The 136,906-nt window shown below is 40.6% G+C and overlaps 1 protein-coding gene, 2 non-coding genes and 2 pseudogenes across 3 annotated transcripts; 1 reads left to right on the forward strand and 4 right to left on the reverse strand.

Annotated features, from left to right (window-relative positions):
- Positions 1-13,950: 13,950 nt before the first annotated feature.
- On the reverse strand, positions 13,951-15,723 carry LOC120268495. Its single transcript, XM_039275880.1, has 3 exons — positions 14,985-15,723; positions 14,323-14,423; positions 13,951-14,229 (listed from the first exon to the last, which is right to left on the reverse strand). Exons 1-3 carry the CDS (start codon positions 15,721-15,723, stop codon positions 13,951-13,953), a joined length of 1,119 nt encoding a protein of 372 aa, XP_039131814.1.
- Positions 15,724-58,990: 43,267 nt separating this feature from the next.
- LOC120268496 lies at positions 58,991-59,534 on the reverse strand (annotated as a pseudogene).
- A 1,789-nt stretch (positions 59,535-61,323) lies between these two features.
- On the reverse strand, positions 61,324-75,659 carry LOC120268498 (annotated as a pseudogene).
- Positions 75,660-96,726: 21,067 nt separating this feature from the next.
- LOC120269573 lies at positions 96,727-96,833 on the forward strand. Its single transcript, XR_005539222.1, has one exon. It is a non-coding gene; the product is annotated as a small nucleolar RNA R71 (small nucleolar RNA).
- Positions 96,834-112,936: 16,103 nt separating this feature from the next.
- Positions 112,937-113,043, reverse strand: LOC120269881. The gene has a single exon (XR_005539510.1). It is a non-coding gene; the product is annotated as a small nucleolar RNA R71 (small nucleolar RNA).
- Between the last annotated feature and the right edge of the window lie 23,863 nt (positions 113,044-136,906).

Raw genomic sequence — 136,906 nt, forward strand, 5'->3', positions numbered from 1 at the left:
AGGCAATGATTTTCATTGTGTACTAAGACCTCAAGAAACCATATAGCAATACCTACAATCCGGGTTGGAAGAATCATCCCAATTTTCATGGAGTAATCGGGGTCACAAAGGCCATGGGGCCCTTGGTTTTAACATAACAACAAACCTGGTGAAAACAAAGTCTGGGGTTTTGGAGCCGGAATGAATGACTTAGAGAAGCACTTAACTAGATTTGTGCGATTTGCAGGCTACAAGGTTTGAATTAGTCAGAGACAACTTCCTGGCAACTTCACATAGCCTCTTTCAGAGCATAACCTTGAAAAATCTGGTGGAGCCAGTGTGATGTCTCTCTGAAAGCGACGCATGGAGCTTCTGCGAGCAATCACAGAGACCAGCCCTAGAGATCGCACGTGGAAGGCGATCAGCTTTGAGCAGTGGCTGTGAGAGTTGAAGGCAGGCTTCGGTGAGAAGCCAAAAAGAACCACGCCTCCTTCGAGGGTTATAGAGGTAGAAGAGGGAACAAGCAAAGAGAGATGCTGGGCACACCTTTCTCAAGCCAAGAATCCCTTATCCCTCTAGATTGAAAAATGACCAAGCGGATGAGCAGTCTAGAAGTTCTCTCGAGTTTGTTCAAGCAACTCCCACATCAATATTCCTTTTGTTGAGGCGTTGGCCCCAAATTCCTAAGTATCGATTAGACCTTCTTGTTTGGTATTGCAAAAGGGCATGCCGCAAACAAGCAGCAGATCACAGGAAGCTTCACATTATATTCCGTGTAATATTGGCAATCCCAGGGTGGGGATCATTGGTGCATCTAGAGGCGATCTCGGCAGTATGCCATGCACCTGCACAAAAGCTAGGCTTGGACCACATTTCAGGACTACTGCGGACAGACTGCAACTGGCGGACCCGAACAATGCGACGCTCCGGAGAGGCATCATTGAAGGCGTGCTTGCCAAGATAGACAAGTACATCAGTGACTTTTGTAGTGCTAGACGTCGATGAGGATGCGGATGTACCTTTGATACCGGAGACCGCTCTTGCGACTTTCAAGGCATTGATTGACATGGACGGTGGGGAGCTAACTGAGGGTTGAGATGACAAGCTCACTACCGCCTTTCTGCCGAAGATGGCGTGCATTCTCTTGATTCGATGATATTTTATACTTTTTAGACACTACCGATGAGATTATGATGAATACATGTAGGAAAATGTTCAATCCGGACCCATATGAAGGTTTATTCGACTCAAGAGGAGGATTATGAAGGATAATGACGCTTTGGTTCGACTGAAGAGTACCATCTATCCCGGATCTCAAGAGAGGTGCTCTGAAAATGAGAGAGATAGGAGACGCCACCGAAACACTGAAGGCTATTGGAGATCGCCTAGAACCCAAGGAGTTGGATGAACCATCGCTAGGTGGTTTGAAGCCCAATAATTCACCCCTCTATCCTCAAGAGAGCCTTTTGCACATCATGCTTTCAAGTCATGGGTAAGATGGAAAACCTTTATCCTATGAACCCGTGAGGTAAGACAAGGTATGCTCAAACTTAGTGATGTTAAACAAGCGCTTCTGGGAGGCAACCCAAGTGTTTACCGCTTTTCTTATCTTCTAGTTTAGTTTGTTTGCATAAATAATTTGTTAAGTGTTGGTGTTCTTGATTTTTAGATGCTAGGTGAGATTTTCTTGTGGGCTTTGAGTATTCATCGTGGTGTTTCCATGTGTGGAATTGGCGGTCATGTCGCTTTGAGCTTTATTCAATGATTTTCGTTGGTAAGACTTGTATACTAGGGCAGGCTCTGAGTGTGTAAACATGTTCAGAATTTTCTCGCAGAGCCGCAGTTTTTTCTAAGACATCGCGTGAAAACGCGACAAAGGCAGGAAATTTCCGCACGCCCGTGTATTTGTATTGTGAGGCGCATCCGAGAAGGCAGCAGGCGACACCGCCTGTGGAACGTCCATCACAGCACCCGCGAGTGGGATCATTTGGGCGCAGAGCGCAGGTTTGCATGTCAAAATTATCCCAAGAGCGCCGCCTGTACGCGACCTTGTGAAAATCGCTGCAGGGCGTGGTTATTTCCGCACGTGCTGAATCTCTGCGGATGAGCTCTCCATACCGAGAAGACATGGGGCGCAAGGCGTCGTTTCCCATGAGTTTGAGCATGGATGCCACGGCCGTGCGAAATTGGTGCTGCACTGGGCGCAGGAACATTTAGTGATTTTTCTCGGATGTCCAAAGAAGCCACACGGCGCGCGGCTGCCTCGCTGGGTCAGCGCGCGCGTGACTTTTCTGCGACGCCTGGGAGAGCGCTTTCGAGTCACGAGAATTTTTCCCCGAGAGCGCTTAGGGGCGTGCACCGCCTCTGAAGTTCTCTTGTGCCTGCAGCTGGGTAATTTCCACACACCCCGCAGGATGTACGTGACGCTTAAGAGCGCGAGTTCTTTTAAATAATAGTCTTTTTCTTCTCCCTCACACCCCTTCATTCGTGCTGGGAGCACTTTCACATCAACCCTCGACCTCCTAGCTCGATGGTAGGATTGTTGCGTTGGTTCTGACCGATTCATAGTTCTTTCATTTTAACTTTATCGATGAAAGTCTTATTTGTGATTTCCTTCATCAATTCATGATTTTAATAGATCAATCTAGTTAATAATGCTTCGTTTCTTCAATTAGAAAGATGATTTATGTTTAGAACAAAGTTAGAACTATTTTTAAGTTGTATGGATTCTTTAGGAATGCGTAGGTGGTTTTCACACTGCGTGGATCTGCAGCGCATGGAAATTCCATCACGACTATGTCGATTCGCAGCTGCTAGTTTATCAACTCTGTTCGATCGCTGCTTTCAAATTTTCGTGATTATGGCACCGTCGGTCGAAGCAAGCTAATAAGAGGTCGGTGAGTCATTCCACCCGAGTCATCCCGAGACTCGAGGGCATGAGTTTCATGATTCCAGAGCATCGTGTTCGCCATGAGCTTGTCGAGACTCCGGTTCGGACAGACTCAATTCCTAGACACGAGTATACTGAGAGATCTACAACAGGGAGATGAGTTTGCTGATGAGGTCGAGGATCTTGTTTAGTAGGTGGTTGGCGGCAGTTATTAACGATTAGAGAGCCAGCTATCCAAGAATTTGCACTGGAGATGCTATCATCATTCGAGTTTGATAGATCGTATGCGAGCTTCGACAGTTTAGACACCATTCAGTTTAGAGCACTTGGACACCACCATAGCTTGAGGCATCACTCCTGGGCTCTGCTTACCTGTGCAGCTCGTAGTGAGGAGGTATTCACGTACTACCGAGGAATACTCTCGGGCCATGGACTAATTATCCCGTGAGCTGACCCCTGCAGGAGCTTACAGGCGCTATGTGGTCGGGGTCGTCTGAGCGGGAGGGTGAATGGGCCGTGGTGATAGCACTTGCGTGAATGGCCGTGGTCGAGTCACTGAGCCTTTCGACCGCATGCCGATACCTGCAGTCATGGGCGGATCGGTGAATGGCCGTAGTGATAGACTCGGTGTTACGAGCCGGCGGGAGCTTCTATACTTGTACTCGATAGTGTCGCGTGCATCGATTCACTTAGGATACATCATGGCGAGTACACTCGGGACATCATGGGCATTATGCTAGATCTGGGAGCGATCTCTCGGGCCCCTCATTCACGAGATTAGTCTTTCGGGCATGAGTCTCTTGGATTCGATTCGTGGACTCGAGAAGGCGAGAGTATACCTATCCCCAGAGTTCTGCAGACACTCGAGATTGATAGGCATGGTCCGTAGAGTTCGGCGAGGGTTTGTCGCGCTGGTGCTACCAGCTCCGGAGATAGATGATGAGGTGAGGAGTGATCTGCCGAGGCTTCCGACCTCGCCAGACCGATGGAACCGAGGCACCTTGGCGGCAAAGGGCGCCTCCCCACGTCGTGATGTTTTCACCATCTCGAGCCCACGATCGCTCTGAAGGCTCGAGGAGCTGCGGTGGGAGTGATGCAGACGCAGGTGCACGAGGCTCGGCGGTGTCGAGATTAGGGCTACGCAGGCCACTCAGTACACAGAGTTCATGGCACGTTTCAACATATTACAACAGATCTTAGAGCGAGGACGTCAGCCTTTCTCATTTGTCTTCGACAGGGACTCCTTAGCCCCTCGGCATCTCATGCACCCCATCTCCTATACCCAGACCAGTGGATCCATCTTATGTTTCCCACCACCATGCAGTGATGGCGAAGCCAGAGTGACACAGATATTTGACTTTATTTTTCTACATTTTCTTTATTTTGGATTTTATTTTAGACTTGTTCACTCAGAAAGGATTATCCTTCCGAGTTTATTTTCATTTTGCATCTCGAGTTGTATTTATTGTCTATCTTTTATATATACTCGAGTTATTTTTATTTTATTGAGCTTCACTGAACCCCCTTCATATATGCGTGCAGATGGTCTTGTCATCATGGGAATTGAGACTGCATCATGGGCATGACCATGGCGCTTTCGAGCACTTGCCCGTGTGAGCTTCACAACCCGTCGGAACATTACTCCCAAGGACTTAACTCCATCAAACGCGACACTAGGAGTCAGGGGAGTATTGTTTTGATTGCTTCTCCCACATATATTCTTCATTGATATACATTATGAGTGAGCTTGCATGTGTACATTGGGGACAATGTACAACTTAAGTGTGGGGGGGAGTTTCATAGTGCACATATCTTTTATATTAGTTTTGATTGTTATACATGCTCATATAGCCAATGGCTGTTCACCTTAGTTGCAATGATTATATTCTTGAGTTTAGGAGAATTTTTAACATTGAATGTTTTCATGCTCTAGTTCTTGCTTGAATTTCTAGGAATTTTTACCCAATTGACATTTGTTGCACTACTCACTCTTTAAACTCTTTTGGAAACTCATGTTCGATGTTAAAGGGAGTAGTTATAGTTGTGTTTTGTGTAAAAAAAAAATGAAAGAAAAGAAAGAACAAAATAGTTTTATTGTTTATTTGTGCTTGTTGGGTGGAAAGAGCTACCACCTATGAAGTATGAAGCTACTCTCATAAGTCGGATACTAGCTATGCCCTAATGAGAGAAAGAGCTATCTCATAGGATGAGTGAAACCTACCACTCCGGTAGAAAGAGCTACCACCTCGAAAGTGTGAAAGCCACCTTAGCGGCCTCTTTGGAAAGGGCTACCTTAGAGGATGTGTGAAGCTACTACTATCTTTGAAATTGTTGTCACTTTTGTAGATAAATAAGTCCCTTGTACTTAGAACTTTGAGGAGTATACCTTGGGTTATTTTGAGTGAGTTTATACACGTACACGATTTGAGTTTGTTGTCCTTTTTATTCAAGTTTTTATAGCTAGAGCTTTTGATTTTTTTGTATTTAATCTGAAATTTCACTAACTTGGAGAATGCTCTCTCTGTACACTTTGGTGAACCTAAGGAAAAGCACTTCCAATATTTCTTTCATCTATGCACAGAATATTTAATTTTTGCTTGAGGACAAGCAAAAGCTTAAGTGTGGGGAGTTTGATAAGTGCTTGTGTGATATGAATGCGAAGCATTCTTTCCTTATGTTGACCATTACTTTTCTCGGGTTTTACACTAATATGTGTGTTTTTATGTTACTTTCGTGCAGGAAGGGTTGTGAGGCCGAGTATGAAGAAAAGAAACCAATGTGGATCATAATCCACCGATTTTGGAGGAAATCTTGCTAAGGTTCAAACGCGAAGACATAGGTCGGGTGTGAGATGCTAGAGTGTGTGCCAACCTCCTCATATTTGAGTTAGCACAACCATTTGGAGGGGCACAAGGGCAGTCACACTCAAGAATTCCGACTTTTGCACATATAACAAGATCTCCACCAACTTGTCCGTCATTAAAGAAGCAAAGCGATCCACGACGTGAACGTGTGCCCGTTTGCGTCACCTCGATGAAAGTATGGATTCAAGAAGTATTTTAGGCCAGGGTTCACAACCGGCCGAAAAATCACAATTCCAGAGAATCCACACGGCCGTGTGGAAATTACCCACGCCCGTGTGGAAATTCCACAGGGGCGTGTGAAAAATCCACAAAACCGTGTGGATGCCCGATTCCAGCCCTATTTAAAGCCGATTCATCCTCGATTTCAGCATTCTTTTCTCCATCTTTTCCCCAACTTGAAAGAGGGTTTCGACTAGGGTTTTGAGAGGTATTGGCTAAGGTTTTGGAGAGGTTCTACGTCTTCGACATCGTTATTCCTTAGGAAGAAGGTTGGTAGGGGAGCTTCCGTCGAGGCGTATCCTATATCGGACAAGGGAATCCTTGGACGACGAGTAGAGGACTTTCCACAAGACCATCGACATGACTGTCGAGGGGGTTTCTCTATGGATTCATTACTTTTACATTCTATTTCTTTGATTGTACTTAGCTCCATGGAGAGCTAAACCCCTAGTGGGTACTTGGGTATTTGTGAACCCTAGGATGTATTTATTTCATTGAATCTCTTTATTATGCTTTCAATTAATTGATGTTTGTTGTGAGTTCCAACCTTGAATGCTTGTTTGTATGAACATTTCCCCTAGAGTGACACTAGGGTTGAGAGTTCTTGTTGGTAACCTTGTGAGTGAGTGACACACCACGAGCGTTAGACAAAGCTAGGTTAGAAAGGGTTGAGAGGGTGAGTCGAGAGGTACAGGAGCTTCCCCTTTCCCCTCCAGCGTGATAGATTCTACCTTCGTTCCTCGAGTTCTTTGTGCCCATAATAGAGTGAATGGTCTAAGGGAAGACCCTCCGCTGGGGCTTAGTTACGCGTGTAACAGAGTGAAGCGTTGAGGTGATCTTAGTATCTAGGGCTTAATCGTGGTTAGGAACCTTCCACCTGGACCAAAGGGTTAGGTCTATAATTAGGAAGAGATTTATCACTTGGAATCCCTAGAGCTCATTGCAACTCTATTCGAGTGCGAGATTGAGAGGTTATCTAATCTCTCCTCCGGGACATGTATAGAGTTAGGCATAGTTGACCTTAGATTTGGGACTATGTATTCAAGGATTTCCACGACTCACCATTGCATTGATTAGGAAGCATAATAGAGGGTTCTTGCACTTGGAACGATTGTCCTAGGCGGAGCATTATCCGAGTACCCCATCTTTATCGATTGCCTTACCTCCTCTTTCACTCGTGCTCTCTTACTTGTTGTATTTTTACTTTTTAGAATTGAATCATTGTCACACTTATCACTACTGATCTTTCACATAGCTAAGAAGCAGATTAAGTGTTTTTAATCCCTACTCCCTGTGGATTCGATACCCGCTCATCCGGGATTATTACTTCGACAAACACGTGCACTTGCGGGACATACGCAAGCGGATTTTGTCATTTCCTTTTCTCAATTTCCAACAACATAGTAAGCCTCATGTCCTCGGGACCACCATTTGAACTAGCGTCACCTAGAGGCTTAGGACAATAACCATTACAATCTTGCTCCTCCTTGAGATTTCCATCATGAAGAACATCCACAGCTAATTTAACTTCCCGTCCATTCATAGCTTCCACCTTCTTACCATCAAGCTGAGGTGGACATCCAATAACAGTATTGTATGAATGGCTTACGTAGGCAAAGAGAAAGAGGACGGAGAGTCTGGTAAAAGGGGTCGCTTTAGGCATTGCATAGAGAGCTGGTGAAACCACAAGTCGATCGGGAAATGCTCTTCTTCCAATAAGAGCTTGGAACAGGCCTCACGATCTTCATTGGCGCAGGTGGAGACTTTGAAGCGGTGCTCTGAGACCTGGGCTCCGAAAGCCTATCCAACGTGATAACTGTGAAGGTCGGCATAGCTGACAACATCGACTTCCTGAAGATCCTAGCTCAAAGAAGCTCCTTAGCATCCAAATCACAGATCATCCAAACCTCAATTAGATACCGCGAGGAGGGAAACCATAGTGGGTTCTTCTAGAGCATGGCACCATGTTCTTTATCAGTTCTTTGTCATCTTAGGTCTTCAGGCGTCTTCAAAGACTTGTGCCACTTTCTTCACCAGTTTCCATTCCTCTCCGGCAGCAATATCAGTGAAGGGCTGGCTGTCTTTGGTTTTGGTTTACGATGTAGCAACATCAACAACGATGGCAGCTTCAATGGAGAATACGGCAAGCAGCAACACAGCAGCAACGGTGTCAAGCGACGACAACAGCATCAACATGACAGCAATAACATCGAGCAGTAGCAGCGTCGAACGGTATGCTTGGCGACATTATCTCAGCCATTCAAGCATGCCACGGAGATGAACAGCGGCAACAGCGACAAGCAGCGACAGCGGCATGCTTGGCAGCATTATCTCAGCCATTCAAGCATGCCACGGTGATGAACAGCGGCACTGGCGACGAGCCAGCGATCTCTTTATATATATATATATATATATATATATATTATATAAATAAGCGCAAGAGGAGAAGAGAACCTTTTTTTTTTAGAAAAAAAATTTCTCTAAATTCTTTTTTTTTCCTTTCCTAATCCTTCTTCGTTCTCTCTTTGATTTTTTTTCTCTACCCTCCCCAAGCTTCCTCCTTCCTCTCTTTTTAAAAGATCTTTTTTTTTTTATTCTTATCCTCAATCCCCACTCCTCCCGTGAGATCGTAACCCATTAACCCCTTCATCGACCAAGAGAGAAAAAGGATAAAATTAAAATTTAAAATTTAAATTTTTGAAATTTTTAAAATTTAATTAATAAAATTTCGAGAGAGGATAAAATCAAAATTTAAAATTTTAATTAAATTAATAAAATTCAATCTGACTCGCGATATGTGTTTAGGAGCCCCAGGATTTGTATTTTCTCAGGTTGCCTCGGGATTTGTTCTCAGGCTACATGAAATTTAGGATTGCCTTGAGATGTGTATTTGGGCTAACCTAAGATTTGAAATTGCCTCAAGATATGTATTCTCAAGAACAATCTCATAATTTGCATTTTGCCTTGAGATATGATCTCAGTACAATTTTGTAATTTGCATTTTGCCTTGGGATATGTTCTCAAGGGTAATTTTGCAATTTGCATTTTGCCTCGAGATATGTTCTCAGGGGTAATTTTGTAATTTGATTTTTGCCTCTAGATATGTTCTCAGGATATTTTTTTTGTATTTTTGCATTTATGCCTGGAGATATGTTATTAAAGGCAATTTTGTAATTTGGTATTTTTGCCTTGAGATACGTTCTCAAGGGTAATTTTGTGATTTAAATGTTTTACATTGTCTCGATATCTGTGCTCTCGGATGATCTTACGATTTAAATATTTTAGATCTCCTCGAGATCTGTACTCTTAGTTGATCTTGTGATATGGATATTTTAGATCGCCTCGAGATCTGTGCTCTCGGCTGATCTTGTGATTTAAATATTTTAGATCGCCTCGAGATCTGTGATCTCTGGCTGATCTTGTGATTTAAATATTTTAGATCACCTCGAGATCCGTGCTCTCGGTTGATCTTGTGATTTAAATATTTTAGATCGCCTCGAGATCTCATGCTATTGACCCGATCTTATGATTTTAATATTTTTAGATCTGCCTCGAGATCTATGCTCTCGCTGATCTTGTGATTTTACATATTTTTAGATCGCTCTCGAAATCGTGCTCTCACTGATTTTTATGATTTGAATATTTTAGATTGCCTCGAGATATGTGCTCTCGGCTGATCTTGTGATTTGAATATTTTAGATCGCCTCGAGATCTGTGCTTTGGGCTGATCTTCAGATTCTAAATTTTTTAAATTATCTCAAAAATGTCTTCTGGACTTATCTTGAATATATCCAAATATAATGAAATTTATTTATTTTAACCATATGTTGTCCCAATTCGATTATAATTTTATTGTATGTAATTTTTAAATTTTTTTATTCAATTTGAATCAGGACATGCAATTTTTTTACATAAACAAATGCCCCTTTCGTACACGAAGAATTTTAGTGAGATTGAGTGAGAGAAGTACGAATCCTCAGTTTTTTTTTTAGGCATCAGCTATTTTATATCGTTGTTAGCTTAATCCGATAAATGGAATGAAATTCAATGTTGTTCTAGTCCTTTCCTTACTAATGGATATCTCGAGCTTGGCATAGAACCTTCTCCATCTTTCTCACTGTTTTTTAATAGGGGCCTTTTATTTGTAAACATTTTCAGCCAAATTTGGGATGATTTTATAAGCCATTCATCCACTCGATAGCACCATGGGCGAATAGAGAACGAGATAGACATGGTCTTTGAACTCAAATTTTTATGATAATCAAATGAGCTCAAATTCCAATCTCCATCGTTCATTTTAGAGATAAGGACCTTATAAATGACTGTAAACATTTTCACTAAAATTGAATATGATTTGATATGGTGATGCTTGACTTGATGATGAGGTAGCTGGGCAGGAATTTAGGCAGATTTTGACTCTAAATTACCAAATTTTTTATGATAGTCATATGAACTTAGAATTTAATCGTCACCATTCATATTGAAGACCAGACCACCTTGATTATATAGAAAAAATTTCAGAAGTATTGAAGCTCTTTTGACCATCTGATCTTGAGCTAGAATTTGAATATGGTGTGAGGTCAATCATCAATGAATTTCATGCTTGATTTGTGATTTTATTTTGATAATTGATGGACTTGATGCTCAATCGTAACTGTTCACATTGAGAATTGTCAAGTCTAGAGTTTTCATAAAAAATTTCAGACCAATCTGAATTTTTGGCATAGTCCGATTAACACATTGATCAACATTAAACGTAGAGAAGCGGTGTCCTACATCATGGCCCACGGTCCTACTTTCTTCTATAAATCATGTAGCTTCAAATCAAATTTCAACCGTTCAGATTAAATACTGAACATGTATTTATGATTTGAAAGAAATTTCAAGGCGATCAAAGATAATTTGGTCGCCCGATGAAGACCTTGATTGGAGCAATACTATCAAAGAAGCTTTTAGCTTTCAACACTTCAACATGAATAAGGATTTTTTTGTTTTGTTTTGTTTGTTTGTTTTTGTTCTTGGTTTTTTAATTTTGTTGTTGTTTAAAAAAAACATAGGGACCAATGTATTTGCCTCAGGAAGCACGCTTAACTGTGCATGACCGGTCTACATGGAGCCAGACGTTCCTTCATAGACAAGCACATGTCTCCTTATTTCATTGAACGAATTTTAGTACAAAAGTGAGTTTAATACCAAAATTCATAAAAATAAATGTTTTGCCTCGAGAAATACATTTGATTGTATATGACTAGTCTACCTCTGTGAGGGACCAGATGTTCCGTCATAGGCAAACATTTTTACATTAGACATAATATTTCTTTAAGAAACGGCTGTTGATGGGTGGCATCGGTCTTTCTCCATTGGCATCGATAAGTTGATATGCGCCTCCTTCATAGACGATCTCCACAACATAACGGCCTTCCCAATTTTCTTTGAATTTTCCCCCGGCTTTTTTTGTCGGTGATGATGGGTCTTCTAAGGACAAGGACCATCTCTCCTTTGATAAAAGTCCAAAAATGAGCCATCTTGTTGTATGCTTGAGACATTTGTGCTTTGTAGACTTTGAGATTTTGTTGCACCCCTAATCTTTTTTCATCAAGAGAGTCCAACTCATCCAAGCGGAGCCGAACATTATCTTCATTAGAAATTTCATTTTGCAATGCCATTCTCAGGGAGGGTATATGGATTTCAAGAGGTAAGACTGCTTCAGTTCCAAACACCAAAGAATATGGCATGCACTGTGTCGGAGTCCTATTGGTAGTGCGATATGTCCATAGCATCTCCAGGAGTCTTTCATGCCAATCTCTCTTGCTTTTAGACACTACTTTCTTCAACAGCTTTGAGTGGGTTTTGTTGAATGCTTCTGCCAATCCATTTGCTCTAGCGTTATAGATGGAGGTATATCTCCAATCTATTTTATGATGTTGTGCGAATCTCCCAACCTTGAAGCTTCTAAAGGCGGGGCCGTTATCTGAAATAATTCTTCTTGGAGTCCCAAATATATAGAAGATGTTTTCCCTGAAGAATTTGAGGATATTCTCAGTCTTGACTTCTCTCAGTGGGATTACTTCTACCCATCTAGAAAAGTAATCTGTTGCAGCCAATATGAATCGATGTCTCAAAGATGATGGTGGTTCAATAGGACGGATTACATCCATTCCCCATATCTCAAAGGGCCATGAAGAGGTTGTGGGGTGTAAAGGATTTGGATGTTGATGAATAAAGTCTCCATGTATCTGACATAGATGACATTTTCTAGTATAATTAATGCAATCTCCGACCATGGTTGGCCAATAATATCCCAAGTGCTTGATCTTGAGTCGTATCTTGGGTCTGGATTGGTGCTCACCACATATCCCGAAATGCACTTCATGCATAACTTCTTGGGCTTCTTCATATGAGAGGCACCGCAAGAGCAATTGATCATATGACCTGCAGTATAATATATCATTTATGAGGGTGAATCTTAGGGATCCTCGCTTTACCTGAAGACCTTTTGATTTATCCTCAGGGAGTTTATCATATTTTAGATATTCTATGAACGGTTGCTTCCAATCTTCTTTCGGCATTTCGAGAGTGAAGACTTCCGCATTGCCCCTATCACTTTCCTCTTCGACTTCGTCGGGGATCGTACTAATGGGTCTTCTATTTCTTATGGTTATATGGATTTTTTCATAATTTGGATTTGCCAGCTCCTTTGCTACTTTCGCCAAAGAATCAGCTTCTTCATTTTCTGATCTTGAAACCCTCCTCAATTGTACTTAGGGAATTTTCTTCATCAGATTTTTGACCTTCTTATAATATTTAAGAAGTTCAGGTTTGTATATCTTGTAGTCTCCTTCGACTTGCTTGATAATGAGTTGTGAGTCTCCAAATATGTGTATGTCTTGGATTCCCATTTTAATTACCAGTTCCAAACCAGCTATGAAAGTTTCATATTCTACCTCATTGTTTGTACATGGCTCCATGAGGGAGAGAGCATATCTGAGGATTCCACCTTCTGGTGTGACAAACACAAGTCTTATCCCAGCTTTGATTTGTGGAATCTTGGACATAAGTGCCGGTTGAATAGATGACGCTCCATCAAAGTATAGCCGCCACCTTGCTTCTTCCACCATTAATGTATCTTCATCAGGGAGATCAAGATTAAGTGGTGAATCATCAGGGAGAGGATGTGCTGCTAGAAAATCTGCTAACGCTTGACCTTTAATAGCCTTCTACGGAGTATATGTTATGTCAAATTCCATCAGAATCAACGCCCATTTTGCAAGTCTTCCCATAAGCAATAGCCTCGTCATCAGATATTTGAGTGGATCTATTTTTGATATAAGTATTACTTTATGCACTAGCAAGTAGTGTCTCAACTTCTTGACAGTAAACACCAAAGCTAGGCAATGCTTTTCAATTGGCGTGTATTTACTCTCAGCTCATACCAACATCCTGCTAAGGTAATATAACGCACTTTCTTTGCCTTCTTCATTATTCTAAGCCAACATAGGTCCCAAAGACCCTTCCAATGTGGACGTATATAACATCAGAGGCTTTCCATGAATCGGGGTTGCCAGCACTGGTGGATTTAGCAAGTACCGTTTAATGTCTTCAAATGCTCTCTGACATTCATCATCCCATTTGAAAGGAGCATTTTTCTTAACCAGTTTAGATAAGGGCTTTGCATCTCCCGAGAGGTTGGAGATAAATCTCCTAATATATGCTAAACTCTATTGGAATGAGCGCAGCTGCTTCAGTGTCTTAGGAGGAGGCATTTCTAGGATTGCCTTTATCTTGGAGGGATCTATCTCTATTCCCCGATGTCTCACGATGAAACCTAAAAATTTTCCGGAGAGGACTCCAAAAGCACACTTCATGGGATTCATTTTCAACTTGTATTTTCTGAGGCATGTGAAAACTGTCCTAAGATCATCAAGATGTTGGTCTTTAGAATTTGTTTTAACCACAAGATCATCCACATAGCATTTGACAACTTTGTGAATTAAATCATCAAATATTTTGGCCATAGCCCTTTAATATGTTGCTCCCGCATTCTTTAGTCCCTCTATAACAATAGATGCCCATGGTCGTTCGGAAAGCAGTATTCTTCTGATCATCTGGATGCATTTTGATTTGATTGTATCCAGAATACCCATCCATAAAGAAGAACATCTCATACCCTGAGGTGTTATCGATCATGATCTCCATAACTGGGAGGGGAAAATCATCCTTGGGACATGCCTTGCTCAAGACTCTAAAATCTACACATATCCTTATTTGCCCATTCTTCTTTTTCACATGGACTATGCTAGCTATCCAATCAGAGTATTTTTCTTCTCTGATAAAATTTGCTTCAATCAGCTTCTTTGTCTCTTCTATTACCCTTTCTTCTAAGTCAAACTTCATCTTCCTCGGTGCTTGTTTGACTGAAGTAGCATTAGGATCAATGACCAATTTGTGTACAGCTACCTCATCATCTAACCCTAGAATTTCATTATAGTTCCAAGCAAAGCAGTCAATATGCTCCTTCAAAAGAGCCTTGAATGATGCTTTTTCTTCTTCTAATAGTTGTGCACTTAGGAAAGTCGGCCTTGGGTCATCATCGCTTCCCAAGTCGATTTCAACCAACTCATCAATTGTTGCTTGCCCCCCGTCTTCTAGTTCGAGTGGTGCATTCTTCATCTTTATTTCCTCTTCCTCCTCCTGCAATATTATCATGTAACATGAGTGCTTAAAAAAACTCGTAATAGCCTATTCCTTTCTTATCTATCATCGCAGGGATGCCCACACTCACGAAGCCCCTGATGTGACCTCCTTGACCACTTGATTTTGCTCCCATATCTCTCAACTATTGTCCTGAGCTTGTTCGGGTAATGACTTGGGAAGTTTATGGGTTGAGCTTCATCATCTTCTATTTCTTCAATATTTTTGATATCATCATTCAAGATCTTTTTTTGCTTTTTGTCCTTATAAAAGAAAGTACTTTTTTCCCTTTTCATGTCGAGTGGCACATAAAATGTCTTTAGATGCTCAACTGTATTTACATTTCAAGTCATACAGGGATTTGTATAGCCCATCAGGAATCCTCGTAATATACAATGCATTTTCTTCAGTAGATCTTTCAACTTGACCCTTACTTTGGTGTATATCCGCATCGCTCTCATCTTTTGATGACTCAGTGTCACTACCAAAGTGAGGTGGCATTGGTTCTCTTTTCTGGAGCACAGGAGTAGTTTTGGCTGTCTTGATCAAAGACACTTCTTCTGGGCACGGCAATTTGACCCCTTTGGTTGACTTGGATGCGTTAAGGTAATACCTCGCATCCTCATAGTGTATTTCATGGATGCCAAAGGGTTGGATCTCTTCATCAATTTTAAACTCTTCCCCATCCACCACGTACTTTGCGCATTGATACAGTGTTGAAGGAACCAGCTGGTTTTCATGAATCCATGGCCTTCCTAAGAGGGCTTTATAGGACGCATCAGCGTCAATTACATGGAATTTTACATTAGATGATATTTTTCCAAATTTGAGGGGGAGAGTGATCGATCCCAATGCCTTTTGGCTGTGCTGATTGAAACCCTGGATGATGATCTTCTCCGAAGATAAGTGGCATACTTCAAGAGCCAATGTTCGAAGAGTGTTGAGGGTCATTAAATTCAAAGAAGACCATGGATCAACCAAAACCCGGTTAATCTTTACTCCATCACAAAATCTTGTCACATATAGTGGTCTGTTGTGTACCGTAGTCCCAAGTAATAGGTCCTCATCTGTGAAGGACATTGAAGATGTATGAGATGCATATAGGGCTTTTTTTATGTTAACCTCGGCAAAGTATGCTTGATACTTCTCAAGATTTTGTAAGGCATGTATTAAAGACTCCCTGACTTCAGCTGACATCATCAATGCATCGTACATACTGAGGAGTGCTGTGACTTTCTTCAAGTGTGCCAAAATGTTGTAGTTTGGCTTTTTCGAGGGTTTCTTGGGGGAGACATTCTCTTCTTCAATCATCTTCCCTTTATCTCAGTTATTTAAACTGGGAACCTGTCTTGGTTGAAGTGTCTTTCCAGTTCTAAGGTGCATCTGATGTACCTGTTGTGGTGCCTCATCTTCATCCTCAGGGAAGTTCAGCTCATCTTCGAATTCATCATGAGAAACTATAGCATAACATTCACCTCTTTCTTCAAAGTAGTCTTCTAGGAGTGTCAAATTACCCAGAGAAACCTGTCCTTGCAACCATTTTTGGAAAGCTTGATATTCTTCTATAGTGTGTCCTACAAGCCGGTGATATTGGCAGTAGTTTGGATGACTATCAAGATGCATCAGGTGCCGCCTTTTGGGTTTAGGCAAATCCAATCCATTTTCTATGGCTTGGTCAAAGAGCTCTTTCCTTTTATCTTTTTTGATAAGTCTTTCTTTAGCATTTGTTGCTTTGGCAGGGGCCGAAGAATCCACAACCTCTGAGATAAAATTTTGTCCTGATGATTCTGGAGGCTATGTCCCAGATTCATCCCACTCAGCATCTTTAATATGTAACTGTCGTAGCCTATTAGCTGACTCCTTTATCACCCTTTGAATGAAAGCAGGGATGTCTTCAACAGGCATGACTTTCTTTAAGACCTTATATTTTGGGGTCTTCGGGGTGTAATATGGTTCTTTGGACTTTACTTGTGGGTAGGGCTCCAAGAGCTTGGCGTTCGCCTTCTTTACTCTCTCCCTGAATGCTATCTTCTTTCTCTGCTTCTTACTGACATAGGGCCGGCTGTAATGATCATATGACTCTTCTGGCTCAGAGAAGCTATCATATTCGTCATTATCTTTTGGGTTATATAGAGGTTCCCCTCCTGAAATAATCCTGCAAGTCTCCACTTGCACATCTTCTTCATTTTCAATTTTATCAGTTAATTCCCTGAATAACTCCTCGACTTCTTCAGGAAAATAATCTATGAGGGTAATCAGAACCCTTTCCTTCTGCTCATATTCTTCAAGGGTCTCTATATACTCCTCAATAATGGATTTCTTGCGCTTTGATTGTTCACGCTTTTGCTTTCTTTTCCTGTTCTTCTTCTTTGCCTGTTTTGTCTGGTGACCTTTATGAGGTTGCTGAGAGCGTTTCCACACGATCCCTGGAAGTTCAGTCAACTTCTTCAACATCTTCATTGATCTTTTGGATATAAATACTTCCTAACTCTTTTAGAGCAGCACAAGGTTTGTCATCTTCTGTCAATGTAAATATCACTTTGTTACCAACCACTGTGACTTCCCTTTGAGATGACTCCTCTGGGTTTAGGGCAGTCACATAGCGTATATGTTCAGCTGGTTGCTCAGACAAGACATTCTTTGAGAGTGATTTTGCCCTCTTTATATTGTCGCTCGACCCAATCCTTGAAAACATAACAATCTTCTATTGTATGTCCCAACACCCTATGATATGGACAGTAATAGGGATGATCTGTCTGGCTTTGCTCTTCATGCCTTTTGCATTCGGGAAGCTGTAGTCCTTCTCTCACAGCATCTTTGAAAATTTTATGTACCTTATCTCTTCTGAAGGAATACTTCTTATTCATCCTATCTTTCAAGGAAGGAAGAGGTCTTGATTCCTTATCAGTAGCACCTAAGCTAGGTACCTTAGCTTGTTCCGGTTTATGGGACTCCACTATGCCTTTCCCCTTCTCAACATTGAAGGTGATAGCAGTGTACTTGACGCCTTCTGTCTTCTTGGATTTGTCTTTGTCACTCCTTGAAGTGGTCTGGAAATTGGACAACACCTTCGGGTTGGTACTTTCCAATTTTTTAGCTTGTGAAATTAAGCCTTGGAATGTAGTGATGCTAGATGTGCTCAAGAAAGGCAACATCCAACTATCAATGTTCCCGAGTAATAAACCCACCGCTTGCTGATGCTCGAGTGGTTGTTCACATTTAATGCTTAAATTCCTCCATCTCATAATGTAATCGACCACTCTTTCATCTTTGTTTTGGCGAGTAGCTACGAGGTCAGCAATTATGATTTTGTCACTTATGCCCCCAAACCATACTCGAAATGCATCTTTTAACTGCTGCCATGTTTGAATTAACTCGGGTTGCAGATTTGTATACCATTCAAATGCTACTCCTGCAAGACTTGCAGAGAACTGTTTGAGGAGGAGTGATGGCTTCGCACTTGTATCTCCACAAGCAGTGACAAAATGAGCCAAGTGTTGGTCAGGATTTCCAATCCCAGTAAATTGATTAAATTTAGGAACATTATATCCCTTGGGGTAAGGCACCACGTCGTGGTAGCTGGGATAGGGCTTGTCTCCATCTGCCTTTGTCTCAATTTCCTTGGCTTGATTTAATTCAGCAACTACCATTCGCTGTATCTCTTCTCGGGTCATTACAGCTGATTGTTCCTGAACGGGAACGAAAGAGGCTCCCCCATGTTCTGCCGGCCTGAAGGTTTCCTTTGGATGAGGTGTTGGACTTCTCGACCTCTGCACATTCTTTGTAGGGAACCGTGGAGTTACCCCTTGCTCAACTGGCCTAAAGGCTTCTCTCGGCCATCGAGTTGGACTCCTCGATCTTCTTATTTGCTCAGGTCGGTTTTCCATTAGGACTTTGATTTGTTTCTGTATTTGTAACATTGACCCCATCAACATTGCCATGTTGTCATTAAGTCTTTGATATTCAGTATCACGGTGTCCCTTTTGAGGAATAAAGACAGGTTCATCCTCTTCATCTTCATTTAGAGGCTGTACTTCTTTGTGTTTCCCTGGTACATGGAGCGGTGGAAGGCTAGTCCCTACCCTTGCTCCTCATGTGGTGGCACATGACTGGAACCTTCTTCTGCATTCAGGGAGTCTGCTGCTCTTCTACGGGATCTTCTAATAGGTCCCGGTTGTTCTTGTTCGGGTGCATGATCTCCTCTTGCTTCAGTAACCATCCGGCAAGTGTGTACTTCCACATCTGCATCAGACATTTCTTCATCTTTCATTTCCCTCCTCCATTTAAATTTAGACATGTTAACCTTGGGTTGATTTCTTGTAGGAGCTAAACAGTCAAACACCATCTTCTGCACTGTTGAAATCAATTGGTTCTTCTTTTGATAAAATTCTTTTGGTCTTATCTTCTTTGACTGCAGTTTCCTTGATGATGTGTAAGTCTTGTAGAGATTCTGACCAAATGAGTTCTTGTGATAAGACTTTGGAGGTCGACCAACCTTGTTTTTACTCAGTTGGGGCGCAGGTCTGCAGTGGTTGCGTTCTTCTTCACCAGGTTAAGAGGTTCAAATGAGTTGTTGAAAGTACTTATTTGATCATTCTCGTGTCCTTGGAACGACAGGAAATCCAGCCTTTGTCTTGGAATTTTAATTTTCCTTTATGTGAGCCTTGAAAACACACTTTTCTTCTTTGGTGTGTCTTCATCAGATGAGTGGAAAATTCCACTTTCCCGCCCCTTTGCTGTAATAGTGAAAGCGGGTTCATCATCATCATCATTCATAGAAATTACCCTTTTAGGGTGGGATAGCTTCTCAAATGCAGATACTCTTGGTGCTCCCCTGACAGCAGCATCCTCGCCAGTTGCAGGAACAATCACATTGGGGCGACGACCTTTGGATGGAAGCCGCGGGACTGTCAGGTTCTCCTTCGAATGTGCCGGTCTCCTGCCAAATTATACATCTACTTTAAACATATGTATAGATTGCTAATAATGTCTCTATTGTGTCTTATAGGAAGGTAGAAATATAGAAAGGAGTAATGATAGAAAGCAACTCAAACCTTGGTCCTGTACTTTGACAATAACTAATAGCCTAACTATGCAACCATCTAAGCCTACTTGCATGCGTTATTGCATTCATATGTATATATAACTCTCCTCTTTCCTTTTTCATGACATGCAACTTCGGCACAAATCAATGATTCACATATCACTCTTCCAGATCAATTTTTCTAAATATATATATCGTTGTTAATAAATTAGCTTAAGCAAACCGATGAGGTATGTATTTAGAATTTTCATTTAATGTTTTTAGTTAATATTTAAGTCAATCATTTTTATTCATAAAACTTTTACTTTTTTTATTGGGTGTTTCACCTTATAGCAAAACAAGTGGTTGTCATTATTAGTTTTGCTAATGATGTCCCTACGGAGACTAATTGGAAAGCAGAAGCATAAAAAGAATAATGATGGAAACTAACACAAACCTTGGCATTGTCCTCTGGTAATAACCAATAGCTAAACAAAAATTATGAAACATATATATGTGTATTTATGTTTACAAAAATAAATCACATATTTGCTAAAAATAAGTATATGATTTTTTTGTGGGGGGCACATGTCTATATATATATATATATATATGAAGAAAAAAACCCCTTTAATAGTACAGGATGGATTATGTTTGGACCACTTAAAACAAGTGATTCACTCGATTCAATAACAAGTGGACCCAAGGGCTTGAGTGCTATTCAATTTTTCACATCCTTTAGTGATTCTTAAATGCATGTTCTTGTCATTGTTTTAAGGGAAAAAAATATTCTTTATTTATTAATGGGGTATTTTTTTAATAAAAATGGATAAAGCATTGGTTAATTAAAAAGTAAAGAACAGAAGTACAGAAACAAGATGAAGAAAGACAGTAAAGAAAAAACGAACAACATACTCTCACCATAAGTGAGTAGAAAAAGGAGAAAAGATAGACGGGAACAAAGAGAACCGGAAGAAGGAGACTCTTGGTCAGCAAAGACTACCGTCTGGAACCAAAGGCCTTCCTGAGCCAAGAGGAGGAGTAGAGGACTACTCCAGGTTGTTGTGCTCTAAATCGCCTGCGAGGTCTACTCCTCTAGCACTCATGAAGTTGAGGAAGCTATTTATGTATTTTTATTTTAAATTTTTTTATATGTTTAAAAAAATTTCATTATTTAATTGATATACAAGATAATTAAAATGATATGTATATTATAGACACTCATAAGATGTTGTTATAATCTTATTATAATTTTCTAAAGTTTAATACAGGGCTCATTTAATCGTAAACATAGTTTTTTTTTAATTTATCATGAATCAAAATGTAAATTTTTTTAATTTATCTAAAATACAAGGCCTATTTAATTGAAAACATAGGTTTTTTTTTAATTTATCATGAATCAAAATGTAATTATTTTTAGAAACCGTTAACTATGATAATTTTTTTTAAACAAAGGGCAAATTATTTTTGAAAAAATTTTCAAATAGACAACAAATGTGGCATATTAAAATTTTTTTGTTTTACAAGTAATATAAAATTTAACATCTAACCTAAACATATAGAAACAAAGCATGTGTCGGTGTAGGGATGGCAATAACCTATCCGAGCCTCGCTGGCCTTGTTTGGTCGACTCGGAATAAACCGGGTTTGGACAAAAGTTTGTTCATATGGACCGGTCGGAATATTGTCTAGTTGTTTGGATTTAAATCGGGGCCGGGTCCGGCCTAGGAAATTCGGACAACTGGGCCTTTGTAGTTTTAAAATTTTGATGTACATAATGTTAAGCCCAATTGTACAAGCCCATTTTTTTATTATTAATTAAATATTAATATAATTATATAAAATATAATGGAAATTCATTGATTGATTGAATTGTGATTTAAAAATTCAAGCTTGCATCATGATTAGTGCGTCTGTGTCACATGTGTGCAGTGTGCCCCTTCATTCTTAACGATTGGCAATTTGGCATTGATTCAAGCTTGCATCGTGATTAATGCATTTAAGTTTTACATATGATTTTATATCATTAAGACATGGTTTCTTGGGTATTATTTTTGGCTGGTTATTGAATTTTGTATTATCAAGACTTGTATTTTTATTTAATACTTAATAAAACTTGGACTATTGTATGAATTAATTCGAATTGTTGAACATTGTTTTTTCCATTTGAAGTGAATTAAATTATCTCTACATAGTTTAGTATTTGAATGAACTTTAAATGTATATTACTAGGGGTGGTGTATTCGAGCTAAGCTTTCATGTGTTCTATAAGTACTAGCTTATAACAATACAGATAAACATACAATAATGAGTAACAACTTAGAATAATAAGTATGGACGTACAATATAAGATGTAATACTTTGTATGAAAAAGCCAAATAATAAACTTAAACAACTAAACGCCAACTCAAAATAATAAGTGGAATGCCAAATAATAAACAAAATCTTATATAATTAAACATCAACTCAAAATAAAAAAGCAAAAAATCCAAATAATAAACAGGAACTTAAATAACTAATAACCACCTCAATATAATTAGTAGTAATAATAAATAGAAGCTTAACTAACTAAGCGTCAACTCAAAATATTAAGAAGAAATAATATTACAGGATTCAAATAAAACTCGGAAATTTGGACAACCCGGTTTTGAAAAAAACCAGGTATGGACAAGTCACATTTGTCCAAATTTAAAACCGGGCCGGGTCTATGCATCTAATTTAGTTACTTATAAGACTAGTTGTCCGGATCAAGATTTTTGCCACCCCTATGTCGGTGTATCATTATTCAAAACCATCCCTTTCACTTAGCATATGATGTGTGTCACATATAGTGGTTGTAGGGACCATGTGGGGTGAAGCGTAGGAAATTACACAAAAAAAAAGTACCAAAATAGCCTACCTTTCCATGACATGCAATAAGTAGCTTGTGATGTTGAATGGATTTTCCTATTTTTACAAACAACACTCTTCAAATATTGAATATCAAGTATCAAATGGTCTTCAATTTACTATTTTTCCAAACAATACTTTCCCAACTTTAAAAGTCAAGTATCAAATGAGCAAAAAGAGGCCCTTAATTTTGTAGGTAAAAAGTGAAACATGCTCCTTACTCTTTGAATGTTTTAATTTCACACTTTCATTCTCCTCATTCTCTCTTGTATCTTCTTTTTTATTTTCTTAATGTTATGCATCTCACTGTGGCATCATGACTTGAATTTTAAGTCTTGGACATGATCTAATAAAAATAATGTACAAAAAACTACTTCATTAGTGCCGAAGAGTTGCCGGGGAAAAAATTCTGGTCTTTAAATCCAAAATAAATAGGTTTGGTAAAATTAATATATAAATTGAATTGGAAATGAGTTTATTAAGCCATACAATGCCAAATCACCAACTAATGCTGTCTCCCTTTGTTTAGTAATTTAAAATTTAACAACGAAAATTCCATGCTCCATCTCCCATCATGAAGAGTTCTTTCAATACTTCACAAAAAATTTTATATATTAAAGATAGTGTTGAAGTGCAGTTGAAAGGTTGAGAGCTTTCCTATGGCACTAGCTATAGTACTCTTCCTGTGGTTATTGACCTTTCCAACAATAATTTATCAGGGAAGATCTCGAAGGAGTTCACAAGTTTGACAGGCTTGCAAAGCCTACATTTCTCTAAAAACCATTTAACACGAAAGATTCCTGATAATATTGATGTACAATGTTGGTTAGAATCTCTTGATTTATCAATGAATAATCTATCAGGTGTGATTCCACAAAGTATGACATTATTAACTATATTGAGTGAATTGAACCTTTCCTTTAATGAGTTATTTGGAAGGATTCCATCATGTCGACAATTTCAGACATTCGTTAATGCCTCTATTTATAGTAACAATTATAATCTATGTGGGTTTTCATTAGATGTCAAGTGTAATGAGCATGGGGATGGGTAGGGGTGGACATGGGCCGAGGTCGGATGCATGCATGGGCTAGACTAAAAATATAACCCATATATTAGGGTTGAAATTTGGTAGGGCCAGTATTCGAACAAAGTGTTTTGATCCAAGCCCGACCCATTTGATTCTCATTAGGCCAGGCCATGTAACCCGACCCAAAAATAAATAATTTTTATGAAATAATTGAAATAACTAAATAAAACTACTACTACAACCCTAAAAATTTTTCAAACATTTATACAATACAAGTATTATAAATGGTTCGAATAAATTCTATATAAATAAGTAGTAATATTATCAACAAATATTATATATATAATTATATATATTATAAATAATATATGATATATATATATTATTTATTTATTGATCGAGTCAGGGTCGGGTCGGGTCAAAAATTCATCGACCCAAACCCAGCCAAATTCAATCGAGTCAGAAACATTTGAGCCGACCCGGTTTTGGGCCAACTTTCTAAACCAGAGCCCTGTATTTTTGAGTGGATTCGGGCTCGACCCGAGTGGTCGCCGACCCATGTCCATCCCTAGGGATGGGCCATCTCAATCATCAATACTCCGAGCTGACGAAGAAGATTTTTTTCTAAAAGATGACGCAAAAGGATGGTTTTGTCGGAACTATCGGATTCAGATATGCTTTTGGACCTTTGGGATTTTGCAGTGGACTAATATTAAGCAGGAGGTGGTGCTTCATATATTTTCAATTTTTAGATGATATGTTTGATCGGATATATGTAGATATATATAGTTATGGTGGTAAACTTCAACAAAATAAAGAAAATTTGTTCATTGCAAAAAAAATGAACTTTTCTTAAATAAAGAGAATTCCAAAATTCTCTTATATGTACTATGTTATATAGATTCATGATTGTGCATTGTATTGAGTTATTTTTTTTAATAAAATTCTCAACATCATAGTCTTTTGGTCATGCCCCGATTCACAGTCAGGCACGAGACAACCGCCGTGTTAATCCAAGTGGGGTGAATAACACTTTTTCTAAATTAGTGTAAGGCTAACAATGAACCTGGACAAACCTATATCTAAATACAGCTAAGGAATTTACCAAACAAAAACTGGAAAAAACACAATGGATATACATACATACAACCAAAATGCAAGTACAAGATGTGATATATATAGTTCAATACTACCCAATGGATCAGGTTATACAAGAATGTTTAATACACTACATGCTCCAAAAGATGCGTGCAAACCTAACTCAAAAGGAACACACAAACAGTTGTCCAGTATTCCGAAAAGCCGCACACACTACTAAACTTGAGGAGGGAAAAAGAAGAGTGATTAGAAATGTTATTACTCAGTGAGTGAATGAATCACATACCTACAATAAAATCAAAATGAAAACCATGTACTTTTAGCTTTAACTTAGGTATAATCACGATCATAGTAAAAAATAGATTAAGAAAAGAAAAGCATTTTTAGACTACATAAGTCCTCAACAAATCATTCTTTAGAAAACTCATCGGCTAGCCTCAAAGAATATTCACCCTAATTGTGAGTGCGTAATTAGGGTTTGGATCGACCAAGGTTAGCTTTTAAGTGTAACAAAATCAATTAGATAGGCCTCTTTGGCATTTTGCCTCTAAGATCCTCGTATGGTGACCCTGAGTGTCTTAATCAATATTTGTCTCATTCAGGCTCTCTACATGCTTATGGATAATATAATAGTCAACACGCTGCCTCTACAGGCCAACTGTGTGGACCTCCACTGCAGTGAATCGCACAAGGTATGTCACCATCAAATTACATGAAAGCATTTTTCACAACATTTTGTATAATAGAACACAAGAATTTCCCTTCACAGTGAAGTACCACATTTTTCAATAATACAACCTTTTTCTTTCACAAAGAAGAATAAGGAAGAAAAATATCTCAACCCAACATGAGTTATGTAACCTCAAGATTAAAAATCATGCACAAAAATATAAATACTCATATTAGTTATCATTCAAATCTTACATGATTATGTGTTTCAACAACACAAATTCAATCACAAATGAAGCCCAAAATGTGAAAATACGAAAGCATTCCAAATATGAAAACATAAGAACAAACTACAAAAATAGAATACAATTGCAACAAACAAAATGAATCAAATTAGATTTCAAAAACTAAGAATTTCAGCCTACAGTTAAGGTGGTGGAATGATGACTTGATGAAAATTCAAACCCTAACTTCAGATATTGCAAAACGACATGCAGCAATGCGCAACTGCTACAATACTCATAACAATTTTTTGTGTCTACATTAATTCCAGGGTGAGCTACACTAACAAATAGTTAAAACTCTACAAGTCTTCTTAGAATACATCCCTCATCTAATAGTATTTTAAAAAAAAACAATAAAGGGATGTATAAACAACTTCTAAAGCATTCAAAGCCCATGGTTTTAATCAAATATTCCATTTAAAAGAAGACATTCAAAACTCTCACATAGAATCAAGAACAAGATAAAGAAAACATGGAATTCAACACTTCTCTACTCAAAACAAGTACCCAATAACCTCTATACAAAAGCTAAAACTTAGAAAGCTTAAAGAATCACTACAAAGTGCCAAAGAGCATAAACAAGACAATAAAAATGTCAACTTGCAAAGATACCCACTTTAATCAACTTCATTGAAGGAAGATTGGCTCTTTCATGCCAAAGAAGCTTGAAAATTTTTTGGAAACTCTAAGGAATAGATGAAATGCCAAAGAGTTGGAAAATTTCTCTTAAGTCTAGCCCATTGGAGAAAATAAGGTGATAAAGGATAAAATTTGAGGCAAAATAACCCTTTTACCTCACTACTTCCAATAAATCACTACCATGCCATTATACTACTAAAAGGTCAAGAATGACGTAACAAATAAAGAAATAACACATACACCCCAACAATGTACACTAGAAGAGAAACAACATAAAAGCAAGGTATCACACTTTTGGTTGAAATAAAATACAATCATCTTTAATGTTTAGTGTTTGAAACTTTCAGGGAGACTTAGAAATAGCCTTTCTTCAGTTGAATTATAAGTCTGTGATATACTAATCTTTCATATTATTTGATTTACCGAGGGTTGCATATTTGATTGAAGAATTTTTTATATTTTTGGTCTAGAGTATTTCTTTAAAAATGAGGTTTGTAGTTAGTAAGTAAATATAAATTATTTTTTTACATTTTTCAAATACACAATATTAAAAATTTAGTTACTTATTTTTTTATATCTATATTAACATATTGTATATTTTTTAAGAGAAAAATAAGTATATTAAATCAATCAGTTATTTGGTTTTGGTTTTTAGTTTTATGTTTCTTAATAAATAAATAAATAAATCAATTAAGCGCAAGATGATCAGTGCTTTGGTTTCTTCATTAATAGGCCTGATTTACACTAACGAGAAATAATGGTTGTGAAGTACGTAATCAAAAAAATTAATTATTTTTGTATAGTACAAAATTTTCTTTCGTAGGGATTCTGTTGTTTTAATGACATCATTTTTTTATTAAAATAGTGGGATATATAATTGATTTTAACGAAGAAATATCCCTTTTCATTTTGAAAATAGATAGCTCATAAAACTATCAAAACTCTCTTCAGTGGCACGAGAATGAAATACAATAAATAGAGGATTAAACTTTTAATTTTATTTATTTTTATTAAGCGACATACAAAAGGTACGGAGGAACATATACCTACTAGAAAAATCCTCATCCAAAAATCCTAGAAGGGTGAAACTACTGTTTCACCTATAGAGGACCCACACCCAGGCCCATTAACAGTACAGAAACAATACTGGACTCAGGTGTATAATTCATAAACAACACTACAAAGGGAAGGATTTGAACCCTTGCCCTCCCTCTTGCGCTCTTGTGTTATACCATTGGGATATCTAATGGTTGATTTAAAATTTTATTTTTTAATTAAAAAAACATTAGAGTAAATTTAGGGTTGTGATCGATTGGCCATTTTTTTCATAAAAAAACATTTCCATCAAGGATTTTCCAGTCAAATGGGATGTTTGATTGTAAAATTTTTTAATGAAAAACTTTTCCACAAAGCTGGTCATGTGACCACTTTTTCCTCAAATTTACGGAAAAGTTTTCCTCTCCCAACCCAAAGAAAACTTTTCTATGGAAAACTGAGGTTCCTATTTGAAAAAATAAATTGAGGGGTAATTTGAATTTTTTTTTTATAAGCTCCAAGCCGGTGCAATCGAAGATCATAAATCCATGTGAATTTTGGATTTAGGGTTTTATTTTACGCATATGCTTGTGAATTTTCAATCTTTGTTCATATCTTCGAGGAATTTGTGTTACATTTGCTGATATGTCTACTATCTGAAAGTTTGTACTTTGTTGAAGATGGAAGTCGTAACAAATATTATTAAATAAATAACAAAATACTATGATAATTAGATTAATAGGGAGTAGTAATTGGTTAATAATTGTATTGATTAATTAAGCATAATAGATCTGATTCGTCGATTTATATTCTCGCATAAAATAACATTGGAGGGGTAATTTTTTGGGTGGTGACTTAACTTCAGTGTTGTTTCAAATTGGTCATTGAGCTTTAATTTGAATCAATTTGGTCACCATTCTTTAATTTTGTTTCACTGACAAATCACTGGTCATTTTCCCATCACCCTTTGCTTTTGTGGTAGCTAAAAAAGTCCGTTCATACTCAGACTGCCAACTAAACATGCTTAGATGGCACCAGGTTAGCAGTGAATGGACATGTCAACAATTAATGCCACATCATTTTAAGTCAGAGGCCATGTCAGCGTCATCTTCTTCCCCATTTCACCAATGAACATAGCTTACAATACATGGAAGCAAAGATTACCCAAAAGTTTTGTAGATTATGGCTGGGGCAATGATTGGGCAGAGGTACTCATTTCAAGCACAACACTATTAATTCCCTATTCCACCTCATCATCGACCATGTTTCTTTCGCACTAGAAAAATAGGGAAGAAATAGGAAGGATGCTTCCTTAATTGCTAGTTCCTTGTACTTTGTGTTTTTCACCAATCAATGAATGTTTCAGTCTTGACAAGTTAAAGGTAATCACTGTAATGTGCTCTTCAATCTATTATATATGTATATTTCAAGAAACCAATAGTTTATAGAATTATAAGTGGTATTTTTGTACATGGTTAGCAAATTTTTGTTTAATAAAAAGAGGTGGATTGAGATCATGCGCGAAACTTTTTGGTTTGCAGCTGATGGTGCCATCATTTTCTACATCTTGTGTTGAACTAATTAGAAAATGGGACAAGATGATTCCTAATGAAGGCTATTTAGAATTAGATGTGTTTCCAAACCTTCAAAATGTCACACAAGATGCCATCTCTAGAACTGCATTTGGTAGCAACTATGAAGAAGGAAGAAGCATATTCCTATTCCTAAAAGAGTAAACCCAGCTTTTTATTCAGGCTATTCACAGTGTTTATATCCCCTGGTTATCGATATGCTTTCTTTCAATTAATATTCCTTATTTTTCAATCGGCTTCTCGATTTTTCCCTTTTTCTTTTTTTCTTCATTCAATAAGAGTTCGGTCTTAATTTAATCATGTTTACGCCCACACCAATGAATAGAGAAGAAAAACAAGTTGACAAAAGGCCTTGTTTGGATTGATTTTTAAAAAGTGCTTTTTTTAAAAGTTTTGTGGAAGCACTTTTTAAAAAGTGCTTTTTCGGAGTAAGCTACGTGTTTTTTGTGCATTTTATGTTTGGATAGCTTAATGCGTGAGTGATTTTTATATGTGTGAAATTGTTTTGGATGTGGATTTGTAAAAAAGCACTTTTTGGAGATGACAAATTACTAAAAATGGGTATTCTTTTGAGTTTTTTTAAGTTACTATTATATATTGATAATAATTGTAATTGTAATGATCATAATAATTATTGTATGATGATTACATTTCTAATTGCAAATATAATATTAATTATAATTATAATAATAATTATTATTATTATTATAATTAACCCGAATATGTGGTTAACCCGAATATGTTATTGATAGTGATATTGATGTTATTGATAATAATAACTTATACAATTCTTATTACAATTATTAGTGGTGGCCACGGTAGAACCTCCAGACCCTAGTCAAGCCAGCATCTGGGACGATGAAGAGGTCGTTGGGGATGCCGTTCAACTTACTCTGGATGCCGGGGTCATCCAGGGTGAAGTAACGGTTAGGGCGGAAGCTTTGCTCAGAAAGCTTTCAGAGTTTAAAGAAGCATGGATAAGAGAGGTAGAGAGAGACATATATAAACAAAGAAGGACTTCTTTATTACATTATGTGAGGGGGGATGAGATATAAAGGATGAGGGGGATTTCCCTTATGGTGTGGGAAGTGCTTATATCCCCATCTTACAAACTAAGGGGCCTTATTTAGACTCCAAGACTTAACCCTTAAGTCATGCTATTCATGACTTGACAAATACCAAACTATCATGTAGTAGACATGACACATACCAAACTTACCTATTCCTAACAAGACACTTACCAAACCACTTATTACAAGCATATCATTTAACAGTAAAACTATTGTTGCTACAGTTGCAAACCTATTTTACACACTAAAAAAAAAATAAACACCGACTCTTTTATATAATAAGAACAAACAACACTGCTTTAGTCCACCAAAAGATGGTGTAGACTTAGATATAAATCAGTAGAGATTTCCTAGCCTTCCATCATGTTGGCTAAGTTTTCTTCAGTAATGTCTTCTAAACCTTTTGGATAGTCAGCCGGACTTAGTAACATTAGTATATCTACTGGAAGACTTAGTCTTGAATAATCCCCAAAACGGCATTCTCTTGCCCATGAGCAAACTTGTTTCATGTGTAGTTAGTTCTGTAGCTGCCATTTGTGAAATAAGATTCGGAAAAGGACAGTACATGGGGAACATGTACTAATCAACATATACCTTCATGGTTTTAGTTTCCAGCACCATTTAATATCTTTGATTATCAGCAATTTTAGGGCAAGTTCTCTTCCAATCAGTTGAGATTGCACATGCTCATTATAGCTTCATTTATTTCTTGATATCTCCTGGAATAATCATGTCTTCTAATCGAATAGGAGTTATTCTTTCTTGTTCAGGTTTATGATGGTGAAGGAGAGTGATCTTGATATGATGCCATGCTTCATCAGGATAACCTTCATCATAGCAAGAAGGAATTGAATTTAATTCTAAATTGACATACCCATCAATTTATGGTCCAAAAGCTTTGAAGAATTTATGTAGAAGATATATCAGCTGCCAATAGTCATTTAAAAAGTTTGCACTGCTCTGGATTTGTCGAGCATTACTCTGGATAGGTATCCATGTTTGAAGAGATTGATGGCTTTTATCTGAATACCATTAATTTCTTGATCATGCCATTGGGACATGTCTAAGGAACATTTGTTTGTAGTAAATCCTTCTTCACATTGGCATCCGAGAATCCTTATGGGCTAGCTCACGAGTACATTTCCTGCTATTGCAAATCCTGCTGGAAGAATTTCATCTTTTGTAAGTTGCCTCGGTACTTCTTGTTCAGAGATGAACTGGTCATATTGAGTTGCCATCACTTTCTTGAAAATGAGTTGTTTTACATCTTCTATCGGTTCTGGGAATAGTTCAAATTTCTCTGTTCTTTGTTGTCTTTCTTCAATCATAATTTTCTTCATTTCTTCAGCTTATTTTGTAATTTGTTGAAGTTGAGCTTTAACCAGAATAACTTCTTCATTCTAATTGGAGATTTCAACTTCCAATGCCTTGATTTTCTTTTCTTGTTCTACCATGTAGTCAAGTGTTTGGGGTTTCACAGAGAATTTTACACTTGGTGTTTTAGGTAAAAGTAAATGTGGTGGATTTTTTATTTTTTCATTTTATGCGGTGAAAGTATTTTGCTAAGGGTGGAATAAGCGAGATGAGGTTTTTGGGTCATGTTTATTGGCCCAAAGGTTTGATCAGAATAACTTCTTGTGACAGATTTAGATTGTCTTGTGTTCTGAATTTTAGAGTGGAGTTTGGTGGGAATATTGGGAGATTTAACTGGGATTCAAGGGACGATGGTTGGTTATAAATATTTTTTCTTGCCATTTCTGCAAAAAATAAGCTTATTAGTTAAATAAATTTTTCATGTTTTTTTGCATGTGTTGGAGATATAATTTTTTCATGCTTTTTGCATGTATTGGGGAATATAAAGATAACGAGGTTTTCACCATAACAAGAGAGCGTATGGACCCTCTTGGTTTTTGTAGCCACGACTCTTATTATTCGAGATGAACAAACCTTTATCCATTATGTTTCTTTTTGGGACTTGTTTAAATAGTTCCCACAATTAAATCTATGGTATTTTGTAATGAATCTACATTTTTACTCCTAGAATGAGTTATGTGATATTTTAATATTATCTTATCTTTTAATTCTTTTAATTCCTTAATCATTTTTTCTAATTCTATAGTATTTTCTTTATCTATTTTTCTTTTCTTAGTCATCATATATTTCTAATGATTTATCTAAAATATTTTCTTCCTCTTGTTCTTGGATAATTATACTTTTTCCTTTACTTTGTTCTTTCTTATTTTTTAGTTTTTCCTTTAAATTATCTATTTCTTCTTCAAGGGTTTTGATTCTTTTTAATAATTTCTCAATTATTTCTTTATCTTGCCTAAATTTATTATTTGGTTTTTCTATTTTTTGTTCTTCAAAAGTAAAATTACATAAATCTGATACACATTTCCTACATAATGATAATTCACATTTTATACATGTTACTCTATGCTTTGTTATGTGGAATTTATAGCATTTATCACATTTTGTTTTATAATTTATCTTGAATGGTTCAAATTTATGTTCACATTTTTCAAAATTTTCAATTTGATTGTATTGTTTAAATAGATATTTTGGATTTCTATCTAGATTATAAGTTTGTTTATTCATTTTATTTTTTAATCATAACAAATATTTATGGAATCATATTCATTTCTTAATCTTGATCTGTAATTCCATAGTCTATTTTGTTCTTTTAAATATTTATCTCGATAAAAATCTTTATATTTTATTTGTGTTGGTTTCCAAATAGATTTACCATTTTCATCTTTTTATTTTGATTTAAATTTTACTTTTCTTAATGATTCTGCTTGATAATTAATTTGACCTCTTAAAGTTATATATCTTTTAACTTCTTTTAACCACATACGTTGTCTTGCTTTTATTTCTTCTTTTAGACTTCTATTTTCTTTTATTGTATATTTAATTGAATCACTCATTAAATCATCTATTAAGTTTATATCTGTTGAATCTATTAATTCTTTCATGTATAACAACTTTCAATAGATTTATATTGTTCTTCTAAGGATTTTTTCCATTTATCTAGTCTGATTTTTCTTTGTTGATGTTCTAATGGACATAATTCTTTTCTTGGTACATAATTTATATTCCATATCCAATTTCCTTGATTATCATGTTTTACTGTTTTGGTTTCTATTAATATTTCTGAGCTTATTTTATAAAATTGTTTCATTGTTACATAATCTTTAACACATATCAGCCAGATTGCTCTCCTTTGTTTTATTTGGTCTGTTACAGATATATTTATACTTCCTAGATATTTTCTTAATGGTTTTAATTGTTCTTCAATTAATTCTGGATCTGTTATATTTATTAAATCCATTTTATTCTTGAAGTTCTTCTATTTTTATGCCTTTGTTTGTATAATTTATCATTCTTACACTTGTACTTCCATCAATATTTTCATAAAATTCTGCATTACTTGGTCTATTTGATGTTGTTGGGATATCTATGGGTTGGATGTTCCATTCACTTTCTTCTAATATTTCTGATTATAAAATTTTCCTTCTATTCCTTTTAGTCCTTGATTTTCTAAAAATGATTTTGCTTTTTTAGGTGTTAAAACATAGTTGATTCTACAATTGTTTGTTACTTGTCCTGTGAATGTTTTTGCTATTATTAAATTTGCTGCATTTGAGATCATGGTATAACCTTTTGAATTTATTACTAATTTTATATATTTATAAAATTTTTCTAACGGAACTAAGAAATCTAGGGTCATATAAATTATTTACGGATGATCACGGTTCATGTTTAATTCCATAGATTCTATAGTTGCTTTTGTTATATTTTTAATTTGTCTTATATCTACTAAACTTAATAAAATTCTTGTTCCTAATCCTTTTCTATGTAATCTTATTACTCCTAATATTATTAGGCCTAGATGGATTAATGTATAGCTCGATGATACAAGTTTGTTATATGATTCTTTTGTTATTAAATCCAATATAATTTGTTTATCATCACTTGTACAGCATATTTCTATTTCATCATAATGTTCATATATTTTTGTTTTTGTTTCAAATATTCCAAATTTATATAATTCTTCTCCTGTGATTAGTTTTATATTCATATTTCTTGCTTTATTTTGTTGTTCTTCAATTGTGTATGTTACTTCTTTTCTTTTATGGTGTTTATTAATATGATTAGTATATTTTAAATGATTTAAGATTGAAAATCTTCTAACATTATCTATACTTTTTTACTATAGTTTTTCTTCCTGAATTTTCTTGATTTTCTCTGGACATAATTTACTTCTATTTTTATCAAATTCTTGTAATAATCTTAATTTCCAAATTTTTAATTGTTCTTGTTCTTCTTTCCGATCCATTTTTATAATTCTTAATTTTTTACGTTAAATATTCTTCTACTTCATTAAGCCATATATTTTTTTGATATTTTTTATTTTTATCTTTTTAAGTTATATTGATTTTAATTCTTCTAAAAGGATAATATCTTTTTTTATTAATTCAATTTTATAATATTCTGTTGTTTCAAGTAGATGTTTCATTTCTTGGGAATTTTAACATATATTCTGGTGGCTTTAATAATTCTTCTTTAGTCCAAATTTTAAATTGTGTTATTGGTTTTCTTATTTTTTGATTTGTTCCTAATTGAATATTTTTTACTTAATTGCATAGGTTATCTATTTCAATTTTATGATTTTCTTTTTCTTTTATGCTATTTTTTACATAATCTTGATTGGATAATATAGTTTCGAATTTTAATAACTGTGTTTCTAGATTGTTTAGTTTTTTAATAATTAAATCCATTTTTGCATCCATTTTTATTTTTTACGATTCTGTTAATATTAGATCTTCTATTATTTCTTCTATGATTTGTATTGCCATTTTTAATACCGTTAATACTCTAGTTATTATTTTTATCTCTTTATGAATATTTTTTATTTTATTTTTCATTTTAAGATATTAATATTTCTTAATATTATCTTTATGTTTAACAGGATAAATATTATTATTGTAATACATATTACTTGTATTATAATTATTTTCTCTATTGTTTCTTTTAAGAATTTGGTTTTATTAATGTCTTAATATTTATTTATTTTTAATCGATTAGTTTTGATTTGATGATTTATAATTTCTTTCTTTTTGATATTTTTTTGTTGATATTGTTGATTTAATATTTTTGTTGTTAATTTGATTTTTTTTTTTGTTTTTTTATTATTTTTGTTGCAGTAAAATAAACTTTGATTTTTTTTATGATATTTATAAAACTGAAATAAGATTAGCGTGAAAAAAATAATCTACTTCTACTTTGCAGTAAAATAAAATTACTACTACTTTGTAATAACTTGAAATAAGTAAGAGGAAATTCTTATGCAACAACAAAAATCCACAACATGTAATACTGATAGAAGTTAGACTTAGTAAATAACTCTATTTGATCCATAATTATTGAAAGTAAAAACTTGTGTTTTGGTTTTTGTTGGTTTTTAATTTTTTTATGGGTTTTTTTGAAAAAAATTAAACTTTCTTTTCATAATGGACATTCTCTACTCGGCTCGCTCAACCTTACAGTCTTAGGAGTGTACTAACCTTTCCCTATCTGCAGTGATCTAGGCCACCCTTGTAGAGTCTCCAGTTTTCAAAGCCTGAGTGTTCCACTTTGCATAATTACTTAGAAGAGTAATTTTTAACAATTCAAATTATTATCTTTTAATATGTGAGAGTTCATCCTGTCCAACTTTCAGAGTTCAGACTTTACCTCCACACTCTTTTTTTCCCCTAAAGCGGGCCTCCCTCGTCCTTTCAGACAGGGTACTTTTGGTGTTCTCAGTTTGTCTTTACTCCTCATATTAGTTAGATTAACTCTTTTTCATATAAAAGATTCATTTTTAAGCTCAAAAATATTTTTCAAAAGATCCATGACAAAACTCTTTTTTTAAAAGATTTTTAGATAAAAGTTCATGGATCAAATAAAAGTCATACTACCAAGATAAAACTTACTATCTACATGTTGGGGATCCCATTAAGGGTTTTACCCTTGCATGATAAATATTATCTTAAAGTTGTTGAGGAAAGTTACTGTAGCTCTGATACCACTAGAATCTCCAGGCCCTAGTCAAGCCAGCATCTGAGACGATGGAGAGGTCGTTGGGGATGCCGTTCAACTTACTCTGGATGCCGGGTCATCCAGGGTGAAGTAACGGTTAGGGCGGAAGCTTTGCTCAGAAAACTTTCAGAGTTTAAAGAAGCATGGAAAAAAGAGGTAGAGAGAGACATATATAAACAAAGAATGACTTCTTTATTACATTATGTGAGGGGGGATGAGATATAAAGGATGAGGGGGATTTCCCTTATGGTGTGGGAAGTGCTTATATCCCCATCTTACAAACTAAGAGGCCTTATATAGGCTCCAAGACTTAACCCTTTAAGTCATGCTATTCATGACTTGACAAATACCAAACTATCATGTAGTAGACATGACACATACCAAACTTACATTTTCCTAACAAGACACTTACCAAACCCACTTATTACAAGCATATCATTCAACAGTAAAACTGTTGTTGCTACAGTTGCAAACCTATGGTTAACCGGCCCGACGGGCCCCAATCCCACCGAGTTGCGGTTCACCGGCCCACCAACTCAGACCCCACCGGCTTGGTGTAGAACTCGTCGGGCCGGGTTGGCCCGTCGAACCTGGCGGATCCGGGTCACAGGAAGCCGAGCCCGTTGACCCACTCGAGTAAAAAAAATTCAAAAATTCAAAAAAATTCTGAAAATTAAAAGGAAAAATCAGAAAATTTCTGAAAAATTCAAAAATAGAAGAAAAATTCAGAAAAATTTTTCTAGATTAAATTAAGACCCCAAGTTCCAAATAATAAGAGATGTCCCAAGTTGAAGTTGGGAATTAATGATATTAAAAGAGAATAAGAATAGGAGTTGGGAAATATTGAGATTAAGATAAAGAGTTGGGGAAGGATGATAATTAATTACTAAAAAAATTCACAAAAATATAGAAAATTTTTAAATTACACTAAATTTGAAAATAAATGGCTTGCATTTAATTGGTTTACGTGTCAAATCAAGTTGCCTACGTATCCTCCTGGGTGTGAGAGGAATCAAAGCCCACGTAGTTCTCTTACCTTGTGTAGCCGGTCACCAACTTACCTAATCGGTAAATCTAGGTCTTGGTCAGACTCAATGACTATTGTTGTCGAGCCAGGTGTGCTCATCATATTATCTGTGTAGAAGAAATCACTAGCATCGGGACTTTCTTGTTCTGCTTCTTGTTGCCGAACTTGAGCACGTTTCCAGTCATCCATGCAAACTTGAATTTCAATATTTTGTAGGGTCAACTGCAAATGTGTCGTATCCAACATGTTCCCACCTGCGCTAAAAGTCTGCTCACAAGCTACTGTAGACATAGGACACGCAAAAATATCCTTTACCATTAGTGAAAGAATGGGGTACGGATTTCCATTACCTTACCACCAGTTGAGGACATTGAAAGTCATGTCTGTGTTGATTTCTTCTGAGAACCAGAAGGTAGTGTTTAAATACAAGTCGAGCTCTGTATATTGTGATCTCCTTGGTTTCTTCTTTGCTTGCCTCTGCCGGAATGATTCTCCTCCACTATTGCTAGATTGTCCTTCTGTCTCCCTCGCAACTTGTGGAACTATATGGCTATATCTAATACAATAACTATCATATAATTCAACAAGTTGACTCTTAGTATCAGCAACAATTTTATTGACATCCACAAAGCTGTCGGAGTCCAGTTCAGAATCTTGAGTATCCACGTTACTCATGGGCAAGCTCATGGCAATCGGTTGGGAATCTTGTCTTCCATTGAATCCTAAGAATTTGTAATATGCTTCCAAATATTCTTGCAAACCTTCTAGCTTATGCCTTGGATCAAGAACAAATGCAACTAAAGCAATATGAGGTATATTTTTATAATAAAATAACCATTTTAATTTTTTCATAGTGATCAACGCACTAAACAATTGTGGATCTAATCTAAACTTCCAAAATTATTCACCTACGTCAACGAGCACCATATAAAAATAAATAGGAAGTAAGAAAATAAACTTACTGAAAACAAATTAGTACAGTGTGTTAAAAACACTGAAAGCAAATCAATAATACGATCAATAACTACCCTGTTATACTCATATAAACAAAAACCAACCAATGAATCAATAACAAACTTAGTCAACAATGTCCTATAGGGAAATGTTGCACTAAGAAGCAGATAAGTAGAGTTCCATCTTGTTTTGACATCTTTAGAGAATTTTTTGACCCTCATGTTATGTGCTTTACAATAGCGAGCGCATTGCTTCATGAGGGTGATGATTTTCCCATATAAGCTACGACCTCTCTAACAGGGAGTACAAATTCTTTAAAGCTCTTTCCAAACCACTTTGCACACATAAGTTTAAAAACATGACAAACACATCTTATATGAAAATATTTTGCCACCACCGAAGGCCTCAAAAATCTTCTAGAGGTCTAATTGAGGGCCGTATTAAGCGGAGAGCATTATCAAAAAGAAATCGATTTTAAACATTAAACCAAATTCTTTGATAACTCCACGAATAAATCTATAAATATTATCGGTGGTATGAGACTCGTTGAACACCCTAAAAGTGAGAACGCGCTTTTGGATATTTCACTTGTCATCAACTCAATGTGCCGTAATACCCATAAAAGAATTTACATGAAAAACATCGGTCCAAACATTGGAACATAAAGAAACTGAAGAGTTAAAAGTACAAAAATACGCACAAAGTTGTTCCCTACCATTCTTGTATTATTTGAATATTGTTCTTTGAATTGTCTTCTGTGAAACCTTCTTGCACGGCGATTTTGCGATGTGTCATTGATACATTTTTGCACTGGACACCGTTCAGCGAAGTTGAACGACAAGCGCTCGACGGAATTTGTCTCCGCAATTTTATCCCTATATTTTGCTTGTGAAAATGTAAATAGAGATCATCGAGAACCCTATGCACTTCATCCACGGTGAATCTAATTTGTGTGATCGCGATCGAGCATGTCCAAGCTTGTCAGTGCTTCTTCTCCAAGTGTCTCATTGAATGTGACATATCCTCCACCCCTTACAATACTTAAATTCGAACCACAATAATTACATTTACCATGTGTTGCAATGTCATCATTATCATACAATTTTTGTAAAATGAGTTTTTAAAAATGTTAGATTTGAGGGCAATTTCCGTGGAGTTGTTTGCTTGTCCGGTTTGTGAGGGTACATCAACCGGTACCAATTGTTCCATTGGGCTCTCAAAATCCTGAAATGGATTGCTTTCTTGAGTAGGTGGTGTGGGAGTGGAAGCCCGATCCAACAACGCTTTTTTCCTCAGAGCATCCACCACGTGAAGCCATATTGTAAGAATACAAAAACTAATTTCATTCAAGTCTACAACAAATAATTTCATGCAAATATTAAAAAAAAAACACAAGTTTAAAAACTAATAATTAAAATAAATATCAACAATACAACAAATAATTTCATTCAAGTCTACAACAAATAAATTTCATGCAAATATTTACAAAACCAAGTCTACAAAAATTACAAATAATAGTTTCATGCGAATATTAAACACAAGACTAAAACTAATAATTAAAAATAAATATCAACAACACAACAAAATAATTTCATTCAAGTCTACAACAAATAAATTTCATGCAAATATTAACAAAAAGAACCAAGTCTACAAAAAAACTACAAATAATAGTTTTCATACAAATATTAAAAACACAAATCTAAAAACTAATAATTAAAAATAAATATCAAGAATACAACAAGTAATTTCATTCAAGTCTACAACAAATAAATTTCATGCACATATTTACAAAAAAAAAAGACCAAGTCTACAAAAAAACTAAAAATTAATAGTTTCATGCAAATATAAGCATGAAAGTCTAAAACTAATAATTAAAATAAATATCAAGAATACAACAAATAATTTCATTCAAGTCTACAACAAATAAATTTCATGCACATATTTACAAAACCAAGTCTACAAAAATTACAAATAATAGTTTCATGCAAATATTAGGAAAAACATAAGTCTAAAACTAATAATTAAAATAAATATCAAGAATACAACAAATAATTTCATTCATGTCTGACAACAAATAATTTCATGCAAATATTTACAAACCAAGTCTACAAAAATTACAAATAATAATTTCATGCAAATATTAAAAAAAAACACAAGTCTAAAACTAATTATTAAAATAAATATCAAGAATACAACAAATAATTTCATTCAAGTCTAGAACAAAATAAATTTCATGCAAATATTTACACCAAGTCTACAAAAATTACAAATAATAGTTTCATAGCGAATATTAAAAACATAAGACTAAAACTAATAATTAAAATAAATATCAACAATACAACAAATAATTTCATTCAAGTCTACAACAAATAAATTTCATGCAAATATTTACAAAAAAGGACTAAGTCTACAAAAAAACTACAAATAATAGTTCATGCAAATATTAAAAACACAAGTCTAAAACTAATAATTAAAATAAATATCAAGAATACAACAAATAAATTCATTCAAGTCTACAACAAAATAAATTTCATGGAAATATTTACAAGACCAAGTCTACAAAAACTACAAATAATAGTTTCATGCAAATATTAAAAAAAACACAAGTCTAAAACTAATAATTAAAATAAATATCAAGAATACAACAAATAATTTCATTCAAGTCTACAACAAATAAATTTCATGCAAATATTTACACCAAGTCTACAAAAATTACAAATAATAGTTTCATGCAAATATTAGGAAAGAACATAAGTCTAAAACTAATAATTAAAATAAATATAAAAGATACAACAAATAATTTCATTCAAGTATACAACAAATAAATTTCATGCAAATATTTACAAAAAAAAAACCAAGTCTACCAAAATTACAAATAATAGTTTCATGCAAATATTAAAAAGAACACAAGTCTAAAACTAATAATTAAAAATAAATATCAAAGAATACAACAACTAATTTCATTCATGTCTCACAACAAATAATTTCACGAAATATATCACAACAAAAACCAAGTCTACAAAAAAATTACAAATAATAGTTTCATGCAAATATTAAAAACACAAGTCTAAAACTAATAATTAAAATAAATATCAAGAATACAACAACTAATTTCATTCATGTTCACAACAAATAATTTCACGCTAAAATATATACAACAAAAGAAATCAAGTCTACAAAAATTACAAATAATGGTTTCATGCAAATATTAAAAAAAAACACAAGTCTAAAAGTAATAATTAAAATAAATATCAACAATACAACAAATAATTTAATTCAAGTCTACAACAAATAATTTCATGCAAATATTTACAAGACAAAGTCTACAAAAAAACTACAAATAATAATTTCATGCATTTTTTAAAAAAACCCACAAGACTAAACTAATAATAAAAATATGAAGAATACAACTAATAATTTTGTTCAAGTCTACAAAAATAATTTCATGAAAATATTTTAAAAAAATAACTCTATGAAAACTACAAATAATAATTTCATGTACTTTTAAAAACCCACAAGTTAAAAATAATTTCATTCAAGTCCACAAAAAAAATAATTTCATGCATTTTTCAAAAAAACTACAACTCTAAACTAATAATAAAAATAAATATCATAAATACAAAAAAATAATTTCATTCAACTCTACAAAAATAATTTCATGCAAATGTTAAAAAAAAACCAAGTCTAGAAAAACTAGAAATAATAATTTCATGCATTTTTTTTTAAAAAACCACATGTCTAAACTAATAATAAATATAAATATCAAGAATACAACTAATAATTTTGTTCAAGTCTACAAAAATAAATTCATACAATTATTTTTAAAAAAACAACTCTATGAAAACTACAAATAATAATTTCATGCATTTTTTGAAAAACCACAAGTCTAAACTAATAATTAAAATAATGAAAAATTACTGTTCACCCCTCGTAATTTTCCAAACTTCCCAAAAACCTCTTCCTACTTTTACACACCCCGGACAGCCCTTCCATTAGTGTTTAACTTCCCTATTATCCCCTACCGTTCACTTCAAATGGGTCCATGTTGTGAAATCCCATTTTTGGCCTTGAAAATGGTGGGAAAGAAAAGCGCCAAATCACATCATGTTCAACCTTTTCAAGGGCTTTCTGCTTGGTTTCTGATAGACAATGCATAGGAGTTGCATTACATCTTGTTGTTCTCCCTCATTTCTCCTCATTTGAGTTATTCGACTTCGATTCCCGCCGGTTGCATATACGGTGAGAATCTCTTCGTTGCTATCAGTTTGACCATTCGAAGCAGGAGTTTATTATGGCAGCTCATTTGTGGTAGTCTGGGTGAAGTTTATCATACCCGAAATATATAAATCGGTTTCTCTAACAGAAAATAAAGTTGATTTCCATTGGATTGGTCAAGTGCACTTCATCTTCAAATGAGCTGTATTCGATTTTATTGTCGAGGCAGAGCATGTGCCATTGTCGTCTCCGTTTGAAAATGAGTTCATTTCGTTGTAAAGTTTTTCTCGTTTATGATTATCTTTTTGTATATTTTAAATAATGTTTAACTATTTGCTATTATCCATTTAAATATATTACTAATATGTTTAATAATTGTCATCTCCGTTTAACATTATCTTTACATGCATAACTTTTCATATTAACGCTTTAAATTCTCAAAGTCTCAGCAGAAAAGCGGTGATCTTTTTCGCTTTGATCCGAATTGTTGGCGGTGGCACGTGGCAGGTGGCAGAGTTAGATCTCCGTGCATAAGAATTAATGACGCATTAATTCTTATGCACGGTAACATAAATATCCGAACACCCGCTCGTTGTAATCGACCAATGTCGGTCCCACTCGTGCGCTTTGATTTTTTGCTCGGATATGAAGAGTCACCGCTTGTGGACTTCACACCATAAATAACCGTGAAGAACCCTTCCCATGGACAACCACTCATCGTCGTCCTCATCATCCTCCCTCCTCCTCCTCCTCCTCCTCCTCTTCCCATGGACAACCACTTATCTCGAAAGGATGTTTCGCGAACCTCCTTCCCTTATCTTGAGAATCAATCAGCCCGTAATCACGCAACAAATTAAACTATTTTCTTGCCTCAGTCGAAAATGCTCGCGATAATCGCCTCGAATGCGGAGGATTCTCCAAATGGTGGATGACGGGCAAGCAATTAACCGAGCTTTTCGACTTGGGTAAGAAAAGAAAGTTTTCACGCATTGCGTGATTGCGGAGGATTCTCTAGAGGAAGGAGGTCAGGAAACATCCTTTAAGACGGGGTTGATATTTATCACTTGAGACTTTTTGTTACCGCTTTAAGAACATTATGTCGAGCTGTACAACCATGTCGCTCTATGTTTAACTATCAAGATCTTCGCTTAAGTCCGACCATGACACATTGATTAATAGTCATTTTCATGAATGTGTTTGTTTAACCTTTTTTAATGTTGTACGTCTAGTGCAGTTCAAGTTGATTCGCATGTTATGCAAACCGTCGTGAGCATTCGAATGTACGTACACTTGTTTCGATATACGAGGGTCGAGTCGTGAGTGTCCAAAAGTCCTTGTAAATGTTGTAAATGTTGTAAATGTCGTAAATGTTTTGTAAATGTTTTGTAAATGTTGTAAACGAATGTTTTATTTGAATGCGAACTTCTGAAATTTAAACAGTAGACCTAGTAAAAACAATGTGGGAAACAAAAAGAACATCATTGTAAACAATAGAAAAAGTTAAACAATACTCAAGTTACTCTTTTAAACAATGACAACGGTAGTTTAAGAAAATACGTAAAGATGTTTAAACAGATGACACGTGAGAGTACCCATCTTCAACGCCGATGTCAATGAAAAGCATTCAATTTAAAAAAATAACATATATTTTAAAACTAGCTTATGTCACTATATTTAAACGCTTTTACTGTATTATTTACATGATATAGACGTTATTTAAACCGGTAATCGTTATGTTAAACACTATATGTATCTGCTTAAACATAAAAAAACTTGACTGTTAAACAGATACTTTTATGTCGAGCGATGACAATACGTCTTCATCGCGACAGTGGCATATATTTTTCCTTTTTTGCCCTTCTAATGGAGGGAAAAATACCGCCCAATCACATCACGTCTAGTCTAACCTCTATGCACTTTTTGGTCTTCATCGCATGACGTGATATATATATATGCACTTTTTTGTTCTGCCCTATCCGACCGCCGCTTTGTTGTTTACATCTTCTTCTTCTTCTTCTTTCTTCTTCTTCTTCTTTTGGCTTATTTTTTGTTCCTCATTTCATTTGGTTTGTACGATTTGGTTTTTCAGCCGATATATTATGGAGAGTTTTTTGTGGTATTGCTAGATTCAACGGGAGGAAGAGTGCTAATGTTCACAACTCAAAACTTCTTGGGAGTTGGTGTTAATCGAGATATGTGAGCGATGGGTCCTCAAGTTTCTCTTGTCGTGGTTAAGTTCATCACACCGCATGGATATAAAACCTGCTTTGCCCAATAGAAAATGATGTTGACTTCCAGCGGATGTGTCACGCGCACTCCATCTTCAAATGTGTCAGTAGTTGATCTTGTCGTCGAGATGTAAAATGTGCCATTGCCGAATCCTAATGAAAAACAAGTTTTTACTCGTTGTAAGTTCCTTCTTTTTAATTTTTTTCCAGCTTGTCCGGGGTCATTAGTGTTTAAATATGTCCGCCACTAGTTAACATATTGTACTAGTCGCTTTACGTTATTAGTTAATCGCTTAAGTATTTAATTTAACGCTTTAAATATTGTCATTATCACTTAAACATTATATTCTCCGCTTAACATATTGATCTTTTCATTCGATCAAGTGTTGGCGTAGAATTCGGATTCTCGCGAGTGCTCAAGTTCATCCCCATGGTGACCCCGATGGCGTGGATGTCTTCCTTCCTCGCCGATCATTCGAAGTGCCGTTGCTGGATATTGACAACGCTTTGACGGTGTCGAACATTTCGTGGATGTATCAAATCATACAATCAAAAAGGAATTTTTGACTTCAAATTCATAAAGAACGAAAAACATCGGGTGATCGTGGAATGCGGCCGATGGTTGTCATCTGGCGCCTCATGCATCAAAAGAGTATAACAAAAAAATACTTTCGTAATCAAGACAATCAACCTGGCACACACTTGCGGTGGTGGCATAGGTTCGGCGTCACATCCGAAAGCGTCCAAAAAATGGGTTAGCGCACGAGTGATTCAGAAGCTGCCATGGATCCGGTCACCATCGACGATCTTGTAATGAAACTGTCGCCAACTAGGCATTGTAAATAAGCTCGATCGATGACAGTGGAAACATTGTGTATTGATGGGCAACTTTCCATATTTAAACTCTTACTCTTTTAACCCCGAATTGAATGTATTTAAACGTAGACATTGTTATTTTAAACGGATACATCGTAAGTTGAAATATTTCAACTGATGTTTAAACGATATATGGTATATTTAAACAATAAAACGGAAATGTACACAATTACAATGTAAATTAAACAATGAAATGAAACTAAATGAACGCGGCTGCCATATTTAAACTGTTCTCATGGACGCCGGCTGCCCTTCCCTCCTTAAGTATGCGGGTAACATACCTTAATCTGAAATATTTCTAAAGAGAAACATTGTTTCTAAAGAGAAATATTGTGTATTGATCGGCAACTTTCCATATTTAAACTCTTACTCTTTTCGATGAATGCATTTATTTAAACAGAGACAAAGATGTTATTTTTAAACTGATACACTCGTAATTTGAAATATTTTCAACTCGATGTTTAAACGATATATAGTATATTTAAACAATGAAAGTGAAATGTACACAATTAGAACGTAAATTAAACAATGAAATGAAACCGAATGGAATTTAACCTCGCTTATAATTCAAAACAAACAAAAATTTACATTTACATATACAAGTCATGTTCTTCGAAAAACAAAACAATGAATTGAATTTGTCCGTGTTTACACTCGAAAACAAAATTGATATTGAGATATACAGGACATGTTCTTCAAAAACAAAATTTAACCCGCTTGTGATGACCCCCCTTTGTCATGGACACCGTACGCCTCCCTCCTTAAGTATACGGTAACATACCTTAACTCGAGGTAAGGAACGCTCTATCTCATGGTAGTCGAACTCTCACCCCCAAAGTAATTGCTCGATAAACCGCGATGATGTAGACTGCACGCAATCGACGCTTCCTTGTTTTTTGGCGCGGGTTTCCAAGTCGGGCACGAGCTGGTACTTTATCATCACCGACTGTCGAACTCCATATCGACACAATTGTCGAATATATTTCACTGCCGAGATATGCAAGTCGAGATTAGAATACCGATTAAATACCAAATGATATTAATCGGACATAATTAAAGAACTTACCATGTCCAACGCATCCTTATCGCATTTCCCTGACATGAAGAATAATGCCCGTATTCTTGTTTATCATTGTCCGTGACGACGATATGGAAGTGGCCATTCATGATTATCGGGAGGATGATAATTTGAACTTCATGCAAAGTTGCAGCACAACATCCCCGACTATAGCCATAATTGTTTCATGTGCGCCGTCCCCGCTTTGACATAAAAAGCAAGCTAAGCGGTTCTGGTGATGGAGGCGCGCTTGTAAGGATATGGCTCTTGCTCACCGACTTTTGTATTATGCATACGAAAGCGCCCATCACATCATCAAAGTGACCATCTCCTTCCCTCAAGCGTAGTATATTTTGTCGCGCGTGAGTGCCGACAACATATTCTTCCACACGACAAAGGTCGAGGTTAAACGATAATGGATATAATAAGACCATATTGTAAATATTTAAATGATATTATCAATTGTTACATGATATTATATATAATTAAACGTTAAGTAGACAAAGTAAATGATAACATAAAGGCATTAAACACTATTAGAAAATCGTTAAACACTATAACAAAACCTTTAAACAATATCATAAAAACTTTAAACTTACCCGTCCATAGAGCAGTTGAGGAAGATCCTCATCAACTCCTGCTCATATTTGTTAAGACGCGACAGGCCAACCCATTTCTTTTTCTTCGGAATAAAAGCTTTCCGAGCCGTCTGGTCCCATTTTTGATTGGCCTTGATCATCTCTCTCATTGCTCGGTCGGGGTCTTAAGCATCATCTTCCTTCGATGCGGGGACGATGGCGACAACATCAACTGCAGACACATCCTTACATGGTTGTTCTTGTTGTAGGATTGTGTCTGGCTTCGATGCAGGGACGACGTGACAAAGATCAACCACGTATACATCCTTACATGGTTCTTGTTGTGGTGGGATTGTGTCCCGCTTGATGCGGCATCGCCGGCCACCGCCACGCCACGAGCAATGATTCAACGATCTTCTCAACCGTGGCCATGACAACATCATCATTGGAGACACACCCTTAACTTGTTCTTGATCTTCAGGGATTGTGTCCATTTTTGATGCCGCAATCTCGGCAGCCAGTTCCATCGGGTCAAGGATTTCATCAAGAAGAGAGTTAACGACCTTCTCAACCGCAGGCAATGACCCACATCATCTACGATGTCCTCCATCGTCATGGCCATGTCATCAACGGCGACAGACTCAATAACAGCATCAGCCGCCATGGTGTTGCTATTGTTTCATCGTCAGCCAGCGATGGAGACAGAGGCAGTATTGTTCTCCTCTTTTTTGCAAGTCTCTTCGAATGTGGCCGCCTTAGAATAACCTTCCCGATGATGTCGTCGTCGTCAAATTCGACGCCTCGCTCATCCCTCGGTGCTTCAGCTTGAGGGATGGCGCACTGGCTGCAGAACGCCCTTCCATGCCTCAACACGAGCGACAAGCCGACGAAACTCGGTCATCAAGATCTGGCATGCCTACATAAGAGTTGCGGTGACATCTTTGCCTAATGTCGCCGGTGGACGCCACTGGCCGGAGGGGCTGCCATGGTCGGGAGGGCTCGCCACAATCGGGGACTATCGTTGTCGTGGTAGGGGGTTGCTGCAATCGCCGGTAAGGGAGGGCTTCTCCGGGCCGAGGAATGCTTGCACGTGCAGTGGGTCGGAAGTAGGAGAACGAGGCGCCAGCACAGCACGATAGAGGGCCGCCTCTCTCATCCCTCGCCTTCGAGCAAGTGGTTCCCGGAGCAATAGCATCCATTCGCTCGGTTGGCCCCAAAAAAATATTTCTTCTTCAAAGATTCACGGAACCAAATCAGAAACTAACATATGTAAACCAAACAATTTCAGCGAAATCATTCATTTTAAACTATAAAAACTATATTTAAATAGAGTGTTTATATATTTAAACGTTATAAAATATAATTAAACGGAGAACAAAATATTTAAACCAGTATGAATAATAGTTAAACGGTAAATACTAAAGTTAAAAGCTAAATAAAATGTTTAAACATTAAAGACTTATGTTAAACATTGTCCATGATTTATTACCTCTTTTCCATCGAGCGATGACAAAAGTCGGTTTCACCGGCGCTTGCTTCCGTAAGTACTTTCATCGTAGCACGAAAGATCCTTGGGATCTTGCCGAAATGGACTTTCTTCCCTGCTCCGGTCACTCAGAAGCCGCACGTTAAGCGCGACCGAGCAACCCTTAATGTACCTCGTGTTGGTCTTCTTCCTCGGGCGCATCTATCTTGCACTCGAGCGTGCCTGCCAGGAATATCCTCCATAAGCCACTTCAGCGTCGCTCGCGCCTACGCGTGACGCCCCCCATGGCTGGTAGATCATCGAGATACTATATACTAAACCATTATACATAATGAAATGTTATTTATTGCTTAAGAGTATCAAAATACAAACTATATAGAGAGAGCTAGCATTGAATGTTTTCCAATTAAGCATGCATATAATATGATGTGTACACATGTGTGACAAATTAAGATGAAATTAATACACACGAGAAGGGAAGAAAAATGAAAATGAAAGCCAGTATAGAAGTGATCCTTATCATCAAAAGATCCTATTGTTGACAATTCATTAATTTTTTTTATTCCAAACTAAATCTTTTATAAAAATCCAAATTATAAAGCAGTTATCCTTACCATCAAAATATCCCTATATCTACCAGACATGTTTGGATTTGATATTTCTCAAAATTATGTCTTTAAACATGGAAAAAAAATCATATCTAGGAAAATTTATTTTCATAGGCTAGAAATTTAATTTTTTTAAAATTGTAAATTAAACATTTATTTTAATAAGCACATACAACCCAACCTTTATTCACTCTATTTTAACCAAAAAAATTTAAAATCATGATATATACGAACTGGCACTAACTCCCTTTAAATCTTTAATATCATAGCATAAAAACTTAGATCTAACAAAAAATCCCCACAATATCTCAACCAAAATTTAAAAAAAAAAGCATTATTTGACATTATCTCAACTAAAATACATATCTGAAAACTTACCAGTGAGAAATCCAAGTGAGAAATCTAAGATTGAGGCTAGAGGACGACTGGAGAGTTGCCGGTGATGGCGCAGTGAGGATCGGTAGCCGGCGCAGAGGTGAGTTAGGAGATTCAAAGGATTCAACACCAACAGCTTAGGGCACTGAAAATCAAAGCTGGCCAGGAGGAAAAAGATAAGGAATGATAAGGAATTTTTATTATTTGTAAAGGGTAAGTTAGTAATTTCACACCCCCAAAAACAGCTTCTTAGAAGTGCTTTTCTGAGAAGCACCTAGTGGCCAGCTTCTAAAAAAACTAAATTTCAGCTTTTTCACAGCTTTTGATTTTGTCTAAAAGCCTAAACAAACATGTTTTTTAAAACCCAGAAGTGCTTAACTTATAAAAAATCACTTCTGGGCTTAAAATAATCCCATCCAAACAACCCCAAAAAGATGAAAAGAGTACTCAAAGACATGATTGAGAACAAAGAGAAGGCCATAAGAAAAGGGGAAAGTAGCAAGAATGATCTTCTTGGTATATTATTGGGGTATAATATGAAAGAGTGTGAAGAAGAGCATGGGAAGTCCAAAAACAGAGTGATGACTGCTGAGGAAGTAATTCAAGAATGCGAACCGTTCTACTTTGCTAGGCAAGAGACCACTTCAGTTCTGCTCACATGGACGATGATTTTGTTGAGCATGTATCCAAACTGGCAGTCTAAGGCACCATCAGCTTCTTTGTGTTTTTCACTAATCAATGGATTGTCAGGTTTTCATTATACGCTATTCGGTGATATTTGATTATTGTAGTATTCATCATTAATATAAAATTTTTATTATCTTAAAAGTAATAATTATTTTAAAAAAAAATGTTTCACATTCCTAACAGTTCAACTTGCTCAAATGAAAAATTTGAATATTTGGAAAATAATTTTAAAATTAATGATTTTAGAATTGCGGCGGTTATAACTGCCGAGAAATGTAAAAGATTGATTGTAAATCACGGTTCATGGCGGCATGTATTTGTTTCAAAGTAAAAGGAAAAATACACATGACAAAGTTAACATTCAATAAGAAAACAATGCGTACTTTTAAAACTTGATTACCTTAATTTGTGAAAATTGAATACAAACATAATTATTTGTTTGCCCACATTTCAATTGCAATTTGGTCACAACGAGCAACCCATTTTCATGCTTCTTTTTGTTCCCTAAAAGTTGTTTGAGAATACCATTGTGATATCTAATCTTTTTTAGTTGGAATTAATTCATCATTACCACCACTGATGAGGTAATTGAGTAAAATACAGTATGCCAACACTAGTTCTATTTGTGTCTTAAATGCAATGAAAGGCCTAGAAGATAGGATTTTAAACCATCCTTTCAAAGATTCGAATGGACACTCAACAGATGTACGAACAGATAAATGACACAAATTAAAAAATATCTTGCATTTTGAGGTGTCCTTGAGCTAAACTCTTTCAAGTGATACCTAACACCTCTGTAGGTAGATATAAAACTGGGTCGTATAGCATATCCAATGTCAACCAAGTAATACTTTCCTAATTATATGAAATAAAATTATTAGAGTAAGTTTAAAGTGGCAGCATTATTTATTATATATGTAGTCTTTTTTTTTTCTCAGCAAAATGGAGAACATAAGTATTTCAAGAACCTTTAGTCCATTAGGTCATTCAAGTGTATCAAGAAGAACTAGAGTGTAATGCGCTAAACCTTCCTAACTAGTGAAAACATAAGTGAAATGCAAGTAAAAATCCATATTTGCAAGGACATTTTGTTGGTTAAGGTTTTCTTCCTCGAGATGATGAAACTTTCGATGTCAGGACCAAAGCATGAATATGTGTCCTACCCAAGGCACCAATATAGTCCTAATGAAGAATATTATATATTAGAATTAATCTTACCAAAATGTATTTATTTACATTAGATACCTTAAAGTAAGGGTATAGACACCTCTTTGTTGCTATATATGAATGTGTTTGTGCACTTGTGGTCGTACGTAGTCATGCTGCAATTCACTGATTGCAAACAAGATGTGATTAAAGTATCTACTAACTATCTTGCCATACCTTAAAAAATTATGGGTAATAACATGGTTGTGTTGATTATGCCCTATAGTGTGCAAGAACATAATCAATTGCTCTTCCACAGTAATGTGTGGTGTGTCACACATGAGTCCTTTCACATGTAGTATTGAACATAGGTTGAAAAATCTAGACTTGTCCATGCAAACCATGTTGATACTAGTGGCATCATTCCCATTTATCAATCTAGACAAATAATTTTCCCTTGTTTCTAGCCTTTCACATAACGGTTCTCTACAAATTCTATGATTTTTGTTATATGCATGTAACAACACAGCATAGGCCACCGACAAGACAATTATTTGTAAGAGGTAAAGTTCATCATCACCCTCGCAATGGTCCATCTAAGATAGGATTATTAGGAAAGAAGTGAAATTAACTTAATCAAATAATATTAAACAAAAATAAAAGTATATAATAGATATGTACACACACTTCTCTTTCCATTAGTACAGATGAATTATAATAGACATATTATGTAAATATACACACACAATAGATAGCATGGTCAATGTTGCCACTATATAAACATATATATATATATATATATATAAGCCTTAGGACCTAAAAGAAAATTATTATAGGCTGATGGGTTGATGTAGGTAATAGTGGAACAAGAAGTTGAACACACATGACCCGAATGAAAGTTACTATAGGTCGATAGGTTGATGTAGGTAATAGTGGAACAAGAAGTAGAACATACAAAATTTATTCATAGATTTTTTTATCCTAATTTGAAAAATGATGATTTGGACATGACTAAATTTAGCTAAAAATCTTTTTATTTTTTTATCCAAAAACCAACTTCCAACATATATAGCTTACTATATTTCTTCAATTAAATATGGAGGTTATTAGTTTAGATTTAGGCATGACAACAAAATCTTTTTGTTATTTTCTAAAATCTAATAATGATACCCTAACTACTAGGGATATTCTTTCATGTCCTCTAACGATGCTTGCCTTAGTGCTCAAGCTGCTTTTCCTTTATGTAATTTATTTTACTATACTATTGGTCAAGCTGGTAAGTAATATGTTTTTAATTTTACTCATACAGCTTTTCATATTACCCATCGCCTCCTAGTAAATTTCTTTGCACTCATCATATTGATGTATCCATTGATTAATTTGCACATCGATTTCATTTGAAGATGGTTTGGGCTAGGAGATGATAGTATATATAATACATTAATAATTCTTTCATCTCTTTGCATGCTCTATTATTTAGCTTCATATTGGTTCTCTAGTTTGTGGAGCTTGTGCTATTTTATTATTTTGGTGGTATTTGATTTTAGTAGGTGTTGAATGGGGTTTCTTATTCTAACAACCTAGTATATTGTAACCAAATCTTTTATTTATTTTAAGCATCTAATTTTTCTTCATCTCTATAAAATGATAATTGGTTAGCAATGGTAGTTTCTTGTACTATTAATTTGTTAATTGTGTTCTTACTCTAGCATTTTTCCCTTTTCTTTCTTTCTTCCATAATTAAAAATAAATAAATAAAGCTATGTTAACGAGAGATGTTATTGTGCAAATTAAGAGAGAGAGAGAGAGAGAGAGAGAAGAAGAAGAGAAGAAGAAGAAGAAGAAGAAGAAGAAGAAGAAGAAGAAGAAGAAGAAGAAGGGGAAAAAAGGCTCTCATGCTAAGGTGAAACTAAGAAGTAGAGAAGGAAGTGAGCTAGGGCAAAACAATTGGATGACAATAAGACGCCGGTTTTCACCAAAACTTTGGGTAGTAAATCCTTGAAAACGCTCATCTTATCCATCTAGTTTGATCCTTCTTTTAATCCCTTATTGGTGTTTTATAATATGTGCTTTTTGTTTTTCACGTAAAATGTGTCCTTTGAGATCATTTTGTTGAGTGTTGATGCCTCTAAATTTGTTTACCTCCAGTTGAATTTAGAGAAAACTTTGTTACCCTTTGTTGACATAGTGGAAAAAGGGTTTTTAAGTGGTGTCGTGGTCTTATGGTTTTTCACCACTAGATTTAAGCTGGGTTTTCCATGCTAAATAATGTCTTTCTTTTTGTCGATTTATCTTTGTTAGTATTTTTGCCTTTTGATCCGTGTTTGTACTCCAAGAGGAAAAAGAAAAAGAGGTCATGAAGAAAAATTTAGAATCAATATTGTTGCTACGAAAGTTAGCTGCGATTACATATTTCTAAATTTTCACACGATGCTGTAGTGATACAACTACATTAACATTGCTTCAGTACAGTTACTGCAGTGCAACTGCTATAGTATCGAAAAAATCCCAAAGAGTTACAAGAACAATGGCATGGTCATATAGAGTTGTGCTGATTTTGGATTGGAGAATAGCATTGTTGCTACAAATACCGTACTTAAGTGTTATAACATCCCCCATGTTAGCTGCTATACTACTTTGCCGAAAACTCTGATTTTGTGGCTACGATTGTTATGTTCTCCCCAAAGATTTTTTTGATGATCATATCTTAACATGTTTAATAAAGTTCATATTTTTTTGAACTTCAGGCCTAATGTCACCATTAAATCAGAAAGAGAGAGTTCCTCATTAATATATTGCAAAGGAGGTTTCCATACCAATAAATAAAACATGGACTTGTTACACTATATTGTTCTTGTATTTTTAAATCTATTTATTGTTGGATTTTTATCTTCTATGACCTGTAGTATAATCTTGTTAGATTATAAGCGGACCATCGATTGTTTGTCTTTATTTTTAGCTAAAATTTTAGAGAATACTCAAATATCATATAGAGTTTAAGGGCACGTATGATGTGTTCATTCCCATGCACCTCTTATTGTCGCTTTACTGGTCATAACAGTTGATGTAGCTAAAAGAGCCTTATTTTGATGAAGTTCCACATATAATTTGTCTGGAGATTAGAAACAACATTGGGTATTATTTTAATTATTAGCTATTGAGGGTGATAATTCCGGTGGGTAGTGTACTGATAAGTCACTCAATAACTCACTCAAAGATTGGACACACACACACACACACAATCAAGCAAGAGAAAAGAGACACGCAAGTTAGTAACCCAGTTCAGCACAATCTTGCCTATATCTGGGGGGCTAAGCCCGGAGAAACAATCCACTAAAAGAGGTTATAGAATAAAAAGTACAACACTCCCTTACTCTCTCAAGACAAAGAACACCCTCTTAAGATTGACCGATGCCCACTCTCCTCAACCCTCACCAAAGCGTCTCTCACTCCGTGGCTTATCCTAAATCTTCAAACATGATATCTTATATAGATGCACCGACGTCCAAATAAACCTTCCTCTTTTAGAATTTTCCGCGGCTTTCCTAACTTGGACACCTTCCAAAGTTAAATGCTGCAACACCCAGTTGCAACACTGCCCACCTTACTGAACATGATTGAGTTCTAGCCAGATCCACCTGAATCTGCGACCTTCAACCTTCCCAGTTCCTTCAGTCCGCCTCGTAGCAGTCGACTCGACCCGAGCTCCTCCTGCCTACAGCTGCTTCTTTCCTCACGTCACTTCAGCAGGTCTCCTCTCCCGAGGAGCATGCCTACCAAAGCACACGCAACCATCTCATCAAAGATGGTCACCGAAGATCTCTCGATCTTCTTTCCAAACTTGGTCCAAGTTTGGTTTTTCCAAATGATCTTCATTTGACTCATGGAAATATTGTTACTAAACTTGATCTTATCTCATCTAAGCTTAGCCTTCAATATCTTCAAGCATGATCTTCAATCATCCATGCTTGGATCTTCAAATCTTTAATCATTCTTCCGCGATATGATTTGTCTCCTTGAATAGCTCCGCCCATAATTAGCTCTTAAATCTTCCTTCGCATTGTGTTGCTAAATATGGTATTGATAATCTCATTGGCTTGTCTTTGCCTAACTTAGTTTGTGTCTTCAAATAGCTTCACACCAAACTAAGTTCCATGTAATCTTCATGATCTTCTATTCTTGCCAATGATATAATATTCCTCTCCTCTTTTAAAAATAGATCTTTCCAAAAAGGAGTTCTATCAAAGATATGATTTATCATCCCGGATCTTACCAAGGATAGGTAAACATACTTTAAATAAAACTTACTCTTATTGAAGAGATCCTTTAGACTTGATGCATTTTCCAAAAATAGTTGATCATCACATGACTCCATTGAGATGAATATCTACTAAACATAATCTTTATTTTGATCTTCTAATCCTTGTATCTTCACATGTCATGACATCAACATTTTGCCACATCATCATCCTAGTCATTACTTCTTTTGTTGAGTCATCATTGCCACGTCACCTTCCTCTTGCCATGTCTCTACTTGGCTTGTCATATAATGCCAATCCATATCAATAGACCTAACAGAGGCAATTATTTGTTGGATATTAGTCATCTTTAAATTATTTTTTTAGTAAACACTTCATTTTTTTATTATCCCCTGTTAGGGACATCCACTCGTGGAGAGTAAGCTTTAATAAGCACTTGTGCCCTCACCTTGCATGGGCTTTGGTTCGAATTGGGCTCCTCCCAAAAACCAACACTCTACGAAAGGGATCCAATATCAATAGGCTATGAGGCTGTTGGTACCAATATTATTTTTCTAGGAGGAAAAACATTCGCTTTTTGCCAAATATTTTCCTATAATTATCATTTTTATACTACGTATACTAATTTGTAAAAAGTCATGGGCTAAATATAGATTTTCACAAATATTTTTCCTAAAATATAATTTTGTATACAATATATATACTAATTTGTAAAAAGCTCAAGGGGCTTCACTATATAATTTTATAAATATTTTTCTAAAATATAATTTTTGTACACTATATGCATTAATTTATAAAAAGGCAGAGCAACACTATAAATTTTTTCAAAAAAATATGTATATTTTATACTATATATACTAAATAGAGATATATTATTTTAAAATTAAATATAGTGTAAAATCTAAATAAATAAATTTTTGATAAATTAATAAGCTCGATTAAATAATATTTTTTCACCGTCTCGATTCAGGCCAGTTTGCAAAATTGATAATTTTACTAAATGTATAAAATTAAATATAGTGTAAAATCTCAATAAATAAATTTTTGATAAATTAATAAGCTCGATTAAATAATATTTTTTCACCGTCTCGATTCGGGCCAATTTGCAAAATTGATAATTTTACTAAATGTATAAAATAATAATTTTTTTTGTACTATTAAATCCCCAACAAAAATCTAAATTAATTTTCATGGATATATAAAAAAGTATTATATAAAACTCATAATATTAAATTTTGTTTACTATTTCTATTTTTAAAATTTATTTATTTTAAATTATGCATCTAAAGTTATTTGTTTACACAACCTAGGCTACTCAAATTGGACGAGAGATTTAGATTATCAACCTTATTCATCGGCGAAAGCCGATCTTGGCGTAACTAGCACTTCCCTTTGATACTGGACTCTCCGACCCGACCACCTAGCTCTTTCGGTTCGATCTCACGGATCTGGGAAACTCCATCTTTTTTTTTTTGCCTTCTTTTTGTGGCTTATTTTGTTTGGCCGAAAGATGAAAAGCAGGATTTGTTTGAAAGCTTAGGCATAGGAAGAATCTTTTTACAGGAAAGGAAGATTGTCTAAGGGTAGGGGCGAATCGCATAAAACAGAGGAATTTGTCCAAGAAGACATGAATCAGACTACTCTTTCAAAAAGGGATTTCCAGCTGATGTGCCCTTACTGAAATGAAAGGTCTTCCCTTGTTTGACCTTGTCATCGCCAAGAAGAACGTCTCATTCGATCTAAAGAAAGATTCTTCTTCGAAGCATGAACCATCCGCTCCTTTTCCTCAAAAACTTGCCTTTGAGTTGAAGTATTAGCTCGCGCTGCACCTGGACTGGTTATCTCGAAAGCTCTGGTTGAATAAAAAAGTATACTTGGTAAAACTAAATAAGTTATCTGGGGACCAAAACGAAGAAAGAAGTAGAAGTAGCCTTTCCTTAAGCGTCCGTTCGCCTCAGGTAATGCAATTCTTGGTAAAACTAAGCATTCATTCGGAGTCTCTACGAGAGAATAGCTACCGATTTCGCTTCCTCTCTCTGGGTCTCGGATAATGTTTTACTTAAACTATGAAATTGAAAAAGTCTCTTTGAAAATGAAATAGATCATCGTTGGTTACATAGCCTAGGGGTTACCGCAGAAGTAAGCTTCACCGACCCAGTGACCTTAAAGAAAAGAAAATGTTATCCGGAGTAGCAAGGACTTTACTTTGCTCGCTATTCATTCAAAAAAATAGGTTTCACCGTTAACTAGCTAACTAGATGGGACGTCAACGAGAGAATGCAAAATGCAATACTTGGACTCGGTTCAGCAGATACAAATGAAAAGCCCTCTTTCTATTCGGGAGCTTTCAGTCACGGCTATAAAGAATTGATCGCTCTCCCTCGTGAAGGCTATTGGGATCAATCCCTTCAACCCTGTTTGGCATGGTAGGTTCCAAGATAAAAGAAAAACTCTTATTGTTAGCAGTTTTTCCAAGCTTCCCGAGGTAAGGAAGTCAAGCAACCAATAGCATTTGTACGTACTATGCCTTTCACCGGGTGAGCAAAAAGCAGTTACCTTTTGCCCGGTCTTCCTTAACGCAAAGGGAAAGCATTATCCCTATAAGACTGTCGCTAAACAAAAGAAATTCTTTTTCACATTCAACAATGAAATAGAGTGCGACTTGAGCAATCAAATCTACCCCCTCTTCCACAACTGACTACGAACAGGTTGACGCTAATGATTCCGCCCTACTTTATCAAAAAAACCTATTTTTAGAGCTTAAAATCAAACTCATTCTATCACTATTACGAATAATAGTTGAAAGAAGTCATGCTCGACCTATTCTAGAAATAAGAGATGCCAAATCGCCTTCCCCTTATCTTATTTAAGAACCTTTCCTTGCTTCGACGAATGAAGAAGCCTCTATTTCGGATGAATTTGGCGGATGACGGCCTACCATGTTCAGTTGGTTTTGCTCTTTTTATTGGCTAGAATGTTTGTAAGAAACATTTTTAAGACCCCTCAATGACGTAGAGCGGGTAATACTCTCCCAAAGTCTCAAGACGGATTCCTACTAGGTGATTCTAGGGGATACCACTTACATAACAGAACAGAGTTCCTGCTTGGCCAGGTGAACAAGCACTGTTGATCGTAGGTCCATTCCATTCCATGGCCTTAAACGGATGTGAACGAATCTCCTCCACTAAGGTATCAAAAAGTCTCACTGAAGGCGACGAAGAACAATAGGGACAAGAAATGACCGCTCCTCTCGACATGGATTGGAAGGAAGGACCCTCCCTGTGATTGGATTGTGACTTTCTGTTCCAGCAAAGGTGACCCTGCACCTATTCATTGAGCACCTTTTTACAGCTCCTTGCGATCTTGAATAGAGCACCTCTTTCAATTGCTCAATTGACAGGCTTAGGCGGAATAGGAGGAAGGCTTTTAATTCTATATCTATAAGGATGTATTCCACCAGTTGACTGGAGACTTTATTATTGATATATCGATCGGTCCAGCACGGATTGAAATAGGAGCCAGTTCGACAGGAAGCTTTTTTGAAAACGCAGATGCACCTGGGTAAATAAGGAACAAGATGAATACGAGGTTAACCCAGAGTATCCTACACCCGAAAAGGTACCCCATAAGCCTTCCCGAAACCCCCAGATCACTAAGGTAAACAAAGTAGAAAAAGCACCAATTTCTGTACCGGTTCCGGAAGAGCGAAGAAAAAGGGGATGTTTTGTTAATGGGAACAAGAAACTGTTTATAGTCGTAGCGATATAAACAAGAATACTCATCCGAGCCGCAGGAACATGTACATACGGAATACGAGAATTTCCACCTTGTTGAAAATCTGGTGGTGCTACCCGAAGACTTGAATGAATAGCCATCGCTATTAAGAACAACCGAGATCCAAAAAGAATTTTCGCGTAGCTTCTTGTCTTTGACATAAAGAAAGAAGGTTGTAATAACGAAACGGACATGTGAGAATTTTGTCCTTGCCTTGCTAGTGGAACAAGTATTTCAAAATATCTTTGAAAAGATGATGAATGCTTGAAAGGAATGAAAATAGTGATAGGGGTTCCCGGGTTTTGCTTACTCTTTTTGGATTTTTCTTGGCTTATTTAGTGGATCCCTTAGAGTATCCAGCGGTCCCCCATCCGTTATAAAGGAAAAATTGTGAGTGCTCTGTTCTTGATGTACAACTTCTATCTTTGTAGCTTATCTACGATTCCTTGTCATGAAGGCTGACAGTGTATGAGAGGGAGAGCAGGCTCGGTGCTTCCACGAGTGCACGAGGGAGCGATATAGAGAAGGATCGAGTTGAGGGCATTCCATATGCTTTTGTCGTTAGAAGCTTGATGTACGCCTCAAACGTGTACACGGCTGGACATTGCCTATGCTTTCGTGGGTTTTACTAGGTAGATACAAAAAGTAACCCGGGCATGGAGCATTGGAAAGCAGTCATGAGCTATCTTCGGGGGACCCGGAGACTACATGATCACATAGCGCGATCCGATATCATCGGAGATCGTCGGATATTCGGACTCCGATTCACGCTGGGTGCCCGGACACCGGGAAATCGACATCGAGATACGTCTTCACGCTTGCGGCTGGGCGCCATTTCGTGAGTCTGGGTCAATCTTGATCCCATTCTCGGATCTGCAGGGGCGGGGAAAGAACATGTTTTGTTTTGGCGAGAGAACCTATTATAGTTTTAAAAGCTAGGTCTATAGTATAGATGCTTGGCTTGCTTCCTCGACTATAGCCCTACAACTATGAAAAAGGTGAGCAGCCCTTAAACAAAAGGCTAAATGAGGGTCGTGATACTTTATACTATACAAAAGCCCTAAACTAAAGTAGGTAGTCCCGAAAGCCTCACAAGGTAAAACTCGCTCGACTCGTGCTTCTTTCAAGGGAAGCACTAGGGGAAGGTCTTTTAATGCCTTAGTTCTTCCCTAAACTGGTGGTTCGTACGACCAGTGTGAGACTTTCTCATAGTGAGCGGCAATCATGGACAATGGTCCCCGAGGGGTCCATGGGGAGTCGTATACGGAGGAGCATCTGGATTGTAACCTTAGAGTCCCCACACTTGCCTCAATTGTATGAAAAAGCAGTTAGAATCCCGGGCCAAAACCTCTCTGTTCGGTTGTTGGTAGACTGGGTGATTGGGATCAAATAGCAAGCAAGTACCTGGCCATCATGGTGTCTTATAATAATAAGACCTCCGGCCCTCGCAGATTCCATTGAGAGGCAGATCCATCCAAATTTAGCTTGACTCTACCACAGTGCGGGGGAGCCCATCGAGCATTGGTTCGAGTCCAGCTACGTGACGGGGGCCTTGGTCATCTCGATTGGAATAAGAGTAGCCGTCTCGTACAAAGAGGAAGGAGAGACCAAGAACAGACCCTCTTTTTTCTCAAGCAATGGCAACAGATACATAGAAAGCAAGTCCAGAAGCAGGAGGTAATCAACAGTACGACAAGAAATGGTAGAGCTCCAAAGAGATGTGAGTCAGATCAGAGTACGGAACCGAGTGAGGGACAGACAGCTAAAAAACGCTATAGAGTGCGGAGCTTCAAGATTTGCGCGCTAGCCTTTCGCCGCTTTAGTTGAACTATTGCGCTTGCTTCTCTTATTTTTTTTATCCAGTTTTTCTAAGAAAAATCCTTCTTCTTCCTGCTGACGACTCTGATTGCTCAGTCGGATAGATTGGATCGGGTACAAAACTCCAATCAATGAATGCTGCTTGCTGACTCGTTCTCCCTCTCTTCCCGAAGCTATCCTTAAACAACAACGATATCCTTTGGTCCTCCACCATACACAAAAGGGAGGAAAGAAGAACGCAATCTTTTCGTTTTAGCAGGTGACTGAAGATCTGTGTGGCGATCGAATCTGTTATCATCGTCTTTGATCCCAGGAACAGAAAGAGTGACCATTCCTTTTATCGAATCTCAAGAGCAATCTCATTTCGAGAATGAGGAGCAGTCACGATATAGTAGCCTGTCATGTTTCGAGATCTCACCTGTGTTGACCACGAAGACGCGGAAACTTTCTCTGAAATCTATGGCTTTCTGTATTGGATGATCTATGACTGGTCCTTCACTCCATTAAAAAAATGAAAAAGCCGATTAGGTTGCCACTTGAGAGCTTGCTCTTTCTGGCCTCGAGCTGTCTTGACTTACGTGGCAAGCAAGGGTTAGAGCCTAGCTTTCAACTCAGACTAGCTTTACCAAGTGCATAACAAGGATAACGGTCCCCAACAGAGATAAGAGATATTGGTTTGGTGGACAGAGCCTAGGTCGCCAAGCTTAGGCCCCCTTGAAAGAGTGCATAATAGCGCACTGATCGAGGCTCTTCCGCATAATAGCGATCTGCCGAAGCTGTGGGATGTCAAAATGCATCGGTAGGGGAGTGTTCCGCCTAGAGGAAAGCACCCAGCGCAGAGAGGTGTGGATGAAGCGAAAGCGAGAATGTCGGCTTGAGTAAGGCAAACATTGGTGAGAATCCAATGCCCCAAAAACCTAAGGTAAGGGTTCCTAAGGAAGGTTCGTCCACGGGGGGTGAGTCAGGGCCTAAGATCAGACCGAAAGATGTAGTCGATGGACAACAGGTGAATATTCCTGTACTACCCCTTGTTGGTCCCGAGGGACGGAGGAGGTTAGGTTAGCCGAAAGATTGTTTTTCAGTTCAAGGACGCAAGGTGACCTTGCTTTTTCAGGGGGTAGAGGAAATGCCTCGAGCCAATGTCGCGTGAGGCGCTGAAGTCACTCGAACAACCTTCAACAATGAGATTTGGAAATCAAATTCTTTCTCTACCGCACTTGGTAGTACCCCGATCGTAGGTCCAACTTGGAGAAATATCGGCGCTGGTCGAACAAATCCGCTATGAGAGGGATGGGGTACTTATTCTTGATGATCACCTTATTTAGGGGCTCGATAGTCTATGCATAGCACCCGAGGCTCCCATCGTGCTTCTTGAACCGAGGGTTGTAGCCACAGCGTTGATCCAGAAATCTCTACGACCACAGCTCATGCGGAGGATAGGTTTGGCGATCCGATGGTGGAAATCTCCAACTAACATAGGCGATGATGTAGATTCACCCCCCAACACCCTTAGGGAGGAAGTAGAGTTCTTAGGGAAGAGAAAGACCAATTGAAGCACGCACAGCAGGACCCGAGACTCCATGAAAGCCTCAAAATTCTAGTGATTTGCACCTTTTATTATTTATTTTTATAAAAGGATCCCGACGGATGGGCATAATACCTTTCTCGTCAATCTTTCTCCTTAGAGCAAGCAAGGTGAAATCCATCTTTTTTTTTTCACGACTACAATGAAATGGAGAATCGAGGCCAAACCTTTGGTCAATCAAGGAGAGCTGGGATCTTGATCCAATTCGAGATTCTCTAATGAACCTTTCCAGCATTCAAAAATCCGCTCTCACGATTCACTGCTCTTGGAAAGGAAACCCTCTTACGAAGAAGGATGATGAAGAGAAAAGATCGCATGTCACAAATAAGAGCAAGACTTTACCCTCTGTGGAGAGAGAGAAGTTTCAAGCAGGAGAGAGTGAAAGGGTGAGGCGAGCTTTCTTTCTAGAGATGAGGCCCTTTGGCGAAGCCGATCCCCCATAGGGAAGAGGTGCTTAACTAATCATCAGCAGAGGGAGTTTCGTAGCTGATCATCTTGCTTTTTCTTTATCCCTTCATTTTCGTTTCCAAATTGAACTTCAGCTCCATCTTGTGTGAGCAAGTTGGATTGATCTCATTTCCACTGACTTTTAGTAGGATCTTTGCGACGAAGAGAGGATTAAAAACCACATCTCCTCTATATGATGAAAGTCCTACGCCTTGACTTAGTCATTGTCATTTTTTTTTTTCACTTTCTTTTCCAACCGCCCAAAAAGATAGAAAGAGATAGATATATATAGGCGCACGCTTTGAAGTAGAAGTTGTGAAGCGGACTGCTTCCCTCGTGAGGGTCTGTCCATTAGAAAGCTTCTCTTAACATCGTTGCCTCACCTTGACCTTTTCTTTTCTTATCCTGTCTCTATCTCTTTATCCGTGTTAACCTTACCTTACCAGGTATCATCAACATAGCAAAAGAAAAACTTTCCATTTTTCATGGGGTCCAACTATCTATATCTAGAGAAAGAAAGAGAAGAAGAATAGCAAAATACCTCTAAAATCTAAAAATCCGAAGAAAGCAGGAGCTATATTCTATCTGTTGAGGCAAGGCGCTTTTTAAGCCCTCTATATAGTTAACTTGAGGTCAGGTTCTGTTCGATGGCGAAAGTTTCGGTTGAGAGACTCGAGGAGGATAGCGAGGACCTCTCCTCTGAAATGCAAGGTCGGAAAGGATATGCATTTAAAAGGGCTGTTGGCCACGCTTGCATGACAGACTTACCTGCTGAAGCGGACCTATGAAAGCTTGACCTCATCTACACAATGAATAAGAATCATGGCGCTCTCCTAATCTCTCTATGTTGATCACCACTCTGCTCTCCATTTGCCTTTTATATATTACAAGTGGTATTCCTAAAGAAAGTATTCAAGAGCACGCCTAAGAGACACACTATTGACGTTGCATTCGGTACTCAATATGGGAGTCCCTCACTACACTCACCTTAAAAATACCTAAGGGATTACATTACAAAAAGGTCCCCGAGTGCTCCATTCTCAAGAGGAGCAGAACTACAAGCAGGGGAACTAAAAACAAAGTCTACTACGACTAGCTGCTTGAGAGGTGTTCTCAATACGTACATTAGCCCCTGGTCCTTGGGTGTTTATTCCAAAGAGGCGGGGGGAAGAGATTATAAAAAACAAAGGAGATAGTCAACAACCCCCTCGCAATTTAGCTTTTTTTACAAAAGGGATCCGCCTCGAATCAAAGCTCTCTCCTTTCTTTTCTACTTTTCATCTCTTTGAAAATTTCTAGTTTGATCGAGGGTGGTACACTTCTCCCCAGTATGAAATAGGTTGCAGCTATAGTAAGAACTCCAACTGGGCCAATTGCCTAATTATGACTGAGGTAGCGAGCGAGGGCGAGTAAATGGATGGAAATTCTCCACTTAAACTTAATGGCTGCCACTTCTAGCTTTGGCGCTCTTAATCTAGAAGGTCTTGGTAGAATTTTGCTGGCCCTTCCCTTTTCTTTCTTGTAAGGACATCCCTTGCTTAGTTACTGCATGCTCCTTCCTTTGTTGAGCTTTGTCATACAGCTCTTCTATCTCTTTTCATTAGGCGCAATCCTCTTTGAATTCCATAAAGAATTGCAATTAACTTTTTGAAAGATATCTCCGCTCCGAGTATATTACTTGAGTAAGGCACTTTCAGAAAGGAAGGTAAGCAGGAGTTAACGGCGGGCACATGATAGAAAGGTAGTTGGAGGCGGGCGATATGGAGGTGCGATAGGCTTAATGCAAGCAAGCTCGGTCTCGATATGCGCATTAGAAGGGGAGTTAGAGGGAGGTTGGCGCTTGGGTCGAGAGGCTAGCTAGCTTCCCACCTTCATGTCTTGTTGGTAGGCACAATCGCTTGAGTCTAGTTCTTGAGCGATTTGAATGAAAAATTTTTCTTTGAGCGAGCGACCGTCGACCCTCTTTTTAGCTCTCGAATATAGATAGGAAAGGAGATCAACAAAAAGTTCAAAGGGGCTGGCGACAGCGTAGAGTGCAATCACAATCCCTATGAATATCATTACTCAATAGCTCGCCCGACCCTCTAGCACTTTTCTGTTATTGCGCAATCAACGACTCTAGTTACGGAGTTCTAGGTCCTCTAGCTATTAGTCTTTGGTAGCTCTCCTTCTAGTAATACATTATAGGCTATCTTCCTTCCACCTCTCTTTATCGCCCTTCCTTCTTTTTAGCGAGGTCATCTCGAGATCTTGAATCTTTAGCGAATCGATTGTAATTAGTCTGACCGCTCAAGGCTTATCTTTCTATTCCCCTTTCTAGTCTCCGGTCATTGGTAGAAAAAGCCTGTAAATTCCATTTCTCTCCTCTCTAGCTTGGAAATACTTCTTTCTATTGGCTATATATACGTAGTCACAATGCCAGTTCAAGCTATCTTACGGATAGAGGTATACACAAGTCGCGATAGTTCAAAGCGAGGCGAGGTGAGGCGGTGTAGTAAAGGCAAAGCGCATAGGGCGGGGGGATAGGCATTCAAATACTATCTTAAAATCGCGTATATAAGAGAAATAGTAGCTCGTACATCTTTTCTTCTTTTAGACAAGTCAAGTAGGCAAGGGAATTGTTTGAGATTAAGAGCGCCAGAGCTAGAAGCGGCAGCCATTACGTTTAAGTTAAGTGGAGAATTTCCATCCATTTGTTGTCTCGTTCGCTACCTCAGGTCATAATTAGGCAGTTGGCCCAGTTGGGGTTCTTACGATAGCTGCAACCTATTTCATATTGGGGAGAAGTGTACCACCCTCGATCAAACTAGAAATTTTCAAAGGGAAGAAAGTTAGAAAAGAAAAGAGAAAGAGTTTTGATTCGAGGCGGATCCCTTTTGTAAAAAGAGCTAAATTGCGAGGGGGGGCTATTGACTATCTCCTTTGTTTTTTATAATCTCTTTTCTCCGCCTCTTTAGGCTGGAGCTATGAATACTAGCACTTATATTTCGAATAGAGTTCCTACTGAAGCGCTTACTCCTTATGACCAAGGGGTGTTAGCGGTCACTTCGAGATATTTTGCAAGTCAAGCATATGCATGTGTGAAGAGGCAAGAATTAGATGCGACTTCTGCCAAATGCATTTTCACGGGCCGAGGAGATAATGATCTTGTGACAAAGAATGTATTTGTTGCAAGAAGTGCACATATTGTTGAAACATCTCCGTAGACTTAGCCTATTTTTGGATCTTTGATGGAAAAAAACCTCTTTCATGAAAGGGGAGGGCGGAGAGCCCATGATTCGATCTTTGCCCGACTTGCTCCCCTTTCTATCCGTCTGCTAATGAGCGGCTAACCTACCATCCTTCTAGCCTTACCCGATTCACGGGAATGGGGATTTTTATGAGGGCAACCGGATGGTTCGTTGAGTCGGGGAATCTTTGTAATCCTATTTTGCTTAGACGGAAAACCCATCCCCTAGCCTTCTCGCTTGATTGTGGTGGGCGTGAATCCTCGGAAAGAGAATATGAAAGAAATGCCGTCTCTTAGATGGGGAGTCAGGAACCGCCGAAGCATCTTAGATTGGAAAGTTTATCGCCAGCTGCATCTCCCACCTCGGTCATCCACATAGCATCAATCGGTCATCCACGCAAACGAAGAAGGAAATCTCGCAGAAGAACAAGCTTACCTACGGAGGAGTACAGGTATCAAACTCACAGTCGGGAAAAAGCAGCCCTTGGTGGTGCATATCGTGGTCCCAGTGAGTACGACCACCTCATCCCTCTAGGGAAGCCCTATAGCTTAAGGTTTTTCTTACAAGCTTCCTCACTCAAGTGTAAGCAACATTTCGAAAGATAAAACTCAACAGGAGAGTAGGCTATAGGATTCAAACCCCCTTCCCTCACGAGGTGGAGTCGACTTGTGTAGGGAATGAACTATGAACTCGAGGCCAAAGGTCTCCTCTTGATGAGTTTGGATGGCAATGCTGCTTCTCGAGTTGAAGCTGCAAATGCCCTATCTTTCTTCTCTACTTCCTTTAGCTATCACTTTTCGGTTGAATAATTGCAAGATCTGGCATTCTCCACCGACCTCTATGGGAAAGCTAAGGGCCCCTATTTTGTATTAGTAAGGCACCCTCCCTTTACCTTTACGTGAATTGGGTATTACCGGCCGATGGCGAATAAGTCCTCACAACAAAGGTTGGGTGCTTGAGATCAAAAGCTCGATTCTGGCCAGCGCTCTGGCGCGAGACTCTTTCGAATAGAATGAATTCGGTAAGGAAGGGTAAAAGCCCCATGGTCAATTGAATAACACTTCCCTCAGAATTTAGGAATATTTAGCTCAAAGGTAGTCTTCCTTAAGCAAGCTATCCCTACCCAATAAGGATCGTGAAGAGCCCATCCTTTCTTACTATCTTATCTCAACTTTACCTTACTCTCCCACCTTCCCTTTTTACACCCGTATACTCCACTCGTTCCCTTTCTTTCAAAAGGAATATTCCTTTTCAGTGATTCTCCTTTGGTATCTACTACTTCAAATTCATGAATTCCCTCCCGAACCGGAAAAAAAGATCTCGGTTGCATAAATAACCTATTTTTATTTAGTTTAGGAAAAAGCATGTTGTTTCAGTCGAGTGACCCTAGACAGAACCTAGCCCTTCTTTGGAGGAAAAGAAATTAACCTAGAAGAATTGAGTGCAGGTGAAAGCCCTTCCTACCTTCTTGGAATAGGAAATTTTTCCTCTATTGTTGAATCGGTTCTATCTGAATCCCTCCCTGAGACTAGAAAAGGGACTACGGGCTGCAATAAGGCGAGCGAGTCCGGATGACTAATCTCTGAGAATCTAAGAAGCGAAAGAATGAGAGAGTCCGGCTGAACTAGGATCTAGACTCTTTACGAGAGGCAGGAGTTCGACTCTGGACGAGTCGCTCGATCGCATCTTCCCTACGGCTTTGTTCTCTAACCACATGCTTTAAAAAGAAAGCCCTCCCATGTTGAGTTAACGGCAGAAACCCTTTACGACATGAATTAGGAAAGTTAAGATAGTAGAAGCCCCGAATTGCTTGCTCCTAGCGTGTTTGACTTTCGGAGGACTAACCGCTTCTAATGAGACCTTGGGGGAGGTTGGGCACCGGACGGTGGAGGTACCCATGCTCTTGGTCCTCAAGTTGACCATTAGCGGGTCTTTAGTCATCTATTCGTCCGGGCAAAATGACTTAATCAAAGAGAGAAGAACCCCTTTTAGCGGGATCAATTATATCCACTTTAAAGGCGGCCTCGGGTGAATTTCTACGCTTATCTCATCTTCTAGCTCGCCTTCTTCTTTTTAAAAGTCTTTAGCATTCATCTTTCTATGAGCAGTCGTGGTATTAACAAAGCATCAAGGGAGAGCTTTCCTAAATCCATTTGACCGGAGCTGGGATCAAAACTACTTTTTTATATAAGTATATAAGTATAACTAAGGCCACCTTAAAAAATTCAACAGATTCCACCATAGCAACTCAACTCTTCAGATAAGGAATCGCCTTTCTTATCTATTATATTTCACACCCCACGAGCTTTGAACTAACTCATTTTATCTTTTCATTGGAACTCCTTATCCTTAATCAGTTAATCCGGAAGTTACTTCCCAAGAATAAGGATCTGCCTTAGTTAAGCCCGACTTCGGTACACTTGCTTATAGAAGGAAATTCCCACTCGAAGGCCCTAGTACTACTGACTTTGCACCAGATTCAATTGCAACAGAATCTATGGAACCCTTGCTTAAAATAAAAACAGATTCGATTCCGAATCAACTAGTTATTCCTTCCCATGCTTGACCTTGTCATCTCCAGAAAGAACGTCGCATTCGATCTAAAGAAAGATTCTTCTTCAAAGCATGAACCATCCGCTCCTTTTCCTCAAAAACTTGCCTTGGAGTTGAAGTATTAGCTCGCGCTGCATCTGGACTGGTTATCTTGAAAGCTCTTGTTGAATAAAAAAGTATACTTACTTGGCTTCTTTCACTCCTAAATAGAGTTCATGGGGATATCATTAGCGTTATTGAGCCTCAGAGCGGAAAGTCTGATCTTAACTGTGTTGGCGATCAGTTTTACCTCTTCTGTATTCTTAGTTTATTTTTTTAGTCGAAGATGCGACAATTGCGCTCTCGACATAGATACCAAAGCTGCGGTAGAAACCTTCCTTAACGGGGAAGGCGCATAAGTTCTTACCGACCTCAGCGCGGAAGGAGGAGAATTTTTACGCTAAAAATATTGGGTTTTCGACCTTAGTCGAGATGACCACATTTTCGAAAGCAAACATATCCACACATATCATGCATATGGGTATTTAAAGAACAAGTGTTGAATTCTAAGCTAACGGACTAGCAAAGGGCGCATCTTGAGAATAATAAAATCCCTCTCTTGAGTTCTTGAACTCGAGTCGATAACTCTATCCATGCAAGCAATCCATGTACAATAGGCAAATTTGGGGCGAGTGCCAAACAAGCGTCCGGACCAAGGAACCAAGGTCTTTTCGTTCAAATTCAAAGCGGAGAGCATTGCGAAGCTCCACATTTTGAGTGTCGACATCCAAATGATCGGTCGAGGGCATTGGAGTGGGTGGCAATGAAATGAATGAAAGAACGCTTGGTAGGGGGAGCGCTTGTCACGCATCGAGTGCGCTTTGAGAGTGAGCGGATGTAGCTACCCGAGGAGCTCGGGTGGCCTTGCTTCCTCTTTTTGATATGATCTCGCTCTGTGGCGAAGAACCTTTCTACTTGTCTTTGCTTGCGAACCGTCTATGACTATATATACATAAGAAAAAAAAATTTATATATATATATATATATATTTTTTTTTCTTTTACCGCTTCGGGAAAGTGTATAACCTGCTCGTGTTCATCCGCATTTCAAAATAAATTGATGAGTGGGCTCTTTGGCCTTCTTTTTATTGATCTTTAACTGCCTGCGAATCCCCTTCTTCCTTTAATGAAATAGATTGGTCTTCTGTACAAGATTCCCATCCTCGCTTCTTCCGTGGGTCGGTATAGCGCTTTCCTTCCTCTAGTTCGAGAGTTATAGAGCAAGAAAGGGGCTTCCATTAGCATTAGTAGTTATAGTTGGCATTCATCCCGCTCTTCTTCCTCTAGCATTGATGCAGCATGGAGTTCTTCAATTGAAGTATTTAAGTATGAGTGAAGTTCCTGTTCTCTTTCGTATCAAGTAGGGATCCTTTGTATAGCTCATCAGTCGCTTTCCAAATCAAGGTGTCTTAAGCCTCTATAAGAAAGAGAAGGTGCCAAGCTTCATATATGAAGAAGAATGATCTGCCCTCATAACAGACTTTCAGGTCTTTTCTGCATTCATGACTTTCAGACTTCGGAGCTCATAAACCATTGATTACACCATAGCAGGATCTTCTTTGGATAGGTCCTCCCTTACAGAAACTGTTGCTGGTAAGGCATTTGCAAGGGAAGCTTTTTTTTTACGACTGACACTGGACTACCTGAGAGGGAAACTCCCACTTTACCTTTCTTGTGGGTATTGAAAAGACCTTTGGCACTTTTGGATATGCCACATATTCACTGGAAAGAGAGGATCAAGCGGAGATATAACCGGAATGAATCCCCCTTACCTCCTTCTTGCTTGTGTGCCGTTCCTCTAGCCAGTCCTTTTTTTAGTACTCACTGAAGATTTTCTTACTGACTTCCAATGCCTTAGGAAAGAATAGCTTAGTCCCTTACGCACAGAAAGATCTAGACTGCCCCCCTTTTTGTGACTTGCCAGACTAGCCAGACTTGCCGGCTTAGCCTTGACTTTGACGGCCTTGACTCTCCCCTGATGAATAACCCCCAGCTTGGACTACCCTTGCTTAGCCTAGCTTAGCCGGATGTAACTTCCCATATCCTTTTGAAACCTCCGCCCCCCTCTCCGCTTGTGCAAAGCTTCTTCAGATCAGCCAAATGGTCCTCTGCTTCCCGTGTTTCTTCAACACAGAGAAAGGCAGATTGCTTGAGTTGTTAGCCCTTGTGTGGAATCAAACTCCTAATAGCCTGACTGGTTTGGCTTATTTTCTTTGCTTTACACTAACATCGTGTTATGGAGAGTCCTATTCCTATATCAATCTTTTCCTCACACGACCCATATAAAATCTCTCTATCCCTGTCCCGGCTTTGGCTAATAAAGCGAATGCTTATCTTTCCAACTTTATAGGAGTAGGGGCTTTCAACATCTTCCCGTCAGAATCTCCACTCAGTATAAAAGTGCTTATTCGGCCGGTTTTCCACCTTTATATTCACGAAGCTATTATACAATAAAAGCCAAATGAGCGAAGAAAATGTTGAATTTAATCGGGCCAGAGAAAGCAATTTTATTCTCTATAAGCTTCAATGGTGCAAAGGGGAGCAGAAGAAATGGCCTACTATTTTGTTCTTCTATCAATTGGTTTTCAGCAGAGTGGGCCGGACTATTGCATCTCAGTTCTTTCTTTGCGTAGAGCCTTCTAGCTAGCAGGCTTAGAGAAAAGGGTGACTTCGTTTTCCCTTTCGGGTAGCACAAGTGAAAATGCCAGCTCCAAAACAAGGGAAAGAGAAGGCAAATGTTAAAGTTCTAGTTAATATAAAGTTTTTTATATCAGGAACAGTTCGGTCCTGATACGAAATGCGCCTACTTAGTTGCTTTAGCCACAAACCTAGAATGCTGACTACATCATGAAGTTTCATAAGGGGGGAAGCGAAGCTTAGCGAGGCCGACCACGTAATAAGCCGCTGGCAGAGAAATCTCGAAGAGCTTCCCTTCATTCGTTGCTAAGCCAAGGACCCAGGTCTCCGAGTCAGCCCGGGCTTTTTCGAAGAATCCTGCACCCATGGGCATACGGCCTGGCAGGCCTTCCCTTTCCGCCAAAGCTTCATGGGTGTTGCCCCGTTCCCTAACCAGATTTTGGATGTGAGCTATACTCCGCGAGGAGCCACACGGGCGTATGGCCTTTTGCCTTGCCATTTGACCTCTATTCCCGCGTGAGACGGAATGCTCAGTGACAACCTCTCAATTGTCACCGCTTGCCTCTTTTGCTACCACGGTAGCACCTAGTGTGGTCAGCACCAATCGTGTTAGGGCAACGAAGCTTACACTCATTCACATTGGTTCATCCTGCTATGCCCCGGGCTTTTAGCCCTTCTAACAACAATGGTGGCCGGCCATTCGTCAAGGCCCCAGAATCCGCTGGACATCTCAGCTGCAGGATTGGATACCCGTATCAGATCGAAGTTCCATTTTTTTGCATCCCTCAAAGGAGAGCTGTTTCTAGGTGGGTCGCTTCACGAAAGACATTGCTTAGGACCAACGGGTCACACGAAAGATGCACGACTTACTTTGCACCCTCCATCCTTCGGCCCTTCGCCTATAGGCTTGGCAGGCAAGCTACCTTGATCCGTCTTCGGCTTCGATTCGTTATGCTCAGCAGCTCCAACAAGCCCTAAAGTTTCTTGCTGCCTCAAACTCTGTCAAGAAAGCGCTACTTTACGTTTGATCCTATGTGCCTAGAGAAGGCAATGCGTTCTCCACTTTCGGATCTCGCAAAGAGAAAACGTCTTTTTTCCGATGAGTTTCTCTCTCATTCGCGGAGTGAAGAAAGCGGGCTTTGCCTCAGCTACCGCTATCCTTGGGAAACCGAAAGAGCTACTGATGGAAAGGGATGCAGTCTCTCCCTTGGCCAAGGGAGAGGACAGGGCAGAGAAGAAAATGTCCTTCACGCAAGTTTGTTTGCTTCCTGCCCAAGCTTGGCTCTTTGAACAAGGAGGCATTCTGGTAGGAAGGCCGACCACTATATAAAGCGTAAGCAAGCACTTGGCTAGGAAGCAAGCTACCATTCTTTGATCCACTTTCTCAGGCAGGGAAAAGAATGAAAAATGGCAAAAGATGGTGGCCGTGGTAGGTTCGAGGATCTTACACGGCGGAGCGAACTCTTCTATCATGTTGCATTTCCTCTGGCGGCGTAGCAGCACCCCCTCTATCCATCGTACTAGAGCGATCCGGGAAGAATGATTAGGGTCATATTCGGTCCTTTCTACAATGCCAGTAGATGAAGTGCTTCGTTTCAGGTCCATTTTTTGCTGCAATCACTTCGATCCACCCTCTCGGTGAAAAACAGAAATATGCCCGGAGGAATTCCTCCCTGCGGACTTCCCCACACTCAAAGTGAAATATCTAAGTGCTCTCCCCTTTAGGCTTTATCTCATTCTCTCTCTCGTCATCATTCGATTCTGCCCCTACTTCAATGAAAGCTCCTCCTCGTTATCCTCAAAGATCGTCGTTGATCTTTTATCATCTCTTTCTTTGGTCATTGATTGTTTAGTAAGCCATGCCTGCGAGAAATGGGCCCCCTCTTTGACATTAGATCTTGTCATCCGGGCGGGCAGCTTCCTGTCCGGGTGCTCAACTTTAGAAGTAGCGCCTTTTGAATAAATATAAGTAGGCGACTTGCTTGTGTTAAACATATAGCGGCGCCTTCCTGATAAGAGACCAGCTTTTAAATGAGCAAAGGCCTGCTTTTAGGAAGAGCTTTTTTTTATGGAAATAGAACGTCGAGACTTGCCTCTTGGCTACTTTAAAAAAGTGGTGGAAGAAAGTGACCCGTGATACGTTCGAATATGCGTGTAAACCGCAAGTGCGCGGGTGTCAAAGTAATAATTACCCCGGTGAGTGGGTAGTCGAATCCACAGGGAATAGGGCTACTAGTACTAACTTCTTCTCTGCTTTCTAGCCTAATGATAAATGGAAAGGTGTGGTGATCTAATGTGCGAAGAAATGAATACCGGAGACGAATATGCAAGGGTGAAATGGATGGAGATCTCAATCAGTAAAAGTGGGGTATTCGGGTAATGCTCCCCCTAGGATTCAGGTATTAGGTACCGGATAAGCAAAGTGTTTCTATGAAGAGTAAGTTAAGTCGTGGATATCCAAATATAATCGGATCCGGTCTCCCGATCACCGATACTAGTCCCCTACGAGGTCCCGGTGGAGAAATCGCTCAATCTCAACACCTCACACAACATATGACCGTAAAGCACTCTAGGGATTCCAAGATGTGTATCCGATTCCTAAAGATTGATCCAACCCTAATTCTTGGCGAAGGATCCTAACCCCCTACAAGGTCCCGGTGGAGAAATCTCTCAATCTCACGCCTCACAACAAATATGGTTGCATAGAGCTTAGGGAACGGAGATAGAATACACCAATCGGAGGGGAAAGGGGATGCTCTCTATCTCATGACTCACCCTCTCAACCCTCTTCAATCTTGAGGTTCTAACCCTAATGGAGACCTCTCTCTCACCAAGGTAACAAATCATGCAAACCAAATAACCAAAAGATCAATAAGGCAAGCAAGCATTAGACAAACAAGATTAAAACTTAATCAAACTCGGATTAAATAGAAACACTAAGCAAATCCACAAAAGATGAGAATCCTAGGGTTCAAATGGCCAAATACCCTCTAGGGTTTTAGCTCTCCATGGAGTAACATACAAAACACACCATCAATGATCGAAAGTACATTAAAACCATAAAAATAAACCCCCTTATATATGAACTGATGGCCTTGATGGAGAGCTTCGACGTCTTAAAGGACCCACTCCGAAGCTAGGTTCACCGGTGGCTTCCTTGATGCTATGACGGAGGAGGAATCGATCAAAGTTGGTAACGAAACGCCTCCAAAGCCGCAAAGACCTCCTCTCAAAACCCTAGCCGTCTCACCCCTCAAGAGTCGCACAAAAGATGAGAAAGAATAGGGCAAAACGGCTATTTATAGGCTAGGGTAAAAGATGAAAAACTGGGCCTCTCCCTATTCTGTGCGGGCCTCTTTACCGCTTGAGCTTCTAACTGATCTTGTTGGTGCTTTATGTATGGCTAAGGTTAGAGCTCTATGTGAAATTCCAACATGGTTTGAGAGAAGGGTTAGATTGTCTATACTACATATAAAGAATGAATCCAAATCACTCACTAGCATGAGAAAGCAAGGAAAATGAAGATAGTCAGCGATGACTAAGAATATTCTACTTGCAAAGCAACCGGGGATCAAGAGTCTGCCTAGAAAGCACTTTTGAGCGGTTAGGGTAAAGGCAGGGTGTCCGAGTGTCCGATGGCGAGGAGAAGGACTTGTCTCGAATCAATCAAAGACGAGATGCCTTGATTGATCAATTGCTACTGAGCATAAGCGAGAGCGCGAGGAGGAAGGGTCAAGTCAACTTCCTTCCCACCGGTGAGCAAAAAGGGGTCGGGAGCAAATCGATTACGCCTGCTGGATTGGTTCGATCGGATTCGGCGATGGGAGAGTTTCCTCCGGAGGAGGTTTACGCTTTCCCTTGCTTTACGCCCAACACTATAATAGGGATGGTCGATCAGTCAGTTGGAGTCTATTAGTAGTTAGGGCTCAATCGATTGATTAATGTTCTATTGTTACCGAAACTGATAGAGAAGCTCTGCTTAGATGATGAGGAAGAGTTACGGAAGGGGAAGTTGAAGACGCCATTTACTGAAAGGGCTCTACGAGAATGAAGAGGTTGGGCCGAAGTCAAATCCTGGAATCTCTGACTTCGATAGCGATCAGACAGAATGGGGCCTTAATGGTTGGTGTTGGTATGGCTTTCCCTCCCTCTCTCTTTCTTGGACGCACCACCAAGCTGTCCTTATCCAGTCCCTCCCGATTTTCTCACCTTAGTGTTCCCCTTAACACTCTATTCTTTTTCTCTGCCCAGCTCCAACTATTGGTTGGGATGGATACATGTTCCCGTCCCCACGGAGTGGAATCGAATAGATTCGGTTAGGTTGACCTTATATATTACCTAGTTGCTCATCTTTCGTCCTTATCCCTCGTCTGGAGCCACTATCCAAAATTAATAGTTGATCCACTCCCGGTCCGGCGAGCAATGAGGGGAGTTAGAGTGGGGTATTCCCTTGCGCCCAACACGTATCACTACTATAAGTATGAGGCGGCAGCTAGCGATGGCCGAGAAGAACATGTTTTATCCTACCCATCACAACCATATTCATTAGTCGATCCCATCCCGAATCCAGCTGACCCGACTCCCCTCTTTTCATTCCCATCCAAAAAACCCATTCTTTTGAGAATCGGACAGATTCCTAGCCTCGAATGACTGGAATGAAAACAAAGAAAAGCAACGACAAGGTCTCGCCTTTTCCAAAGAAGTTGAAGTTCGAAGAAATAAAGCTTAAGGCGAGCGGTAGAAAGCATATAAAAGCGGAGAATCCGCTAAACAAACAAAGAAATCCCCCTTTAGGAATACTCCATTCGTGCCTAACGGTAGCTTTTATAAAGTAGTCTTCACCGATTGGGTGTCGATTCAAAACAAAACCTAGATAAGAAACGTGCCGTTAAAGCATCGCTTATTATCTCTCGTTTCCATGTTCGAGAATTCTTACTATGGATTGTTAACCTCGCATAGATAGATCATCTCATTATACTTTATGTCTTCCAGTTTGAAATGAAGCCTTGGTGATCTCATTTCACAAGTGTGCTCACGTGAGAATAAGAGCACGGGGAAAGGAAAAATGCCCTACTATTGAAGTGAAGCTGGGTGGCTACCCTTTAGCTGGTGAGTGATCAGAGTATATTAGGGCTCTTACTTCACACTACGACAAGGAGAACCTAAACCTATTTCCAAACTTGCTCGACACACGAAGAAGGGAAGATGATAGTCGGCTCTAGGAAGTAATTTCCCTTTCCTCAGCTGGGTCAGCTCAAGAAGTGGAAGGGATATAAGGTTCGTCTTATTTTAGTAGTTAGAATGAAAAAGGTCTCTCAAAGGCAATGCATCAATTCTTTTTTGCCACCATTGAAATGAAAAAAGAAGGGGAAAGGGGCAAACTCATTTACATTGGGATAGATAGATTGAAGCCAAATAGCTAGAATTGGATCACTGTGGTTTACTAGAGCAATCAAAATCTTCTTCTATTCTAGCTCGGCGTAAACAATTTCATTGCCTCACGATTCGGCGAATAGAAATAGGGAATGAAGTAAGCAGACAGATTGGGTAGAATCCCACTCTTCTAGGGGGTTCATAACGAAAGCGAGTTGCTTTGGATGCATTTAGACAGAAAAGCGGCCATTATTATAGGCGAGATATAAACCTACTAGCTTCATGGTTGTGCGCCTGGATGACTTCTAGGTCATTCTCGGGATGGAGTTTTTGAATGCAACACGGGTCCTTGCCATTCTTTTTGACACTATACATCCAGGTAAAAAAAATGAAATTTCCCAGTGGTCAACGCAGGCGCGGAGAAGACAGAGACCATCTCGGCGCAACAATTCAAGCATGGACGCGTTATACGTGAACGACATACTAATGCTATCAAGTATACCTATCCAGTTGAAAGATTGATAGCAAAAATCCCATGAAATCGTTTGCTATGAGGAAAGCACTTTCTCACTCATATGTTAGACATATGATTATTACATATTTAATATGCAGTATATACTACCTTCTTTTTAGTAGGTCTCGTAGTCTTACCGAAATTCTCATTCTTTTCTACATGATATGTTTTGGGTATATATATGGCCAGTAGCGACTATTACTCCTTGGCTTGAGGGGCCAGATCTGTCTTACCTGAGATGGGGTCCGGGGAACACATTCATTCTATTCGATGAGTATAGCTACTAGTGGGTGAAAGGCAAGTAGACGATTGAAGATCTGTGGTTGGTGATTGAAGTTAGGGGTCCGAAACGATATGGAGAGGCTTCCGCGGCGATTGAGTGAAGCGATTATTCGTTTCCATTGAAAACAAAGTATGGTGAGTCAAGTTGAGATCTTCGTTGCAGCAAGACAGGGGAATGTGATCTTTCTTTCATGTGCCGTGCCGTTGATATGCCGTGTTTTACGATTTTAGCTTTGTAGCTACCCGTGTTGATATGCAGTGTTGTTAGCAGTCCAGTCAGTCTTTGAGGTAGCAGTAGCTACTGAGTCCGTTAGCAAAGGAGTTGGGTAGTGAATGAATGTTTTCTTCGCTAGCTTTTGTTTTATTTTCCTAGTAATGCCATCCCGTTTTATAGTATTATGACATGAGCTTGACTTTCTTCTTGTGTGTGTGCTGCGCTGTCTTTCCTTGCTTTCTAAGGTATCGACCTGCCTGGCTGACTCACTAAGTCGTGTCGATGGTCTTGTGGAAAGTCCTCTACTCGTTGTCCAAGGATTCCCTTGTCCGGTATAGGATATGCCTCGACGGAAACTCCCCTACCAACCTTCTTCCAAAGGAATAACGATGTCGGAGCCGTATAACCTCCCCAAAACCCTAGCCAATACCTCTCAAAACCCTAGCCGAAACCCTCTCTCAAGTTGGGGATAAGATGGAGAAAAAAATGCTGAAATCGGGGTTGAATCGGCTTTAAATAGGGCTGGAATCGCGCATCCACACAGTCCTGTGGAGTTTTCACACGCCCGTGTGGATTCTCTGGAATTGTGATTTTTCGGCCGGCTGTGAACAGTGCTGCTATAGTATTTTTGCTACAGTGCTCTGCTACAGTCCTAGCCTAAAATACTTCCCGAATCCATACTTTGATCTAGGTGACGCAAATGGGCACACGTTCACGTCGTGGATCGCTTTGCTTCTTTAATGACGGACAAGTTGGTGGAGATCTTGTCCTATGTGCATAAGTCAGAATGCTTGAGTGTGATTGCCCTTGTGCCCCTCCAAATGGTTGTGCTAACTCAAATACGAGGAGGTTGGCACACACTCTAGCATCTCACACCCGAATTATGTCTTCACGTTTGAACCTTAGCAAGATTTCCTCCAAAATCGGTGCATTATGATCCACATTGATTTCTTTCCTACATACTCGGCCTCACAATCCTACCTGCACGATAGTAAAATAAAAACACACATCTATTAATGTAAAACCCGAGAAAAGTAATGCTCAACATAAGGAAAGAATGCTTCGCATTCATATCACATAAGCACTTATCAAACACCCCACACTTAAGCTTTTGCTTGTCCTCAAGCAAAAATTAAACATTCTGTGCATAGATGAAGGAAATATTGGAAGTGCTTGGCCTTAGGTTCACCAAAGTGTACAGAGAGAGCATTCTACAAGTAAGGGAAATTTCAACATTAAATACAAAAAAACAAAACTCTAGCTAAAAACTTGAATAAAAAGGGACAACAAACCCGAAATCGTGTACGTGTGTGAACTCACTCAAAACAACCCAAGGTATACTCCTCAAAGTTATAAGTATAAGGGACTTATTTATCTACAAAAGTGACAACAATTTCAAAGATGGTAGTAGCTTCATGACAAGGTCCCCTTGCGTATATCCCGCAAGTGCACGGGTTTGTCAAAATAATAATCCCGGGTGAGCGGGTATCGAATCCACACCGAGTAGGGAATAAAAATACTTAATTTGATTCTTAGCTATGTGAAAGATCAATGATGATGAGTGTGACAATGATTCAATTCTCAACAATAAAAGCAACAAATAAGAGAGCAAAAGTAAAGAAGGGGATAAGGCAATCGATAAAGATGGGGTACCCGGATAATGCTCCGCCTAGGATAATTGTTTCAAGTGCAATAACCCTCTATTATGCTTCCTAATCAATGCAATGGTGAGTCGTGGAAATCCTTAATTACATAGTTCCAAATCTAAGGTCAACTATGCCTAACTCTATACATGTCCCGGAGGAGAAATCGAACAATCTCAACACCTCGCACTCGTATAGAGTTGCAATGAGCTCTAGGGATTCCAAGTGATAAATCTCTTCCTAATTATAAACTTAACCCTTTGGTCCAGGTGGAAGGTCCCTAACCACAATTGAGCCCTAGATACTAAGATCACCTCAACGCTTCACTCCGTTGTACGCGCAACTAAGTCCCAACGGAGGGTCGTCCCTTAGACCATTCACTCTATTATGACCGCAAAGAACTCGAGGAACGGAGGTAGAATCTATCACGGCAGAGGGGAAAGGGGACGCTCCTGTATCTCTCGACTCACCCTCTCAACCCTCTCCAATCTGGCTTTGTCTAACGCTCGTGGTGTATCACTCACTCAGAAGGTTACCAATAAGAACTCTCAACCCTAGTGTCACTCTATGGGAAATGTTCATACAATCAAGCATTCAAGGTTAGAACTCACAATAAACATCAATTTATTGAAAGCATAATAAAGAGATTCATGAAACGAATACATCCTAGGGTTCACAAATACCCGAGTACCCACTAGGGGTTTAGCTCTCCATGGAGCTAAGTACAATCAAAGAGATAGAATGTAAAAGCAATGAATCCATAAAGAAACCCCCTCGATGCTCATGTTGATGGCCTTGTGGAGAGTCCTCTACTCGTCGCAAGGGATTCTTTGTCCGGCCTATGATACACCTCGCCGGATCGGTGCCGATGAAAGCTCTCCCAATAACCTTCTTCCAAACGACGCGTGATGTCGGAGCTGTAGAACCTCTCCAAAAACCTAGCCAATACCCCTCAAAACCCTAGCCGAAGCTCTCTCTCAAGTTGCGGAAAAGATGGAGAAAAGAATACTAAAATCGGGGCTGATTCAGCTTTAAATAGGGCAGGAATCGGGCGACTACATGGGCGTGGATGCTTCACGCGCTCGTGCGGAATTTCCACACGGGCGTGGATAATTTCCACACGCCCATGTGGATCCTCTGAACTACTGTTTTCTCGGCCGGCTATAAATAGTGCTGCTACAATACTTGCTACCGTGTTGCTGCAGTGCTCTTCTACAGTATCCGGCCTGAATAGCTTCCTGAATCCATACTTTCATCGGAGTAACGCAAACGGGCACACATTCACGTCGTGGATCACTTGCTTCTTCAATGATAGGCACGTTGGTGGAGCTCTTGTTCTATGTGCATAAGTATGAATGCTCGAGTGTGTCTGCCTTTGTGCCCCTCAAAATGGATGTGCCAAACTCGAATACAAGGAGGTTGGCACACACTCTAGCATCTCACATCGACCTATGCCTTCGCGTTTGAACCTTAGCAAGATTTCCTCCAAAATCGGTGCATTGTAATCCACATTGGCTTCTTTCCTTCATACTTGGCCTCACAACCCTACCTGCACGAAAGTAACATAAAAAACACACATATTAGTGTAAAAACCTGAGAAAAGTAATGCTCAACAAAAAAAATGAACGCTTCGCATTCATATCGCACAAGCACTTATCAAACTCCCCCACACTTAAGCTTTTGCTTGTCCTCAAGCAAAAATTAAAACATTATGTGCATAAATGAAGAAAATATTGAAAGTGCTTGGCCTTAGGTTCACCAAAATATACAAAGAGAGCATTCTACAAGTGATGGAAATTTCAACACTAAATACGAAAAAATCAATGCTCTAGCTAAAAACTTGAATAAAAAATGAAACAAAACCCGAAGTCGTGTACGTGTGCGAACTCACTCAAGTCAACCCAAGGTATACTCCTCAAAGTTCTAAGTACAAGGGACTTATTTATCTACAAAAGTGACAACAATTTCAAAGATGGTAGTAGCTTCACCCATCCTCTAAGGTAGCCCTTTCCAAAGCTGCCGCTAAGGTGGCTTTCAAACTTTGGAGGTGGTAGCTCTTTCTACCGGAGTGGTAGCTTTCACTCATCCTATGAGATAGCTCTTTCTCTCATTAGGGCATAGCTAGTATCCGACTTATGAGAGTAGCTTCATACTTCATAGGTGGTAGCTCTTTCCATCCAACAAGCACACATAAATAATAAAACCTTTTTTTTTCAGAATTTAACACAAGAAACAATTATAACTAGTCCCTTTAACATCAAACTTGAGTTTCCAAAAGTGTTTAAAAAGTTAGTAGTGCACTAAGTGTAAATCGGCCAAAAATTCCAAGAAATTCAAGCAAGAACTAGAGCATGAAAACATTCAATGTTAGAAATTCTCTTAAACTCAAGAATACAATCCTTGCAACTAAGGTGAACCGCCATTGGTTATGTGAGCATATATCAATCAAGAACAATAGAAAAGATGTGCGCACTATAAAACTCCTCCCCACACTTAAGTTGTACATTGTCCCCGATGTACACATGCAAGCTCACTCAAAATATATATCATTCAAATGCAAATGTGGGAGAAGCAATCAAAACAATACTCCCCTGACTCCTAGTGTTGTGTTTAATGAAGCTAATTCCATGGGAGTAGTGTTCCGACGGGTTGTGAAGCTCACTCGGCCAAGTGCCTCAGCACCTTGGCCGTGCCCATGACTAAGTCTCAATTCCCAAGAAGACAAGACCATCTGCACGCATACCCGAGGGGGTTCAGTGAAGCTCAATAAAAACAAAATATCTCGAGTATATATAAAAGATAGATAATAAATACAACTCGAGATGCAAAATGAAAATAAACTCAGAAGGAGAATCCTTTCTGAGTGAAAAAAGTCTAAAATAAAATGCATAAAAGAAAAATAACTAAAAATCAAATGTTGGTGTCGCCCTCGGGCTCAGGTGCTGCTGCTGCTGCTGAAGAAGATGCACATGGTGGGTCCACCGGTGCCGGGGTAGGGGATGAGGGTGCCGGAGGAACTGAGGGTCTGGATCTCAATAGATCTCATAGAAAGTCGAACCGAGCCATAAGATCTGTATACTGAGCTAACTGTATAGCGCAGAGCTCCGCCATCTCGGTCTGAATCTCCCTCTCAATGCTCTCAAGCCTCTCAATACGGTCATAAGCTCGAGGACCCTGTGCTGCGGGAGGTCTGGAAATCTGTGGGGAACCCTCCGCAGTAACTCCTTCGCTCCTGGCGGTCTCTGGGGTAGCTGTAGCAAGAATATAGACCCATGGCCCACATCTCCGTACCAACCCCATCATCCTGATCGTATCAAATACAAGAGGGGTAGGTGGAACTATCCTCTCAGCACCACGTAAAGCATCCCCCAAACCCATTCCCAAAATGAGCCTGGTAATGTAGGGGCCAGGAAATAATAAACCCACTCTCATAGACTGACCCTGATACCTCAGAATATCTGCTAATATGCATCCCAAGTGAATCGGCACATTGCGGACCATGGAGTATAAAAAGAGAAGATCCTGCTTGGTCAGAGCAGATGTGTTATCGGCTCAACCTGACATAGACCTGCTGATAACTGCATGTAAATACCTGTAGCTCCACCGGGATAGGCTAGTGGCCTTCGACAATCCCTGTTGATACTCCCCATGTCCACACAGAATCCTATACGCATGATGTGGAATCACTGATACTGGAAAATCCGCTGGTAATTGTCCATGCTCCGATGTACCTGTATAAGCGATATCGTACAGGCCCGTCTGAATCGAAAACTCAGTGACACTCATGGAAAATGGATGTCTAAATGCCCAAAACTGTATATCATCCGTAGTGTCAAATCTCCCATGCATCAACCAAAACTCAAAAGACGCTAAAACCTCGAGCGTCAATACGCGGTAAGCTGGCTCACTGATCGTCAGTAGCCTCCTCCAGCTTCCTACTGCTAGCATCTCATCAATTTCATTAGCCAGCTCGTTACCCCACTGAATATCTCTCAGCACTTACAAATCTGCGAAACAACTCTGACCAAAACTGAGTGCTAAAAGTCTCTCAAATCGAGTCTGATGCTCGGGATTTGAGAAATCCAAGTGTAGTGGCTCGGGTGGGGTGACTCTGAGATGCTTTACTTCGTTCTTCTTCACGCGAGGTGCCATATCTGTCTTACAAAAGAAGAAAATGATCAAAGAAGATCAAAAGCAGTATACTGCAGAATTCCACATGGGCTTATGGAAATTACCCACAGGGTGTGAAAGTCCCGCACGGGTGCACAACAACTCTAAAAAATTCAACTTAGAACCGCGTCCAGATGCTTTCTAAACTTACAACATGCATTGTAAAAATGAAAATTCATAATTAAAGATATTTAATCTGTGAAAAACAAGAGTTGGTGAAGAAAAAAGGATAAAAAGGTTACCGAAGAAATAAATGTGAAAACTTTGAAAATCGGTACGATATGTGAAGCAAAATCCTCCAAAACGATGATGCGCGGCCGAAAAGATGATCAGAAGTAGTTTTTAGGCGACTGGAGATGATGAATGAGACGGATCACAAGGTTTTTAAGGAAAAGATCGCGTCTCTTGGAATTCTGTGCATCCACACGGGCGTGCGGAAATTACCCACGCCCGTGCGCTTCATTACAAAAGAGCCACAAGGGCGCACACACGCCCCTGTGCGCTCTCGGGAAAACACTCCTTCGACTCGATCGCTATCGCACGGGCGTGTGGAAAAATACCCACGCCCGTGCATCCGACTCCATGGGAAGTGGCACGCCCCTATGGTTTCTCCGGATATCCGAGAAAAAAATACCAAGTGTTATACACGCTGCGTGCGGAATTTCCACACGTGTGTGGACATTCACATGCCCAACTCACGAGGGCGCCCGACGCCCTTGTGTTTTTCTCGGGATGGAGAGAACTCCTCTACAGAGTTCTCGCAGGGCGTGTGAAAAATTACCCACGCCCATGCATGAGTTCACAGGTCGCCCACGAGGGGCGAGTCCACTGCGGTGCTCTCGGGAAAATTCACCAAACCCTGTAGGAATTAGCACGTCCGTGCAGAAATTACCCACAGGCGTGTGACAATCGCATGGTTGTTCACAGGGACAGCCGCACGCCCCTGTACCTTCTCTGGATTAGCTCGCAGTGCAGATCCACGGGTGTGCGGAAATTCCACACGCCCGTGTGTTTTCTCTGGATGACTTCGCAGTGCGAAAATTTCTGAACATGTTTACACACTCAGAGCCTGCTCTATTATGCAATTTTTTACCAGTGAAAAACATGAAATAGAGCTCAAACGACAAAACTTCGCCAATTCCACATGAAAACACACGATTAAAATTCAAAGTTCACAAGGAAATCTCAGCACAAGCATCTAAGAAATTAAGACACCAACACTTAACAAATTATTCATGCAAACAAACTAAACTAAAGTTAAGAAAACAGTAAACACTTGGGTTGCCTCCCAAGAAGCGCTTGTTTAACGTCACTAAGCTTGACGTACCTTGTCTTACCTCACGGTGGTTCATGAATGAAAGTTGCCCTCTTACCCATGACTTGAAAGCATGATGTGCAAAGTCTCTTGATAGTAGAGGGTGTATTATCGGGCTTCGGACCACTTAACAATGATACGTCCAACTTCTTCGGTTCACGTACGTTCCCAACAGCCTTGGAGTGTTTCCGGTGGCGTCTCCTAGCCCTCTTCATTTTCCAGAGCACCTTCTTCAAGATCCCCGGGGTAGATGGTACTTCTTCAGTCGATCCAAGCATCATTACATCTTCATGTCCCTCCTCTTGGTCGAACAAACCCTCGTATGGGTCCGCATTGAACATTTCCTACATGTATTCATCAACAATCTCATCAGCAGTATCTAGAAAGTATAAAGTATCATCGAAATCATGAGAATGCCGCATGACTTCAGCAAGGCGGTATATGAGCTTGTCATCTCCAACCCTCAAAGTTAGCTCTCCGCCGTCCATGTCAATCAATGCCTTGGAAGTCCGCAAGAACGGTCTCCCAAGTATCAAAGGTACATCCGCATCCTCATCGACGTCTAGCACTACAAAGTCAACCGAAAAAATGTACTTGTCCACCTTGACAAGCACGTCTTCAATGATGCCTCTCGGATGGCGCACTGTTTGGTCCGCTAGTTGCAAAGTCATCCGAGTAGGCCTAGGCTCGCCCAAGCCTAGCTTTTGAAAGAAGGTGTATGGTATAACATTGATACTGGCCCCTGAGTCCGCCAATGCAATTTCCTCACCTAGATTGCCAATATTACATGGAATGATGACGCTTCTCGGGTCTTTCTTCTTGTTTGATATGTTCTTTTGCAATACCGCCGAGCATGAAGCATCAAAAATCACTGAAGCACTTTTCTCCAACTTCCTCTTGTTAGTCAACAAGTCTTTCAAGAAGTTCGCATACTTAGGCATTTGGGCCAATGCCTCAACAAAAGGAATATTGATGTGGAGTTGCTTGAACAAACTCAGGAACTTCTTGTACTGTTCATCCATTGGTCATTTTTCAATCTAGAGGGATAAGGGATTCTTGGCTTGAAAGGTGCGGGTACCATCTCTTTCTCTTTGCTCGTCCCCTCTTCCACCTCTATAACCTCGGGTGCCTGTTCTTTTGGCTTCTCACTCGGAAGCCTACCTTCAACCTCACGACCACTTCTCAAAGTGATCGCCTTCACATGCTCTCTAGGGTTGGTCTCTGTATTACGTGGTAAGCTTCCATGTGGTCTTTCAGAGAGAGACTTCGCAATTTGACCCACTTGATTTTCAAGGTTATGCAAAGAGGCAGTGTGGTTGCGAAGTGTAGCCTCGACTGATTCAAACCTAGTATTTGTAGATTGCACAAATCTAGCCAAGTGCTTCTCTAGGTCAGTCATTCGGGTTTCCAAACCTGAAACTCTGTTTTCCGCCTGAGGGGCTTGTTGTTGTTGTTGGAAACCCAGTGGCCCCATGGCCTTTTGTGGACCTTGATTACTCCATGAGAAATTGGGATGATTCTTCCAACCCGGATTGTAGGTATTACTATATGGGTTTCCTTGAGGTCTCATGCCATTACCTACAAAATCAACATTCTCCACCGAAGAAACATCACCAATAGAGAACAGGCAATCGGAGGGAGCATGTCCTACACCACACCCGGTGAAATTAGTCATGGCAGGCACTCTATTTGAAGTTAGAAGATCTAACTTCTTACTCAAATTTTCCACTTGGGCCGCCAATGAAGTTACCGCATCTATCTCATGGAGACCGGCCAACTTTTTCTTCTCCCTAGCATTCCATTGGTAGCTGTTTAACCTCATTTCTTCAATCAACTGACGGGCCTCATCGGGGATCTTGCTACCTAAGGTACCTCCTGCTGTCGCATCCAAGAGTTGTCTTGTACTCGGGTTCAAACTATTGTAAAAGGTTTGAACAATCATCCACTCCGGGAATCCGTGTTACGGGCACTTCCTCAGGAGCTCCTTGAACCTTTCCCATGTCTTGAATAGAGACTCCAATTCCAATTGAACAAAGGATGAGATCTCGTTCCTAGGCTTTGCTGATTTTTCGGGAGGGAAAAACGGGTTAGGAAAGCTTCCACCATCTCCTCCCACATGGTAATTGACGCTCTAGGTAACGAGTATAGCCACTGCTTCGCTATCCTCTTTAGGGAAAATGGGAAGGCTCTCAATTTGATGGCATCATCCGTAACCCCATTTATCTTCAGTATATCACACAACTCGAGAAAGCTCTCTAGGTGACTGTTTGGATCCTCATCTTCCAAACCATTGAATTGTGCAGACTGCTGCAATATGTGGATGAATGCCGGCTTCAACTCAAAGTTCTGAGCTGTAATCGGGGGACGCACAATACTCGATTGTGTCCCCAATATTGAAGGTCTGGCATAATCGGATAATGTTCGCTATTGGTCATTCTCTTCTGCCATGTTTTCAGATTCTTCTGCTTCCAAATCAACTGGATTAGACTATTCTTGCACAGGCTCTTTCCCTTTTCTTCTAAGTGTACGTTCAAGCTCGAGATCTCCTTCAATCAATATTGAGGGATTCCCTCAGGTCATAACCTGTAGCGGCAACAAAAAAGAAAGAAAATGAAATCAGAACGATGATAGAATAAGAAGATATGAAATAGAATGTATGGTGAAATAGCTAAGAAAACAAAGTGTAAAGTATCTCTAAACTCCTATTCCCCGGCAACGGCGCCAAAAACTTGACAAGGTCCCCTTGCGTATATCCTGCAAGTGCACGGGTTTGTCGAAGTAATAATCTCGGGTGAGCGGGTATCGAATCCACAGGGAGTAGGAATAAAAATATTTAATTTGATTCTTAGCTATGTGAAAGATCAATGATGATGAGTGTGACAATGATTCAATTCTCAACAATAAATGCAACAAACAAGAGAGCAAAAGTAAAGAAGGGGATAAGGCAATCGATAAAGATGGGGTACCCAGATAATGCTCCGCCTAGGATAATTGTTTCAAGTGCAAGAACCCTCTATTATGCTTCCTAATCAATTTAATGATGAGTCATGGAAATCCTTAATTACATATTCCCAAATCTAAGGTCAACTATGCCTAACTCTATACATGTCCCGGAGGAGAAATCGAACAATCTCAACACCTCGCACTCGTATAGAGTTGCAATGAGCTCTAAAGATTCCAAGTGATAAATCTCTTCCTAATTATAGACCTAACCCTTTGGTCCAGGTGGAAGGTCCCTAACCACGATTAAGCCCCTAGATACTAAGATCACCTCAACGCTTCACTCCGTTGCACGCGCAACTAAGTCCCAGCGGAGGGTCGTCCCTTAGACCATTCACTCTATTATGGCCGCAAAGAACTCGAGGAACGGAGGTAGAATCTATCACGCCGGAGGGGAAAGGGGACGCTCCTGTAACTCTCGACTCACCCTCTCAACCCTCTCCAACCTATCTTTGTCTAACGCTCGTGGTGTGTCACTCACTCACAAGATTACCAACAAGAACTCTTAACCCTAGTGTCACTCTGGGGAAAATGTTCATACAATCAAGTATTCAAGGTTGGAACTCATAATAAACATCAATTTATTGAAAGCATAATAAAGAGATTCAAAGAAACGAATACATCCATGGGTTCACAAATACCCGAGTACCCACTAGGGGTTTAGCTCTCCATGGAGCTAAGTACAATCAAAGAAATAGAATGTAAAAGCAATAAATCCATAAAGAAACCCCCTCGATGCTCGTGTCGATGGCCTTGGGGAGAGTCCTCTACTCGTCGCAAGGGATTCTTTGTCCGGCCTAGGATACACCTCGCTAGATCGGTGCCGACTGAAAAGCTTTTCCCAATAACCTTCTTCCAAACGACGCGCGATGTCGAGCCGTAGAACCTCTCCAAAAAAACCCTAGCCAATACCCCTCAAAAATCCCTAGTCGAAGCCCTCTCTCAAGTTGCGGAAAAGATGGAGAAAAATAATACTAAAATCGGGCTGATTCGACTTTTAAATAGAGTCGAATCGAGGCGACTACACGGGCGTGGATGCTTCACGCGCTCGTGCGGGATTTCTACACTGGCGTGGATAATTTCCACACGCCCATGTGGATCCTCTGAACTCCTGTTTTCTCGACCGACTGTGAACAGTGCTGCTACAGTACTTGCTGCTGTGTTGTTGTAATGCTCTTCTACAGTATCCGGCTTGAATAGCTTCCCGAATCCATACTTTCATCGGAGTAACGCAAACGGGCACATGTTCACGTCGTGGATCACTTGCTTCTTCAATGATAGGCACGTTGGTGGAGCTGTTATTCTATGTGCATAAGTCAGAATACTCGAGTGTGACTGCCATTGTGTCCCTCTAAATGGATGTGCCAAACTTGAATATGAGGAGGTTGGCACACACTCTAGCATCTCACATCGACCTATGTCTTCGCGTTTGAACCTTAGCTAGATTTCCTCCAAAATCGGTGCATTGTAATCCACATTGGTTTCTTTCCTTCATACTTGGCCTCACAACCCTACCTGCACGAAAGTAACATAAAAACACACATATTAGTGTAAAAACCTGAGAAAAGTAATGCTCAACATAAGGAATGAATGCTTTGCATTCATATCGCACAAGCACTTATCACTTCACACATCCTCTAAGGTAGCCCTTTCCAAAGGGGCCGCTAAGGTGGTTTTCACACTTTCGAGGTGGTAGCTTTTTCTACCGGAGTGGTAGCTTTCACTCATCCTATGAGATAGCTCTTTCTCTCATTAGGGCATAATTAGTATCCGACTTATGAGAGTAGCTTCATACTACATAGGTGCTAGCTTTTTCCACCCAAAATACAAAACAAACAAGAAAACTATTTTGTTCCTTCTTTTCATCATTTATTTTTTTTCATTTTTTTTTTTCAGAATTTAACACAAGAAACAACTATAACTAGTCCCTTTAACATCGAACATGAGTTTCTAATAGAGTTTAAAGAGTGAGTAGTGCACTGAGTGTAATTCGGGCAAAAATTCCTAAGAATTCAAATACAACTAGAGCATGAAGATATTCAATGTTAAAAATTCTCCAAAACTCAAGAATACAATCATTGCAACTAACGTGAACTGTCATTGGCTATGTGAATATGGATATCAATCAAGAACAATAAAAAGGATGTGTGCACTATGAAACTCCCCTCCACACTTAAGTTGTACATTGTCCCCGATGTACATAAGCAAGTTCACTCAAAATATATATTAATGAAGTGCAAATATGGGAGAAGCAAATGAAACAATATTCCTCTGACTCCTAGTGTCGCATTTGGTTAAGATAATTCCTTGGGAGTAATGTTCCAACAGGTTGTGAAGCTCGCACGGCCAAGTGCCTAAGCACCTTCGCCGTGCCCATAACAATGTCTCAATTCCCAATGTGACAAGACCATCTGCACGCATACACGAGGGGGTTCAGTGAAGCTCAATAAAAACAAAATAACTCGAGTATATATAAAAGATAGACAATGAATACAACTCGAGCTGTAAAATGAAAATAAACTAAGAAGGAGAATCCTTTATGAGTGAACAAGTCTAAAATAAAATGCAAATTAAAGAAAATGCAGAAAAATAAAGTCAAATGTCGGTGTCACGCTCTGTCGGCTCCTCTGCTACTGCTGGTGGTGGGGAAACATAAGGTGGATCCACCGGTGCTAATATAGGAGATGGGGGTGTAGGAGATGCTGAGGGTCGATCTGGATCTCAATAGATCTCGTAGGTAGTCAAAATGGGCCAGAAGATCTGTACAATGAGCTGACTGTATTACGCAGAACTCCGCTATCTCGGTCCGAATCTCTCTCTCATCACTCTCAAGCCTCTCAATACGATCATAAGCTCGAGGCCCCTGTGCAGCACGGGATCTGGGAACCTGGCTGGAATCCTCCACTGTATCCCCTCCGCTCCTAGCGGTCTCTGGGGTAGCTGAAGCAATAATATAGACCCCTCAACAGGTGTAGGCACAACTATCCTCTCAACACCATGTAAAGCATCTACTAAACCCATCCCCAAGATGAATCTGGTAATGTAAGGGCCAGTAAATAATAATCCCACTCTCGCAGACTGACCTTGGTACCTCAGAACATCTGCCACTATACATCCCAAGTAAATCGGCACATTGCGGGCCATAAAGTATAAAAAGAATAAGTCCTGCCTGGTCAGAGTAGCTATGTTATCGCCTCGACCTGACACAGACCTACTGAGGACCGCGTGCAAACACCTGTAACTCAACAGGGATAGGCTGGTGGCCTTCGACATTCCCAGTTCAATCTGCCCATGTACACATAGGACCCTATACACATAGTCTGGAGTTACTGATACTGGAAAATCCACAAGTAAACGTCCATACTCCTCTGTACTGGTATATGCGACGTCGTACAGGCCCATCCGAATCGAAAACTCAGTGACACTCATGGAAAATGGATGTCCGAATGCTCGAAACTGTATAGAATCCATAGTGTCAATTCTCCCATACCTCAACTCAAAAGACGCTAAAACCTCGAGCGTCAATGCGCGGTAAGCCGGCTCACAAATCATCAGTAACCTCCTCCAGCTTCCTACTGCTAACATATTATTGATCTCATCAGCTAGCTCGTTACACCGCTGAATATCTCTCAGCGCTTGCAAATCCACAAAACAAGTTTGACCAAAACCAAGTGCTGTAAGTCTCTCTAATCGAGCTTGATGCTCGGGATTTGAGAATTCCATGTGTATTGGCTCAGGTGGGGTGACTCTGAGACGCTTTTCTTCGTTCTTTTTTACGCGAGGTGCCATACTTATAGTACAAAAAGAGGAAAATGATCAAAGAAGCTCAAAAGCAGTATACTGCAGAATTCCACACGGGCTTGTGGAAATTACCCACGCCCATGTGGATCTGCAGGGCGTGAAAAACCCGCACAGGTGCACAACAATTATCAAGAATTTAACTTAAAACCGCGTCTAGACACTTTCTAAACATGCACCATGCATTGTAAAAATTAAAATTCGTACTTACAGATATTTAATCTGTGAAAAACAAGAGTTGGCGAAGAAAAGAGGATAAAGAGGTTACCGATGAAATAAATGCAAAAACTCTAAAAATAGGCACGATATGCGAAGAAAAATCCTCCAAAACAATGATGAGAAGTCGGTAATATGATCAGAAATGGTTTTCAGGCGGTTGAAGATATAAAGGAAGAGAGCATGCAAGGATTTTTATAGGAAGACCCACGCCTCTTGGAATTCTGCGCAATTGCACGGGCGTACGAAAATTACGCATGCCCGTGCGCCTCATCAAGAGAGCTCCACATGGGCGGATGCACTGCATGCGCTCTAGGGAGAAACTCGCAGAGTCTCTGAACGCACCTCCACGGGCGTGCGGAAATTACGCACGCCCGTGCGCCCGACCAACAGGGGCAGATGCACGACCCGGTGACTGCTCTGGACATCCGAGAAAATCTCCAAAGTGTTTCGCACGCCTGTACAGAAATGGCATACGGGCATGGACATTCACAGGTCCAATTCACAGGGGCAAGTGCACGCCGATGTGCCTTATCGGGATGGAGAGAGCTCCTCTGCAGAGATTCGCACGGGCGTGCGGAAATTACCCATGCCTGTGCGGTTTTCATAAGGTCGCCGACAGGAGCGAATTCACGCCCCTGTACGCTCTCGGGATGATTTGACAAACTTTGTAGGAAATCATAATCCCGTGCAGAAATTACCCACGAGTGTGCGATAGTCGCATGGTCGTTCACAGGGGCCGCTGCACGCCCCTGCGCCTTCTCTGGATGAGCTCGCAGTGCAAATCCACGGGCATGCGGAAATACCACACTCCTGTGCGTTTTCCCTGGATGCCTTAGAAAAACCTGCAGGCTCTGTAGAAAATTTCTGAACATGTTTGCGCACTCAGAGCCTGCCCTATTATGCAAGTTTTACCAGTGAAAAACATGAAATAAAGCTCAAACGACCCAACTTCACCGAATCCACATGAGAACGGATGATGAATACTCAAAACCTCAAAGAAAATCACAGCACAAGTGATAAGTGTCTAAATGTAGGTGTTTTCATATATATATCATATGCACTTTGCATATATTTTGTGAGGTTTGATGCCCGTTTCGTGCTTAATCGTCTATTATTTGCTTTGCAGGGCATATGGAAGCCATGGAGAACAAGAAGATATCATTTTGGCAAAAAGAGAAGAAAACAGGAATTTCATACTACCTATGCACTGTAGCAGTGGATTGATTTGGTGTTCTGTCCAGATTTCCATACTACCCAGTATACGGGGCCGTATGGAGGCCGTATACACCCCGTATGGAACGTGAATCTAGGGTTTCTGAGTGCTATACGACCCCCATACGACCCCTATACGGCCCGTATGCCTCGGGGGGTATATATACTCACTTTTAGGGCTGGTTAAAGGACTTTTTGCTGGCCGACTTTTGGGAGATCATTTTGGGAGATTTTGGGCGACCTTGGGGAGGAGAAGAAGGGCAAGAAAGCTAGAAGATCATTCAAGCCCAAGGTCCAAGGCTCTCAAGGCAAGAAGGCAACATCATTCAAAGGGGAGATCGATCACGACTTGAAGGAAGGAGAACCGCGGCTAGAGGAAGCGTCATTCGGCATTCCTTTGGCGGGGGAATCGTCATTTGGCATATTCTCACCTCATCCTTCACCATTTCATCTAGGGAGTGTCATACTATGTCTTTGTTTCATGTTTTGCTTGATTGTATGCTTTGTTATGAGATGATGACACACTAGACCCCCAAGGGCACCGGGTGTTGGTGAACCTTGGGGGGTTTTATCATGTATTTTTGGATGATTACTTGTTAATTCTATGCTTGGGTATGTTTGAGATCTAATCCATTGTTTTTCATGCTAAGTGTTACACCAAGGAGAAATCCATAGCTCTTTTTATGAACGATGCATGTAGATGTGACTTGCTCGCATGTATTAGGGTCATGAATGGATTAGAAGGGGATACTTGTATCATCACGCGAGAAATTGGGTGTTTGGTAGCCCTCCATGTAGGTTTAATCCGAAGAAGAGTAGGTTTATTCCTAAGCGAGATTTCCTTGTACTTAATGCAATCGTAGGAATGTAGATTTGGAAGAAATTCCTATCTATGTTCGTATGGGATTAGGGTTCAATCGCCGAGAAATTGGGGTTGTTCTAATCTTGGAATCTCATGGTCCAATTTACCCTTGCATCTTTTAAATCATCATCCATGCTCGCATGATAACCCCTCAAGGGGATCCACATCCATAGGCCTTTGCACTTCATTGATTCTCTTGCTTGCTTATTGCTTGTTCTCTCTAATTTGCTAGCAAATCTTGTGTTTAGTTTTATTTGTATTTAGTAGAGTAAATCCATCACTTAAGATCTTAGGCTAGATAATAGCTCGAGAAGGAGTAATAGGAGATCCTTAGCCCCGTGGAATACGATCCTCGTGTCTTTGCACGAGGTATTACTTGGCGATCCCGTACACTTGCGGGGAAGCGATCAACAAGCATCTAAAAATCAAGACACCAACACTCAACAATTTATTCATGCAAACACTACATTATTCGACTAAGAAAAACAGGAAACACTTGGGTTGCCTCCCAAAAAGCGCTTGTTTAACGTCACTAAGCTTGACGTACCTTGTCTTACCTCAAGGGGGCTCATAGATGAATGTTGCCTTCTTACCCATGACTTGAAAGCATGATGAATACAATCTCTTGAAAGTAGAGGGTGTGTTATCAGGCTTGGGTCCACCTAGCAATGGTTCATCCAACTTCTTTGGTTCACATACATCTCCAACAGCCTTAAAGCGTTTCCGGGGGCGTCTCCTAGCCCTCTTCATTTTTCGGAGCACCTTCTTCAAGATCCCCGGGGTAGATGGTACTTCTTCCATCGAACCAAGCAACATTACTTCTTCTTAATCCTCCTCTAGGTTGAACAAACCCTCGTATGGGTCCGGATTGAACATTTCCTACATGTATTCATTAACAATCTCATCAGTATTGTCTAGAAAGTATACATTATCATGGAAATCAAGAGAATGCCGCATGGCTTCAGTAAGACGGTATATGAGCTTGTCATCTCGAACCCTCAAAGTTAGCTCTCCGCCGTCCATGTCAATCAATGCCTTGGAAGTCTGCAAGAACGGTCTCCCAAGTATCAAAGGTACTTCCGCATCCTCATCGACGTCTTGCACTACAAAGTCAACCGGAAAAATGTACTTGCCCACCTTGAAAAGCACGTCTTCAATGATGCCTCTCGGATGGCTCACTGTTCGGTCCGCTAGTTGCAAAGTCATCCGAGTAGGCCTAGGCTCGCCCAAGCCTAGCTTTTGAAAGAAGGTGTATGGCATAACATTGATACTGGCCCCTGAGTCCGCCAATGCCATTTCCTCACCTAGATTGCCAATATTACATGGAATGATGAAGCTTCTCGGGTCTTTCTTCTTGTTCGGCATGTTCTTTAGCAATACCGCCGAGCATGAAGCATCTAAAATCACTGAAGCATTTTTCTCCAACTTCCTCTTGTTAGTCAACAAGTCTTTTAAGAACTTTGCATACTTAGGCATTTGGGCCAATGCCTCAACAAAAGGAATATTGATGCGGAGTTGCTTGAACAAACTCAGGAACTTCTTGTACTATTTATTCCCTTGGTCATTTTTCAGTCTAGAGGGATAAGGGATTTTTGGCTTGAAAGGTGGGGGTTCCACCTTTTTCTCTTTGCTTGTTTCCTCTTCTACCTCTATAACCTTGGGTGCGTGTTCTTTTGGTTTCTCACTCGGAAGCCTACCTTCAACCTCACGACCACTTCTTAAAGTGATCGCGCCTTCATATGCTCTCTAGGGTTGGTCTCTGTATTGCTCGGCAAGCTTCCATGTGGCCTTTCAGAGAGAGACTTCGCAATTTGCCCCACCAGATTTTCAAGGTTATGGAAAGAGGCGGTGTGGTTGCGAAGTGTAGCCTCGACTTATTCAAACCTTGTATTTGTAGATTGCACATATCTAGTCAAGTGCTTCTCTAAGTCATTCATTCGGGTTTCCAAACATGAGACTCTGTTTTCCACCTGAGGGGCTTGTTGTTGTTGTTGGAAACCCAGTGGCCCCATGGCCTTTTGTGGACCCTGATTACTCCATGAGAAATTGGGATGATTCTTCCAACCCGAATTGTAGGTATTGCTATATGGGTTTCCTTGAGGTCTCATGCCATTACCTACAAAATCAACGTTCTCCACCGAAGAAACATCACCGATAGAGATCGGGCAATCGGAGGGAGCATGTCCTCCACCACACCCGGTGCAATTTGTCACGGCCGCCATTCTATTTGAAGTTAGAAGATCTAACTTCTTACTCAAATTTTCCACTTGAGCCGCCAATGAAGTTACCGCATCTATTTCATGGAGACCGGCCACTTTTTTCTTCTCCCTAGCATTCCATTGGTAGTTGTTTAACCCCATTTCTTCAATTAACTGACGGGCCTCATCGGGGGTCTTGCTACGTAAGGTACCTCCTGCTGCCGCATCCAAGAGTTACCTTGTACTCAGATTCAAACCATTATAAAAGGTTTGAACAATCATCCACTCTGGGAATCCGTGTTGCGAGCACTTTCTCAGGAGCTCCTTGAATCTTTCCCATGCCTCGAATAGAGACTCCAATTCTAACTGAACAAAGGATGAGATCTCATTCCTAAGCTTTGCTGATTTTCTGGGAGGGAAATAACGGGCCAGAAAAGCTTCTACCATCTTCTCCCACGTGGTAATTGATGCTCTAGGTAATGAGTGTAGCCACTGCTTCACTCTCCCCTTTAGGGAAAAAGGCAAGGCTCGCAACTTGATTGCATCATCTGTCACCCCGTTTATCTTCAGCATATCACACACCTCGAGAAAGCTCTCTATATGATTGTTTGGATCTTCATCGGCCAAACCATTAAATCGTGCGGATTGCTGCAACATGTGGATGAATGCAGGCTTCAATTCGAAGTTCTGAGCTGTAATCGGGGGACGCATAATACTCGACTCTGTCGCCAACACTGAAGGTCTGGCATAATCGGATAATGTTCGCTGTTGCTCATTCTGTTCTACAATGTTTTCAGATTCTTCCACTTCTAAATCAGCTAAATTAGACTGTTCTTACACAGGCTCTTTCCCTTTTCTTCTAAGTGTACATTCAAGCTCAGGATCTCCTTCAATCAATATTGAGGGAATCCCTCGGGTCATATCCTGGAGCTGCACCTAAAAAGAAAGAAAAAAAAATCAGAACGATGATAGAATAAGAAGATATGAAATAGAATATATGGTGAAATAGCAAAGAAAACAAAGTGCAAAGTATCTCTAAACGGCTACTTCCCGGCAGCGGTGCCAAAAACTTGACAAGATCCCCTTGCGTGTACCCCGTAAGTGCACGGGTTTGTCGAAGTAATAACCCCGGGATGAGCTGGTATCGAATCCACAGGGAGTAGGGAATAAAAACACTTAATCCGCTTCTTAGCTATGTGAAAGATCAGTAGTGATAAGTGTGACAATGATTCAATTCTCAAAAGTAAAAACAACAAGTAAGAGAGCACGAGTAAAGGAGGAGATAAGATAATCGACAAAGATGGGGTACTCGGATAATGCTCCGCCTAGGACAATTGTTTCAAGTGCAAGAACCCTCTATTATGCTTCCTAATCAATGCAATTGTGAGTTGTGGAAATCCTTAAATACATAGTCCAAAATCTAAGGTCAACTATGCCAAACTCTATACATGTCCCGGAGGAGAGATTAGATAACCTCTCAACCTCGTACTCGAATAGAGTTGCAATGAGCTCTAGGGATTCCAAGTGATAAATCTCTTCCCTAATTATATACCTAACCCTTTGGTCCGGTGGAAGGTCCCTCAACCACGATTAAGCCCTAGATACTAAGATCACCTTAACGCTTCACTCCAGTTGCACGCCAACTAAGCCCCAGCGGAGGGTTATCCCTTAGACCATTCACTCTATTATGGCCACAAAGAACTCGAGGAACGGAGGTAGAATCTATTACGTAGGAGGGGAAAGGGGATGCTCCTGTACCTCTCGACCCACCCTCTTAATCCTCTCCAACATAGCTTTGTCTAACGCTCGTGGTGTGTCACTCACTCACAAGGTTACCAACGAGAACTCTCAACCCTATTGTCACTCTAGAGGAAATGTTCATACAATCAAGCATTCAAGGTTGGAACTCACAACAAACATCGATTAATTGAAAGCATAATAAAGAGATTCAATGAAACAAATACATCCTAGGGTTCACAAATACCCAAGTACCGACTAGGGGTTTAGCTCTCCATGGAGCTAAGTACAATCAAAGAAATAGAATGTAAAAGCAATGAATCCATAGAGAAACCCCCTCGATAGTCATATCAATTATCTTGTGGAAAGTCCTCTACTCGTCGTCCAAGGATTCCCTTGTCCGGTATAGGATATGCCTCGATGGAAGTTCCCCTACCAACCTTCTTCCAAAGGAATGACGATGTCAGAGTCGTAGAACCTCTCCAAAACCCTAGCCAATACCGCCAAAACCCCTAGCCAAATCCTCTCTCAAGTTGGGGAAAAAGATGGAGAAAAGAATGCTGAAATCTGGGCTGAATCGGCTTTAAATAGGGTCGGAATCGGCATCCGACGGTCATGTGGATTTTTTTCACACACGTGGAATTTCCACACGGCGTGGGTAATTTCACATGCCCGTGTGGATTCTCCGAATTGTGATTTTTTGGCGACAAATGGGCACACGCTCGAGAATCCATACTTTCATCGAAGTGACGCAAATGAGCACACGTTCACGTCGTGGATCGCTTTGCTTCTTTAATGACGGACAAGTTGGTGGAGACTTGTTCTATGTGCATAAGTCGGAATGCTTGAGTGTGACTATCCTTGTGACCCTGCAAATGGTTGTGCTAACTCAAATATGAGGAGGTTGACACACACTCTAGCATCCCACACCCGACCTATGTCTTCGCATTTGAACCTTAGCAAGATTTCCTCCAAAATCAGTGCATTATGATCCACATTGGTTTCTTTTTCTTCATACTCCTGCTCACAATCCCTACCCGCATCGAAAGTAACATAAAAAAACACATATTAGTGTAAAAAAACCCGAGAAAAGTAATGCTCAATATAAGGAAAGAATGCTCAGATTCATATCACACAAGCACTTATCAAGTTCCCTTAGATCAATTCCACAAGCTTGTGCAGAGGGTAAATCTTATTGAGAGTACCACTCCTTCTAAGGGGCCTGAACCCATTCTCTAAGTATTACAATATCTGCTTTCCAGGACTCTATGTCCCCATCTACATCTTGGATTATTGATTCAGGGGCTACTGATCACATGACCGGTAAGTCCACAGTGTTCTCTTCCTTTATAAAATCTTCTGTCTTTGAGAAAGTTAGACTTTCAGATGGGTCTTCTTACCCGGGCCCGGGGGTAGGAACTGTCAAAGTCTCTCTTTCTCTATACCTATCATCTGTATTTCAATTTTTGTTCAGTCTTTTCCTACCTGTCTCTTATCTCTTAGTTGCCTAACTAAGAATCTTTACTTTGTTTTTTACAGTCTTTCCCACGAATTCTCTTTTTCTGGACATGAAAAGGAGTCGGATTGGTGGAGGCTGTGAGGCTAATGGACTTTACTTCCTTTGCTCAGATATGGTTGTCACTACAGCTCTTCATTCTAGTGCGGATTCTAATAAAGAATGAGTGTCTCTCTGGCATGCCCGGCTTGGACATCCGTCCCTATCTATACTTCGTTCCTTGATTCTTACTTTGTTTTAGTTCTTCTAATCATATATACTTGAAGTTTCCAATTTTTCAACTATCCAAACATTGTCGAACTTCTTTTCCTTCTATCTGTAATAATAAAAGTGAAATTCCTTTATATATTATTCATTCGTCTTTGTCTACCTTTGATGTGGGTTTAATAAGGATATATCACAGACTACTACTATTATTAAGTTATATAGTTGGGAGTGAGCATCTCTCTTGAGTTCATATGTTTTAATGAACCAAGTGTGAATCTGGGGATGGACATGAAGAAAAACACAGGAAGCGGAAATACAAAAGAGAAGAACAAAGATTCCCAAAGACTTTTTTTCGAATATCAAAGACCACCACTTTCGTTCCTCTCTGATTGTTCCTATCTTGATTGCTGATGAGTGTCTTTGTGAGATCTACCTCGAGACAAGCTCTTACAAAACTACCTTTGCATAAATCTCTTGTGTATATATCGATTTTGATCGGATGCCTAGCCACCGCCACAATCCTAAGCATGAAGTCCAATACTCGATTGGAAGCTCTAGAAGCCTCATCCAAACAAGAGCTCTCGGTATGGAGTCTTTGGATGGATTAAAATAAGGATCAAGAGATTCCCTAGTCAAAGCGAGGACCTCTCTAGGCTTTCACTCCATCCCTTGGTAGAATGGAAATCTTGAATTTGACTTCGTGGTGGTTCATGCACGTTTCTGAATGAGCTAGATCTTTCCAAGCATTGGCACAACAAAAGAAAAGGCATTGGCTAAAATTATTATAGAAATATAATAATAAATAGAATAATAAGACATTTTATTGCCTCGAGCAGAAGGAAGTATAGAATCGAAAGCCGACTTCTTAAGAAAAGTACACCATGTTGGAAGTGAAACACCATTGGAATTCTAGGAAAGAATTAACATTGCCTTGTTATGGCTCACCCCGTCACCTTCAAAGAAAGGCTTACTGAACATGCGATTATCTCAATCAAGTGAGACATGCCCAAAATGAAATTTCCCTGCGGTCACGGGCGCGTGAGAAGACTGGGAGACCATCTCGCGCAACAATTCAAGCATGGGACGCGTTATACTGCCGGACGATATACTAATGCCATCAAGTCCGCCTATCCAAATTTGAAAGATTGATAGCGTAAAATCCCATGAAATCGCTTTGCTCGAGGGAAGCGCTTTCTCACTAATATGTTAGAGACGGATATGATTATTACATATTTAATATGTACTATATACTACCTTCTTTTTAGTAGGTCTCGTAGTCTTAGCGAAATTCTCTTTCTTTTCTACACAATATGTTTTGGGTATATATAGGCCGATGAGCTCACGTTACTCCTTGGCTCGAGGGGCCGGATCCGCTCTTACCCCGAGATGGGGTCCGGGGAACACATTAATTCTATTAGATGAGTATAGCTACTAGTGGGTAAAAGGCAAGTAGGCGATTGAAGACCTGTGGTTGGTGATTGAAGTTAGGGGTCCGAAACGATATGGAGAGGCTTTCGCGGCGATTGATTGAAGCGATTCTTCCTTTCCGTTGAAAACAAAGTACGGTGAGTCAAGTTGAGATCTTTCGTTACAGCAAGGCAGTGGAATGTGATCTTTCTTTTGTGTGCCGTGCCGTTGATATGCCGCATTTTACGATTTCAGCTTTGTAGCTAGCCGTGTTGATATGCCGTGTTGTTAGAAGTCCAGTCAGTCTTTGAGGTAGCAGTAGCTCCTGAGTCCGTTAACAAAAGAGTTGGGTAGTGAATGAATGATTTCTTCGCTAGCTTTTGTTTTCTTTTCCTAGTAATGCCATCCCATTTTATAGTGTAATGACATGAGCTTGACTTCCTTTTCGTGTGTGTGTTGTGCTGTTTTTCCTTGCTTTCTAAGGTATCGACCAGCCGGGCTGACTCGCTGAGCTGTAGAGTTGGTAGAATTGCTGCTCCCTTCCGTACTCCCGATGAACTTGCTACCCACCGCTCCTCCGTAAGCCGAGACTAGCCTCTCTCAAGGCCCTTTTTTATTTTTTAAGTAGGGCACTGAGCTGCGTGACTACCCGGGAAGCTGTGCCTCAAATGGAGTTGGGATCCCATGTAAAACATAAATTTAAATCAAATCTAATATGGGGCCAGATTTCTCGGTTTATATTCAAGGCCACACGAATGGAGAGAGAGAGAGAGAGAGAGAGAGAGAGAGAGAGAGAGAGAGAGAGAGAGAGAGAGGGGCTTCCTATGTCGGTGTTGCCACCGCTACCTTCCTCATCATTCAACAAGTAGGGCGAGTTCGGAATACCCGCTATATTTGGATGAGTATGAGTAGACGTCTAGGCCGTTACTAGCTAAAGATGCTAGGTGTCACCGCTAGAGCTAACACGACGTCTTCCTCCAACGGATGTAGTACAAGTTAAGTTCTCTTGTATCAATTCCACAAGCTCGTGCAGAGGGTGAATCTTATTGAGAGTACCACTCCTTCTAAGGGGCTTGAACCCATTCTCTAAGTATTACAAGGTCTGCTTCGCAGAACTCTTTGTCCCCATCTACGTCTTGGATTGTTGATTGAGGGGCTACTGATCACATGATCGGTAAGTCCACAGTGTTCTCTTCCTTTACAAAATCTTCTGTCTTTGAGAAAGTTAGACTTTCAGATGGGTCTTCTTACCCGGACCCGGGGGTAGGAACTGTCAAAGTCTCTCCTTCTCTATACCTATCATCTGTATTTCAATTTTTGTTCAGTCTTTTCCTACCTGTCTCTTATCTCTTAGTTGCCTAACTAAGTATCTTTACTTGGTTTTTTACAGTCTTTCCCACGAATTCTCTTTTTCCGGATATGAAAAGGAGTCGGATTGGTGGAGGTCGTGAGCCTAATGGACTTTACTTCCTTTACTCCGATGTGGATGTCACTACAGCTCTTCATTCTAGTGCGGATTCTAATAAAGAACGAGTGTCTCTCTGGCACGCCTGGCTTGGACATCCGTCCCTGCTATACTTCGTTCCTTGATTACTACTTTGTTTTAGTTCTTCTAATCATATATACTTGAAGTTTCCAATTTTTCAACTGTCCAAACATTGTCGAACTTCTTTTCCTTCTATCTGTAATAATAAAATTGAAATTCCTTTATATTTTATTCATTCGTCTTTGTCTACATTTGTTGTGGGTTTAATAAGGATATATCACAGACTACTACTATTATTAAGTTATATAGTTGGGAGCGAGCATCTCTCTTGAGTTCATATGTTTCAATGAGCCAAGTGTGAATCTGGGGACGGACACGAAGAAAAACGCAGGCAACGGAAATGCAAAAGAGAAGAACAAAGATTCCCGAAGACTTTTTTTCGAATCTTAAAGACCACCGCTTTCCTTCCTCTTCGATGGTTCCTATCTTGATTGCTGACTAGTGGCTTCGTGAGATCTACCTCGAGATAAGCTCTTGCAAAACAACCTTTGCATAAATCTCTTGTGTATGTATCGATTTCGATCGGACGCCCAGCCGCCGCCACAATCCTAAGGGCGAAGTCCAATACTCGATTGGAAGCTCTAGAAGCCTCATCTAAACAAGAGCTCTCGGTATAGAGTCCTTGGATGGACGAAAATAAGGATCAAAAGATTCCCTAGTCAATGCGAGAACCTCCCTAGGCTTTCACTCCATCCCTTGGTAGAATGAAAATCTTGAATTTGACTTCGGGGGGGTTTATGCACCTTTCTGAATGAGCTAGCTCTTTGCACGCAATGACACAACAAAAGAAAAGGCATTGGCTGAAATTATTATAGAAATATAATAATGAATAGAATAATAAGACATTTCATTGCCTCGAGTCGAACGAAGTATAGAATCGAAAGCCGGCTTTATAAGAAATGTACACCACGTTGGAAGTGAAACACCCTTGGAATTCTAGGAAAGAATTAACATTGCCTTGTTATGGCCTACCCCCGTCACCTTCAAAGAAAGGCTTATGGAACATGCATTTATCTCAATCAATTGAGATGTGCCCAAAAAAAAAATGAAATTTCCAAGCGGTCAACGCGGGCGTGGAGAAGACGGAGACAATCTCGGCGCAACAATTCAAGCGTGGACACGTTATACGCGGACGACTGATATGTGCTTGTGCGATATGAATGTGAAACGTTCATTCCTTATGTTGAGCATTACTTTTCTCAGGTTTTTACACTAATATGTGTGTGTTTATGTTACTTTCGTGCAGGTAGGGTTGTGAGGCCAAGTATGAAGGAAAGAAGCCAATGTGGATTACAATGCACCGATTTTGGAGGAAATCTCGCTAAGGTTCAAACACGAAGACATAGGTCGATGTGAGATGCTAGAGTGTGTGCCAACCTCCTCGCATTCGAGTGAGCACATCCATTTGGAGGGGCACAAAGGCTGTCACACTCGAGCATTCCGACTTATGCACATAGAACAAGAGCTTCACCAACGTGCCTATCATTGAAGATGCAAGTGATCCACGATGTGAACGTGTGCCCGTTTGCGTTACTCCGATGAAAGTATGGATTTGGGAAGCTATTCAGGATGATACTGTAGCAACACGGTAGTAAGTACTGTAGCAGAACTGTTCATAGCCGGCAGAGAAAATAGTAGTTCAGAGGATCCACACGGGCGTGCGGAAATTATCCAGGCCCGTGTGGAAATTAAGCAATTGCGCGTGAAGCATCCACGCCCGTGTAGTCGCCCGATTCCAGCCCTATTTAAAGCCGAATCAGCCCCGATTTTAGTATTCTTTTCTCCATCTTTTCCCCTATTTGAGAGAGGGCTTCGGCTAGGGTTTTGAGGGGATTGGCCAAGGTTTTGGGGAGGTTCTACGGCTCAGACATCGTCATTCCTTAGGAAGAAGGTTGATAGGGGAGCTTCCGTCGAGGCGTATCTTATACCGGACGAGGGAGTCCTTGGACGATGAGTAGAGGATTTTTCACAAGACCATTGACACGACTATCGAGGGGTTTTCTTTATGGATTCATTGCTTTCACATTCTATTTCTTTGATTGTACTTAGCTCCATGGAGAGCTAAACCCCTAGTGGGTACTTGGGTATTGTGAACCCTAGGATGTATTTGTTTCATTAAATCTCTTTATTATGCTTTCAATTAATTGATGTTTATTGTGAGTTCCAACCTTGAATGCTTGTTTGTATGAACATTTTCCCTAGAGTGACACTATGGTTGAGAGTTCTCATTGGTAACCTTGTGAGTGAGTGACACACCACGAGCGTTAGACATAGCTAGGTTGGAGAGGGTTGAGAGGGTGAGTCGAGAGGTACATGAGCGTCCCCTTTCCCCTCTGACGTGACAGATTCTACCTCCATTCCTTGAGTTCTTTGTGGCCATAATAGAGTGAATGGTCTAAGAGATGAACTTCCGCTGGGGCTTAGTTGCACGTGCAACGGAGTGAAACGTTGAGGTGATCTTAGTATCTAGGGCTTAATTGTGGTTAGGGACCTTCCACCTGGACCAAAGGGTGAGGTCTATAATTAGGAAGAGATTTATCACTAGGAATCCCTAGAGCTCATTGCAACTCTATACGAGTGCGAGGTTGAGAGGTTATCTAATCTCTCCTCCGGGAAATGTATAGAGTTAGGCATAGTTGACCTTAGATTTGGGACTATGTAATTAATGATTTCCATGACTCACCATTGCATTGATTAGGAAGCATAATAGAGGGTTCTTGCACTTGAAACAATTATCCTAGGCGGAGCATTATCCGAGTACCCCATCTTTATCGATTGCCTTACCCCCTTTCTTTACTTTTGCTCTCTTACTTGTTATTTTTATTGTTGAGAATTGAATCATTGTCACACTTATCATCATTGATCTTTCACATAGCTAAGAATTGAATTAAGTATTTTTATTCCCTATTCCCTGTGGATTCGATACCTGCTCACCCGGGATTATTACTTTGATAAACCCGTGCACTTGCGGGATATATGCAAGGGGGATCTTGTCAACGACATACTAATGCTATCAAGTCTGCCTATCCAGCTGAAAGATTGATAGCAGAAATCCCATGAAATCGTTTGCTCTGAGGGAAGCGCTTTCTCACTCATATGTTAGAGACAGATGATTATTACATATTTAATATGTAGTATATACTACCTTCTTTTTTTAGTAGGTCTCGTAGTCTTAGCGAAATTCTCTTCTTTTCTACACGATATGTTTTTGGGTATATATATGGCCAGTAGCGACTGTTACTCCTTGGCTTGAGGGGCCAGATCTGTCTTACCTGAGATGGGGTCCGGGGAACACATTCATTCTATTCGATGAGTATAGCTACTAGTGGGTGAAAAGGCAAGTAGGCGATTGAAGACCTGTGGTTGGTGATTGAAGTTAGGGGTCCGGAACGATATGGAGAGGCTTTCCGCGGCGATTGAGTGAAGCGATTCTTCGTTTCCGTTGAAAAACAAAGTATGGTGAGTCAAGTTGAGATCTTTCGTTGCAGCAAGGCAGGGGAATGTGATCTTTCTTTCGTGTGCCGTGCCGTTGATATGCCGCGTTTTACGATTTTAGCTTTGTAGCTAGCCGTGTTGATATGCCGTGTTGTTAGCAGTCCAGTCAGTCTTTGAGGTAGCAGTAGCTACTGAGTCCGTTAACAAAGGAGTTGGGTAGTGAATGAATGGTTTCTTCGCTAGCTTTTGTTTTCTTTTCCTAGTAATGCCATCCCGTTTTATAGTGTAATGACATGAGCTTGACTTCCTTCTTGTGTGTGTGCTGTGCTGTCTTTCCTTGCTTTCTAAGGTATCGACCTGCCGGGCTGACTCGCTGAGCTGTAGAGAGGGTAGAATTGCTGCTCCCTCCCCTACTCCCGACGAACTTGCTGCCCGCTGCTCCTCCGTAAGCCGAGAGCTAGCCTCCCTTTTTTTTTTAAGTAGGGCACTGAGCTGCGTGACTACCCGGGAAGCTGTGCCTCAAAATGGAGTTGGGATCCCATATAAAAACATAAATTTAAATCAAATCTAATATGGGGCCGGATTTCTCGGTTTATATTCGAGGCCACACGAATGGAGAGAGAGAGAGGCTCCCTATGTCAGTGTTGCCACCGCTACCCTACCCTCATCATTGAACGAGTAGGGCGAGTCCGGAATACCCGCTATGTTTGGATGAGTAAGGGCAGACGTCTCAGGCCGTTACTAGCTAAAGATGCTAGGTGTCACCGCTGGAGCTAACACGGCGTCTTCCTCCAACGGATGTGGTACAAGTTAAGTTCCCTTGGATCAATTCCACAAGCTCGTGCAGAGGGTGAATCTTATTGAGAGTACCACTCCTTCTAAGGGGCCTGAACCCATTCTCTAAGTATTACAAGGTCTGCTTTTCCAGGACTCTTTGTCCCCATCTACGTCTTGGATTGTTGATTCAGGGGCTACTGATCACATGACCGGTAAGTCCACAGTGTTCTCTTCCTTTACAAAAATCTTCTGTCTTTGAGAAAGTTAGACTTTCAGATGGGTCTTCTTACCCGGGCCTGGGGTAGGAACTGTCAAAGTCTCTCCTTCTCTATACCTATCGTCTGTATTTCAATTTTTGTTCAGTCTTTTCCTACCTGTCTCTTATCTCTTAGTTGCCTAACTAAGAATCTTTACTTGGTTTTTTACAGTCTTTCCCACGAATTCTCTTTTTTTCTGGACCTGAAAAAGGAGTCGGATTGGTGGAGGTCGTGAGGCTAATGGACTTTACTTCCTTTGCTCCGATGTGGATGTCACTACAGCCCAGTGCGGATTCTAATAAAGAACGAGTGTCTCTCTGGCACGCCCGGCTTGGACATCCGTCCCCTGCCTATACTTCGTTCCTTGATTCCTACTTTGTTTTAGTTCTTCTAATCATATATACTTGAAGTTTCCAATTTTTCAACTGTCCAAACATTGTCGAACTTCTTTTCCTTCTATCAGTAATAATAAAAGTGAAATTCCTTTATATATTATTCATCTCGTCTTTGTCTACCTTTGATGTGGGTTTAATAAGGATATATCACAGACTACTACTATTATTAAGTTATATAGTTGGGAGCGAGCCTCTCTCTTGAGTTCATATGTTTCAATGAACCAAGTGTGAATCTGGGGACGGACACGAAGAAAAACGCAGGCAGCGGAAATGCAAAAGAGAAGAACTAAGATTGTCTGATGACTTTTTTTCGAATCTCAAAGACCAGCGTTTTCCTTCCTCTCCGATGGTTCCTATCTTGATTGCCGACGAGTGGCTTTGTGAGATCTACCTCAAGACAAGCTCTTGCAAAACTATCTTTGCATAAATCTCTTGTGTATGTATCGATTTCGATCAGATGCCCAGCCACCGCCACAATCCTAAGCGCAAAGTCCAATACTCGATTGGAAGCTCCGGAAGCCTCATCCAAACAAGAGCTCTCGGTATAGAGTCCTTGGATGGACGAAAATAAGGATCAAGAGATTCCCTAGTCAAAGCGAGGACCTCCCTAGGCTTTCACTCCATCCCTTGGTAGAATGGAAATCTTGAATTTGACTTCGGGGGGGTTTATGCACCTTTCTGAATGAGCTAGCTCTTTCCACGCATTGGCACAACAAAAGAAAAGGCATTGGCTGAAATTATTATAGAAATATAATAATAAATAGAATAATAAGACATTTCATTGCCTCGAGTCGAAGGAAGTATCGAATCGAAAGCCGGCTTCATAAGAAAAGTACACCATGTTGGAAGTGAAACACCCTTGGAATTCTAGGAAAGAATTAACATTGCCTTGTTATGGTTTCCCTACCCCCGTCGCCTTCAAAGAAAGGCTTACGGAACATGCACTTATCTCAATCAAGTGAGACGTGCCCCCATTCGAAGTCACTTAACGGGAACATGCGCTGGAGCAAAAAAAGACGTCTCAGAAGGTAGGACCTGTCCTAACAATTTTTTACATTACAGGAACCCCTGGTTACGACCGAGGTACTTAGCAAGGCTTTTTTACTCTATAGTCGTACTAAAATCATTGGTTGAATTCATTCTCTTGTCTTTCTTCATTCAAATGCTTTTTTTCCTGAAGCCTCCTTTTCCGCCGCCGAACCTCCTATGTTTTCTCTATCTACTAAGAAGTATCCTCCGAAGGCGACCTCCTTGAATGAAAGAAGGAGGGCCAAGCAGGATGAGAAAAAGTCTAATTGCGAAACCCATCCATCTACTGAAAGCAATCATCGAAGACATCAATTTTGGAATGCTAGACGATCCGAAGATTACGAATATCAGTCTCCACAAGAGAAAGAAGAGTACACTCAGTTCCTCAAGCACTAATATGCTGAGGAACTGAGTGTACAGAGAAAGAAAGATGAAAATCCTTGATTGATGAAGTCACTTGCCAAAAGCTCAAAAAGAGTCCTGATCCTAACTGCTTCCTCTTACGTATTACAATGTGAAGTCACAGGTTGACCTCCTGAGGATTTTTCTTCGACTCCGTCCCTAGAACTTAAAGCTAGCTTTGAAACAAGGGTGGTGGGCTTGGAAGGAAGGACGATAATGGCGATATCTACTATTGAAGGAGCGAATGAAAGAGCAGCATGCAAGCATTTCGAATAGAGTGACGCTGAAAAGAACTCAGCAAGCAAGAGCGCACCGCAGCGCGCAAGAATGGCATTAAGCCGCCAATGTCACCGAAGCTACTAATATTTTGATCTATACTAATCAAATGTCAAAACATCAAGGGGGACAAGTCACCAATCAGAGACCTATACTGGTACAAACTAATCCAGGACCTTATGCTAGCGCTTACACCATTCGAGCTTGCACTGCCGCTCGAAGAGAGATGCCTATGAGACCCATAATATCAAAGAAATTGGTAATTTTAATTCAACACTCTGTAGTCACTTTCTTTGTCCCCAGGAATCAAAGTTCCAAAAGCAGACGAAATCACTATTGAACCAGACTTCCTAGTTGCCGCTCAATTTATTACCAGGAAGAGGAAAATTCGGTAGGTTGAAAAGGTTAAGAAGGAAGAATGCATCCGAACGAATGCATCGGAAGATGAAAATGACCCTTTTTTTAAATCCCTTCGTCATCTACTAGTGAGCCGGAAAGCTTAGGGACACCTCTCCTTCCTCTCTCCCTTATCTTATATAGATAGAGTTGCTTTTGCTTTCTAGCGACCTTTTAGCGCTTCTTCTTAGTCCCTCGCTTTACGTACTGCCGCTTTCCCTTCCTCAAATCTTCTTTTTATTGGCACTTCAATCATGCCAAAAGATCACTCCCTTACATACCCACTTCACTTAGACTAATGTTTTCATATAAACAAATTAGCATATTCAATCTAAAGCTAAAAGGGATTCAAATGAAATCATCATATGATATTTACATCATATTCATCTTTTCATCCAGTTTTTAAAAGCGGAGAGTAGGTTAGCATAGCTTAGTCTAGAATGTCTTCTTTGTACTTGTCATTTTTTTTCATTCAAATGATTATCATATCTAGGGTACCCTACACTTGTTTATGTTGTATAGAAGAAGAAGAGAAGACAACCCTAAAAACGTCTTTAGAAAGCGAACTCTACGCCTATCCGCCACAACCCGGCCGTGTGTAAGAAGGGAAAAGCTCGTGATAAGTGCTTGTGCGATATGAATGCGAAGTGTTCATTCCTTATGTTGAGCATTACTTTTCTCAGGTTTTTACACTAATATGTGTGTATTTATGTTACTTTTATGCAGGTATGGTTGTGAGGCCGAGTATGAAGGAAATAGGCCAATGTAGATCATAATGCACCTATTTTGGAGGAAATCTTGCTAAGGTTCAAACGCGAAGACATAGGTCAGGTGTGAGATGCAAGAGTATGTGCTAACCTCCTCGCATTCGAGTGAGCACATCCATTTGGAGGGGTACAAAGGCAGTCACACTCGAGCATTCTGATTTATGCACACAAGAATGAGAGCTCCACCAACATGTATATCATTAAAGAAGCAAGTGATTCACAATGTAAACATGTGCCCGTTTGCGTTACCCCGATGAAAATATGGAATTGGGAAGTTATTCAGGTCGAAGACTATAGCATAGCACTTTAGCAACAGTGTAGCATGTAGTGTAGCAGCACTGTTCACAGCCGGCCGAGAAATCAGAGAAACAGAGAATTCACACGGGCGTGTGGAAATTATCCACGGCCGTGTGGAAATTCCGTACGGGCGCGTGTATCGTCCACGCCCATGGAGTCGCCCGATTCCAGCCCTATTTAAAGCCGATTCAGCCCCGATTTTGGTATTCTTTTCTCTATCTTTTCCCCAACTTGCGAGAGGGCTTCGGCTAGGGTTTTGAGGGGTATTGGCTAGGTTTTTGGAGAGGTTCTATAGCTCGGACATTGCGTGTTATTTGGAAGAAGGTTATTGGGAGAGCTTTCGTCGGCATCGATCTGGCGAGGTGTATCCTAGGCCGGACAAAGGATCCCTTGCGACGAGTAGAGGACTCTCCATAAGACCATCAACACGACCATCGAGGGGGTTTCTTTATGGATTCATTGCTTTTATATTCGATTTCTTTGATTGTACTTAGCTCCATGGAGAGCTAAACCCCTAGTGGGTACTTGGGTGATTGTGAACCCTATGATGTATTCGTTTCATTGAACTTCTTATTATGCTTTTAATAAATTGATGTTTATTGTGAGTTCCAACCTTGAATGCTTGATTGTATGAACATTTCCCTTAGAGTGACACTGGGGTTGAGAGTTCTTGTTGGTAACCTTGTGAGTGAGTGACAAACCACGTGCGTTAGACAAAGCTAGGTTGGAGAGGGTTGAGAGGGTGACTCGAGAGGTATAGAAGCGTCCCCTTTTCCCTCTGACGTGATAGATTCTACCTCCGTTCCTCGAGTTCTTTGCGGCCATAATAGAGTGAATGGTCTAAGGGATGAATCTCCGCTGGGGCTTAGTTGCGCGTGTAACGGAGTGAAGCGTTGAGGCGATCTTAGTATCTAGAGCTTAATTGTGGTTAGGGACCTTCCGCCTGGACCAAAGGGTTAGGTCTATAATTAGGAAGAGATTTATCACCTGGAATCCCTAGAGCTCATTGCAACTTTATTCGAGTGCGAGGTTGAGAGGTTATTTAATCTCTCCTCCGGGACATGAATAGAGTTAGGCATAGTTGACCTTAGATTTGGGACTATGTATGTAAGGATTTCCACGACTCACCATTGCATTGATTAGGAAGCATAATAGAGAGTTCTTGCACTTGAAGCGATTATCCTAGGTGAAGCATCATCCGAGTACCCCATCTTTATCGATTGCCTTACCTCCTCCTTACTTTTGCTCTCTTACTTGTTGCTTTTAATTGTTGAGAATTGAATCATTGTCACACTTACCTTTGTTGATATTCCACATAGCTAAGAATCAAATTAAGTGTCTTTACTCCCTATTCCCTGTGGATTCAATACCCGTTCACCCGGGATTATTACTTCGACAAACCCGTGCACTTGCGGGATATACGCAAGGGGATCTTGTCAAGTTTTTGGCGCTGTTGCCGGGGAGGTAGGCGTTTAGAGATACTTTGCACTTTGTTTTCTTAGCTATTTCACCACACATTCTAATTCATATCTTCTTATTCTATCATCGTTGTGATTGTTTTTTTCTTTCTTTTTGGTGCAGCCCAAGGTTATGACCCGAGGAAATCCATCAATATTGATTAAAGGAGACCCTGAGCTTGAACGTGCACTTAGAAGAAAAGGGAAAGAACCTGTGCAAGAACAGCATAATCTAGCTGATTTGGAAGTAGAAGGATCTGAAAACATGGCAGAACAAAATGAGCAACAACGAACACTATCCGATTATGCCAGACCTTCAGTGTTGGGGAGATAATCGAGTATTGTGCGTCCCCACGCACAATTCAACGGTTTGGCCGATGAGGATCCAAACAGTCACATAGAGAGCTTCCTCGAGGTGTGCGACATGCTGAAGATAAATGGTGTGACGGATGATGCCATCAAATTGAGAGCCTTCCCATTTTTCCTTAAAGCGGAGAGCAAAGCGGTGGCTACACTCATTACCTAGAGCATCAATCACTACATGGGAGGAGATGGTAGAAGCTTTTTTCTAGCCCGTTATTTCCCTCCAGAAAAATCAGCAAAGCTTAGGAATGAGATCTCATCCTTTGTACAGTTGGAATTGGAGTATCTATTTGAGACATGGGAAAGGTTCAAGGAACTCCTGCGAAAGTGTCCACAACACGGATTCCCGGAGTAGATGATTGTTCAAACCTTCTACAATGGTTTGAAACCGAGTACATGGCAACTCTTGGATGCAGCGGCAAGAGGTACCTTAGGTAGCAAGACCCCCGATGGGGCTCGTCAATTGATTGAGGAAATGGGGTTAAATAGCTACCAGTGGAACGCTAAGGAGAAGAAAAAGGTGGCCGATCTCCATGAAATTGATGCGGTAACTTCATTGGCAGCCCAAGTGGAGAGTTTGAGTAAGAAGCTAGATCTTATAGCTTTGAATAAAGTTGCGGCCGTGACCAATTGCACTGGTTGTGATGGAGGACATGCTCCCTCCGATTGCCCAATCGTCATTGGTGATGTTTCTTTAGTTGAGAATGTTGACTTTGTAGTTATTGCATGAGACCTCAAGGGAATCCATACAGCAACACCTACAATTCAGGTTGGAAGAATCATCCCAATTTTTCATGGAGCAATCAAGGATTACAGAAGACCATGGGGCCATCGGGTTTCCAACAAAGCAACAAGCCCCTCAAGTGGAAAACAGAATTTCAGGCTTGGAAACCCGAATGACGGATTTGGAGAAGCACTTGGCTAGATTTGTTCAATCGGCAAATACAAGATTTGAATCAGTCGAGGCTACACTTCGCAATCACATCGCCTCCTTGCACAACCTTGAAAATCAAGTGGGGCAAATTGCGAAGTCTCTCTCCGAAAGGCCACATGGAAGTTTACCAAGCAACACGGAAGCCAATCCTAGAAAACATGTGAAGGTGATCACTTTGACAAGTGGTCGTGAGGTTGAAGGGAGCCTTCCGAGTGAAAAGCCAAAAGAACACGCACCCGAGGTTGTAGAGGTTGAGAAGGGAGTAAACAAAGAGAAAGAGGTGGCATCCCCACCATTCAAGCCAAGAATCCCTTACCCCTCTAGATTGACGAATGACCAAGGGGATGAACAGTATAAGAAGTTCCTGAGTCTCTTCATGCAACTCCACATCAATATTCCTTATGTAGAGGCATTGGCTCAAATGCCTAAGTACGCGAAGTTCCTAAAAGACCTATTGACCAACAAGAGGAAATTGGAGGAGAGTGCTTCAGTGGTGCTAGATGCTTCATGCTCGGCGATGTTGCAAAAGAACATGCCGAACAAGAAGAAAGACCCGGGAAGCTTCATCATTCCGTGTAACATCGGCAACTTAGGTGAGGAAATGGCATTGGCAGATTCAGGGGCAAGTATGAACGTCATGCCATATACTTTCTTCCAAAATCTATGCTTAGGAGAGCCTAGGCCTACTCGGATGACTTTACAATTGGTGGACCGAATGGTACGACATCCGAGAGGCATCATTGAAGACGTGCTTGTCAAGATGGACAAGTACATTTTTCCGGTTGACTTTGTAGTACTAGATGTCGATGAGGATGCGGATGTACCCATGATACTTGGGAGACCGTTCTAGCGGACTTCCAAAGCATTGATTGACATGGACGGCGGAGAGCTCACATTGAGAGTTGGAGATGACAAACTCACATATCGCCTTGCAGAAGCCATGCGGCATTCTCTTGATTTCGATGACACTTTATACTTTCTAGACACTACTGATGAGCTTGTTGATGAATATGTGTAGGAAATGTTTAACCCGGATCCATATGAAGGTTTGTTCGACTAAGAGAAGAGCAATGAAGAAGTAATGATGCTTGGTTCAACTGGAGAAGAAATGTCTACCCCAGGGATCTTGAAGACGGTGCTCTGGAAAATGAAAAGGGCTCGGAGACCCACCGAAAATGCTCCAAGATTGTTGGAGGCGTACATGAGCCAAGGAAGTTGGACGAACCATTGCTAGGTGGTCCGAAGCCCGAGAGTACACCCTCTACCCTCAAGAAATTTTGCTCATCATGCTTTCAAGCCATGGGTAAGAGGGCAACCTTCATTTATGAACCCCCGTGAGGTAAGAAAGATACGTCAAGCTTAGTGACGTTTAACAGGCGCTTCTTGGGAGGCAACCCAAGTGTTTATTGTTCTCGCACCTTTTAGTTTAGTTTGTTTTCATGAATAAACTGTTAAGTGTTGGTGTTTCAATTTTTAAGTGCTTGTGCTGCGATTTTGTTGTGGGATTTTTAAAAAGTATTCATTGTGTGTTTTGTTGAAAGTTGGCGAAGTCTGGTCGTTTGAGTTCTATTTCGTGTTTTTATCTGGTAAATTTTGCATAATATAGCAGGCTCTGAGAGTGTAAACATCTTCAGAATAGTTCTGCAGAGCCTGCAGGTTTTTCTAAGTCATCCAGAGAAAACACAGCGCGTGGAATTTCCACACGCCCTGCGGGTGTATACTCGTGAGCTCATCCGGAGAAGGCACAAGGGCGTGCGGGTTGCCCTCTATGAACGACTCGTCAACCGGGCGCACGCCCTGTGGGTACTCTCCGATGGCATGTAAACTCCTGCAGAGTTGGGCAGATTTTCCTGAGAGCACACAGGGGCGTGGACTCACCTCTGTGGGCGACCTTGTGAACCACACATGGGCGTGGGTACTTCCGCAAGCCCGATGCGAATCTCGCAGGGTGTTCCCTCCATCCCGAGAAAAACATAGGGGCGCAGGGCTGCCCTCGTGAGTTGAGCATGGAAAATATCCACGCTCGTGGGGAATTTCCGCACGGGCGTGTGTAAGACTTGATATTTTTCTCGGATGTCCAGTGAAGTTACAGGGCGCAAGGCTCCCGCCTCTGTGGGTCTGGCGCACGAGCTTGTGTAATTTCCGCATGCCCGTTTGGATGCACAAAACGCAAAAAGTCACGAGTTCTGTTTAAAAGAGGATGATTCCTCTCCCTCTTCATGACTCCTTTTCACTTGAAAACTCTCTCACAGTACTCTCCGAGTCCATAGCGTCAGTTTGGTAGGATTTTAGCGAAGTTTTCCGGCCGGTTCTTCATTTTCTCACTCCTCCTCATCGGTAAATCCTTTTTCATCATCTTCTTCGTCAATTCATAGTTTCTATCGATTAATCTGGTTAATAATGCTTCGTTTCTTCAATTGGAACGATAATTTATGTTTAGAACGAAGTTAGAAATATTATTAAGTTGTATTTTTGGATTGTTGATGCGTGGCCGTGCGGTTCTCACGCCCCGGGAATCCACACGGGCGTGCGGAAATTCCACACGACTGTGTGGATTTCTGCATCATTGTTTTATCAACTTGTTTGATCAATTTCGTTTAAATTTTGCTGATCATGGCACCTAGGTCAAAGAAGCAAGCTGATAAGAGGCCACGTGAGTCATCCCCTGAGCCCGAGGGCATGCGATTTGTGATTCCCGAACATCAGGTCCGTTATGAGCGCTTGTCGAGACTCCGTTTCGGACAGACTCGATTTCTAGACACGACTATATTGCGGGAGCTTCAACAGGGAGATGAGTTTGCCGATGAGATCGAGGATCTATTTTCATAAGGTGGTTGGCGGCAGTTGCTGACGATTAGAGAGCCAGCCATCCGAGAGTTTGCACTGGAGGTGCTATCCTCGTTCGAGTTTGATAGAGCGTATTCGAGCTTTAACAGTTTGGACACCATTCAGTTTAGAGTATTTGGACTCCACCATAGCTTGAGCATTACGCAGTTTTCCGTCCTACTTGGCTTGTACTAGGAGGCATTCACGGATACAGAGGAGTATGCACAGTTGCCTACTGATTATCCTGGAACCTTGACCCCGCAGAGAGCTTACAGAGTACTATGTGGTCAAGGTCAGTACGAGCCAGGGGTGTCCAAGGCCACGTGTCTTTCCCGACCTGCATACAGATATTTGCACGCCATCATGAGTAGGTCAATGAATGGCCGCGGTGACAGTACTGAGTTTTGAGCCGTCAGGAGCTGCTGTACTTGTACTAGATGGTAGAGCACGTATCGATTCATTTAGGGCACATTCTGGCAGAGAACATTAGGCACCAGGGATACTATGCTAGACTGGAAGCGATCTTCTCGGGCCCCTACATTACGAGATTAGTGCTGGGCATGGGTCTCTTGGATTCGATTCGCGGGGCCGAGAAGATGAGTGTACCCGCTTCCCTGAGTTTAGAGACTATACGGTTGATGGGCATGATCCGCAGGGTTCAGACAGGGGTCTTTGCTTTAGTCCTACCAGCCCCAGAGATAGCTGAGGATGAGGGTGATGAAGCCGGAGTATCTCAGCCCGTCCCCGAGCCTCAGCCAGCATTGATGGAAACCGAGATACCTCCATCACCCGAGGAACCACCCCAGTGCGTATGTTTTCACCATCTCGAGCCAATGATCGCTTTGAGAGGCTCGAGAATGCTATAGGAGTGGTCCGAGCTGAGGTTGCCGAGATTCGGGCTACGCAGGCCACTCAGTATACAGAGTTCATGCCACGTTTCGACATATTACAGCAGATCCTAGAGTGAGACGTTGCCTCATCATTTGTCCTACAGCCGAGGACCCTTCAGGCCCCGTCAGTTCCTCCAGCACCTCCATCCTCGACCCTAGCACCGGAGGACCCACTATAATCCGCTTCAGTAGCAGCAGCAGCACAGGAGCCCAAGAGCAACTTCGACACTTGACTTTTCTTTTACTTTCGTGCATTTTACTTAATTCTATTTTCTTGTTTTTAGACTTGTTCACTCCCGAAAAGGATTTTTTTCCTTCGAGTTTATGTTATATTGCATTTACCGAGTTGTATTCATTGCTTCATCTTTTTATACACTCGAGTTATTTTTTTGTTTTTTTCTTGAGCTTCACCCGAACCCCCTCGTGTATGCGTCTGGATGGTCTTGTCATCTTGGGAATTGAGACTTAGTCATGGGCACGGCCAAGGTGCTTCGGCACTTGGCCGTGTGAGCTTCACAACCCGTTGGAACACTACTCCCAATGAATTAGCTTCATTAAATGCAACACTAGGAGTTAGGGGAGTATTGTTTTGATTGCTTCTCCCACATCTATTTTTGAATGATATATTTTGAGGGAGCTTGCATGTGTACATTGAGGACAATGTACAACTTAAGTGTGGGGGGGAGTTTCATAATGCGCACATCTTTTCTATTGTTTTTGATTGATATATGCTCACATAGGCAATGGCGGTTCACCTTAGTTACAATGATTGTATTCTTAAATCTAGGAGAATTGTTAATATTGAATGTTTTCATGCTCTAGTTCTTGCTTGAATGTTTAGGAATTTTTGCCCGATTTACACTTAGTGCACTACTCACTCTTTGAACTCTATTGGAAACTCATGTTCGATGTTAAAGGGACTAGTTAGGTTTACTTCTTTTGCTAAATTCAAAATGAAAAAGAAGGAACAAAATAGTTTTATTGTTTATTTGTATTTGTTGGGTGGAAAGAGCTACCACCTATGAAGTATGAAGCTACTCTCACAAGTCGGATACTAGTTATGCCCTAATGAGAGAAAGAGCTATCTCATAGGATGAGTGAAAGCTACCACTCGGGTAGAAAGAGCTACCACCTCGAAAGTGTGAAAGCCACCTTAGCGGCCGCTTTTGGAAAGGGCTACCTTAGAGGATGTGTGAAGCTACTACCATCTTTTTAAAAATTTTTTTGTCACTTTTTGTAGATAAATAAGTCCCTTGTACTTAGAACTTTGAGGAGTATATTTTTGGGTTGTTTTGAGTGAGTTCACACACATACACTAAATTCGGGTTTGTTGTCCTTTTTTATTCAAGTTTTTTTAGCTAGAGCATTGATTTTTTTCGTATTTAGTGTTGAAATTTTTCCTTACTTGTAGAATACTTTCTTTGTATACCCTCGGTGAACCCAAGGCCAAGCACTTTTCAATATTTTTCTTCATTGATGCATGAGAATGTTTTAATGTTTGCTTTGAGGACAAGCAAAAGCTTAAGTGTGGGGAGTTTTGATAAGTGCTTGTGCGATATGAATGCTAAGTGTTCATTCTTTATGTTGAGCATTACTTTTCTCGGGTTTTTTTACACTAATATGTGTTTTTTTATGTTACTTTTTATGCAGGGTAGGGTTGTGAGGCCGAGTATGAAGGAAATAGGCCAATGTAGATCATAATGGACCTATTTTGGAGGAAATCTTGCTAAGGTTCAAACGCGAAGACATAGGTCAGGTGTGAGATGCTAGAGTGTGTGCCAACCTCCTCTCATTCGAGTGAGCACATCCATTTGGAGGGGCACAAAGGAAGTCACACTCGAGCATTCCGATTTATGCACATAAGAACGAGAGCTCCACCAACATGTATATCATTGAAGAAGCAAGTGATTCACGACGTAAACGTGTGCCCGCTTATGCTACTCCCGATGAAAATATGGAATGGGGAAGTTATTCAGGTCGAAGACTGTAGCAGAGCACTTTAGCAACATTGAAGCATGTCATCGTAGCAAAGACTGCTCATAGCCACCGAGAAATCGAGAGAAGAGAATCCACACAGGGCTGTGGAAATTATCCACGGCCGTGTGGAAATTCTGCATCGGGTGCATGTACCGCCTCACGCCCTGTGGAGTCGCCCGATTCGAGCCCTATTTAAAAGTCGATTCAAACTCGAGTTTGGTATTCTTTTCTCCATCTTTTTCCCCAACTTCCCGAGAGGGCTTCGGCTAGGGTTTTGAGGGGTATTGGCTAGGTTTTTGGAGAGGTTCTACAGCTCGGACATTGCGTGTCATTTGGAAGAAGGTTATTGGCAGAGCTTTCGTCGGCATCGATCTGGCGAGGTGTACCTTAGGCCGGACAAAGGATCCCTTGCGACGAGTAGAGGACTCTCCACAAGACCATCGACACGACCATCGCGGGGGTTTCTTTATGGATTCATTGCTTTTATATTCGATTTCTTTGATTGTACTTAGCTCCATGGAGAGCTAAACCCCTACTGGGTACTTTGGTGATTGTGAACCCTAGGATGTATTCTTTTCATTGAACTTCTTTATTATGCTTTTAATAAATTGATGTTTATTGTGAGTTCCAACCTTGAATGCTTGATTGTATGAACATTTCCCTTAGAGTGACACTGGGGTTGAGAGTTCTTGTTGGTAACCTTGTGAGTGAGTGACACACCACGTGCGTTAGACAAAGCTAGGTTGGAGAGGGTTGAGAGGGTGAGTCGAGAGGTGCAGGGAGCGTCCCCTTTCCCTCCGACGTGATAGATTCTACCTCCGTTCCTCGAGTTCTTTGCGGCCATAATAGAGTGAATGGTCTAAAGGGATGAATCTCAGCTCGGGGCTTAGTTGCGTGCAACTGTGAGTGAAGCGTTGAGGCGATCTTAGTATCTAGGGCTTAATTGTGGTTAGGGGACCTTCCGCTCGGACCAAAGGGTTAGGTCTATAATTAGTATGAGATTTATCACCTGGAATCCCTAGAGCTCATTGCAACTTTATTCTAGTGCGAGGTTGAGAGGTTATTTAATCTCTCCTCCGGGACATGAATAGAGTTAGGCATAGTTGACCTTAGATTTGGGACTATGTATGTAAGGATTTCCACGACTCACCATTGCATTGATTAGGAAGCATAATAGAGAGTTCTTGCACTTGAAGCGATTATCCTAGGTGAAGCATCATCCGAGTACCCCATCTTTATCGATTGCCTTACCTTCTCCTTACTTTTGCTCTCTTACTTGTTGCTTTTAATTGTTGAGAATTGAATCATTGTCACACTTACCTTTGTTGATATTCCACATAGCTAAGAATCAAATTAAGTGTCTTTACTCCCTACTCCCTGTGGATTCAATACCCGTTCACCCGGGATTATTACTTCGACAAACCCATGCAATTGCGGGATATACTCAAGGGGATCTTGTCAGCTCGCAGGTCTATTATTATGCCAGATTGCCCCCAAGTCTCCAACGGGGAAAAGATGATAAGGAACACTAAATTGAAGAACAAATGAGAAGAGCGCTAAGTAAAGGTGGTGAGAAAGCAAGGAAAATTCTATGGTTAGTGGGTTGTTAACAGGCTTTCAGTTATGATCTGAAGTAGGCCACTTATAGGTGGCCTCTGATTGTACTCTTTTCCCTAATGTCGGTGATGTTAGGACCAACACAAGCTAGTTCAGTTGTTCAAGCTGCACTCGGGTTTGATACATTTTTTTTGACTCAATCCTACCAGGCTTAGTAGGTATCTCCCTCTATAAAGATCCATATACATATTTTATTAAGCGGGATCCTGATCCGGCCCCTAGATCTGTATCTATATCCAGGGATCAAAAGTGGAACCGTACAACCACCTTAGTTTTGTAGATCCTGCTAAAACATATCCCACTCTGGCTTTCCCACTGCCACCCCCCCAGCGTTCCTACCTGTTCCAACAAGTCATCAAGATTTTGACGTGTTCCATCAAGTGATGCTCTAGGATTTTGCACATACCCACCTATGGTCCATCCAGCTGTTCCATATCTAGTCCCATATTCATACATAAGGTGCAGGAGAAGCAAAGGCATCACTCTAAGACCCCTAAAGTGTACTCAATATAGGATAGAGAGCCATTTCCAGATGATTGGGACCCATCAGTACTTTACGTTGCTCCAGTCAAAGAGGAGGATCCATACTCATTGATGATAAAGGCAAAGGCATGGGCACATATAAGAGCATGGGTAGCATTTTAGGCATCGGAATGAGCTGGAGCACGATGGATAGATGCAGAGATAGTCTTCCTCATGGCTAAAAAGCCACAATAACATGAGGATACCAGTGTCCATTAGAGTTTATTACTAAAGTGTCCAGTCCAGGTTTGGCAGTATATATATCGCCTATAACTTGCTCCATGAATTCTCATGGAGGTCTATAATGACCAGCACCCTATATGATTTGAGACAACCATGGTAGCAACTGAATATCTCGCCGTCCTGCTCATAAAGAAAAGACATAGGGGGATCTGTTGGTTGCAGAGCAGTATCCTTCTCTCCTCGACAGTATTGGAGTGGAGATTCGAGGATTTAGATGCTTATATCTCCACTACTGGTTGTTTAGAGTTTTCTAAGTGCTTCATCATACATACGGTGCTACGAGTTTTACATTTATCCGATCTCAGCTCGTATGTTTGCCGCTCTTACGCATTCTCTTGCTCTCGTCCCAGTGTTAATACAGAATCCTGAAGGATCTATATCAACTTTCGTATCGACTTAAGGGTACGGGTGTTAGGCTTTTTAGTGAGTCATCATTTCCTAAATCTTAGAGATGGCGTCATCAATATTTGAGACAGTTTGATCCAGGTGGAGTTCCTCCCTTCAACCCCGTCACGTGATAGGGCCTGCCGCTCTCATACCCATACTGAACAAAGAAAGGTACTTATACCTCTGTCCCTACACAAGCTGGCTTAATGGCTGAAGCTTGCTTAGTGGCTTACCGGACAGATGGAAAGATCGTGCTAATGGAAGCCAATCTATCCGGAATGGAAGGCTAACTGGGAAAGCTTATAGTGGTACTACCGCTACTAAAAGGACTGTTTGGTTGTGATACCAATGCCAGGCGAGACTACAGCTCGACAGAAGGTAGAACAACTTTTTTTACTGTTCGAATCGAAAGAAAGGTTTTAGACTCTCAATGGCTAGGCTAGGATTAACCAAGACCAGCTCTCCTTTTTGCGACACTACTTTGTTCACGGCGGTCCTTATGTTTACTTTCACTCACTATGCCTTTAGCCGAAAAGGGTCCCCGATGGGGTCCTTCCGTTACCCTTGAGTTTCAACACCAAAAGACATTGAAGTTTCTCCCAGATACATGGCTTAACTTACATACCTGGGCCCGGCTCAACATTCTTGGAAAATAATCGAATCTAGGACTTCGCCATTCAATTTTGTGAACTAATCGAGACCGAAATTGGATAAGGAGATACGAACGGAGAGGAATAACCAATCGATGAAAGAACATGAAACCATTCTGTTTCAATAGAGATATAGGAAAGGGTTGGGGGCAATAAAGTAGGTGAAGTGGTTTGATTTTGTGAGCTGTTCCAACCACTGCTGGATAGGATTCCAAGAGCCGAACGAGAATGAATACCACACAGAAGAATCAAGACCGGGGTCCCTAAAAGAATGTTTAACCGATCTATTTCGGATCGATCTAATTGGTACTAAAGTTGTAACATGGGAAAACCACGGAAAACACGACTTATTTGAATAACCCGGTGACCTACCAATTGTATAAGTAGGATCTTTGGCAAGCAATAAGCACTTAAATAATACAATTCGAGTGTACCAAATTCTTTCTCATTTCGAGGAAATGGTTCAGGAGGAAAGGGAAGCAACAGAGAGATCCGAATCGGACCTAAATGGGAATGACATGAAATGTCGTTTTCAAAACCTATCATTAAGGGCGTTACGATGATATACAATTGGAATGAAAAAAACCTCGTGACTGGTGTGGAGGGGAAGATCTGCTTATGAAATAGTTCAAGAAAGAGTCGTATTATTTCCTTACTTCTTCGTTCTTTTGAATTCATTCACTTCAATGGCTGGTTCTGAATACCGCGTAATGTCATCTTCTTTAACCAACCTCCACCACCATTTACACTGAGGGGCCTGCCTGCGGCCACTAAAGAATTTCTTATACACTAAATAGCTGCTTATATACGCTTACTTTCTCCCCGTGATGTGACTTTAAATTTCGAGTGACTAAACGGACCATAGAAGAGACGAGAGAGCAATGTTTTCAGTTCCTTAATAGTATGAATCGGGAATGCAATTCATTTCTCTCCTACCGCCCTTGCTATTTTTCTGCCAGCTTTCCGCTTTGCCTTTGTGTTGCCGAATGAGAAGAGAAATAGTGCGGACTTTAGCTTTTGCTGAAAAATCTTTCAATGGACAGTTGAAGCACTCATTGGAACCTATTAACCTATCCTTCCCTTTCCAACTGGTTCATGATGACCGTAGCTCAATAGTTGGTTAGAGCCAGGGAATCAGTCTGATTAGCAGGGCATGCAACTCTGATAGACGTAGAAGTTACTCTCTAAAGTCTTACTTTCCGACATCATAAGTTGTGCTATTTCCGATCCCCGAGATCGATATGTCCGGATGGTGAGCTAATCGAGATATCCAGGATGGTAGCTACTCTTTAGGATTGATCTAGCCAGACCAGACTTTATAGTGATTGCCGATTATCAACTCGGAGGAGAAAAGAACATCCTTTCCTTTGCTGCAATAGTTTGAAATCTGAGGTGAACTCATAATTAATGGAAAAGCTGCATCTAACTGTGCAACAAGAGGTTGACTCTGTCACTTCTGTGGTGGGTCAAGTGTAGGGGGGGACCTCACCAACCTGTATATACAATTTGAGGTCTGGACCTAATCTATCCTGAGAGATATATCGATTCTTGTAGATGAAAAGATTTTTTCCAGGCAAAAACCAGCCGCCAAGGAAGAAATCAAGGGGAGGGGGTTGACAGTACTCCATGCTTGAAACACGTTCCATCAGTGCCCCTGTTGAGATTAATTCTATTTTCAACGAGGGAATGTGAAATGCTGGATGATTGGATTGATTCGCAACTCACCCGGAGGATCACCCTAACTTTTGGTGTGTAGTTCTCGATTCCTTCTTTGGTTGGATGACCAACCTCTTGGATCCCCACTCCAGAAAAGAAAAGTGACAGACACCTCCAAGAAAGAAAAGAAAGCGCTTGATTCCTAAACAGGGCTAACTGAAAGAGTGGAGTTCATTCCCTAAACAAAACTGGCAACCACGGAAAAGAGCACCCCTGAAATATTCACTTGAATACACGGATCTTGACCCTAGGAAGTGCGGGAGCACACTACTGAGAAATTCACTCGACTAGGCCCGAGGGCTCTCCTCTTGGATTGACCCTTTCCTTACTTGCCGAGAGGCTTCCCTCCCAACAACCCGAGATAAGCGTATTAGAGGGAGGATCTTTACAATTTTTGAAATACTCATACATAGGAGGAGCGGAAGCTACTCGACTGTTAGGGAGAAAGGAACTCGTAGTTCTAGTACCTGACCAAGCTCCAGTTGACCCTGAACCGGAAACCGGAACGGAGGCGGAGCCAAAGGTAGCATAGCTTGTTCCAGTTCCAATTGATCCAGTTGGAGCTTCTCGTTTTCCTATTGAGGAATCGTTTTATCCAGTTAAGTTATTTATCTAAGGCTCAAGGGCAAGGGCAAGAAATGGCTCTACCTACTATACCAACGGAGCAAAGCCCTTTCCATACGCTATCGATTGGTATAGCTCAGAATGGTTCTGGATCGATTCCACCGGAACTTCAAAACGATTACTGGCCGATGTTCCGGTATGGCGGGTGTACGAGTATACCATTCTAGGGAGCTCCGTCCATACCAATGGTGGAGTGAAAAGCTGTCGTGATTCATCTCCACCTGCCAACCATGGGAACTTACTTATGAATTGCACCTTTTTGAATAAACCGTCGGCTCATGGAGCTACTGGGAATGATACTGGCAGAGAAGGGTAAACTCCTGCCATAGTTATTATGCCCCCAAACTCGACAGTTTTTTTTATCATCCCCCTAGCTCACATCGAGTATGTTACGCCTTCCAATGGATAAACGTTAGTACCCATGGATAAGGATGTTTTCCCAATGATTGATAGATATAAAGGGGAGATAGTTTGGCAAGCAAGATCTTCTATAGGAAATTAAGCTGTCTTCTACTGGAGTAGCTTCGTCGGATAGGCCAGAGTGAGGGAGCCCAGTCATGTCTATATATATTCCTGATTGGTATCGGGATCAGTGTCGAAATAGGATAGCGATAGCGATGAAGGTCAATAATATTACTAGAGATGCAACTGAGGATGATACGGGAGTTTCTTTCCCCGTTTCCCGCCACGAGCTACCAAGGTTAGCTATCAAGGGAGAGGAGTGCCCGTCCCTTCTCAACCATACAACCCTTCCCTTCGCTCGAGGGATCAGCATCGCTGTTCGAGAGTCAAAGCAAGGTTTGAAGAAGAAGTTCTAGATCCATATTTGACTGAGAGAGCAGGTTGACCTGTCCGCGGTTGATGCACCGGGATGGAATTTTAGTAGTAGTAGTGGTCTCGTAGTAGGCACATTAGTAGCAGTAGGTACGGCTCGAGTATCATTCTTCATAGCATATCCGGCTTACCTTCGCCTAGTATCCCTTCCTGTTCTGAACCCCTCCCGGGTATTATGCAGAGACAAGAGCCCGGGCGGCAGAGATAGGGGCCTAAGCGCAAAAGGTTTCAATCTCCCAATTAACGATGATCTCGGCATCGCAGTTATAAGCAAAAGCTCTTGTTCTGAGTCGCTAGCTCCACCACAAACTAACAACAAAATGTTTTATGAAAGTAAAAGCACAATCTTGATTTTTGTTAGACCACTTTGACTTTTTCCGACCATTACACCATGATCTAATAGGTGGATATCTGATCCAGCTCGATCTAATAAACTTAGGACATCTTCTAGTGGCTCATCCAAAGGTGTGAAATATCCGGTGGATATGTCTTTTTTTCGGCCCTCGGACTTCGGTTGTGTAAATCCTTTTGCTCAACAAACTTGATTGAACCGTATTACTGTCTTTCACTCCATCCACAACTATATTTTTGTTTTTGTTAAAGCCTTTAAGTACATATTCACTTGGTTTATTTTGGACTTGATTTTCTCATTTCCGTTATCGAAGAACTTTTTATCACTTTTCCCGAGCCTCTAACCTTACAACAACTACACTACCCAACCAGCCCAGCTGATAAAAGGTCGAGATGCGAGGGGATGCGAGGGCATGAAATGCCGATCAAAGATGTTAAAGGAAGCCTAATCAAAAGCGGGCAAACAAGAAGATGTAGCCCGACTTGATGATGGACGATCTCGAGGCGAGAGGCTTTCATAAAAAGGCGTATGAGAAAGGAAGGGTCGAGAGAGGCTTATTGCATGATCCACCCACTAAGCTAATAAATGCTGCATAAGAGAGTAGGAGGCCAGCTCCTGTCCCGAAAAAAGGTGCACACCCATGACGCAACATATGCTAAGGCCTTTGGTGGGTAAAGAGAGAACTTCAAAATCCTTTTATTTGTTAACGACGATTCGTCGCATCGATCAACTGCTTGGATCGGTTGGTGAGTCACCAAAAAGCATCGAGAAAGGTCCAACATATCTTTTTATATGATCAACGGTCTCATTATAGCTGACTGAACAGAACATCAAGGTGACAAGATTTGAACCTATGGCCCTCTGTACCTAAAACAGATGCGCTGACCAGATTGCGCTACATCTCGTCTCCCCCTGGAACATATAGATCCACCCGATCTATAAACACTCGAACCAAACTCGGCCACCCCGCTTTGGGCACAGGGAAGCGAGAACCACCGCTTTTTGGAAATCTGCCGATCAACCTCTTTCACTTGAATTTCTTCCTTTATCTGACTCGCTCTCAGCTACGTGTCCTTTGGACCAAAAAGCCCGCTTTCAGTGGATTCGAACCAGCGACACAAGGATTTTCAGTCCTTTGCTCTAACCTGCTGAGCTACCTGAACCACTTTCATCGCCTCCGACCGGAAAATGGAGTTCTTGAAGCATGTGTTAAGCATATGTTTCTTATCCGAAATCTCCTACTCGAATTAGGCTTTGTGATACAAGGCGATCGACTCGATGAGTCCGTGCTCTTGAGCCTTGACTTTTCTTATATGATACCACTTCTTGCGATTACGGTAGTCTCTTTCTTCGGTAAGGTAGTCCAGTCTATCTACCCGCTAGTGTAGTCAAGCATGTCGGTAAGCCGCTTACGCTTAGTCAAGTAAGTCACCCAGTCTCTTCGCTTTGGTAAGTGAGGTAGTCTTTACTGTTAATCTGGTAAGTGGTACGCGATCGATCTTTTCTTCTTCTTCTTCTTCAAAGACATACTGCTCTTGAGATCAGTTCCATTCTTGCTCCAGATTAGTCATGTGTGTCAACACACCCTTACATAAGAAAGGGATCCGGCAGTCTCAGAGGACTAATACCAAAAAATTTGGTGACATCAATCCAATTCTCATATCAAAAAGAAACCGAATCCAAACAAATAAGCAGCATGAGTTTTAGCGTATCAACACTATGGAAGGAATAATATATAAACAGCCGAGCTGACCCAACGAGCATAGGTACAAAAGCCGAAGTGAGCTAAGGGGCCAGCGGACGTACCAAAGCCACAACGAGCCAGCTGACCTAACTGAGATACCATAATGGAGCTCCAAGACTATAATTACCGAAGCTGACCTAGTTATGCCATCCATAAGTAAAGGCACCAGCTGATGAAAAGAAAAGGCAGAAGCCTAAAACAAAAGTTCCATGTAGCCGTGTCGAAAGCCAAAGCCTTCGTTTACAGCCTCAGAAGCGCCTAGAAAAAAGACAAGCCAACTCAATCTAGTAATAAGCCAGTTTTAAAGGAATCTGCCTATCAATCAAGCTAAGATGATGCTGCTACTACTGTTGCTACTACAATCTTCTAGAGCAGTAAGATAAATAAGAAGAACCTGATGAAAAAAGACAGAAGAAGAAGATAAAATAAATAATTATCTCTTTTTTTTCTTATATTAGTAAGGATTCTTCTTCGAAACACAAATCAACAACAAAGAAGACCTTCCTTCGCCCCGGTAGTGAGCGCTGCTAGATCTTAATCAAATGAATATGGGACTGGGATATGCTCTTGCTCCTAACAGAGATGCTGGGTGAGATAGTTAAAAAAGGGAAACACGATCCATCAGTCAACCACTGATACCTGTGCTGGTTTGTTCATATGGATATGATGGATCTAGGCGAGGTGATGGTGGGGAACTCCAACAGGTTTTGGCTTTATACCTCGCCGGTACAATCACGCGACGAAGCCATCTTAACCTTAACGCGTGCTACCCTACACACACAAAACAAAGAATTACAATTTACTGCGGTTATAACTCAAATATTCTTTGTAGTGTTTTTTGGCACACTCGTGGAGTTCGCTCGAAGTCATCGCGAGCACTACGTTTGAAGCCTCAACACAATCACGCCTTACCTGTGGTGAGTTCCATACTTTGATCTGTTTGGCATCTCTGTTGTCGACTACGGCTCGGTCTTTGAAGTTGGACATGAATCAGCGATTATATCGAATCAATCATCATAGTCAGTAGTTGGAATTTTTCCAAATCCCTAATAAAGAGGTTCATAGTCAATGTTCTAGGCAGCAAAGCTCCTCTGGCGAAAACCCTTGTCGATACCGAGTGAGATGGAGGAGCGACGATGCAAGATATAGTGTTGATCTTGTTCCATAGCCTCCCTCCCTTCATGCTCTTCCTACCTAAGATAACGAAGAAGGAAATGTGAGCGAAATCTCTTGTTTGACCGAAGAAGGGAAGTATGGACTAGACCTATATCATGGAAGAGTTCATTGAACCTGAGTGCCATCTGAGATCAATCAACCAGAGCACATGGTGGGTCCACCATTGCTGGAATAGAGGATGGAGATGCTGGAGGTGCCGAGGGAGCCTGAGGAGTCCTAGGACACAAGACAAATGATGAGGCGATGTCTTGCTCTAAGATCTGTTGTAATACGTCGAAACGTGCCATGAACTCTGTGTAATGAGGGACCTGCGTAACCCTAATCTCGGTAATCTCTGCTCGAGCCTCAACCACCTCTGCCCGTATCACTCCCACCGCATTCTCAAGCCTCTCAAAGAGATCATGGGCTCGAGATGGTGAAAACATACGCACGGGGGGTGCGTCCTCTGCCACTGGAGGTACCTCGGTCTCCATCGGTACTGGCTGAGGCTCGGGGGCAGGCTGGGAAGCCTCAGCATGATCACCCTCATCCTCAGCTATCTCTGGAGCTGGTAGTACTAAAGTATAAACCCCTGTCCAAACTCTGCGGACCATGCCCATCAATCTCAGTGTCTCTAAACTCAGGGGGTAGGTATACTGGTCTTCTCAGCCCCATGAATCGTAGCCAAGAGACCCATGCTCAGCACTAATCTCGTAATGTAGGGGCCCGAGAAGATCGCTTCCAGTCTAGCATAATGCCCCAGATGTCTGATGTACTCTGCCATAATGCGTCCTAAGTGAATCGGTACACGCTACACCATCGAGTACAAGTATAGAAGCTCCTGTCGGCTCAGAACACCAGTGCTATCACCATGGCCATTCATTGACCTACTCATGATGGCATGTAAATATCTGTATGCAGGTCGGGAAAGGCACATAGCCTTGGACACCCCCTGCTCATACTGACCCTAACCACATAGTACTCTGTAAGCTCTCTGAAGGGTCAAAGCTCTAGGGTAATCAGCCGGTAACTGAGTGCACTCCTCAGTGTCTGTGAATGCCTCCTCATACAAGCTAAGCAGAACTGAAAACTGAGTGACGCTCAAGCTATGGTGGTGTCCAAGTGCTCTAAACTGAATAGTATCCAAACTGTCGAAGTTCGCGTAAGATCTATCAAACTCGAATGATGATAGCACCTCCAGTGCAAACTCTTGGATGACTGGCTCTCTAATCATCAATAACTGCCACCAACCATCTGCTAAAACGAGATCCTCAACCTCATCAGTGAACTCATCTCCCTGCTGTAGATCTCTCACTATACATGTGTCCAGGAATTGAGTCTGTCCAAACCGGAGTCGTGACAAGCGCTCATAGCGAACCTGATGCTCTAGAATCATGAAACTCATGCCCTCAGGTTCAGGGGATGGCTCACGTAGCCTCTTATCAGCTTGCTTCTTCGACCGAGGTGCCATAATCTGTAAAATTTGAAACGAAATCGATCAAACAAGTTGATAAAATAATGCTGCAGAAATCCACACGGTCATGTGGAATTTCCGCACGCCCGTGTGAATCCACGGGCCATGAAAACCGCACGGCCGCGCTTCAAAAATAAAAAAATACAACTTAAAAATACTTCCAACTTCGTTCTAAACATAAATCATCTTTTAGATTGAAGAAACGAAGCATTATTAACCAGATTAATCGATGTAAACCATGAATTGGCGAACAAAATAACAAATAGGGCTTAGTGACGAGATGGGATGAGAAAATGAAGAACCGGCAGGAAAACTTCACAAAAAAATTCTACCAAATTGGCGCTATTAAATCGGAGAATGATGTTAGAGTGTTTTCAGACGAATAGAGGAGGTGAATAGGGAGAGAAACTATTCTTCTTTAAAAAGAACTCGCGACCTTTTGCGTTCTGTGCATCCACATGGGCGTGTGGAAATTGCCGATGCCCGTGCGCCTCATTACAAGAGAGCCACAGGAGCGCACACACGCCCTTGTGCACCCTCAGGAAAACACTCATCGACTCTGACTGCTCTCGCACGGGCGTGCGGAAAATACCCATGCCCGTGCGCCCGACACACAAGGGCAGCCACATGGCCCTGTGGCTTCTCTGGACATTCAAGAAAAATACCAAGTGTTCTACACGCCTATGTGGAAATTCCACACGGGCGTGGACATTTACATGCCCAACTCACAGAGGCAACCACACGCCCATGTGTCTTCTCGGGATGGAGAGAACTCCTCTGCAGAGTCCACGCCCCTATGTGCTCTTGGGATAATCTGCCCAACTCTGCAAGCATTTACACGCCCGTCGCGAGTACCCACCCGGCTGTGTGGCGGTCGCATGGTCATTCCGCGAGGCCCGCCCTGCCGCATGTGCGCTTCTTTTATGAGCTCGCGGTGCAAATCCATGGGCGTCTGGAAATTCCACTGCAGCTCGTGTGTTTTATGCGGATGCCTTAGAAAATTCACGTAGAGCTGCTGCGGAAAAATCTACGAACATGTTTAACCACTCAGAGCCTGCCCTATTATGTAAATTTTACTAGTCAAAAACATGAAAATAGAGTTCAAACGACCAAGCTTCGCCAATTCCACATAAAAACACACGATGAATACTCAAAGCACACAAGAAAATCTCAGCACAAGCATTTAAAAATCAAGACACCAACACATAATAGATTATTCATGCAAACAAACTAAACTAAAAGCTAAGAAAACAGTAAACACTTGGGTTGCCTCCCAAGAAGCGCTTGTTTAACGTCACTAAGCTTGACGTACCTTGTCTTACTTAACGAGGGTTCATAGATGAAGTTTGCCCTCTTACCCATGACTTGAAAGCATGATGAGCACAATCTCTTGAAAGTAGAGGGTGTATTATCGGGCTTGGGACCACCTAGAAATGGTACATCCAACTCCTTCCATTCACGGATGTCTCCAACAGCCTTGGAGTGTTTCCGGTGGCGTCTCCTAATCCTCTTCATTTTCCAGAGCACCTTCTTCACGATCCCCGGGGTAGACGGTACTTCTTCCATCGATCCAAGCATCATTACATCTTCATGTCCCTCCTATTGGTCGAACAAACCTTTATACGGATCCGGATTGAACATTTCCTGCATGTATTCATCAACAATTTCATCAGTAGTGTCTAGAAAGTATAAAGTATCATCGAAGTCAAGAGAATGCAGCATGGCTTCAGCAAGGCGGTATGTGAGCTTGTCATCTCCAACTCTCAATGTGAGCTCTCCGCCGTCTATGTAAATTAATGCTTTGGAAGTCCGCAAGAACGGTTTCCCAAGTATCAAGGGTACATCCGCATCCTCATCGACATCTAGCACTACAAAGTCAACCAGAAAAATGCACTTGTCCATCTTGACAAGCACGTCTTCAATGATGCCTCTTGGATGTCGCCTTTGTTCGGGTCCGCTAGTTGCAAAAGTCATTTCAGGTAGGCCTAGGCTCGCCCAAGCCTAGCTTTTGAAAGAAAGTGTATGGCATGATGTTGATACTAGCCCCCTAAGTCCGCCAATGTCATTTCCTCTCCCTAAATTGCCAATATTACGGAATGATGAAGCTTCAGGGGTCTTTTCTTCTTGTTCGGCATGTTCTTTTTGCAACACACTCGAGCATGAATCATCTAGAATCACTTAAGCACTCTCCTCCAACTTCCTCTTGTTAGTCAACAGTCTTTCCAAGAACTTTTTGCATACTTAGGCATTTGGGCCCATGCCTCGACAAAAGGAATATTGATGTGCGGTTGCTTGAACAAACTTAGGAACTTCTTGTCTTGTTCATCACCCTTGGTCATTTTCAATTTAGAGAGATAAAGAGGTTCTTGGCTTGAAAGGTGGTGGTGCCAACACTTTCTCTTTGCTTGTCCCTCTTCTACCTCTATAACCTCGAGTGCGTGTTCTTTTTGACTCTCACTCGAAGCCCTAATTTCAACCTCCACGACCACTTCTCAAAGTGATCACCTTCACATACTCTCTAGGGTTGGTCTCTATATTTGCTCGGCAAGCTTCCATGTGGCCTTTCGAGAGAGACTTCGCAGTGCCCCACGATTTTCAAGGTTATGCAAAGGCGGTGTGGTTGCGAAGTGTGTAGCCTCGGTGACTCAAACCTTGGATTTGCAGTTGACTGACAAATCTAGCCAAGTGCTTCTCTAAGTCAGTCATTCGGGTTTCCAAACATGAGACTCTGTTCTCCACCTGAGGGGCTTGTTGTTGTTGTTGGAAACCCGGTGATCCCATAAGCCCTTTGTGGGCCTTGATTGCCTCCACTGAGAAAGTGGGATAATTCTTCCAACCGAATTGTATGTATTGCTACATGGGTTTCCTTGAGGGTCTCATGCCATTACCTACAAAATCAACATTCTCCACTTTCGAAGAACCATCATCCAATAGAGATCCAGAGCGATCGGAGGGAGCATATCCTCCACCACACCAGTTATAAAATGTCTAAACAATCATCCACTCCGGGAATCCGTGTTGCGGTCACTTTCTCAGGAGCTCCTTGAACCTTTCCCATGTCTCGAATAGAGGCGTCAATTCCAGCTCGAACAAAGGATGAGATCTCATTCCTAAGCTGCAGATTTTCCGGAGGAAATAACGGGCGAGAAAAGCTTCTACCATCTCCTCCCATGTGGTGATCGATGCTACAGGTAATGAGTGTAGCCTTTGCTTCGCTCTCCCTTTAAGGAAAATGGGAAGGCTCTCGACTTGATGGCATCATTAGGTCAGCTCCGTTTATCTTGAGCATATCATGCACCTCGAAAAACTCTCTGTCGACTATTTGGATCCTCAGCCAAACCATTAGTATGCGGATTCTGCACATGTGGATGAATGTCGGTTTCGGCTCAAAGTTACGGTATGTCGAGGATGCACAATACTCGATTGTGTCCCCAATCTTGAAGGTTTGGCATAATCGGATAATGTTCGCTGTTGCTCATTACGATTACGCCATGTTTTGATTCTTACGCTTCCCATCGACTTGATTAGATTGTTCTCTGCGGGGTCTTTCCCTTTTTCTTCTAAAGTGTATGCGTTCAAGCTCGGGATCTCCTTTAACCAATATTGAGGGATTCCCTCGGGTCATAACACGGGCTGCACCCAAAGAAAAGAAAAAGAAATCGAGCGATGATAGAATTAGAAGATATGAAATAGAATGTATGGTGAAATAGTTAAGAAAATAAAAGTACAAAGTATCTCTAAGCGCCTACTCCCGACAGCGGCGCCAAAAACTTGACAAGGTCCCCTTGCGTATATCCCCTATAAGTGGACGGGTTTCTCAAACTAATAATCCCGGGTGAGCGGGTGTCGAGATCCACGAGGGGAGTAGGGAATAAAAACACTTAGTCGCTTCTTAGCTATGTGAAAGATCGAGTGAGTGATAATTGTGACAATGATTCAATTCTCAAAAGTAAAAGCAACAAGTAAGAGAGCGAGAGTAAAAGGAGGGAGGTAAAGGCAATCGATAAAGATGGGGTACTCGGGATAATGTTCCACCTAGGATAATTGTTTTCAAGTGCAAGAACCCTCTATTATGCTTTCTAATCAATGTAATGGTGAGTCGTGGAAATCCTTGATTACATAGTCCCAAATCTAAGGTCAACTATGCTAACTCTATACATGTGTCCGGAGGAGAGAGTTAAATAACCTCTCAATCTCACACTGTCATAGGTTGCAATGTCCTCTAAGTTCAAGTGATCAAATCTCTTCTAATTATAAGACCTAACCCTTTGGTCCGGTGGAAGATCCAACCACGATTAAGCCCTAGATACTAAGATCACCTCAACGCTTCACTCCGTTTGACGTGCAACTAAGCCCCGACGAAGATCATCCTTAGACCATTCACTGTATTATGGCCGCAAGAACTCGAGCGGGTAGAATAGTCATGTCAGGAGGAAAGGGGACGCTCACGTGCCTCTCGACTCCCGCCTCTCAACCCTCTCTAGCGGTAGCTTTCTGGCTAGCGCTCGTGGTGTGTCACTCGCTCACAGGGTTACCAGCGAGAACTCTCGACCCCTAGGTGTCCTCTGGGGGAAATGTTCATACAATCAACGCATTCAAGGTTTGGAACTCACAATAAACATCAATTAATTGAAAAGCATAATAAAGAGATTCAATGAAACAAATACATCCTAGGAGATCCACAAATACCCAAGTACCACTAGGGTTTAGCTCTCCATGGAGCTAAGTACAATCAAAGAAATAGAATGTAAAAAGCAATGAATCCATAAGAAACCCCTCGATGGTCATGTTTAGATGAGTCTTGTTATAGTCTCTACTGAATCATAGGGATCCTTTGTCAGCCTAGGATACACCTCGCCGGATCGGTCAGAACATAGCTGCTCCAACAACTTCTTCAAATGACTTGATGTCGAGACCATAGAACCTCTCAAAACCCTAGCCAATGCCCTAAAAACCCTAATTCGAAGCCCTCTCTCAAAGTTTGGGAAAAGATGGAAAAGAATCTTGAAAGTCGAGGGCTAATCGGCTTTTAAATAGAGGAATCGGGCGACCAAGCGGGCATGTGGATCCCGCACATGTGGAATTTCCTGCAGGCGTGTATAATTTCCACGCGCGGTGTGCATCTCTAATTCTTGTCGGCGCATTTGTCGCGGTCTTTGTCTGATGCTGCTACGATATTTCTTCTACATACTCGGCTGAATAGCCACTGAATCCATACTTTTCATCGGGGTAACACAAAGCAGAGCACGGGTTCACATCGTGGATCACTTGCTTCTTAATGATGCACAGGTTGGAGGGCTCTTATTCTATGTGCATCGTCGGAGAATGCTCGAGTGTGCTGCCCTTGTGCCTCAAATGGATGTGCTCCATTAGAATACGAGGAGGTTGTGTACACCACTCCTAGCATCCGGACGAGACCTATGTGTCTTCGGCGTTTGAACCTTAGCAAGAATTCCTCCAAAATCGATGTCATTGTGATCCACATTGGCTTCTTTCCTTCATAAATCACCCTCACAAACCTACCTGCGTGGCTACATAAAACACACACATATGGTGTAAAACCGAGAAAAGTAATGCTCAACATAAGGAATGAGCAGCTTCGCATTCATGCTCGCACAAAGCACTTATCGATCCACCGAGTATGAGCATCAGGATTGGGTGGTATAATCAAAGCGGGATGAGGTTTAAAAAGGAATCATTTAACAAAGTGCTAGAAAAGCTTGGGGACCATTAGTGTGCCGAAGAAGAAGAGGCGATCATTAAAGTGACAATCGGCGCCTGTCTCAAGTGGAAAGTCGTCAAGAGATTCGCATCTTGGTTTACAACTTTTCTCCATGAGGCCAGAGCTGCATGAACATAGTATGGGCGTTTGCCCAAGCGGTACTCAGTGGGCTTTAGACCAGATGAATAGCAAAGCCTGATCGTCGTCGTATGCTGTAGATGCTGGTCCTAAGGCCAGAGTCGAAACGAAGCACTTTCTATTTCTATAGCGGCTCTGGAGTAGGAGAGCGGTTGGCCGGGATGAGCACGCCTACTGAGCTATCTTGGAGTTCAACCAACCGTCCATCCACATTACCTACGTCCCGTCCTCATCATTCTCCTCTACTCACTCTTTCTGTTATGTATTATTCTTTGGGTTGGAGTGCGAGCAACCCGGCCCTATCGACTAACACAACACAAGCAATAGGGAAAGAGAAGCGGAGGCACAAAAGGAGAAAGAGCCAAGCCGAGGAAAGCAAAGACAACTATACAGCAATGCGTAA

The sequence above is a fragment of the Dioscorea cayenensis genome, chromosome 9 (assembly GCF_009730915.1).
Source record: "Dioscorea cayenensis subsp. rotundata cultivar TDr96_F1 chromosome 9, TDr96_F1_v2_PseudoChromosome.rev07_lg8_w22 25.fasta, whole genome shotgun sequence".
In the NCBI taxonomy this organism is placed as follows: Eukaryota; Viridiplantae; Streptophyta; class Magnoliopsida; order Dioscoreales; family Dioscoreaceae; genus Dioscorea; species Dioscorea cayenensis.

What these genes read in the sequence shown, in the direction of transcription:
- LOC120268495 (XM_039275880.1), bottom strand. Translation starts at nt 15,723, where the DNA reads ATGTCCTTCACAGATGAGGACCTATTACTTGGGACTACGGTACACAAC. An exon ending in ATCCCTGTATGACTTGAAAT is followed by an intron (nt 14,424 to 14,984) that starts GTAAATACAGTT and finishes ATGAAATTCTAG; the next exon opens with GGTTAGATGATGAGGTAGCT. An exon ending in AGTTTGACTTAGAAGAAAGG is followed by an intron (nt 14,230 to 14,322) that starts GTAATAGAAGAG and finishes CATGTGAAAAAG; the next exon opens with AAGAATGGGCAAATAAGGAT.